The 115,000-nt window shown below is 42.4% G+C and overlaps 6 protein-coding genes and 1 non-coding gene across 8 annotated transcripts in view; 2 read left to right on the forward strand and 5 right to left on the reverse strand.

Annotated features, from left to right (window-relative positions):
- Positions 1–28,840: 28,840 nt before the first annotated feature.
- ahcy (adenosylhomocysteinase) lies at positions 28,841–37,677 on the reverse strand. 2 transcript variants are annotated; one of them, XR_009678151.1, is made up of 12 exons: positions 37,584–37,677; positions 35,246–35,436; positions 33,964–34,039; positions 33,684–33,836; positions 33,009–33,121; positions 32,404–32,611; positions 31,864–31,951; positions 31,631–31,748; positions 31,416–31,538; positions 31,163–31,234; positions 29,290–29,996; positions 28,841–29,257 (listed from the first exon to the last, which is right to left on the reverse strand). XR_009678151.1 is itself a non-coding variant. In XM_061069013.1 (11 exons), exons 1-11 carry the CDS (start codon positions 37,609–37,611, stop codon positions 29,865–29,867), a joined length of 1,302 nt encoding a protein of 433 aa, XP_060924996.1. In that variant the 5' UTR covers positions 37,612–37,677; the 3' UTR covers positions 28,841–29,864. The 2 variants fall into 2 exon arrangements, 1 of the variants encoding a protein (XP_060924996.1); XM_061069013.1 differs by having other exon boundaries at positions 28,841–29,996.
- LOC133000735 (small nucleolar RNA SNORA17) lies at positions 33,237–33,334 on the reverse strand. The gene has a single exon (XR_009678218.1). It is a non-coding gene; the product is annotated as a small nucleolar RNA SNORA17 (small nucleolar RNA).
- Positions 37,678–42,940: 5,263 nt separating the features above from the next.
- Positions 42,941–53,431, reverse strand: chmp4ba (charged multivesicular body protein 4Ba). The gene is made up of 5 exons (XM_061069004.1): positions 53,000–53,431; positions 45,958–46,135; positions 45,589–45,703; positions 45,256–45,382; positions 42,941–45,160 (listed from the first exon to the last, which is right to left on the reverse strand). Exons 1-5 carry the CDS (start codon positions 53,181–53,183, stop codon positions 45,099–45,101), a joined length of 666 nt encoding a protein of 221 aa, XP_060924987.1. The 5' UTR covers positions 53,184–53,431; the 3' UTR covers positions 42,941–45,098.
- Positions 53,432–55,809: 2,378 nt separating this feature from the next.
- On the reverse strand, positions 55,810–57,584 carry LOC132999355 (ciliary microtubule inner protein 1-like). Its single transcript, XM_061069011.1, has 4 exons — positions 57,526–57,584; positions 56,794–56,875; positions 56,390–56,488; positions 55,810–55,962 (listed from the first exon to the last, which is right to left on the reverse strand). The coding sequence occupies exons 1-4, from the start codon at positions 57,582–57,584 to the stop codon at positions 55,810–55,812; spliced, it is 393 nt and encodes a 130-aa protein (XP_060924994.1).
- Positions 57,585–64,132: 6,548 nt separating this feature from the next.
- On the forward strand, positions 64,133–68,550 carry pck1 (phosphoenolpyruvate carboxykinase 1 (soluble)). Its single transcript, XM_061069581.1, has 9 exons — positions 64,133–64,410; positions 64,761–64,945; positions 65,092–65,295; positions 65,586–65,773; positions 65,894–66,056; positions 66,148–66,372; positions 66,570–66,701; positions 66,809–66,904; positions 67,128–68,550. The coding sequence occupies exons 1-9, from the start codon at positions 64,187–64,189 to the stop codon at positions 67,583–67,585; spliced, it is 1,875 nt and encodes a 624-aa protein (XP_060925564.1). The 5' UTR covers positions 64,133–64,186; the 3' UTR covers positions 67,586–68,550.
- A 12,894-nt stretch (positions 68,551–81,444) lies between these two features.
- cfap91 (cilia and flagella associated protein 91) lies at positions 81,445–89,235 on the forward strand. Its single transcript, XM_061070014.1, is given in 18 exon segments — positions 81,445–81,532; positions 81,656–81,720; positions 82,800–82,994; positions 83,084–83,121; positions 83,568–83,624; positions 83,725–83,903; positions 83,999–84,176; positions 85,053–85,210; positions 85,305–85,460; positions 85,552–85,682; positions 85,761–85,862; positions 85,954–86,025; positions 87,091–87,237; positions 87,325–87,546; positions 87,635–87,783; positions 88,731–88,822; positions 88,973–89,065; positions 89,135–89,235. Coding segments are annotated over 18 exon segments (2,223 nt in total).
- Positions 89,236–97,170: 7,935 nt separating this feature from the next.
- The window catches only part of pmepa1 (prostate transmembrane protein, androgen induced 1), a 37,219-nt gene continuing 19,389 nt past the window's right edge, over positions 97,171–115,000 (reverse strand). Inside the window, exons 2-5 of the mRNA XM_061069728.1 lie at positions 103,079–103,233; positions 99,584–99,637; positions 99,106–99,458; positions 97,171–98,075 (exon numbers count right to left, since the gene is read on the reverse strand). Of these exons, the coding sequence (XP_060925711.1) occupies positions 97,763–98,075; positions 99,106–99,458; positions 99,584–99,637; positions 103,079–103,233 (875 nt within the window). The 3' untranslated portion in view covers positions 97,171–97,762. The remainder of the gene's footprint in view (positions 98,076–99,105; positions 99,459–99,583; positions 99,638–103,078; positions 103,234–115,000) is intronic.

Here is a 115,000-nt window from a genome sequence, read left to right on the forward strand (position 1 = left end):
GATAGATAGATAGATAGATAGATAGATAGATAGATAGATAGATAGATAGATAGATAGATAGATAGATAGATAGATAGATAGATAGATAGATAGATAGATAGATAGATGAACATGAATCATGAGCTTTTTGTTCAGAGTGAGTTGGAAATAAACAGCATCTTTAAAATCGACCTGTGTTAATCAGAAAAAAACAATGGAAAGTTTAGTTATTTTATACCAGTACATGTTGTTCCTTTGATTGGTTCATGCCCGGTGAGAAAGAGAAACCAGTGACTTTTGGTGAGGAATGTTGGACGAGGAACTGGTCTGATTTTATTCAGGGTAGATAAAATCGTAATTTAATAAATCTCTGTTTTAATAACAGCACTTTTACAAATAGAAAACACAAAGCCAAGCACATCTCTGATGCGTCATTGTTTCGCTGTGTGCTTGTTGCCGCTCCCACATCTGGATTCTGGTCAGATGTTCTCAAACCAGTGGAAAACGAGGTTTACTGGTTCCTGTCGTTGGCCCCAGTGCAGGCTCCTCACGGGAGACTTAGTTTAAATAGAAGGAATGATTGAATGATTCACGTGAGAATTGCAGTGTTGTAAACATTGATGGATGAACCCTGCTAACGAGGGGGTGGAGGATTTGAAACATGATTGTTTTCCCAGTTGTGTAACAGCTCTGGGACTCATCAAGGACGGAGCCTAATTAATACGATTAAAGTAAAACGCTTTATTTAGAGCTCATTACAAAAAGAAATCTGGAAGAACCATCTTCACTAATAGACTAATAGTTCCTCACTGGAACATGAGATGCAGACGTCCTCTGGAACTCTTTAAAAATGTAATATTGAGTTATTATGGATTATCGTGGTTCTAACGAGTCCTAACGAGTCATTTTCCCTACATGTGCTCCTCCACAACATTGTTCCTCATTATTTTGAGGTTAATAAATGTTCCCTGGAACCATCACGCTGCTTTCACACGAAAACACAAACTCTCATCACGCGGTCTTCTCCTCCAGGAAAGAGGAATTTCACCTCCTCCTCCACGAGCCGGTTCTGGATCACAGCCGTTACCCGTCTCCTGTCGGTTTCCCTCCCGGTGCTGATTGGCGTTTGTGATATTGAGTTCAAATGTTTAAACTCAAAACGGGTGAAGAGACACTTTGTCTCTGCGTTTACTTTGAAAAGATCACAGAGATCGTGCATTTTAATAATTCTTTTTTAAAGTTAAAGATCTTCATCTTGATGTAAAGCTCATATCACATTTTCTACACTTGGAGATATTGTATATAAAGTATTCAATGCAGTACAGACATTTAACACAATCTACTTAACGCAGCACATACATGTATTTAGTATTATGTGTGTGTTGGGTGAGATGTATTATATTTAATATATTTGTCGGAGCCACATTTCAGTTTATATGTGTTTGCATGGTTTACTTTTTACTTTGTGTTTGTGAGAGTGAGAATCTTTACGTTGGTCGTCATGGTGATGGAGGCGGAGCAGGCGGGCGACAGCTATCAGCGTCACTGCGGCTAACGATGGTATCTGCCGTCTCGGTTTCAGCAGAAGCAGATGAGTTGGATCTACTATCCAGCGTTAAGGACTTTAATCCACTGCTTCATACTAAAGCTAGAAGCACTGATTTTAACAGTTTAAAACTCTGCTCTAGAAATGGTACCACTCTGGAAAGGGTCACCAGCTATAAGTACCTAGGCATTTGGGTTGATGAGAAGCTCGATTTTAAACCACATGTGAGTCAACTCGTAAAAAAGCTAAGAACAAAATTGGGCTTTCTCTATAGAAATAGGTTCTGTTTCACTTTCCAAGCCAGAAAACGCATTATTGAGTCTGTTTTTATATCAGTTTTAGATTATGGTGATGTAATTTATGGAAATACATCCCACAGCACACTGAAATCTCTGGATGCTGTTTACCATTCTGCTCTGCGTTTTATCACAGGAGACCGCTATGGCACTCACCACTGTACTCTCTATAACAAGGTTGGCTGGCCAGCCCTGTCTGAAAAAAGGGATGGTCATTGGAAGATTTATATTTACAAAACAATCATTGGGCTACTGCCACTATATCTCTCCTCTCTCATCAGCTGGAATTGTAATACCCACAATACCCGCTCCCAGAGCTGGCTTTCAATTTATGTACCTCGTGTTAAGACCAACTTGGGGAAGACAGCTTTCTGTTATAAAGCACCCTACATCTGGAATGAGGTCCAAAAATCTTTAAAGTTGCGCTCATTTGTTTCATTGACAGAGTTTTCGAGTCTGGTCTCATGTACAGCTGACTTCTCCTGCAGTGATTGTAACTGCTAGTTGACTTGCCCATAGTATTTTATTGACAAATTGTTTTATACCTTGTATTACTATGTATATATATATGCATATTTATTTCATTCCTATTTATTCAATGTATTAACTTTTAATGTATCAACTTTTTTATTGTACCCTCGGCACCATTGAAAATGAGGGTCTTATCCCTCAATGTGTCTTCCGAGGCTTAAATAAATATTCAATCAATCATGTTTTTGCAATAAAATATCCCGAACGCTGACATTTTGCCCCGAAGACATCATTTGAAACCAGAGTCTGAGGAACAGAGATCGTGGGAGAGAGAGAGGCGCTGTGGCAAAGTGTTACCGACGCGTGAGCTCGACCAATCGCGAGTCTTCTCACGAAACACTTGAACAAACATCCGTGTGATACCTAAAATGACCCAAACCATCTTTGAGAAAAAAAATAACACTATATTTGTACGTGTACCTTATATATGTGTACTTTGACTCTTGTTTTGGTCCGTGTCCCATCAGCTAACATAGAGGAGGTGGGTTTATTACCTATACTACAGCCAGCCACCAGGGGGAGTGTCATGTCGATATTGACGATAATTGAAACATTCTAAAAATAAATGATTGATGATTGAAGTGTTAATATTACTCATATCATCAATCTGGTCGGTTGTGTTACAACAAAAACCTTTACTCAACACTTTGATCCAGTCGACAACAGACCAGCAGCGTCAGAGCCGACTCAGGTAACAGAGGATTTTACAAGCGAACTGTTAAACACTCCAATGCCTTTCAACCCGTTCGCCCCCCCCCTGAAACCAATAACCCTGACAGACAACAGACGAACAAAACACACACGGGCGCACAAATCTCCCTCGATTCTCTTGTCACGCTCCTTCTTTCCTTCTAATGATCCCGTTCAGTTAGAACTCTGCACTGATGCAAGATGAGAAGCGATGGATTGACGTTGACTTGATGAAAAAATCAAAAAACACAACGTCACAGCTGCACTGATGGAAACCAGGTCAGAGGCATCCACCTCATCTAACAGAGGGGGGGTGGGGGGGGGGGGGGGCAGCCATGTGGTGGGAGCGTCCTGCTGGAGCCACTCACCTCGTCTTTATGGCCTCGTCTTTATTAAAGCGGAGAAGTTGCTCGAGGTTCAACTCCCTCGGCCGACGCCACGTTTCCTCCTCGAGGTCGGTTTGATCAGAATAAGAAGAATCAAAAGTATTTTATTGCCAAGTTCGTTCAAACATACAAGGAATTTGCTCTGGTTATTGGTGCAAACAATGAAAATAGAAACATAAAAACGCAATAAATACAACATGCATAGGAGAGCAATAAAAAATGGGAAACCAGTATATATTTACTCACTGTTTACTTCTTATTGACTCACTTTTTATCAATATTTATACAAAGTAACATTCTGTGAGGTCTGAAATATTTGTAGCTTTTAATGTGGCGCTACACAAAGTGAATTTAATTAAAGTATAGAAGTATTTACGACTCGAAAATGAGGAGCTTGAACTTGGTGAACCAGCGATAAAGTACAAGGTGAAATGGAAATTGTGCAGGAGGAACATGGTTTCTGATTTTTGAGGTTTGTTTTGTTATGTGATTATGAGCAAATTTAAAAAAAGACATTTCACTCTTAATCTGCTGATTAGACCTTGATCAGCTGATGTTTTAACTTTCTCTTAGTGTCCAGTGAGAAAAGAAGAAATCAGCAAATTTCTAAATGTAAAACCGAATTAGAATTTAGCAATTGTGCTGCAGCAAACGATACAATTACATATATTCAATATGTTTTCTATTATTTGAACTTTAATAAAAAAGATGGGACGTGTCAGAGTCTGGAAAACCAAGAACGTCCACAAACTTATTCTTATTTTGTTGTATGTTCGTTTTCCTTCTGAACCTCTTCGTACATTTTGCGACAGGAAGGATGTTTATTTTCCTTCACGTCGCGAAAATTGTTTTGTTCATTTCTCGTGTGTTTTTTACAGTGACCAGAGGTTCATGGGTGTGATGCAAGATAGAAAACGTTTATGAGATCATCAGAAGTGACCTGCGACATGTCACACGTTTTCGGTGAATCCTGCAGAGAATCTCCTGCTGTGTTCTCATCTCTGCTCTGCTGGAGTTTCTTTATACCAGGAGCTCCGGCAGAGAAAGTCAACAATAACTCAAGAGACTCTCAATTGATGTTCACACACACACACACACACACACACACACACACACACACACACACACACACATCCTCCGGAGAAACTCCAGAGGATCTCAGGAGTTCGGTGCATGTGTGAAAGCAGCTTTAGGTGAAGTAACCGAGAGCATCAGCTGCACACTGAGAGGAAAGGAGGAGGAGGAGGAGGAGAAGAAATGAAAGACAGGCACATGCAGATCTGTTAAATTCCAGAATCATTCACAGGAGTGTTTGTGTGTGATTCGTTAAAGCAGGACTTGCTGACACATCGACACTCGAATACAACTCACACCCCCGACTCCCCGGCCCTCTCCCTCCGAGGCCGTGTAGCCGGACGACACATTTCTAACACGAGTCCGGGCGTCGGCAAACTTCCATCGGTATGCGGTGTAAACCAGATTCTCATGTGGGACTGTAGACGCCCTCCAGAGGAACCCAACCGAGTGCACAAGCTGCTTTTCAGCACCAGCCGGCCTCACGTTCACACCACGGCCGCCCTGCAAACCACAGCCTCCTGGAACTGGGAACTGTGGTAGAAATCTGGAGATACAACAGGCTGGAAACAACAAAGTTATCTATGTGTATTTAATAAGGGGCTTTCTGCAGAAAGGATCAACACAGGGAAACCGCAAGGGTCTCAGAGTGAAGATGAAGAACAGTCAAATACAAGGGTCTTATATAGGAGGGCTGAGGGCTGTCTCTTTGAACCAATCCAGACAGGTTCCCATAGGTGGAGGAAGGACAGGAAACTAAACACAACAGCTGATTCACATGAGTTTCCTAAGGTGATAAGAAGACATACACTCCTTCCTTTGATGGGTAATTAAGTCGCAAAAGGTCTCACTGTATTGACATCATAAACAGTTCCCACCAGAAAACAGCTCAAGTCATCAAACATCTGTTGTATGTAAATACAAGTCATAAAAGTCTCTTGAGAAGGCTTCAAACACTTACTGTCCAAATACAAAATACTTTTTCAACCTTGCTTAGTTAATTTTCTACTACAGAACCAACACAGGCTCTCCTCCAGTTGCACCTTGAACACATGGATCTGGTCATTGTTCACTTTCTCTCACTCGCAGCATCACACGGTTTAATGCTGTTCATCTCATATGTAACACGGCACCAATTAAAATGAGAAATGCACGGCAAAAACCAGAAGTAATCAGGCGCCTATGAGGAGTGAAATCTGGAGCCGATCAGGTTCTGGTTTCCTCACGACGCAGATCTCGATGTCCGAGCTCCGTTCTAAAGCAGCTGCTGAACTCACAGGAAACGTAAACGTCACCACGAGTGTCTGGGTAACGTTGCACTTAACTCTGGTAACACACTTACGACTCGACAACAAAAGGCCTGAAGCGAACAAGTCGATTGTGTGACTGCATTTAAACGGGAAAGGACGAATAAAAAAGGATTCTGTGCGAGGGGAGGAACAAACTAAAAAAAACACCTGGACTCACACAGGCTGAGAGAAAATGTAATTTAGTTTTATAGATTTGTTAAGAGTTATGCACTTATTTATATTTGTATATGTAAGTTAAGTATATTTTAAGCTGTTAATAGTTACATTTCAACTTCTTATTGCCTTACAAAAATACAAAAAGCCTTTCTTGTGTCTACTTTTCTGGAGTTTCTTTCTTAAGGAAAACCTACTGGTTTTGTCCTGCTACTATTTTAAAAGGTTTTAATTTTGTTGACGTTGTAATTCTTCTTCTTTCTGACTCTTCACTTAACTTTGAATAAAAACGTCTTCATCAGCTCTTTGTGCAGTGAGCGATGCAGCAGATTCAGGTTCTGTGGACTCTTTATTTGCCGCGGCTCATTTACTGCAGGGGGAGGCAGACGGCTGAATGTACTCAACTTGAAATCGAACCCGAGGTCTACAGCAGCGTCCGCTATCTGCAGCTGTAAACAAGTCAGATCGAAGACGTCTTTACGCCACTTGGAATTATACTCAAGTCCAAACATGCGATGGAAATTCAGATCAAGTTTGAAGATACGCTCGTTTCACGTAAACACGTTCTGACTTCATCACCTTGAGCCTCATCGTCCCAGCGTTTTTCCAGTTTGATCCATAAGCTCTTCCACATGTTCACCAACGGGACAGATCCAGGTTTCTGATTTTTAATTCTCCTTTACTTCTTCCTTTCCTGAAACATGGGATGGTTTTATTGTGATGTCTTTAAACAGCAGCAGCTCGCAGACAGAAGAAGAAATAATCGTCCTGATGTTCTCATCTCCTGATTAATGCTCCAGGAGACAGAAGCTGAGCTGTGTGAGGCAGGGACATCCGGTCGAGTGGAGCCGTCTCCTGTTGAGACGACATCACCAGGAGCGGTGACACGAATCAAAGTGAGGAAACACGGGAGGTGACATATGGATCTGCTTACACAGGTCTGGATGCTCGACCTCTACGAACCACATATGCATATATAGTTGCTAATAGCGTTTTAGATTTCCCTTCCTTCCCGGGGCAGCTGTTGGTGTTTAGTCGTTTCATCATTGAACCCAAATTAATCTGCAGAAACTCTGAACTTTCTGGCAAATCCATCAAAGTGAAAGAGAATATCTGCTCTTTTTTTTGGCCTCCTAATGAAGATAAATGATGTGAGAAGAACGGAACTGTCAGAACATTTTTAGCACCGTTATCTGAAGCTTTGTTCTGGGCTGAAAGTCAACGAGAGGAACTCTGAGGTCACGCAACGTTCACGTCCTGTGTTCACCGATCCTGCATCGATCGCACGGGTCCAGATGATTTACAGCCCGAAGCCCAGAAGGGATCGGTTCATAATTCCTCAAGTTAATCCTATAGCCTGTAAATTAAGATGGACGACGCCTCTCCACTTCCTCCCACCTTCCAGTAAGCTGGTTTAAACATAGATATATATATATAAGACTAGATGTCTCGTTCGACGGACGCATATGGCTCGCTCACCCATAACATTGTGTTGCAGTGGTACTTACTTTTTAAATAACCATAACTTGCTCAATTTTCAACCGATTTTTAAACTGTCTGGTTTGTTATAAACGTCAGAGATGTTGTAATGACATTGCATAAATTATCAATTTTTTTAGAAAATAACATAATTATTCATAAGTATGCAGTGTCATATCTACATCTCTGACGTTTATAACAAACCAAACCGTTTAAAAATCGGTTGAAAATTGAGCAAGTTATGGTTATTTACCACTACCAACACAATGTTATGGGTGAGCGAGCTGCCTGTAGCAAGATGGCCGCCATGTGCAGACGTTCAACTCTGTTGGCCGGCAACGCAGACGAGACATCTAGTCTTTATATATATATCTATGGGTTTAAATCCCAGTTGTGTATTTCTACTTCGATTGGTCAAAGTAGAAACCGAAACCAGAAGAGTCTTGCTCCCCCGCCCATAGAGAATGATCTGAGGTTAGCCGGTGGACCACATGTGCAACACTGCTCACTCCTCCAGGTCGTACCGGCCATGGAGATCCTTCCTAACGCCAACCAGAGACAATGATGGGACAAGATCTCACAGATCTGCACAAAAGTGAAGATTCTGTGAAAACGAGCTGAAACCTCTTTGCTGTGCCCGGCCTCTGAAGCAGCACCAGCTCTCCCTCGGTTCCTCGAGGTACTTGGCAGGTACGTTGCTCCAAAGCCTCTTTGCAGAATCAGCCTCAGTATCTCTTGTATCTCTCGTGGCTTCAGGCTTGTTCTTCTGTCTCTTTGGATCAACCCAGACGGACGCCATGACGCTCTGCGGTGGCCGGACCATCTGGTGCAGGACGCCTCAGCCTTCTTGTCAGTCCGGATTCTTCCCTGTGACTCTGGCTGTGTGCTTGCGGTCACTGTCGGGCTGTAGAGCGAATCTGGGACCAATCAGACGCCTCCGCCATGGTGTTGCATGCTGGGTAAGAGCCCAAACATCTAAAGGGCCGAAACCTTTGCACAGCTCTGGTACAGTTAAGAGTTAAACACAAGTTATCACAGAGTTTTGATTCTGATTCTGACTCTCTTCCTCACACACATCCCTCTGTTGTGCAATAATGGTTAGGAGTGATAGCATAAGCTGGTGTGCCAAGTCACAGATAAGTGTGAAAACCCATCAAAAGTCAGCTGCCAATTGGTCAATCTGGCCACATGACCTGGAGGTCACTGGGCCTATTTAAGAGCAGGCCTCCTCCAGAGTCTTTCTCTTTCCTCATCCCCACTGAACTGAACTGCACAGCAACTTTCTTCCTTTCTGAGGACGGGTAACACTGGGCTTAATAATGAGACTAGATTAGAAGCAAGACTGTTTATTTGATTCTGTGTGGTGTTTATAAGTTTGATATATGTGGTGTTATTGTAGTTACAAGTAAGATGAAAGTTAAATGTTAGATATGCTCCTCACAGGATTTCTCTGACCCTTTCAGATATCTGTTTAACATCCACACAGAGACGCATATCTCCTCACCTCATTAGCTCAGACCCCCACTGCATGTCGTAAAACCACTTCTGCAGAAGAAGGGGGGTGCTCTCTTAAGGCCGATTTATAGTCGGTTTTTACACACGCACGCAGCTTCTACGGACTCGTTTTGGTTTATAGTTCCCCTACAGTGGCGCGTGTTGCAACGCAATTCACCGCCAGACCACTAGGCGGAGTCATGTTTTTTGTTGAAGTCGGCTCTTCTTCGTGTGTGGCACACGAAGATTTACATCGCCACGGCGGCTCCTCAGAGCCTTTTTCTGGCGGACAAATCCGCCGGTCAGTGACGGGTTATACTAGTGTTCATAGTTTCGGATCTTTTCTGCCAAGTGCTCTTCTATTTTGGTCCATATTAGTTCTTCTAAATCTTCCGTGGTTTCCGCAGTTTCCGGGCATGAAACCGGAAATGCGACTCCAGACGGGATGTAGTAAGCAGACCAATCACAAGCCTTGTGGGCTGCGTGAGGCTCGCGTCGCTTTGTCGTATAGTTAGAAAAATTGGCTGACGCACGCAAGCCGCAACACGCCCCCCGCAAGTACGTGAGGGGCGTGTTGCGTCGCATGCGTGCGTGCGTAAAAAGTCGAGTATAAATCGGCCTTTAGAGACCATCTTAAAAGATCACAGGAAGGTGTGACTTTCTTTGTTTAACTACCAGAGAGACCCTCTCACACACATACACACACACACACACACACACTCACATACACATCTTTGTTAGTTAGTATTTTGTTTAGTTATTGGTGTTTTATGCTTATTATGTTTATAATAAATGTTTTCTTTTAACCTTATCCTGTCATTAATGTTGCATAAGTGAAGTTTGCCAACCGTTACACTGTCAAGAACTCTATAAACCTTAACTGTTCACTATATAATCTTTAATAGTAAATATTAAGATTTCTAAACTAGATCTAAATGAGACTGATCTTAATCAATAAATTGGCTATCTTTTCCCTTCTATGAAGGGTGGTGCCCCGCGAGAACTTAGTCAAACTAAAGTTATGATTTAATATTAATATTTTAATTATTAATGTTTTATTTTTTATTTTGATAACCAAATTTATTGAACGCCTAAAGGCACACCAGCTTATGGTATCATTCCTAACCATTATTGCACAACACCCACATCCCTCTCTTCCTCACCTACATCCCTCTCTTCCTCACCCACATCCCTCTCTTCCTCACCTACATCCCTCTCTTCCTCACCCACATCCCTCTCTTCCTCACCTACATCCCTCTCTTCCTCACCCACATCCCTCTCTTCCTCACCTACATCCCTCTCTTCCTCACCCACGTCCTCCTCTTCCTCACCCACATCCCTCTCTTCCTCACCCACATCCCTCTCTTCCTCACCCACATCCCTCTCTTCCTCCCCCACATCCTCCTCTTCCTCACCCACATCCCTCTCTTCCTCACCTACATCCCTCTCTTCCTCGCCTACATCCCTCTCTTCCTCACCCACATCCCTCTCTTCCTCACCTACATCCCTCTCTTCCTCACCCACGTCCTCCTCTTCCTCATCTACATCCCTCGCTTCCTCACCCACATCCCTCTCTTCCTCACCCACATCCCTCTCTTCTTCACCCACATCCCTCTCCTCCTCTTCCTCACCCACATCCCTCTCTTCCTCAGCCACATCCTCCTCTTCCTCACCCACATCCCTCTCTTCCTCACCTACATCCCTCTCTTTGTCACCTACATCCCTCTCTTCCTCACCCACATCCCTCTCTTCCTCACCTACATCCCTCTCTTCCTCACCCACATCCCTCTCTTCCTCACCCACATCCCTCTCTTCCTCACCCACATCCCTCTCTTCCTCACCCACATCCCTCTCTTCCTCACCTACATCCCTCTCCTCCTCACCCACATCCCTCTCTTCTCCTTCCTTCCACTCTCTGCTGCCACAGCACGACTGCATCAGTTTCCTGAGTCAAGTTCAAATATGTCATAATATTTAAAATATAGATATTAATTGTAAGTAAATAGTCCCCCCCGACCCCCTCAGGCTTTGAATGTTATGGTTTTTCTGTCACTGTCAAAGTCAAACCAGCTGCTTCTTGTAAATAACAAACAAAAGGAGAAGATTTTAACATTTCCTCTGTGAAATATTGTTTCTATTGGATCCTAATCAACCTGCTCAACAGAAACAAGCTCAACACAACAGCGTGAAAATAATTAGTTCGGACTTTCAGAACATTTGCATTGTTCAGACAACAAAAGAAGAAAAAGTGGAAGCAGGATTTTCTTGCCGTCGTTATTTAAATGACGAGGATATTCCTATGACACATTCAAACCAGTCAATGCTGCTGGTGGTAAAACCATAATGATATTACAGTGGCAACAAAATGCATTGAATGATCCATTCCATTCCTACGACTTCCTCTTCTGGCCGAACTCCTTTCAGACCAAACAAGGTGAGAAAGCACCTGAGGAGAGTTTGTCTCTGGGTTTCAGCCGTAAACATTTAAAATATGAAGAATTCTAAACAGCTCTTGTGGTTCAGGAAGCAGAGGATCATGGGTAATATCCACTGTTCAGATGTGTGGGGCGACGCAGCTCAACATATCAGGGGGCCAAACAGAATCAGTCCCCATGAGTCACTGCAGGGGGCGCTGTAGCTCAGTAAACGTTTTGCTGTAAAAACAGATTTAAAAAGGAGCCGTGCAGGACCTTGGAAGTCGAGTCTCAGTTAATATAAGAGAGATATGACCTCGCTCATGAGACTTGGTTCAAGGTCTGGCAGCTTCATCTCTCAACCTGAAGCCAATAAATCATGAAAGTAATGTAATGAAGATATAAAAGAGAAAAAAAACAGCGAATCATCACGTCTTTGGAGCCAGAACCAAAACTGCTGCTGATTATACGGATTATTCCATAACTGGACACAGAGATAAACCCAATATCCAAACTGGGGGGAAGAGACAATCTGAAATAGCAGCATGTGAATGTGATTGGTGGGAGATGAGGTTGGTGTCGCAGCACAAAACCCCCCCGAGCTGCAAGATAGATGATTTTTTTATTCAGATCTGGACCCGACATGTGGCATCTATAAGTGAAATCAAATTAAATTCATGCGCAACTTTTGCCCTGCAGCGGAATCTTTTTCGGGGCCGAGTGGCACAGATAAGACTTGTTGATGTTTTTGGTTTTCACTGATAAATAGTTTGACCGTGTATCTGTAGCTGCTGAACACATGTCGACCACAGGGAGGCCGGATCCATCGGTTTGCCACATATTGGAATTCACTGATGTGTTCTGTAGTTTCATTTCGAGTATTATGTTAAAAAAGAAAAAGGGGGGGAAGGTGTTGAGTGCTCGATTCACCTCGTGATTTAAAAGTTTCAATAAAAACCTGTTTCTCGGCTTCTCGCGTTTCGAACTGGCCTCACCGGATTTTCACCCTGATCTTAAGATAGATAGATAGATAGATAGAGTACTTTATTCATCCCCGAAGGGAAATTAAGTTGTCATAGCAGCCGGTATATTTGAATACAACAAAATACAATACAATACAATACAATAAAATTAAAAATATTGAGGTAGAAAGAATAAAAAAACAGAAGCACAAGATAAAATACAATAAAATAGGTAGAAAAGGTGCATTGGCAAGATGATGGTAAAAGTACTGATGATATGATGGTAATGTTATTGTTAGACAGTATATAAGAATAGTACAGTATATATAGTATATAATATAACATAATATATATTTATATATGATAGTAATTATACCAATATAAAAGCAGTATATGGTAATAATGGCAGCAACAGTATATATAATAATAATAGTAATGGTGATATAATAATAGTAATTATAACATGTACACATAAATAAATATGTGTATATAGACTTATGTAAACAAGAATATACAGAGAGTATGATATGATATATAGTAGAAGTATGAATATGAATATAAGTATTTGACTATACAATAGGTAATATAATATACTATGAGTCTAAGAATATGTAGACAGTGTGCAAAAGACAATATTATTGTATAAAATGATATATAATATCAATATGGTTTATATGAACACATATCACATATGATGTGAAGTAAGTGTATAAGGAGCGGAGTGTTGTACAGGTACAACATCACCCCTGAGCTCGTTCCAGCGTCTGCATTTGATTTTCATTAATCCGATTTTTTTTTTTGCGGCGATAAGCAGCTATAAGACACACGGCTTCGCTCGCTGATGGTTGACGCAGGACGGCGTTGACGTGAGGACCGGTGCCAGTTTGGCAGCAGATGCAGCTCTGGTGGGACGCCAGCCTCAGAGGAGAGAATAATGAGCTGCCTGTGAAAGCGTCCCGGACCTGAAGGGCTCGTTAAAGCTCCGTCTGAGGGCTCAGCGCTCGCCTCACACATCTGCTGCTTCCTGACGGGTTCAGGTTCTCTGCTGTTCAGTGTCAACACCAGACGGACGACGAGCAAACAGTCCCTTTGTAAAAATATTTATTAAAAAGCAAGTGAAAGCAAATGTCAAATATTGGACTGATTAAGGGTCGTCTTATCTCTACCCCTAAACTTCAGCTGAAGTGTGGCTCCCTCCAGAGGCGCCGACCCAACCCCATCGCTCTCTGCTCCTTGTTAACACACACATACACAACATATATCAGTAAGCTTATTATTATAATCGGATCCGTGTTGTCAAATAGTGGACCTTCAGCTCCTGAAGTGAACCTGCAGCTGCTGAAGTGAACCTGCAGCTCCTGAAGTGAACCTGCAGCTCCTGACGTGAACCTGCAGCTTCTGAAGTAGACCTGCAGCTCCTGAAGTAGACCTTCAGCTCCTGAAGTGAACCTGCAGCTCCTGAAGTGGACCTGCAGCTCCTGAAGTGAACCTGCAGCTCCTGAAGTGAACCTGCAGCTCCTGAAGTAGACCTGCAGCTCCTGAAGTGGACCTTCAGCTCCTGAAGTGGTCCTGCAGCTCCTGAAGTGGACCTGCAGCTCCTGAAGTAGACCTGCAGCTCCTGAAGTGAACCTGCAGCTTCTGAAGTGAACCTGCAGCTCCTGAAGTGAACCTGCAGCTCCTGACGTGAACCTGCAGCTTCTGAAGTAGACCTGCAGCTCCTGAAGTAGACCTTCAGCTCCTGAAGTGAACCTGCAGCTCCTGAAGTGGACCTGCAGCTCCTGAAGTGAACCTGCAGCTCCTGAAGTGAACCTGCAGCTCCTGAAGTAGACCTGCAGCTCCTGAAGTGGACCTTCAGCTCCTGAAGTGGTCCTGCAGCTCCTGAAGTGGACCTGCAGCTGCTGAAGTGAACCTGCAGCCCGTGGACATGCAGCCCATGGACCTGCAGCTCCTGAAGTGGACCTGCAGCTCCTGAAGTGAACCTGCAGCTCCTGAAGTGGACCTGCAGCTCCTGAAGTGAACCTGCAGCTGCTGAAGTGAACCTGCAGCTGCTGAAGTGAACCTGCAGCTCCTGAAGTGAACCTGCACCCCGTGGACCTGCAGCTCCTGAAGTGAACCTGCACCCCGTGGACCTGCAGCTCCTGAAGTGGAGCGGCAGCCCGTGGACCTGCAGCTCCTGAAGTGGACCTGCAGCTCCTGAAGTGGACCTGCAGCTCCTGAAGTGGAGCTGCAGCCCGTGTCCTCGCCGCGGGCGCCCCGGGACATGCAGAAACCATATGGACTAATCCAACACAGTCACACCAGCTGCGTCTCGGCGAAGCGACTCAAATCATGTGAGTTTGATTTCGCTGATAAGCCGAGTTTTGAAATGAGACGTGACTCCTGCTCTTCAGGCCTCATTCAGTTCTCTGCCCTCATGTGGGAAGGAGAGGATCTGGTCGGCAGCCGCGGACCACCAGACCTGTTGAGCACTTTAATCTAAAGTTAAACAGATTTACTCTTCTGCACGAGTCTGTTCTCTCTGTGTTCTTCTCTGTTTCTCACTTACTTCATTTGTTTTTGCTCAGTGTTGATTATTTGTGGCTTCATCCAGCATTAAGAATGTGAGTTGTGGGTTTGTGGGTCTTTGTGCTGCAGGCTGAGCAGAGTTCACTTCATATTGTGACAGAAGCAGAATCAGGAGTGACTGACGCAGACGTGTGTCACCGGACTTTCTGCTCTGCCGTGGATTTCACAGCTTCTGCACCTGAGAAAGATCGATGATATGTTTTCGTGATAATTCCCTCAGTTAATACCTGAGACTGTGAATGAGGAAGGACGACAGCTCCATATCCATCAGCTTTATCCTGCACTGTTCTACCCTTGTGACCTTTAAAATCAAAGCTGTGCCCCTGCTGCAGAGAGATGATATCAGCTGTGATCGTGTGCTGCACATCCCAACATTTGCACACCTGTCCTGCACATGTTTCTAGATTTGCTCTAAACCATAAACACGACTGATGAAACTAGTTTTGTAAATATAATTCTTACAACTACCTAGGGTTGCAAAATTCCGGGAATATTCAAAGTTGGAAACTTTCCATGGGAATTAACGGGAATAAATGGGAATATACGGGAATTAACAGGAATAAACGGGAATAAACTGGAAATGTTGTGTGTAATTTATACTAACTGTATTTACCTTTTCATATACAGACATAAATATAAACATTTTGTTGTGTCATAGGCTGATTTGAGCCCTGAGGAAACTTTGGGCACTTGACTATATGCTTCTGCATCGTTGTGTCATTCTTAACATAGGTCTTTGCACAGTATTTGCAAATGTACACAGCCTTTCCTTCTACATTGGATGGGGTGAAATGTCTCCACACATGAGATAGTGCACGTGGCATTGTTCTGTAGAATAAGATGAGAAAAAAGTTTGTAAAAAAACACTAATGCAATGCCAGAGATATAAATAGTTAGCCAAACAATTGGAATCTTCTGTAAACATATTTTATAATTGATGGATAAACGTATGGAAATAGGCTAGATGAACAGATGAACAATCCTCAATCAGCATGCTAATATATTTTCCCAGTAATATCATGGAAACTTACCTGACTAGTCCTTCACTCTACAGCAGGCCTCAATAGCCCTGCTGTAGAGTGAAGGATGCTGGGAGTTATCTGTGCATGTGATGGAAGAATGCACAGTGGAGGGTTGAAACTCAACGTTCCATACATCTTTAAAATAGAGTTTTGAATGATGTTTTTATTGCTCAGCGTTTAATTTGCGTATTTTTTTTTTTTTTTCAAAATTCCCAAAATTCCCGAGCTAAACTTCCCATGGAAAGTTTCCGGAAAGTTTCCGGAAATTTACCGGAAACTTTCCACCCCTTTGCAACCCTACAACTACCACAATATTACATGTTTGAAGTTTGTTGTTACCAGTTGTGAAGAAGAATGATGACGAGGTGGAGACAGAACCAGCAGAAACAAACCTCACACTGCTATGTGATTAAAGATGGATAAAACTAGTGTGTTTGATTTATGGCTTTATTCAATTTAAATAGATTTTTAATACGATTCAGACCAAAACTCAACCGCCAAATCCCAGGAGGAGTGAACACATCAAACCTGAGTTCAGTTCCCACTTTCTTTTAGTTTTGACTTCATGGATTTTCATACGAGTCAGATTGTAAAACGTTCAGAGCCACGAAGCTGTGGAACCAGACAAATCTGTGAATCTCTTCTAGAAGAAACTTTGACCTGAAGTTACTGGATTTCTAATGACACTGTAATTTGGATTTGTTTTAAGTTATATTTACTTCTATTAGAAATTTGATTTTAAGATTAAAGTTTTTTATGTTTGGAAACGTGCACAACATTTAAAGATCATTAATATTTTAATTTATCTCTTGTTCAATCAATAACACACACAAAAATATTAAAAGTACATTATTGTTTTAATACAACTATATTTTGGAATCAAAATGGAATTTTTTTTCCCATATTTCTTGTAAAATAAAAACATCTAGCTAGAACAATTTTCTTTACTTTGTGTCTCGTTGAGAAAGTGTTTGTTTAATTGGATGATTACACAATCAACTGGAAATCTATTTGTCAGAGCTTCAGTGCTTTCAGTATGAAACGGACTTTAATTGATGAACTTTAAATAATTCAATGTAAGTTTTATTTCTGTCTCTAATCTGGCAAATGAAAGCTCGAGGCATCAACGTCAGATATTATAAATTCTGTATTTTCTGTGCAGTTTATGGTTCTGTTCTTTTCTTATCATCTAAAAGCACAAATTCTGTTTACAACCATTATAACTGTACCTACTGAAGATGCTCCATGGCTTAAACATAATTGATAGTTTGATTTATGAGGAAACTAAATGAAATTACTCCTTTTCCTCTTCACACTAGCACCACAGAGTTTTAAAGGCACTTGTCAGGTCTGTCCAAGGATCTGTGGGAGAACTCGGCCTCGCTCTCCAGCCTCTTCCATCTCTTCACGTGATCCCGACTCCATGACGTTGAGATCAGGGCTCTGTGGGGGCCGGACCATCTGCTGCAGGCCTCCTTGTTCTCTCCCGTCTGTGAAGATGGTTCTTTATGACTCTGGCTGTATGTGTGGAGTTGTTGTCATGCTGCAGAACGAGTCTGGGACTGATCAGATATCAGCGTGATGGATGAGAATCCACATCTAAAACAACCAAAGAGCCTCAAACTTCTTTTGCACATCACTGCGGAGAACACAGGAATGAACATAATCCTGAGAGTGACACCAACCGTCACTGAAAGTTATCCAACAGTTACTCTCCATCTACATATTTACCTTTTAATGTATTGACAAATAGTTTTTAAAAGTGAATTTGCACCCGACCAATATCTGATGAGCGAAACTCCACCGAGGAACTCCTGCTGCTTATCCACGCATCTCGTTAACTTTCTTAACCTGTTAAGCCGATGAGCCTCAAACATTGTTATTTTCAGAACTGCCTCATACTGCTAGATACTGATGCAACATATCATTAGAAAGCTAAGATTCTTCCGATTCATTTACTGATGTAAACCATTTCAAGATCCGATCACCACAGCCGGTACAATTAACGTCTCAGTCAAGTCACTAACACAAAAAAAACAATCACAAAGTCGACGTCACTCACCTAAGAAGCATCATATTAATCCACAGATGGATAACATTCCAACGAAAACAGTCTTGGTACAAAGGTCCAGACGATCCAATCCAGTAACATAATCAGTCCAAAACACACTATTACATCAAAGAATAGCCACAGCCAGCTGTTGCGTAATCTCAGTGCAGCCAGCATCAAGATGTAAACAACATGAAAGATGTTTATTTGTATACATTTTAAACCATATGACCGGTTTTGCCTCCTTTATATAAAAGTATGATTTTGAGTGTAAAAGTCGCCTTTTTAGCCTAGTTGGTTACCATAGTTCCAAATGGCCTTTGTGGAAAACGCCTAGACATGCCCTTAGGAAAAAATCTGTGAAATATTCATTTTCTGTGCTATTGTTATCAAATTTGAACCTGGGCTGGTCAAGGCTTCATGCTCGGGTCCCAGTGTGTTTTCCAGCTCATAAGTCCCAGCTAGAGTCATCTGCAGGCATCTGTTTAACAAAAATTATTCAGGCGGAAATAAAAGCCTTCTACTTCACTGTGTTCCAACTGCTATTACTCAATGTCAGTAGCACTTAGACTGATTCTGACTGTTGGGGGGGGAAAGTTCAGAATGTTACCTTTCAAAGAGACCAAGCTCATGCATGTACTCCAAATGGTTCAAGAACAGCTTTCAATTTACTTTCAGTACTCCTCAGACAGGCATTTTTATCCGAATCTCACCCGCTGCTTAAGAGGCTACACGTTGTGAATTTGAGGCGTTTTTACTACTTTTTCGTTGATTTCTTCCGAGAATGATTCATGGAACTAATCAGGCGTGTGCAAGTGGCTTATATTTGTGTGTGTGTGCATTTGTGATCTGTGCAGCTGCTTTCAGACGTGCACTAAACTCCAGAGACCCTCAGGACATCCTGATCTCAATGAGCTCATGTGAGATCACAGCAGCAGAGCGTCACACACGACAGACACAACAATGAAAAGAACAGACAGAAAACAAATATCTCAGGATGGAAAAGCAGAGCCACACACACACAGCAGACCCAGCCGAGGATGTGAGGAGAGCTTGTGGCGATACGAGCCAATGCCGGGTGTTGATGTGCTGTAAATAGATATGTGATCTTCGCAGGAATTGATATGTTACGTCCGGAGGTTTCTGTCTTGTAAACGCGTCCAAGCAGAGAATCTCCTGCTGCTTTGTTCATGTTTGAAACTTAAACTCCAGAGAAAGAGTCTGAGGTCATAAATGTGCCGATCCAGGATTTTCATTTCACTTTCTTTCATATAGTGAAATAGGGAGAGGTTTGCACTCTCTCTAAGACCCTGACTAGTTCATGCATTTTTTAATTAATCACAGTTTACAAATGTTAAATGTAAAAACACTGCATTTAAAACAATTGCAAACTCAATTCAAAGGGTCCAAACTGCTCATGGAGTTTTCTTTCTGATGCTAATCGGAAGAAAGAGAGAGAAATCACAGCTTCTGTGAGTCTCTGTGAGAGTTGATAAATTACAGTTTCTACACCTTCTGAGTGATGATTGACAGCTGCGACTCCACGGCTGAAGTGTCAGAGTCCATCCGATGGGAGTCGAGTTCAAGCTTCATCGTCAAAGGTTCATCTTTATGCAGATGACACAGTTCTATATTGTAGTGCCTCCAATATTGACTCCGCTATAAATAGACTGCAGCTCTCCTTCCACATGCTAGAGAAGCAATTAAGTGACTTGAAGCTAGTCCTGAATTGTGCCAAAACCAAATGGATTCTTTTTACTAAAGCTAGAAGCACTGATTTTAACAGTTTAAAACTCTGCTCTAGAAAAGGTACCACTCTGGAAAGGGTCACCAGCTATAAGTACCTAGGCATTTGGGTTGATGAGAAGCTCGATTTTAAACCACATGTGAGTCAACTCGTAAAAAAGCTAAGAACAAAATTGGGCTTTCTCTATAGAAATAGGTTCTGTTTCAATTTCCAAGCCAGAAAACGCATTATTGAGTCTGTTTTTATACCAGTTTTAGATTACGGTGATGTAATTTATGGAAATACATCCCACAGCACACTGAAATCTCTGGATGCTGTTTACCATTCTGCTCTGCGTTTTATCACAGGAGACCGCTATGGCACATACCACTGTACTCTCTATAACAAGGTTGGCTGGCCAGCCCTGTCTGAAAAAAGGGATGGTCATTGGAAGATTTATATTTACAAAACAATCATTGGGCTAATGCCACTATATCTCTCCTCTCTCATCAGCTGGAATTCTAATACCCACAATACTCGCTCCCAGAGCTGGCTTTCAATGTATGTACCTCGTGTTAAGACCAACTTGGGGAAGACAGCTTTCTGTTATAAAGCTCCCTACATCTGGAATGAGGTCCAAAAATCTTTAAAGTTGCGCTCATTTGTTTCACTGACAGAGTTTTCGAGTCTGGTCTCATGTACAGCTGACTTCTCCTGCAATGACTGTAACTGCTAGTTGACTTTGCCATAGTATTTTATTGACGAATTGTTTTATACCTTGTATTACTGTGTATATATATATGCATATTTATTTCATTCCTATTTATTCAATGTATTAACTTTTAATGTATCAACTTTTTTATTGTACCCTCGGCACCATTGAAAATGAGGGTCTTATCCCTCAATGTGTCTTCCGAGGCTTAAATAAATATTCAATCAATCAATCAATCAATGATCGTCTCCGTGTCGCTCCAGCTGTGGAATCCTTTCTGATGACTATTTGTCTTGTTTGGAATTTTGGGCGCCGACCGTGTTTGGACGCATGAATTCCTGTCCGCGGGAAGTGGGATCAAGTGAGCGTTGATTCTGGACGCCGTGAAATAAATCTGAGGCCCAGCATGTCAAACAAAGCATCAGATGTTTTGTCTTTGTTTGACCTTGAAGTGAAGTGGAACCAGATCGTGGAGCCGCGCTCACACACGAGTCTCTTCAAGGTCGGAAGCGATGAGTCGCCGATCAACGGATCATTGTTTTGACAGAATAAAAACAGGGACCTTCACCTTTTTAATCCATTTTTTGATATTCTCACATGCTCTTAAGTCATTTCGAGCTTCTTGACATTCAACTGTTTTGTATTATTAATCAAATCTGGAAAACAGACCAATCAGCTTTCGCCAACCTCCCATTCTGACAAGTTTACACCCGTCCTGAAACTGGTTGAACCAATTCAAAACCATTTATTTCTTTAACTCTGTCTGGTGACACCTGCCGTTAAAGTGTTGCCTTCATGTGTTTCCTCCTCTTGTGATCAGATCTCATTTCCTCTTTGCAAATGATCAGTTATGTTGAAAAAGACCAAATTATGTAGTTTGAGTTTACAGATGTGTAATAGAGACTGTGATAGACACTGAGAACGTTGTGATGAATCAAGTATTGACATCATAGCTGAACAAATCAGAAGTTAAATTGTTTTGACTACTTGTGGAGGTGCAGCAGGTCCGAGCTCGGCAGCTCAGTGGGTGGTCCTTCATGGTCCTTCATGGTCCTTCACATGTGGCCCAGGATGGATTCACGTTAACTCAGCAGAACAAATGTGTCCCAGACCTCTGGACGCGGTGGAGATCCGTTATGAAGACGCGCTCAGGACACATTTGTTCAGTCGTAAACTCAGAACTGACCTGTGATCTGATCGCTCAGGACAGATGTGGACACCAGGTCTGAACAGGAGAGCAGAGAAACCAAGATGGCTGCTGCTGATCCTGGGACATCGTATGAATTCATCTTTTTGTTTTGTTGCTCTGGTTTGTTGCCGGTTTGTCAACATTGATGTGAAACGAAACCCTCTGGAGGAAGTCCAGATCCAATTCTCCGGAGTTCCTCCAGAGTTCAAGTCTGAAAATGAGTCAAACGACTGTGAGAAGCTCAACATGGCAGCGCCCGAGTCATCACGGCCTGACTCTTGTACCGTGGGAGGAAGTAGAGATGGTTTCTGTTGTGTATCCACTTTGCAATCAGCCATAAGTGGAGCTTAATTCAGGCAAATCGCAGCACATGAGCCGTAACCGCTGTGGAACAACTCCGTTAAAAGTTGTACAACCAAGAGCTGAAGAGCGTCCTGTTGCTATCAAGCAGATAATGAAGACATGGAAATGTTGGCTGAAGAAATGAGCTCGGAACAAAGTGCAGGAAAACAGAAACTCTGTTGTTTATACTCCAGTCCTGAAAACACTGGAGGTTCGTAATCAATGCAAGATGATGGATGACATGCTCAAGATATCTCAGATCCTAAAGACAGGAGGGACCACGCTGCACTGGACGCCAGCTTCAGAAGATGCCCCCCCCCCCAAAATCTCCGGTAAGAGGATCCAGTCGTCGTCTCAACTTCTCCCCCGAGACGCAGAATTTATGTTTACGCTGAAGACAAGGACGTAAACTTTATTATCCGACCAAACTTATTTTAGATTAAAGATTTAATTGCGGTTCCACCAGGGTAACGTAATGTGACATGAACCACGGCCTGGGTCTGCAGAGGCCTGTGGTTTAAGACTCTTATTCATAAGACCAGAGCAGAAGGGACGGAAATGAGATTTTAACGGTGGTGGAGCCACAGTAAAGTCAGAAGAGGCATAAATCCAAACCTCAGCCCAGGTTGAAACAGAAAACTCATTATGTGATCATTTGAATGTTTCCGCTTCGTGAAACAAAAGTCAGTTATTCAAACATTCGTCTGTCGTCTCCTGGTTATCCAGGCTCGGGTCAAACAAGCAGCCAGACGTCCCTCTCCCAGGCGTCCCAGCTCTTCCTGTTGGATCTCCAGGAGTCCCCAGACAAGATGGGATGTGTAGTCACTCCAGGTCCGGGTCAACCCCCCCCCCCCTCTCTCGGTCGTGGTGTGTCACGTAAACCTTCAAAGCAAAGCAGCAGATTCCAGAATGACCTCAACTTTTGCCGTGAATGAGCAGCGCTTCTACTCAGAGTTCCCTCCAGAAGCCTGAACTCGCCGGTGACAACTTGTATTTGAGATCTCGTTTTTTCGGCTCACTTGCATTTTCCCCGGTTTCCAGAGTTTTTCCTGGGGACTGAAAAACCCCAGTTCTTAAGTATGTCCTTCCCACTGATTTAAAGGAAACGATATCTGTGAGTGTGAGTAATTTGGTGCAGCTTGGTTGAATCCAAGGGGACTGCTGGGTGTTATCGGAGCTATGTGCCCTACATCCGACTTCTATCATGCAAATAACTCAAGTTTGGTGGGAGAGAGAGTGTGGGAAAATCTATTGGTTTTAGTAAGAGCAGGTGTGAGAAGGGACCAGATGGTAGAAAGTGAAACGGGACGTATTCTCCGCTGTTAAGAACCTGCAGAGATTCAAGTGCCAGTTATTGTGAGGGAAGATATTAACTGAGTTCATCTCCGTGTTTTGACCTCGAAAGATCGACAGCAGCGGAGAGAAAGAGAAACTGAGCATGGACGCAACGAAAGATAAAACTTCTCCGTGTGAAAAGCAGAGAGAAGCACTGACGATTCAGTCAAACACTTTTTTCACTTCATATTCCGTTCGACCACTGGACCGGAGCTGGAAATGAAGAGGAGCTGCTCTTCGATGTTGTCAGCTTTTATAAGATGTGATCGTCCGACACAGCAGATAAAATCACTTCCTCTCTCCTGGACTCTGTTCTGAGGTTCAAACCATCGAGCAGACAGACAACCTGCAACCCTTAAACTATTGATCCAGTTTCCACTAGGAAATTCACCAAAATAAAACTCAACATCAGTCATCAGAAAATCACCGAGCTGAATTCACATTTGTCCCAACTTCGACTATTTTTAAAATCCACCACGACCAGATCCTGAGTCTCAGAAAAGTGACAGTTTAGGGATTAGAAACTGAAGTAACCCAGATGTCTTTCGTCTTACATTCATGGAACAAGTGACGATTGTCTTTCAGGAGAAAAGGCAGAAGAGGAAGAATCAGGTCTCGTTCAGAACGACACTGTCTCAAATCAGCTGCTCTCTCACTGGACTCCAAAGTAAATTCAGCGTCTTCCGGCAAAAGAAAACCTGACTCAGCTTTTAATGCAACTTTATTCTCTCTGTTTCACTGGACGCAGCATTTTTCTGTCAGGAGTCAATCATCTCAGCTGAGTCAGCAGAAACAACTGAAGGAAAGAAGAAGAACAACAGTGAAACTGAACTCGAGCTCAACGATTATTCCTGATGAGCACATTTAAAGAGTAAAACATAAATTAGACTTCTTTTCATGTTTTATGAGAATTAAATAATTCAGGTTATTAGACCACTTCCTCTTTCCTTGTGTCTTGTTCTTCTGGTTCTGTGCAGATAGAAGATCTTTCTTCTTTTCTCTCCTTCTCCTCTTTTCTCCGACATGAAGGTGTTCTTTTATGAAGCGCCGCCGGCCGGCAGCTGGACTCGCCCGATGCTGTGAAGACGTTTCGCATCTTATCTGAAAGTCGTGTTCGCTCCTCGCCGAGCTGTCGGGGGGGAATCCCAGACATATGCCTCTTGTGGGGCCGTCAACACCTTGACGTGGTCGAACCAGCTGGACGCCACATGAGTCGTCAGGAGTCACGGTGAGAGGCCGGGGGGGACGATGATCTGCAGAGGTAGATCACAATTGGAAATGGAATCAAAAGAGTTTGATATCATGAACTTCTCATCCTACAGGGAATTCAGAAAGTATTCAGAGCCTCTCACCTTTTCCCTTCTTCTGCCTCATGAGTTTCTGGACCAAGTCTGTAGGATTCACAGAGTTGATGACACTTCTAAAGACCAATTCATGCTTCTGCGTCAACGCTACACAGGTAGCCTAGCCACAGGGCCGAGCATTCACAGTTGTGATACCAAAAAAACTAAAAGAGGGTTGAGGACAGAGGATGGGTCAAAAGAAATGGGAAGAACCTTAACCTTAAAGAGTGGCAGCGAGGGCGGCGGTGATGCAGTGTCATCCACCAACCAGTAGGTGGCTTACTTTATTGTTTCCCTTGCGCTTCTGTTTCATTTGTGAATTTCCTCTACGCAGCAGTATAAGAGGCGGGGGACTAGTGGCAGAAACTTGGACTAGTGGCAGAAAAAGGTCTCTGGTTCGATGCTGGTTCGACTCCACGGAGTTTCAACAAAAAAACGTTCCTGGATAGAATAACAACATAAAAGACGAACCTGGATCTGTCCAAAAGATCAACTAATTTCCCCATTGCATGAGTGTGTCTATGCATGTTTGTGCATGTGTGTGGGATAAATAAAGTGTATCTTCTTCTTCTTCTATAAGTACATTTCATCTTAACGTCTGTGCAGCATCAGTGACACATCGTCATTAGCTCGTCTTCTAAACCTTCAGCCCTTCTCCCCGGACAGTGCCCCCTGTTGTTCATGTGTATTCTGCGCCTTGCTTACATCCAACGTTAATTTCTGAAGATGTTCCCGAGCCAACGCTGCAAAATAGACCCCAGCTACACGAGGCAGCCGACGCCCACATGGGAGAGGGAAGTCAAAACAAGAACATCTCTGCTAACACTCATCTCTTGTTTTTAATTTCCCCGAACAAACCTGTCAGTCGATGTTCTGGAGGTTTTTCTTTTGGGTTCAGGAACATTGTGTTGAGTCGTCCCTGAGGAGCCGAGCTGCTGGTTTTATTAAAGCAATCAGATCAATAGGCTCTGGTAAATAAAACCTGAAGCCAGCGATATCTTTATCTTTAATACCTCACCACAGTTCCTCTACACTCAGAGTAATAACACGCCGAAAAGAAGGGGAAACGTTAAATGAGAGCAAGGGAGAAGAAAGTGTGTGAGCAAGAAACAGACTTTTAGATTTACGACAAACTCTGCAGGTGCAGCGTGACTCTGGATCCTGTGATCTCACTCTCAGCTTCTCTCTAGCTTTTTATTCGTGGAGCAGATTCTGGGGCATCATCATCGTGGTCCGCAGCGTTCTTCTTCCCTCAGTGCGTGTTCTGTCAGGGCAGCTCGCCACGTTAACACTACATCATCCTGCTAAAGAGATTTGTACCGTTTTATTTCCACTTTGAGCGGCATCTCCATCATCTATCAAGTCAAGAAGACGAACGGCTCCGAGGTTTGTTATCACGTCTCCGGTTCTCTGCTGAGCTCGACTGCTTTTCCTTTTCCTAACAAAAGAAATGACTGAGGCTAAACGTGACGAGTTTATTCACGAGACTTTAAGGTAAAACACGAAGGTGAATAATGAAGCAGTGCAGTTGTTGCTTTGTTACAGTGGAACTTAACTATTTGAACTATTGATACCAATTATACATATGGACACAATCGATTTTGTCCACGTTTGACTTTTTATCTTAATCCTCTCCACGTTGTGATAGCCGTCAATCAATAACATCGACCAATCAGTTCATTTGGACCAAAGTCTTCTGTATATCATATGTTTCACTGTGATTTATGACTTTTTACAGGTGTGCACAAAAGCCTTTTACCTCCAGGACTCACGTGCAGCACCCAGGTCTGTTATCAGGCTGGTTTATTTTCCTCTAACAGGAAAGTTCTGTCCACTTCTTTGTATGTAGGCAACATAATGCAAAAACTACTTTACATAAGTTTCCCTCTGTGATGTTTTAAAATACCTTGAACTTCGAAACGTTGGCGAATAAAAAGCCATGAACATTTGTGAACCTGTTGCATTTTACATCAAAGTAACAACTTGTGAAAGACTTTGTCTCATTCTTAAAATCGTGCAGAACACAGCAGTGGCAGGACAGCAAAATGAGAGAGCTCCTACCAGTTTGTGATGCTTTTTTACCAGTTTTATAAACGACATACCCGTTCGATAGGTGTCAAAGTTTATGCATACATATTAGGGCTGGGCAAGTTAACTCGTTTGAATCGAGTTAACTCAAGTGATGAGTTAACTCGATTGTTTATCCGCCAATTATTTTCTTTTTTCCTGTTCTGCAGCAGTCAGCAACAGACTTTCACAAAATAAAAGCCTGACTTTCACAATAAAACAATAAATAATCAAACCTGAGTTAATGCGAGATAAAATAATTAATCGAGTTAACTCATCACTTGAGTTAACTCGATTCAAACGAGTTAACTTGCCCAGCCCTAAACATATATATAAAAGATGCATGTTTAGTTGCACTTTGGTCCATTAGAAACATTTAGTTCCTCTGCGAACTTCACAAGTTGATGAATTTGCACTTTGCTGTTAATGGACACTTCTGTGTGGTTGGAATCATTTCATCTTGTATTTTCCTGGTTTCTTCTTGTGACCCCCGATCGACATGTTCTTCAGGGATCTGAACACGAGGCCGAGCGACGACCTGAAGGTTTTATTCACAGCAGCAGGACGACAGAGGAGCTGCAGCTGAAGGAACACAGACTCTCTCAGATTCAACAGCTCAACCACTGCTCAGCTCTGCTCACACACACAAGTCCTCCTGTTACACTACATGTAGTAAACAACTGGAACCACAGGGGACGCTGTTCAGACAGTTACTCTGGCTCTTCAAACAGAATCATGATGGTTTTATATTTATTCTGTCATATTTTTAATTCTGTATTTTCAAACATTTTGTTATGTTTAAAGCTCTTATTAATCTGAAAAATGTATTGATAAATGAATGTATCATTTGTACAAAAATAAATATATTCCTCTTTTAATTACGCATTAAAATATGAAATAATTAATTATATTGTAATGTAGTCTATTTTATGTTTTACTTTTAATCCACAGTTAATGAAATAGTTCCAGAAACTTGTTCCTTCTTATTTATCCTCATGGAACCTGTGAGATAATCGTCCCAAATCAGAATCTGTGATATTAATGTAACAGGTTAAAACCACAGTTAAAGTTTTTATCTCTATTTCTCATTAGACAAAAAAACTTAAACCGTCATAATCACACCAAACGTCATCATTGCTGTTAAATGAGGGTTTAACACAAACTGTCCAGCACAATAATCCAGAGTTTCGAGATAAGAGAAGACATGCTGCCATCTACTGGACTATTACTGTAGTGACACTGATATTTAACCAGACTGATCCTTCACACACATTTAAATTTTGATGTGAAACATTAACGCTAGTTCTCTTATTTGACTCTTAAACTCAGAGAACCTGAACTTTATAACAAATTTAGGTTTCTAATAATAATCAGGCTGATGAACAGTAAATCTTGATCAACTCTATTTAATTTGTTTGAAACGATTGTCACTGGTGGATTAATAATTTGGTGTATTTTAATACGAGCGCACGTGGAGGATGAATCCACTTTACTGTTTTATTATTCAGTCACTTCATGTTTTAAAAAGTTTTTTTCATCCCACCTTTGAGTTTTAATCCAATCAACAGACTGAGTGGTTCTGAACCAGATTGAAATCTGCTGCTCCGACATCTGCTTTGTGTTTGGTCAGTAAACTCAGTTTTATTAATGAAATCTAAACCCCGATGTGAGGGACAGTAGTGGATCTTATCAGGTGCTTCCAGCTGGCGGAGGAGCTCGGGTCCGTTTGGGTTTTGTGGCCAAACACGGCAGCTTCGATTCCAAGAAACCACTTCAGAGACCAGAGGCCTGATTCAGAGCAGCTCAAACAAACACTTCAGCGACTCGGACTGCGGTGAATGAAAATAAGAAGCCGTCTCTGGTGCAGCTGCAGAAGATAAGATACAAATCATACAAATACAGGTTTATAGATCTGTGATTGAAACCATGGAGTCTGACCTAAAGTCGAGGGTTTTAGCTTTCAGAGGTGTAGTCTTATGTCATTCAAAACTTTTGCTCAACAGCATGAAATAACTCATAAAAAAATTATATATAATAGTTTCCATGTTATCTACAGTAACTAATATCTACGACATAATATCTACGAAGATCAGAGACCTGAAACTTCAACTAGGATTTATCCTTTGCATAATAAAAATATATTTGACAACACACAAAAAAAACAAGAGTCCAATCTTTCCTTTCAATTTGTTTTTGTTTTTATCGCCACATCGTCAGTTTGAACATGATCCATTGTTTACAAGCAGCTGAACTCACATTCAGGCTGTAACCGTTTAGAACAGCGACCGGTTTGAAACTCCAGCCTGAGCCGCTTCCACCCAGCTTCAGAATCGGGGCTTTTCAGTCAAATTAAATAAATCACAATAAAAAAAAAGAAAATGAGGCAGCATAAAGAATAAGACTTTTTTTAAAACATGACTTGCTTTGGTGGCTCCTTTGGCAGCGGCGCTCGTCTTAAAGCCGGGAACACGCCCTGCGTCCCCGAGCGAGTTCCGGAGCGTGTCCCGACTTCTCGCACAGTTTGTCTAAGTGCTAACACAGGGCAGTGGTGATGTGAACGCACAACGGAGAATAACACCGTTGCACAATAAACTGTTTGCCTCAAGATTCAGAAGAAAATGCACCTTTTCTCCTCGAGCCCCGGAGAGACGGAGGCAAGAGTCCAGCTAGAAAATCATTAGGGTTTATTTGATTCCATAAACGAAGAGGGAATGACATGAACAAGAGGAATTCTCTTTAAGAACGTCACAGTAGCACGAGGCGGTGTTTCAGAAGAGTGTTGATGAGAGAGAGGAGACTGAAGAGATCAGTGAGCGATGGCGTGTCGGAGGAAGAGGTTTAGCTGAAATACTGAAGTTGGCTGCTGGGTCCCGCACACAAACACACACAACTACTGAATAGAAGCTTTGAGTTGATGCAGGTTCACGTTTCAGAACAAGTCGTCGATTCATTCTTCAGCCAAGTCGGACCACTTGATGCAACTTATGTGAAAATGCTAAATACTTTTAAGCATCTGCTATGGAAGGCCGTTTTAAAAACTGAAAACCGTCTGTTTCCCTGAAAAGTCGACAATTGTCCGAAACCCAAGAGTTACCCAGAGTGCAACAGGCCAAAACAGTCCGAGTGCTCCCATCCACCAAACACCAACACCCTTCTAGCCACACCCCCTCCTGTCTGCTCCCCAGCCGGGCCGGCGGGCTCAGTAGCGGTAGTGGTCCGGTTTGAAGGGCCCCTCCGTGGGCAGACCCAGGTACTTGGCCTGCTTGCTGGACAGCTTGGTCAGCTTCACTCCCAGTTTGTCCAAGTGAGCGGCTGCGACCTGCTCGTCCAACTGGTGAGAAACAAGGAGAGAACCTGTTAGAGGAAACCTGATCCATGTGGAACACGACTGTTACACCCACGGTGTAAGAAGGAGAGGTTCCGCAGGTCCTTCATCCCGGCTGCAGTCAGGCTCTACAACACCAGCACCACCTGATAATGTTGTAGTCCCTGTCTATTATCTCTATCTCCACTCAACCTCTCACCATAGCTGTATTTGTATTTTTCTTATTTATTTTTTATTTTTTACTCAGATCACTACTATGCACAATAATATTCAACACTTTACATCTATATTTATATCATGGTCACTTATAATGGTTACATTGCAATATTTATATTTCCATTATGCTATCTTGAAGTATTATTTATATTATGGTCACTTACTTTTTAATTATTTTTCTGTATCATGGTCACTACGGTTGCAATATTACTTATAATATTTTTGTTTTCATTATCATTACAATAACACTTACATCTTTCCACTTTCTCCCCAGTACCTGCTTTTGCACAGTGTCTGTTTTGCAGGTTGTTTTTGTTTCTGTACTCTCATTATGTGTAGTTTAGTATTGATATATTTTGATCTTTTTTATTGTGCTTCGGCACTGTTATTTAAATTCTGTTTCTCTTATTTTGCTGTAACAAGTGAATTTCCCCGTTGTGTGGATAAATAAAGAAATCTAATCTAATATGTTAAACGTTTCTCTACATCTGTGTTTCCTCTGCAAAGGACGTGATGCTACACAAAATGTACTTTATCATTTCATGGACCAAGAAGGAACTCATTTAGATTTGGTTGAAGGGCGAATGCAGGTATTTTAAACATGGACAGTTTCATCCATTTCTCCCCAAAAAATAATTCTATATAGCAGACATCTTTGAGTTTGTGACATTTGGTGCAACCTGATTTAATTCAACAGGACTTGACGGGGGTATTTACACTGAGTGAGAGTCTAGTTTGCTAGTCTAATTTTAGAACTGGAAAAGAAGTTTAAAGTTGTCTGTCTATTTCTTGTCTGTCTCTTAATTTTGGATTATCATAATTTCAAACATTAGAAATTAACACAACTGAACAGTTACACATGACATCTTTCGATTGTTATTTTCTCTTCTATGTTAATTGGCACATCACACAGACGATACTAAAACATTAAACTATCTTGTTGAGTGTGTTCTGACCTTCTTGGGCAGGAAGTAAACTCCCAGAGGATATTTCGCGGTGTTTGTCCACAACTCGATCTGAGCCAGCACCTGCAGGAGAGGAGGAGAGGACACGCTCACGTGATCAGTGAAGCTGCATCAATATGTCGAGGTTTCAAACTGTAATCTTGAGTGTTAGAGTATCGACCAATACAAAGTTATTGACGACAAAAGTAGTTGTAATGTAAAGAATATTCCACCAGTGCCACCTCCTCCTTTCACAGAAACTCACCTGGTTGGTGAAGGAGTTGCTCATGACGAAGGACGGGTGTCCCATGGCACAGCCCAGGTTGACCAGTCGGCCCTCGGCCAGGACGATGATGTGACGTCCGCTCTTCATCCTATAACGGTCAACCTGAGGAAGAGGAGGAGGAAGATGAGTCACACTGAAGGGGACAAACTATAAATGTACACGAACAAGATTAAATCTGTTCTAGGTCGTCTTACCTGTGGCTTGATGTTGATCTTCTCTGCTGCGTTCTTGTCTAGCCAGCCCATATCGATCTCACAGTCAAAGTGTCCGATGTTGCAGACGATGGCGTCGTCCTTCATGTTGTCGAAGTGTCTGAGGGAAACGCACAAAACGAACAACTTCACACGGGGCAAAAATTGATGTGACGCAAGAATTCAGTCCGACATTAAGACTGTCCAACTGAAACATGACCTTGGCTTGAACTTACTGTCCCAAGATGATGTCCTCGCAGCCGGTGGTGGTGACGAAGATGTTTCCTTCCTTACAAGCTTCCTCCATGGTGGTAACTTCATAACCTGCAGAGACACGAAGTCAATATTAGTCTTGTTGACAGACGACGGCTCGACCACACGATAATTACATCAAAGACTCTGGATCTGAGATATTTGGTTTAATTTCTGCAGTGGGAGGAAGTAGAAGAGCCTGCTGCTCCTCCTCCTCTCCCCTGAATAACAGAGGGAGTGTTTCTGTTGTGAACGTGTCTGTGTAGAAACCTCCCTCTGTGTTGTGCATGTGTGTGAAAGAAACTCTGGATAAACTCTGCAGCCACTTCCCCAGATTTCACCCAGAGGTCATGTGTGAAAACGGCTGAAGAGTTCACTTTGAGATTTGTACAATCTGACAGCAGTGCAGCTTAGTCTTTAGGGCAAATCCAAATCCCTAATCTGATAGAAAAGACCACCCACAGTGGCCTTCTCTCCTTGATTAAAACTCATGGTGATGCTGTAACTTGTCCTTCATCACTTACCCTCCATGGCAGCCTGCAGGGCGTTGATGGGATCGATCTCCGTGACGATGACTCTGGCTCCGAAGCCGCGCAGCGCCTGGACGCAGCCCTTACCCACGTCTCCGTATCCGGCCACGACAGCGACTTTGCCAGCGATCATCACATCAGTGGCGCGCTTGATTCCGTCGATGAGACTTTCCCTGCAGCCGTACAGGTTGTCGAACTTGCTCTGCAGGAGAGAGACGGAACATAATTTGTGTTATTCCTCCTGACAGAGAAGAGAAGAGACGGGAGAGTTCTCCCAAGGGTCCGATTTTATTTCACTAATTATAAGTCAGACATTTCTAATGACCTCAAAGTGTCACTCAGGTCAAGTGGCCGAGATCATTTCAAGATGTTTTAAAGTCTGTTTGCTCTAAAAACAAAATCCCGTATGATGAAGAAAAGAAGAAGACTACATTTCTGTTGCATGTCGTCGTATTCACGGGACCGGATGCAGCTGAAGAGGATTCACCAGATGGGTTAAAAGCAGAGATTAAATTTCCCTCCTTGCATGAGTGTGCTTGTGCATGTCTGTGCATGTGTTTGGGACAAATAAATGTATCTATCAAGCTCGAAGCCGTTACCTTTGTGACGGAGTCGTTGACATTGATGGCTGGGATCTTCAGGTCGCCCTTCTTCAGCATCTTGTACAGGTTGTGAACGCCTGTAGTCGTCTCCTCCGACAATCCACGAATACCTGAGAATACAGAGTTCCAAATTGATGACCATGTACATGACTGATGCTGCACTTCGAGTTAGGAACAGGGTTATATTGATAACAGGCTGCATGTTGATTATTTAACAGTGGCTGGAGTGTACGACTCAGATTCCTCCGTGAAGTCGCTCTCTGCCGCCCGTTGACACAGCTGCAACACTTTAGCAGTTGAGCTGAAACGTCTCAAGGGACAGGAAATTGAAAAAAACAAGCACATCACTGCTTTAACGTACAACTATATTATTATCCATGAAAGATCGTTCTGAATTAAAAATATTCTGCCCCCTTCATGGACATATGGGCGGCTGTGGCTGAGGGGTAGAGTCCTTGGGCAAGATGCTGAACCCTGAACGGCCCCCCATAGAATAACAAAGTGCTGCAAGTAGATGCAATGTATGAATGTGCGTAGAAAATCGCTATATAAATACAAATCCATTTACCATTTACAAAAAGGTACCAAAAGGAAACAGCCGAGATAAACTCAGAAATGAAGACAAAAGAGACCCAGTGTTAAATTGTGTGTTAGCTTGTTTATGAAACAGACCTGCCAGCAGCTTGGGGTGCTTCTGGTGGACCAGGTTGGTGAGGTCTCCTCCGTCATCCAGGATCATGTTCAGGGGCTGACCGTCCTTGAAGTACAGAGTCTGCTCGATGCACCACATGTACTCCTCGTCAGTCTCACCTTTCCAAGCGAACACTGCAGACACAGGGACACTGGTTGGTTGGTTTCCATTCTGAGAGACTTCTCTGCATACCTCCACTTTCAGGTTTTAGTGACGAGTGTTACAGACATGTGAATATCAAACACAGGAGGCGTGCGTTACCTGGAATGCCGGCCTTGGCGATGGCAGCAGCAGCGTGATCCTGGGTGGAGAAGATGTTGCAGCTCGACCACTGAACCTGTGGGAGGGAGGAAGAGACATGCATGTGAAAATGGACATAACCAGTGTAGACTGGGAAACTATGACACAGCAGAGATGGGTCATGGTTTAGAATCAAAGACAACTTAACTAAAAAAAATAATGATATCCAGTCTCACATGAGCAGTTTCTATCCAGATTACAGCTGTTTGTGTGTGAGAGTTAAATTGTGATTGGTGAGTACATCTGACTCCTGATGTAGAGTCTCAGTGCAGAACACCACCCGCCTCAAGGGGAAGGAAATCATTCAGCTCAAAGTGATATGAATAATAACATTTGTCTTGTTTAACAGATAAAGAGTCTGGTAGAGCTGCAGAGTTTCACCAGTACAGAGGGAGGAGAGGTAGAATGAGAGCAGGTTGTTATTCTGTGTTTGTTCTCAGGCTGCAGGCTCCTGCAGGACCAGACCAGTCCTGATTACAGATAAAACCAACAAGCTAATGCAACCCACTGGCCTTGAGACCAAATCCCAGACTCACTGAAACAGTTTGTACAAATGAATGATCAATAACCTCCTTCCCTTTCATCTACTGCTGCAAGTCCACAAACTGGAACCTACAAGAACGGCTCCAGGTCGAAGTGATCCACAACACAACTACTGTTAATGAAGTTTATATACATGACTAATCTACAGACAAATAACCAGGTCCTGTTGCTCCTGGAGTTAATTCACTGGCTGGACAATGAACAACCAGCATCACTGGATTTCAGTGGAGACAAAGTCCCCTCTCATCTTTGTTTCAGAGAAATAAGGACCAATTAAAAGACAGAGGTTTTTTTGAGTTTCTTGTCATGTCTGCACAATGTGCTCATCCTTGTTTGCTCATTAAACTGACTAGTCCATCACAGGAGACATGGAAGCCCTGGATACAAATTTAGTTTAAACTCGGCTCATTAAAACCAATTTCGGAACAAAGCTCTGAGGGCAGGCTTTCACACCTACATGTTAATCCCCAGAATTAGGCATGTGGCATTTATCGATACCACAAAACATTGGACAAGTACAGATTAAAGTGGTACCACACTGAAGTGAGATTTGACATGTTCAGATATAATTCATGCATCTTGACAAAAAAAAAACAGGTATACTTATGTGCTTTTAAGTTTGGGCTGGTGGGAAAAAACACATATTAAGCTAATATGTGGATTCTCATGGGCGGGGCGGGTAGCAGCCTGAAGCTTTTACCTCAGCTCCGAGGTCGATGAGGGTCTCGATGAGCACGGCGGTCTGCAGGGTCATGTGGAGGCAGCCGGCGATGCGGGCGCCCTTCAGGGGCTTCGACTCGCCGTACAGCTCCTTCATCTTCATGAGACCGGGCATCTCATTCTCGGCGATATCAATGGCCTTACGTCCCCACTCGGCCAGGGTGATATCGGCTGGAAGAGAGATGGTACAGTTTAGACAAAAATGTTCTGTTATAAATCATTGGTTTATGAGTTTACACATCACATATCGGTAATAAAAGGTTATCTAGATTAAGCAAAGCCTAGTTTGTACAAAGCCGGTCTTCTCCCGATCAGGTGAGTTTGCCTGAATAGAAGCTCGGAACAGTGGGAACAGTGGGAACAGTGGGAACAGCGGGAACAGTGGGAACAGTGGGAACAGCACTGCAGCCTCAGAACCAGACTGATATTCAGCAGCTGGTCCCATTCAGCCACTAATCTCATTCTGTGCACTTTAAAAACGGGAGATGATCACGATACAGAAACAGGCTTTGTGATCTAACAGGAAGTGAGGCCCCTCCCGTTTTAGGCTGTAAGTTAAAACTCAGGGTAACCGGGTGAAGTCCTGAACTACGACCCCCTCCCCCCCCTCCACCACAGCAGCAGCTGCAGCAGCCGGTTCAAACACACCTCCACCAGTCTGACCGCTCTGAACCGGCCCCGGGCTGATTGAACCTCCACAGAGAGGATTAGGAACTGAGGTTCACACCGCGGTCAAAGCTGTGGCAACACTTCTGTAGATGAGTTTAGAGGCTAAAATAAACATAAATTCATCTGTAGTTCACATCAATTTGTTTAACATTAATTTTGTTTGGATATAAAAGACTAAGAACTAGAGGTAAACTTGTACAAGTCACCCTCTAATCTGTTTTGTAACACTTCTAAATTTCTTTACATCTGACAAACAGTCCAGGGATATTTCATTTATTACGATATCCACATATTGTTAAATATAAGATGAAACCATAATGACTGATTATGGTGACGATATGGCGATTAAAAAAAAAAAATTGAAAAGGATTGGACTCTTGTTTTTTTCCTCATATTCATGTTTTCAAATATATTTTATGCAAATAAGGCCGAATTCTCTGAAATAACAAACCCAGTTAATTGATCAAAAAATTCCTCTCAATTAAGTGATGGACTTGACCAGAACTGCCAATTATGCTTCTGTTAATTGATTTATTCCTTTAATAAAAGAATTTACATAGAGTAAAGTGATTTTCTATTAAATGCTGCATTGATAATTTGTCCCGTCAACTCCTGCTGCAAATTCAATATCTGTGGGAAATCTTTTTTATACGTCAGTCTCAGAATTAAATTAATCATAATGTAATGATGCGTCTGGCCTGAATGATCCCGACAGGACTTCAGACCTGGAGATGACCAGTGAAGAACGTGGACTTCGCCCTGAAGCTGTTTGTTAATGGAAGTTGTGCAACTGTCTAAACCAACTCTGGTCTAAACCAACTCTGGTCTAACCCAGACCAGACAAGGTCCCATGTTTATATAATGAGTTATAACTTATTACTTAAGCTAAATAAACTTTAAATCCCATATTTTGCAGACGTTCTCACTTTGTACATTTTGTTTTTTCCAGGTGGATTTTAGATTTCTCGACGCAAAGCTGCAACCATACGTTCTTTTTTTTTAATAATCTGGTTTAAGGAGACGGATAAAAACACTTAAATGTCAGATTTGCATAATAACAAAATTAACTTTTATGAACTTTATATATAAAAGCACTACGAGCACCACGTGTAGTCGCAGCCCTGCTCCGGTGTGAAGTTACGTTCACCGCCTGTTTCAGTCACTCACTCAGGCGCGGTGCATCACGGGACTTTGTAGTTTACCAACACAGATGCAAGCCGAGGTTCGCTGCGGGATAGAACTACAAGTCCCAGAGGCAGGCGGAGGGAGACACTGGCGTTCAAGCAGCCCGGCAGCTAGCGACTCACTCCCACATGTCGATTCATTCTGACGTTTGAAAACCTGCAAACTAAGACGCGTTGTTTGCCTGTTAGCGAACATGCTAACACGACGTGCTAACTAGCTTAACCGCACAACAACAACAGTGTTTATTTACATGACGCTAGCAAGTGAGCAGCAGCTAACCCGGACAAGAGCTAACGGAATGAAGCTAGCTACACACAACATGAAGCTAACATGCATTAGCTTTCATTCAGGCTGCGTGCCGGGCAGCTTTAAGCCGGCTAGCACCCGGTTAGCATGCTAGCTAGCACCCGCGCCATCTTGTTTTTAAACCACTTTAACAACAGACGAATAAAACAACTACTGACCAACTTTGAAGGCGAGTTTGTCAGACATGTTGTAGTCGGTGGCTCGGACCCGGGCGGAGCTGATGTAGCAGGGGGAGGGAGACAGAGAAGGAGGAACACCAACGTGACGGATCCGCTTTTATACCCGCGAGCCGGAGTTTAACCGACGGACCCAGCAGCGAACCCTGCGTTCCTATTGGCTGCCGGGGATCCCCGCCCCGAGCACCAGTGATCTGATTGGACGAGAGGGGAGTACGATGTGGGCGGGTCCAACCAAATGACAGGGCTGAGTTTTGGAGCAAGTTGAGAAATAACAGATATTTATGAAAGTGAATAAAGAAGTTTTTATTATTGTGACTAATACAACATATGCAGTCAGATATTGTACATTACATCAGGTATTAAATCCACAATTGTTTTTGCTGCTCTATGAAAATAACTTTAAGAAAAGTTCTATCGTATTTAAATTTTATGATCCCACATATATTATATACTTAAAATACACTTTCTATTGGAACAAGTTGGTAGAGAAATATAGATATATTTAACAGATGTCGAGTCAGATGTTTGTGAAAGTGAATAAAGAATAATGTTCTATTACCTTTTATTATTGTGACTAATACAAAACATGCAGTCAAATATTGTACATTACATCAGGTATTAATTCCAATGTTGTTTTTGCTGCTTTTTGGTATGAAATCTGAATCTTATCTAAATATTATTATCGAACATATATTATATACTTAAAATACACTTTCTATTGGAACAAGTTGGTAGAGAAATATAAATATATTTAACAGATGTCGAGTCAGATGTTCGTGAAAGTGAATAAAGAAAAATGTTCTATTACGTTTTATTATTGTGACTAATACAACACATGCAGTAAAATATTGTACATTACATCAGGTATTAATTCCAATTTTGTTTTTGCTGCTTTTTTATGTAGGAAATCTGAATCTTATCTAAATATTATTATCGAACATATATTATACACTTGAAATACACTTTATATTGGAACAAGTTGGTAGAGAAATATAAATATATAACAGATGTCGAGTCAGATGTTCGTGAAATTGAATAAAGAAAAATGTTCTATTACATTTTATTATTGTCACTAATACAACACATGCAGTCAAATATTGTACATTACATCAGGTATTAATTCCAATATTGTTTTTGCGGCTTTTTTATGTATGAAATCTGAATCTTATCTAAATATTATTATCGAACATATATTATACACTTGAAATACACTTTATATTGGAACAAGTTGGTTGATAATATAAATATATAACAGTTGTCGAGTCAGATGTTCGTGAAATTGAATAAAGAAAGATTTTCTATTACATTTTATTATTGTCACTAATACAACACATGCAGTCAAATATTGTACATTACATCAGGTCTTGTTTCCACTATTGTTTTTGCTGCTTTTTTATGTATGAAATCTGAATCTAACTAAATATTATTATCGAACATATATTATACACTTAAAATACACTTTCTATTGGAACAAGTTGGTAGAGAAACATACATATATAACAGATGTCGAGTCAGATGTTCGTGAAATTGAATAAAGAAAGATTTTCTATTACATTTTATTATTGTGACTAATACAACACATGCAGTCAAATATTGTACATTACATCAGGTATTAATTCCAATGTTGTTTTTGCTGCTTTTTTATGTATGAAATCTGAATCTTATCTAAATATTATCATCGAACATATATTATACACTTGAAATACACTTTATATTGGAACAAGTTGGTTGATAATATAAATATATAACAGATGTCGAGTCAGATGTTCGTGAAATTGAATAAAGAAAGATTTTCTATTACATTTTATTATTGTGACTAATACAACACATGCAGTCAAATATTGTACATTACATCAGGTCTTGTTTCCACTATTGTTTTTGCTGCTTTTTTATGTATGAAATCTGAATCTTATCCAAATATTATTATCGAACATATATTATACACTTAAAATACACTTTCTATTGGAACAAGTTGGTAGAGAAACATACATATATAACAGATGTGGAGACAGATGTTTCTTAAATAAAGTTAGAGTAAGTTCATAATGGCCAATTTACTATGTTTTTTATTATAGTGACTATTACAACACATGACATTTAATATTGTAGATTACATAAGGGTTTTTTTTACACTATATATATATCTTTGGGTAATTCATGTGTATATACAAACCAAACTAACTACAACAAACCTATGATTAAAACACTATGGCCAGTAATACAAATAATAATAGTAGATTCAAATGATTGAACAATACACCAGATAAAAACTTCTGCAAAACTGCTAAACTGTATATTCTACTTCTCCTTTTTAAAATTATTTTCCAAACATATACTGTGTACTTTGAAGTTGTATAAATGTTGAACTGTGACTTGTTCCTTGCACATGCAGATGCATTGTTAAACAAACAGTACAAAGTGTATTCTTATGCACAATCTACAGAAGGGTTCACCAGAACATAATGTGACACATTGGTTAAATAGAAAGCTGCTGAATTACAAACTACAAAAAGATATCACTCTCTTGCATCTGAAGCCAAACATGGAAGAATCCTGGTTTGACCCCCGGCTCCTCCACACAGAGAGTGTGTTGAAATACCGTTGAGCAAGAAACTGGACCCACAAGTGTTTAATGAGTAAAAGAAAACTCTGCTTTGAAGTGTTGAGGAATTAAAAAAGGAGAGCGGGATGTTCAAAACATGGTAAACAGTGACGAACGATTAAAGCATATTCAGTATTTCAAACCAGAGTAGGGATCACAACCTATACAAATAAAAGAAATGTAAATGTAACGACAATACATTCTATATGCAACAGTTCATTAATAATAAAATGCAGCAATAAAAATGTGTAAAAGTATAAAAAAAATACTGTGTTGTTATATGTTCATGCTTATGCTTTGAGGGACAGTACTGAGAATAGTTGCTGACCTTCCCTTAACTCTATCTCGGCCTTGGTCTCAGACTCAATGAGAGTAAAGGTCCTCACTCACATTCCTCCACAACCAAGGCTGACATTTTAATACTTAAATACAGAAGATCAGTAGCAGGAGGAGTGGGCAGCTGCTTCCTGAGAAGATGTGCATGTAAACCAAATGACGTAAAATAAAGTGGAATATGACAAGTTTGGTTTGATTTTAGATGTATCTTATGTTTGAGCTTAAAGGCTAGATAATGAGTGTTTCTTAAATCAACAGGTAAACTTATATTCCAGTAGTTGGAGGCCCAAACCTACTGTGCCTGTGCTGCACTGCTCCCTCTGGTAATCTCCTGTGTTGGAGAAGTTACAGCTTCTCTCCTTCTGCATCATAAACTGACTCAGTCACAGAGGCCATGAAAAACCTTAAAGATGAGGCAGGGATCGGCAAAATATTTAAATGAAGTAGATTGTATTTTTGTACCATGTTGCAGTCATGATATCTCCTGGCCTCGAGTGTTTCAAAGCTTGTCCAGGGTCTGTCTCGGTCTCAGAGACCTTGTGCTTGATTGTGAGCAGCTCCTGAAACAATACGTGGGAAGGATCATGGTATGAAAAGCTCGGCTGCCTCTGTTATTAAGTGTGTGAGGTTATGAGGTTTATTTTGAAAGGACCTTTTTAATCATGTGTTTGAATTCCAGGATATTTAAAATCAGACACCACAATGAGCTTTGTCCTTTAACTCAAATATTCTGTGGTCAGGTTCTCCAGAGTTTATCTGCAGCAGAGGTCAGGGGTCAGGGACATTGATTTATTAATTTACTGCTTTAAATAACAGGATGCAGTTCAAAATGGTGATTATTCAATGATAGAACACTCACTTATATGCAGTGGTGTATAAAGTACTTGAAAGCCATACTTGAGTAAAAGTACAGATATCTTACCTGAAAGTGACTTCGGTAAAAGTAGAAGTCACCCGTCAGAAAATGACTTGAGTAAAAGTCTTAAAGTAGCTCATATTAAAAGTACTTATGTATCAAAAGTATCTGGTGTTGAAATGTACTTAAGTATCAAAAGAAAAAGTACAAGTACCATAATTAAAAATGCTTTTTATAGTAGGCCTATACAGACACAAAACAACCCAAAATGTTTCTCCTCAAGATTTATCTCAACTGACTGAAAAATTATAACAACAATATGAATATAATGTATATAATGTATAATTTTACAAATGTTGAACCCTAGAAGAGAGAGAGAGAGAGAGAGAGAGAGAGAGAGAGAGGTGCACGTTGCGCCAACCTCCGCTGCTCAAGTAACGAGCCAGTTTGACATTGTAAGAAGTAGAAAGTACACATATTTTTGTTCAAATGTAACGAGTAAAAGTAAAAAGTCGTCAGGAAAATAAATACTCAAGTAAAGTACAGATATAGGGAAAATCTACTTAAGTACAGTAACGAAGTATTTCTACTTTGTTACTCCCCACCACTGCTTATATGACACCTTCAACCAGCTGCACCAAAACCCACATTAAAGATAATGCACAGTAGTACTGGATGACATGTCCGAGTAGCATGAATGTCAGTGTACAGCAGGTAAATGAAAAGTCTCGGGTGAATAAGAAGCGTAGTAACACAGGGACTGAGTGACAGCCTCATGTTGAAGTGACTGAACTCTGCTCACTGGCAGAAATTCAACACTGCAGCTAATTTAAGAACATGTTTCAAGCTGCTTGTTCTGGACAACAGCGGGTTGTCGACTCAGCAGTCTGACGGGTGCTGGGTTCGAGTCTCACACTCTGGAGAGCGGTGGACTCAAGTGTTCATAGTGGACATGTGCAGGAAACACGTCATTGTCACATTTGTTTTCGGATTTGAAACATTTCAATTGAATACAAATTCTCAAGTGGAATTATTTTGCCAAAATCCTGCTGTTTATTATTTATTTAAGCCTTTTTATCTCTCACGTATATAATTAATCCACAATGAATAACTTAGGAACTTCCTCCGCCAAGAACTGAACAATCCTAAATGATTGTTCAGTTCTTGTGGTAGAAACATAATTGAAAAAAGGAAGTGGTCTGATAACCTAAATGATGTTTGTTTCACAGACACATACTTCTATACTGTGAGTTTTATGTAAAACTAGACATAACCATATATGGAGGAGCAGGGGGCGGAGCGGAAATGAGAGCTTGAAAACACTGCATTCCCAGCTACACCTGTGACCTGCACCCATTGGACGAAGCAAGCTGTCACTCACATGATATCCACGCCCCAAAATCAAGTGTTTCATGTTCTAATTTAAAAAAAACACAACTTAAACTACAGATTGAGCATTCAGGCACTTTAGCATCGGCGGGTTTCCAAACCCAGACTCTCCTTGTACAAACAGTCTATGGTAAAGATGAGACACTGCTGAGGTTTGCATTAAATCCCAACTTTATTAAGATAAAGTGTATACAACCCAACATTGACAACAGTCACAGAGCAACATGGTTGCCACACGGGGAAAAACGATCTCCGATGTCCAACCCTTTGTAGAGCTCTGAGCAGAACTGGCTACTGGTCACACTGTTTCTGAACAGCCAGATAGCACATGAGTAATATTTGAGCCAAAACACACACACACAGGAAAAAGAAAAACAAACTCCATTGGCATCATATCTACACTTCTTTTCGATAGTTTGTTGTTAAATATAAAGGGTTGAGGTCGACCCGCTGACTTGGTGATTTAGCGTTACAAAAATGAGAAAAGTTTATAATTGCTCCTTTTTTAAAAATATGTTCACACTCAACCAGCTGTTGGATTCTGGGCCGACCTCAGTCCGTCCATGCATAAATGTGTTTGCAGATGGGAGGAGGGAAGTGTGGTTTTACAGCATAAGTAGCAGGGCGGTGAGCAGAAGCTGGACTCGCTCAAAGCCTCATTTCTCCATGAGGGCCAACACATGTCACGTGTGTTGTTCAATGTTCAAATCAAACGTTTTTCACTACAGGTGAGTTAATAGTAAAATAAGGAAGAAAAAAAAAAAGGAAATTCCAGGTCACCGTCTCGAGTTGACGTAATATTCACAGGAGGTCACTGTGTCAAGGGGCTGAGGAAACATCACTCACACCCGGAACCTTTACAATTCAACCCCTGTGGGATTCTCTCAGAGACGTCACTGTGAAACCACAGAAGAGGGAGTCGGCACCTCGCAATTTCTTATTCACAAACAGAAGCATTGTAATGTGTCCTCTAGCGGCCACTCGTACCTGCACCATCTTGACAGCAATGTATAAACTGTCCTAATATAAGAATAATAACGTCTGATTTTGTACCTAGAAAATCAATTCATCAAATCAATCTTATTTTGAAGTTCTCCGGGGTCAGATCAGGATTTTACAGGATTATCAAAGAAAATTAGTTATCTAGATTTTGTCTAATTTTTGCTTTTGTGGTGGAATATTTACCAAAACAATATACAGAGCAAATTACTCTTTTAATTAATTTTTGCTGCTCTAATCGGCCAGTGTCATCGACTTGATTTACAGTTTAGAAACCAAAGTCTCTGGCAAAGTCGAGCATTAGCACGTTAGCATGAGCATCAGTTGCTTCGGAAAATGAGGTTGAAAGCTTCTAATATCCACTCAGAATCGTGACTGAACCGTTTTTCACTTTTTCAATGTTTGGCAAATGGGACCATGGTGGTTAAGGCTCCTCAGTGGAACCAGAGCACTGGCATCACTGGTACTCTAAACGTTTTTAATCTATTTTTACTCTCTCCTCACACAACATTTTAGTATTGTAAGTGGTTGGACCAACATGGCCCTAGATAAGTAAACAAGAAGTTGCCCGGGGGGCTCTTCGGCAGTGTGAGATATGGCTGACAGATTCTCTAATAACCAGATGTTTAACTGCACTGTTACATATCTGTGATGTGTTGTTTTGTGGTTTGACAGTGACGTTTCAATGAGAAGGTCCCACTTTCATCGTGAATCCTTTTCGTTGAGATTTAGCAGAGATGGTGTGGATGAAGGTTGTCGTCACCATCTCAGAAGAGCAGAGACACGACAGCACAGGAAGCAGAGAAATGGCCGAGTCACGTCGTCTTTCAGTTTTTGATTTTTCTTCCCACACATCTTTTGATTATTTTTTTCACATTCCTCCCAGAAACAAGCATTGTCGTGTTCCTCCACACACCCTTCCCTAGAAGTATGCACTTGCAAGCTCCGGCCCTAAGTGCTCATTCGTGCACTCTTTTTCTTAAAAAGAGCATTTTGATAATCATAACCACAGGCTGTGAGGGCACGACATTTACTTTTCATGCTCGATGCCCTTTAGATACAGAGGAGTGTGCAGGTGGAGCAAAGAGATTCTTATTATAACATTAATTTGAAGAGAACAGCCCGGGTTCACATCAGCACAAGTGCATACTTCAGGGCTGGGGTATGGTTAGATATTGGGATGTCGACTTTAAGACAGAGCAGCAAGCTCAGGAGCCCAGAGTCTCTGTCTGTCCTCCAGATGTTGGGACCAGTCTGGCAGCACAGAAACAGACCGGAGAAGGGCGCTAGCTAGCTGGAATGGCAAGCTAGCTTAGTTAGCTGCCCAGGCCTCGAGTTCCGAGAAGTCGTCTTCGTCTTCCTCCTTCTTCTTGGCTAAAAAATAAACAGAGACAGATGATAAAATTAAATTTCTCCGGCAGATGTTATTGATGTGGAACAAATTCTATTCTTTAAGTTCCATGAAGTACCTGGTCTTGCAGGGAGAGATGTAGATGGTACGCTGGGCAGAGGGACATCGTCTGTTTCTTGGATTTCCAGAAGATTTTTGTCCAGCTCTTCCTGTTCCAGATCCTCCAGCTCAGCCATGAGTTCATCCTGAACACACACAGAAGGATCAGTAAACGAACTTCAAATATGTAGAGCGCTCACCTCCGCCTAGCTCCAACAATCAACTTAATGTTTTTTTAGATATAGTTGGAACTCCACCCTACTGGGGTTTATTTGGTTTATTAGTTTAAAATGGAGAAGATAATTTTGAGAAGTAAAACCTCAACTTCAGGCGTATTTCTCAATTTTCTCACCTCATCAAACTCTTCTCCGAAGCCGACTGGTCTGGAAATGGCATCAGAGATCTCCTGAGCTAATTCCTGCTGGTCTGTGATGTCCGACATCAAATCTTCTACTTTGTCTATGTCCCTGTGAATAAGGAAGACAGAGAGAAAGACAGAAAACATGTAAACGTAGGCATGAAAACAAGCTTGTCTCAATATAAAACAGTGGTGGTCAATTTCTATTCTTTGGTCACCATAGGAGAATATAAAGGGACAAAAAAGGGACGAGACAAAAAAAGTAGACATCATGACTTTGAAGGACATCTGAGTTCATGCATAGGTTTTCTTTTTGGAATATTCCTTGCAAATTCACAACTACTTCGGAAATGTCTCTCTTACATGTGTTGGTGTGCACCCTGCAGTGCCTTGGCGGCAAAGCCCATGTTCTTAAGCACTTCTGTGTTGGTGTTAGCGTTCTCCAAAGCCTCCCTCTGGAACTCGATGGTGGACAACGTCCCGTCAATCTGACCCAGCTGCTTCTCATAACGCTTTTTTCTCTTCAAGGCCTGTAGAGCGCCTGCACAGAAAGAAAGAGACAGAGTGAGTTCACATGACAGCAGACACTCCTGCTGAGGTGAAGAGGTTGGATGGAGACATGTGAGACTGAACCCCGGCTCATGCTCAACTCTTTAATAACCACGACTGACACCAACTTCAAGCATTCAGAGGTAAATAAGTCACAATTAATTATCTTTGTTATATTGAGAGTAGTTGTTATATATTTACTGAGGTAGTACTTGACCAATTTACTGGTTTTTCGGCCGATAGATAAATGTCTTTCACGGACATATCGTATCGGTGGTTTGCGAAAGCTTTTAAAATGTATTTTAATTTTACTTTACTAATATATGTTACAGATGTGTATTTACATTTTCAAATTCTGTATGTGTGATTGAAATTGTGTTTCCTTTCCAATTATAGTTATTTGTTATTAAATATATGGTTAAACTGTCAAAATATCAAGCATCAATTACAAACTTTGTAATAAAAGTCTGATAATGGCATCTTACGAATCACTTCAATTTTAATATCTATATTTGTACATCAGTATTGGACCTTTGTTACCTTCTAAGACAGGTAAAAGGTTGAGAGATTTTGCAGTAAAAGTACACAAGAGCTAGAAGAGAGACACATTTTCTGGTGTTTCTGGAACATTTCTCCTGGACACTGAGCAGATACTGATTTTAGAAACCAGAAGATGAGGTTATCTCCGGCGGACTTTGGGATTGGCTGAACCGATTGAACTGTTGAGACGCTGTGTTTGTCCTGATGAAGCAGGAGTCTCCTAATCTGATAAAACCCCGTCCAAGCTGCCCCCAAACACACAGCATGCTTCAGTCGGGCAGTTTCAGGTCGGTCAGTCTACTCTGGTTGGAACCACCTGCGATAGACAGATCCGGAGCAGAGGTCGCCGTCAGATTGGATGTTGAATAGTAGTGTAGTGTGTGTCTGCTCTTTGCGTGGTTACAACAGCAATTACAAAACCAGGTCACAGGGAATTCCCCTCAGGTGCCAACATGGAAACTTCACCTCATCAAGGGAGCTGGTGACAGAAACAGGGTTCATACACATTTTGACCAATGGATTTCCATGACTTTTCCATGACTTTTCAATAACTTTAAACCAAATTCCCATGACCAGACATTTTGTGAAATCTCGGTGTACTGTATATGTGAAAAAGTGACAAAATGTAGTATTTAAACTAACAATGAGAATTCCAAGGCATACAGTATACCTTAAATGACACAAACCCAAGTATGCCTGCTTATATTTTGAGCATATTTCTTTAAAAGCACATGAATTATTTGAAAACTCAGCGTAAATGAACGACATGAAAATATGAATATAACAAATTTCCATGACTTTTCCAAAACTTTTTGGATGTTATTGTTTTCCATGACTTTTCCAGGCCTGGAAATACACATTTTACAATTCCATGACTCTTCCAGGTTTTTCATGACCGTAGGAACCCTGCAGAAACCTGCTGAGTCATATGTGAAGAGTGAGATCGTTTGATCTGAAACGTGTGTGGACTACGGTTCAGACTCCAGATTGGAAGATTATAGAATCAGGTTTAGATTTTTAAAGATCAAAATTAAGAGGTGGTTAAGATTAGGTTTCGGTTTTGTTTAAGATTAGGATATTTCATACTTGCTGTGTGACCCTCGTGAGCAGAAACAGGGAAGTGAAATAACTCCTGACCTACAGTGGAGATGGTCTGGCTGTGAGAACTCCAGCTGTTATCTGACTCAGATACTTTATAACTGGAAATACAGCAGAAACATTTAAACGTATGTGCACAGCTATAAGGAACTACTTTAGATACCACAGCAACAGTTTCCCTATCCAAATGATATTTTCTCTATTAAACCCTCAATCCACGTGACACACCCAAGTAAACAAGATACGGTATTTGTGACATAAACTTTAAATAGATACGAGAAAGGCGACACGGCAGCTTTCCAACAGTGACGCACAATCATCTGAATTGCCCCCTGGTGGCTGGCGACAGTCTAGGTCATAAACACAGCCTTCTCCGCGAAAATTGATTTACTTAATGATCCAAAAGAGACAACGGTAAGAACACAGAAACTTTAGGCCATGCCAGCTTTATATTACATTACATTTCATTTAGCTGAGGCTTTTATCCAAAGCTACTTACAATAAGTCCATTAAACCCCGAGGGTACAAACCCAGAACAACAAGAATCAAGAAAGTACAATTTCTTCAAAAATAAAGCAAAACTACAAAGTGCTATAAGTAAGTGACATTTAAGCGCTACTTAATTGCTAGTTTGTGTTTGTGTCTATAGCGATGACAGAGCGATCTATCAGTCCACCAATAAAATACACTTTAGAGGAACTTTGCTAACCACTTGATTTCTCATGTGGTGCCATCAACAGGTCAAAAGGATATTAAATCTAATTATTTGGTTGATGGCCAAATACTGCACCTGTACTCTGGGATTGTGCTGATGATCTTAACTTAAACACACCTAACTAAGATCATGAAAATATTCGTACCCCTTTAAAATCAGCTTGTTAGCGATGTCATTTTAGCATGTTGTTAGCAGTGTAGCTAGCACACACACACACACACCTTTATCTAAACGGCTGCATGAGGCTGGTCTGGTCCACCAGGAGCCAGACTGCAGCTGACAGTTGCAGTTTCATTAGATTATATCATGGCCTGGCTCTATTCCTGGACTGATAACATTGTTACCCAACATCACAAATGACGATCAGATTATTTGGATTGCAGAGCTGCTTTCCAGAGGAATTACTCAGCACTCACTGTCTCTGTGTTTACAGACGTACACTTTTACAGAAAGTTTTATGGGATGTCGCTTCCAAGAACTCTGCTAAAAGGAAAAGTCAGAGCTGCATGAATCCTGATCGTTGTTACTGCCACTTTGGAGAATTGAATCCATGGCATGAACATAAAAGGAGTTGTCTAAGGCAGTTTGAACATGTTACGACATGTTGTTGTACTGGCACATGCTGTTTAGAAACTGTATGAGCTGCAACATCGTCATTTCCTCACCATAATGTCTTTCTCCTGTTGTTTACCAACTGCTTCCCGCTTGTAGTTAGGAGGAGAACTCAAGAGTGGAAAATTATAAACAAAGCTAAAAGAGCTGAGGTGAAAAATATGCGAAGAATGTGAATGGTTGTAAAATGTAGACACAACAAGCCCTGAAAGGACCGGGTATGCAGATGCTCTTATAGGTGTGGTATGTTTACTACAAAACATATGGATTGCGTGCATATCATGTGCCAGCTAGCTAGCGGGACAACAAGTGACAGGGAAGAACTATGTTGAGAATCAGGTTCTGTGGCTGCGTCGTGGATCTCTTAGCAACCGCAGCTGGAAAGTACAGTGTCATATTTGCATGCGTCGAATACTGTGGCCAAAAATATCAGAGTAACTTTTATCCAACCGAAACAAAGGGTGAACTCTTTGGTAATTCTCTTAGTGATGAATGATGTAGGCTATGACAGGACCATGTAGAGCGCATAACGTAAACATTGCAGGATTGGTTGTTGTTCTTGATTTCTCAGAGAACATTGTGTGATTTCATGTTTGATTTCTTCTTTCTTACTTGTTAAAACTAAACAGAAGTGCTGGGCTGTGGCACAGCTATGCCGAGCTCTCACAGACCACTAACACCAGCCACACTTAGCAAATACATCAAATGATTTTTCTCTCTCCTCTGCTGGTTGGGCGATGGCAAGTGCTGTGTCACTGAAAAGCAGATTTAACAGCCTGACCACAGCCGGAGCCGCAGCTGAAGGAACGTAATGTCGAGGCATCCAGTTCCTGCTTCGTCAGTCGGGAAAAATACCTGCTGCTTAATCTGAAGAGGGTTGACTCCCTAAAGTTAGAATGACAAGTCCTGCCAACGGCAGCTAAAACGAGAATGGCGTTTAGTGGAGTGCATTCCTCTGCCAAGGCCCAACAGTCGCCCTGTCGCACAATGGTATAGAAAGTGACAAAGACTGGATCCTCCCCAAAGTGTGATGGATTATTTCTTGGCCCGTGTCCCATCCTTGCACCAGAGAAGTTGTCAGTTGTTTCTTTCATTAGACAGGATCTGCTGTGGAACCTCTGCCTCTCTAACAAGTGTGAGGGACCATCGTTGATCATAATCGCCTATAATTCTGTTCATGGTTATGAGGGGATATCCCAGCATGCACCGGCTGAGCAGGACCACCACAGAGTTCGGCTCTGCTTTGGACCCAGATCCAAACTAACAAGAGATTTCTGGAAGAATGTTTTTTTGATTCTGCTGATAAATTCCTGAAAACACATTCTGGCCCTCCAGCTCTTCTGTCTGCACAGTGGGTCACACGTCAGCCCACATGGGCAGTAAACGCTTTACGATACGACGGAAGGGTTTGAACACTCAATTAAACCTAACAAATGGCATGAGTGATACAGTGCGATGCTAATGCAGGGAGAAAGCCTGTCCAGCATGACAAAGCTTTTCATGCAGCATTTAAATGTCTCCAGCCTCATACTCCACTTAGAACGGGTGGAGATTTTTACATAGAGAAATACATTAGATCACATGTTTACATTTATGCCTGGCACTGAAACTCTGCCTTATTATCACACTGGGATCTGATCTCCATATGCAGTAGGAAGAAGTAACACGATGCACTACAGGAAAAACAAAGCAGCTGAATGGAGAACAGATGTATCTGGCAAATAACAATAGCACGGCAAAGACCACAAAGCTTTCAGCCGGTCACTGCATTAACATTAACGAGAACAGCACTCAGACAAGGGCAGAACTCCACCCAGGCCGAAAAGTCCCTTAAAAGTCAAGCAACTGGTACAACGTTGTACATACACAATGATAGACATACGTCCCCTACACATGCATGAATTTTTCCGTTGTGATCTGCACCTGCACCAAAACGTTTTGTTTAATGCGGTCACGTAACAGACAGACAAACAGGCAAATGAAAACATAACTTCCGTGGTGGAGGAAAACCACACGCAGACAAATTAACCACGACTCAGGAAACTGTAAAACATAGACCAGTATTCTTCTTTATCTTTATTATATTTATTAATATATCAACTGACTGACTATTAGAGTCATCTAAAGATCAGGATGACTGATACCTCCAACGCGCCTGAGCTTCTTTTATCACCGAGGCTCGGCCGTGTGCACAGTCCAGGGAGCTGCAGGTGTCACTTCACGGCACATTACATTCTTCGGTTTTTCAGGTCTTACAACGCTGCTGTGACTCAGGAGATCAACATCCTACCTTAATATCGTTTTCACAGACTTGAATCAAAACATTTAAACTTGATGTGGCGTAAACCTTAATCTGCCGTGGGTTGTAAAGTCGTATACTGGTCCCGGCCCATCCCTGTACCAGGTACAGGTCAGATGAAAGATAAGAAGACCTGACGTCACTTTTCACAGAGCAAACAACTAATATAAAATCTAACTCGCGGGTTGGTGCTTGATTAATATGGATTAATGACCTTAAAAAGGTTCAGTGTGTGGAGTTTAGTGACATCTAGTGGTGAGGTTTCCTGTTGCAGCTGAACTTCCAAATAAGAGAGAGAACCTGTGGTGGCTTCAGTTGTCACACGCTGGACTACTGTCAAAAACAAGACTGCCTCCGTAAAGTATTTATATATAATGAATTTAAAAATACGACAACAACTGGTAGAATTTAGACGAAGCACACTAGTGAAAACATCACAAGGATTATTTTATGTCCAATTTCCTCCAATAGATCATAATTGGCACATCTCAATTATCCCAATTATCTGAATTATACCCGACCTCAGATCTCTAGTTCTATAACCACACAGTTTATAACTATTACCACTGATCATAGGGAGAAAACAAACTATACACAACGGTTGGGAGTAAAATGTAAGTTCTGAATAACTTTTAAAAGAGAACCTGTGGTGGCTTCAGTTGTCATAGGAGTAAATATAAAGTATTTTAAATATAAAGAATATACAAAGTCGATAACAACTGGTACAATTTAGACAAAACACACTAGTGTAAACATCACAAGGATTATTTTACTTTAATTAATTAATTTCCTCCAATAGATCCTTCCACCCAATTCTCACGAACTTGACCTTGAAGGACGAACCAATCCAAACATTGAGGTATAACTTGGTTTATACTCGACCTCTAGTACTATAACCACACAGTTTATAACTAGTACCATTGATCATAGCCAGAAAACCAACTATATACACGACGGTTGGGAGTAAAACGTATGTTCTGAATAACTTTTAAAGAGAACCTGTTGTCATAGGAGTAAATATAAAGTATTTGAATATAAAGAATATACAAAGACGATAACAACTAGTACAATTTAGACAAAACACACTAGTGAAAACATCACAAGGATTATTTTACTTTAATTAATTAATTACCTCCAACAGATCCTTTCACCCAATTCTAACGAACTGGACCTTGAAGGACGAACCAATCCAAACATTGAGGTATAAATTGGTTTATACCCGACCTCAGATCTCTAGTACTTTAACCACACAGTTTATAACTAGTACCATTGCTCATAGCGAGAAAACCAACTATATACACGACGGTTGGGAGTAAACCGTAAGTTCTGAATAACTTTTAATGTGTATTATTTGACTAAAGTGAAGTTTAAAGGCCTGAAGCCTCCTGTGATAGTCTCATGTGTCTCCACTGGGAGACATTAGGCTGGTTCCGGGTCTGATCGCCCAGCTGCTGTCCTCACAGGAGACATTTAAACATGGACTCACACTTCAGGTGAGCGAACTTCCCTGTTAGCTTCCGGGAGCTAGCCCCTGGCATGCTAACACACCCGGGCTGTGGCTCGAAGGCACTCCGGCAGCTGGGTGCTCTCACCTCGCTTGTTCTTCGTGCCGTACTTCTTGGCCGTGGCCAGCTCCAGGTCGATCTTCTTCTCCAGGAAGTCCTGCTTCTTGGACAACATCTCCTCGGTCTCCCGCAGCCGCTGGATCGCGTCCTGGGTGGTGGGCGCCTTCCCACCCTTCCCTCCGCCGCCGAAGAACTTCGCGATTAACGACATCGTGGAACCGGAACCGCTAGAGATCACCGTGGACTAACCGGAGGAACTTTACCGGGACCGTGGAGTGGACGTGTCCGGTGAGGGTTTCTCTCTTTAGCTCAACGACCGAGAGTCTGCTCCGCCGCCGCCGCCGCTGTTGTTTTCCTCCTCCTCACTTCCGCTTTGCAGGCAGGCCGCGTGATGTCATTACGTCAGCGAGGTTACGTAACTCAGGCGTGACCGCGACACGGAGCCTTCGGGGGGTTTTGACCATTATTCATATTCATGTTTTTAATCTTCTGTCTTCTGCCAAACATTTTATATTCACTGGTGACGCGCCCTTCCGGGTCGAAGCACGTGTCGAGTTAATCCAGGAAGAGGTTTGTGAAGTTGGGTTGATGACGTATGTGGTGAGATCAAAGCCAAAAAAAAAGAAACTGCCTGATACCCATAGATATAAAGACTAGATGTCTCGGCCGCGTTGCCGGCCAACGGAGACGAACGTCACCACATGGCGGCCATCTTGTTGCGGGCAGCTCTCCCACCCATAACATGGTGTTGGTAGTGGTAAATAACCATAACTTGCTCAATTTTCAACCGATTTTGAAACGGTCTGGTTTGTTATAAACGAAAGAGATGTAGATATGACACTTTGTACTTATGAATAATTATGTTATTTTCTAAAAAGTTTTATAATTTATGCAGTGTCATAACTACATCTCTGACGTTTATAACAAACCAGACCGTTTTAAAATCGGTTGAAAATTGAGCAAGTTATGGTTATTTACCACTACCAACACAATGTTATGGGTGAGAGAGCTGCCCGCAACAAGATGGCCGCCATGTGGTGACGTCCGGCTCCGTCGAGCGAGATATCTAGTCTTTATATATATCTATGCTGATACCCACCACTTTGAAAAGTTGTTATTTTTTAATAAAAATGAATAAAATGTCCAAATATTTACGTGTTACATGTTGTCCCTAGTAACACAAGCACAATCACATCACAGCCCTAATGTGTTTCCAATTTAACTTTTGACCCTCGACATTGTATCATAAAGACAGACACCATATTAATAAGTCCCTATTTTATGTATCGCCATCAGTAATTTTTTACCATTATTCATATTCATGTTTTTAATCTTCTGTCTTCTGCCAAACATTTTATATTCACTGGTGACGTGCCCTTCCGGGTCGAAGCACGTGTCGAGTGAATCCAGAAAGAGGTTTGTGAAGTTGTGTTGATGACGTATGTGGTGAGATCAAAGCCAAAAAAGAAACTGCCTGAAACCAAGCACTGTGGAAAAGTTGTAATTTTTAAATACAAATGAATAAAATGTTGTCTATATTTTACGTGTAACATTTACATGTTGTCCTTAGTAACACAAGCACGTTCACATCACAACCCTCTGCCCAATTTTTTTCCACTTCCCCCTTTGACCCCCCCCCCCATTGTACCATAAAGACAGACTCCATATTAATAAGTTAATAATTTATGTATTGGCATCACGAACACAATTCATTAATTTATTCAATTCAAAGCGTCACACACCAAAGCCTTGGTTTCAATATAATCACTCTGGCTGTTTTACATTTATTGTCAACTCGATGGCACAATAAAATGTAATATCATATCATATAAAATAAAACAAGATAATGTAATAAAATATCATATCATATCATATCATACACTACATTATAATTTGATATAAAATAAAATAATATATTAAATCATTTTTATAATTTCTCAAGATGCTTTTGTACACAATGTTTCACATGTTCAAACAAAAGGATCATTTTAAATAATAAGGTTGTCTATAATATTAATATTGATAATAATAATGATAATATATATAATATTGTATTACAGTAATAATAAGTCCCTAATTTATGTATCGCCATCAGTCATTTTTTACCATTAGTCATATTCATGTTTTTTATCTTCTATCTTCTGCCAAACATTTCTATTTATCAATTAATCTGTCTGTAGAATGTCAGAAAATATCATTTAATTTAATAAAATAAAATGTAATATCATATCATATAATATAAAATCATACAATATAATGTGATAAAATAAATATCATTTAATTTCATATCATACACTATATTATTATTTAATATAAAATAAAATAATATATAAAATAATTTTTATAATTTCTCAAGACACTTCTGATTTTACTTCTTTATTTGCTAACATCACACAAGGTTTCACATGTTCAAACAAAAGGATCATGGATCATATTAAATAATAAGGTTGTCTATAATATTAATATTGATAATAATAATGATAATATATAATATTGTAATTTTTGTAAGAAAATGTAAAACAAATGAACAATAATCATATATATACATACTGTATTTTTTATAATTACACAATTCACAAAACTTAACAGTTAATTCTAGTATTATGATTATGATTACTATGATTCTTATTATTGTATATAAAGTCAAGATCCAGTTAGAGAGTGAATAACTTCCAACATCTACACACAGTCTCCTTCATGTTTGTACATCAACACTCAATCATATTAATGTTCCATTAATGTTGTTTAATCTACATTCAATAATAATCCATACTGATAATTATGGATTATTGAGGCAGCATCAATGAGCAGCAGTGACCACTAGGGGAATCATCCACTCAGCAAGCGTCGAGAGGCCAGCCCAGCTCCTTCAGAAGACTACGTCTCCCATGATGCACCGGGCCGTACTTCTCCAGTTGCAGATGGGAGCGGCCTGAACGCCAGCCAATCAGAGCCTGAGTTGTCTGAGGGACTGGAGGGGAGGGGCCAACCTAGAGGAGTGAAGCAGGGGGAAAGTTTGTGATGATGGATGAGAGAGAGAGAGGGGGGCGGGGTGGATTGATGGATGGATGGATGGATGGATGGATGGATGGATGGATGGATGGATGGATGGATGGATGGATGGATGGATGGATGGATGGATAGATAGATAGATAGATAGATAGATAGATAGATAGATAGATAGATAGATAGATAGATAGATAGATAGATAGATAGATAGATAGATAGATAGATAGATAGATAGATAGATAGATAGATAGATAGATAGATAGATAGATAGATAGATAGATAGATAGATAGATAGATAGATAGATAGATAGATAGATAGACGGATGGATGGATAGATAGATGGATAGATAGATACACAGATAGATACCCAGATAGATAGATAGATAGATGGATAGACAGATGTCCCACCTGGATGGATTTCTCTGGGGGGGTCTCAGGCAGTGGGACCAGGTGAGGGGGGGGCTCCACTCGGACGCTTGTCTTCAGCTTCACATTCTCCAGCTTGTACTTTGTAAGGGGACAGTTTATAATTATAATAATATAAAGTAAATAAAGTCCTACAATACTTATGCACCTTGACCTTTGAATGCAGAACTTATAGATGTATACAAATTGTTGAATTGTTACTTTCATTGTCTCTTTCAAAATATCTCAATATTATTTTGTCTCCTCTTCTTATGATTTCTTTACTGTAGTTTCTGATCAAATAACACCTACATGGATGGGCCTATGTGTGTGTCTGCATGGTGGGTCCGTATGTCTGTGTGTGTGTCTGTGTGTGTGTTTGTGTGTGTGTGTGTGTGTATGTGCACCTCTTTGTAAACCTCAGTCAGGAAGCCCCACTTGTTGGGCCAGATTTCAGCTGAATCCTTCTCCATGTTAACGTGTGCTTTCCTGTGCACGCACACACACACACACACACACACACACACACACACACACACACACACACACACACACACACACACACACACACACACACACACACACACACACACACACACACACACACACACACACACACACACACACAATTGAAACTGGCTGTTACCCCTGATGGCAACATAGTGCAGTAACCATGACAACACATGTTTGTAGTTTGTCGTTGTGGTGAGACGACTTTCTAAAAGATTTATGAAATTATTCAGTTTTGAAAGAAACACTTTTGATTCTATATTTAATCTTCATTTCTTCATAAATAACATTTTCCACATTAAGGTGATGTATCTTATTAAAACAACAATCATTATAACGTTGAATAACATTTTATTAAAACAAGAAACTTTTCTCTACAACAGTCAACTCTTACAACATGATATGTAAAGTTTGATCTATTATAGTTTATGTATCTTTGAGGAAAAAGTCAGTTTGTTTTACATGAATATCAGTAAAAAAAGATGTGAATAGAGGAAATAACAATGATCCCCAGTTTCAAACATCCAGTCAACATCATGATCCTCTGATCAAACTCAACACATGTTGTTGATCAGCATGTGACACAAACACAAACACACAACTGTGTAAAAGATTGTTTAAGATTTTACCAGATTTCATCCTGATGCACAAAGTTGATGGGTTCAGATGTTCGCTTTGACTCCGCCATCTTTCCTGACCAGCGTGTGTGTGTTTCTGTGTGTGTGTGTGTGTGTGTGTGTGTGTGTGTGTGTGTGTGTGTGTGGTGTCTCCCTCTCTGCCTGGCTAATGTTTCACCTGTGTGTAAGCCACACTGTCGGACCTGTTTACTGTCGTCATGGAGATGAAATTCACTCAAGCACACATATCTCCCCTCCATCCAGTGTGTGTGAGTGTGTGTGCGTGTGTGTGTGTGTGTGTGTGTGTGTGTGTGTGTGTGTGTGTGTGTGTGTGTGTGTGTGTGTGTGTGTGTTACCACAGTGATAGTGTGACTGGAGGGTCTCTGGGTCAACTATGTGTTTCCAGTTATGCGTGTTGTTGCTCTAATTAGGACAAAATCTGCTAACACACCGAAGTGAGATGATTGTAAACTAGAACACAAACAATATACATTTATATAAAATATAGGTTTCAATTTATTTTCATACACTATTTCCTTTAATGGAGGATTTTAAATGACAATTAGAAAACCACAACTAAACCAAATTTAGATTATTTAATTTGTCAGCCATCAACAGGTGAAACTTCTTACTGACCCTCAGTTACCATGGAAATCTTTGGTATATTTCCATAAGGGTTAGACCCTCATTAAGAGTAATGTGGCCTTATAAATTTGTTTTGCCAGACTGCATTATATTACAGAGCCACATGGTGGTGCTCTAATAAAGGGAATATTGACTGCATCAGTCTTTGGTACAGCTCTGACTGTCTTCACAGTTACTTTTTTAAATAGCAAAATGTTAATATTGTTGTTATCATAGGGGATGAAAGAGGATCTGTATGTGGAATCACTGTCAGTCAGGATCACATCTTCAACTTCCTGCACTTCAGCCACATTTAATTCTGACTCTCATGTTCTCAAATTAATAGAAATAAATATTAAATCAAATTAAGAATAAAGGTTTGGTCTGTGTGTGTGAATACTGATACAATGTCCGAAAAGGAAACTCAGAACAGTGGAAGAGGTGAATCCTCAGACCTTATTTAAATAAAATGTCTTCATTCAAAGTCAGTATAGTATATCAAAGTATTTTAGGTAATCATATTTAATATTTTTCCTAGTAGTCTCGACCCTCCTGGTTCACGACCATCTTAGCGCCACCTGCTGACACTTGACCACAAACTTCTCCTTTTACCTTCTTGTTTTAAATCGTTTTAATCTCATATCTTAACTGATGTGATCTTTGTTAGTGATCAGTATCCGTGATTCTTTACAAAACTATTTATGACAGTATTTTAAATGTAAGTATTTTCCCGACAGATAAAGTTGATAAAGTCCTGAACTCTTCCAGACCTGGACGAGGAAGATTCAGACTGGAGCCGGTTCTTTTCTGACTGTGTAACTTTCACTCACTGTTTGTGCTCATGTGTAAGAACCACACGGATGACGTATTTACTCTGTTATCAGGTTTCACCAGGACCTGTTACCTCATCTGCTGCTGTTTGCTGCAAGTTTTGAAAAAACACACTGCAGAGAGCAGGTCGAAGCAGAAAGACACACAACTTTCTCTAAACACACAACTTTCTCTCTTTCCTGTTCTCTGTCTTTCAGGCCTGATTATCAGCAATGACGAACTTTGATTCTATTCACACGTTTCTCTTTTCTCAGCTGCGGCAGAGAAACTAACTTTATATGATCCACACTAAAGCAATGATGATTATTGAGCAAACAGAAAAATAAAGATTTTTGTCAAATGTTATCCAAAGTTGGATAGTTTTCTAAGAACTAAGATGATTTCAAAAAGAAATCAGTGCAATTATGTGGTTTCATAAGGAGACTGTTGGGCCTGCGATGAGGTTTACTCTCTACTCTGACGCTCTAATTGATGATAATTAATTAAATATAATAACTTTTTGGACAAAGACAAGAAATCTGATCATGTGTGCATCCTAAACCTCTGTCCTTTAGTCGTGTTTCTCTCAGCTCGGTCCCGTTTTGTGAACACGTCGATCGCAGCCGCTGCAAAACCGACAAAAACAAGTCAACAAGAAGGAGCTGAGATAAGATATCTCCTCCTGCCGGTTGAACACAGAGCTGGTTTATAGTTGACACTTTAAAGCACTGGAGGTTTCCAATGCATAAGCCCAGGTTAAACATACACAGTGAAGACATAAACCATATCGGAGGATGTCCTAACAGCTGAGAAACACTTTGTCCTGCCAGCTCTCACACAACAACAGGTGTGTTGATGGTGACAGAACAATAACTTTTAATTTTTGATCACGCGAAGCGAAAATACAATGGACAGAAGCTTTTCATCTTATCTTAACTTTTCCCTACAACGGTTACCGGGTTTTATTTGAATGTTATTTTCCATTCATATTGTTATTCTGCTATTTTTATGAAAATTCAACTTTCGATTCAATGTTTCATGGATGAAACCTGCAACATAAAGTTAATTATTATTATTATACCAGGGAATGAAAACATGAATATAAATGTGAAATGTGAAGCTGACCTTTACTGCATCAGTTCAATATTCTATTTATTGTATTTTCATACACATTTTTACATGTGACAGTGCTTCAGATAGAAATAATTTAGTTATTATTTTGTTTTATAAATATTACCCAATGTTTAAGTAGAAGTGCATTGACTGACATGTTGATGTATGAGTTAGGTGCGTTGACGTACATGTGAGGTCAAAGTTGAGTCAACACAAATATTTCAAACAATGTTGCTGCACCAGTCCGACGCTAACGCACAGACGCACAAACACGTGGCTCACAAAACACCATTATCAGTTGTTGTTGAGCAAGTTGCACTGATGAAAGTTGTTCAGTCAGCGCTGCCGTATCAGTGTTTTTCTCCAGAGAGGGCCTCGTAAATGTTCTGAGCCACACACACACACACACACACACACACACACACACACACACTGATCCATATCTTAGACACAGTGGGCTCTCAATGCAGACGACTGTTTGACGTCATCCTGCAAAAACAGAATTTTGTTCAAGGTCTTATTTTATAATATCGGTGCATATCGGCTGTTGTGATTTTCTTCTTCTGGTGTGTGGCCATCACAGTGGTGACCTCCAGTCTGCAGGGGAGCTGCTTGTTGTGAACACACACTTAGACACCACTGGAACTCCTCTCAATGAACTATAACACAGAGATTCTTGTTGAAAGTATTATGAGCTTAATTCAGAAGAAATGTGGAATAAAACGTTCACTTCCTGTGGTGCAGGACCAATGGAATAACTCTTTTTTATTACCTGCAGACCTTTAAACTGCATTGGTTTTAAAATATATGCTCTTAAAATATCAGAGTTTAGTTGAGAATGTGTAAATCTACGACATAGAGACAGAAGATAAAAGGTTGTTTCTGTTTGTAACGTCATACTTGATGAATAAAATCTTTCACAGTTTTCTAAGAATCTCATCTGAACATTATCGGGAAGTTTTGTTGTGTGTTGGTTACTGAAAATCCTCGACTGATTGTCGCAGTATAAACCAGCGTGTTTTCAATCCTGTGAGACGCTCAAGGTTTTCTTGTATTTGATACGACAGGTCAGACTTTACAAGTACACAGCTACAGGTATTTTAAAACCCTGTTTAATTAACCTTCATAGAAATATTTGTTACTTGCAAAGATGTACTCAAAATGAAAAGGAGATCTTACAGAATTCAAGATTACCCCCAAAATTCTAATATAATCATTATCTGAGTAATTATCGACCATTTAAATAGAAACGTCTGCCAGTGACTTTAAGGTTGAAGATCCTTTTATCATCCGTTACTCAATCGAGACGACTGTTCAGGAAATGATGGAAAGGTTTGTCATGGCAATTCTGCAAAACAAGACACAATCATGATCAATCAAAGGGGAAATTAACATGATTAGATCGAGCATGATCAAAATGTCACATTTCCCTCACAGGCTGAACCGTGAATGTCTGTGGAGGTGATTTATGTTGATTCTGAAAAGCCAAGAGGAGCCTTTATGTTTATACCAATGTTTTAAAACCTCTACAACTTAATAACACAGTAACAGAGAAGCTAACGTACAACACACAAACCTAACAGGGTTCTGACACTGGTGAAATAAGTCAAAATGCATCTTTGAATCTGTGACACATAATAATGTTGCATATACAGAAATAAGTAAAAAGACAGAAACTAAGGAAAGCAAATCAGACGATCACAATAAATACGAATTTAATTATCTGACTCTAATTGAGCTTTAACATCTTAAACATCAAACACCCGATCCAGGTTTTCACTGTTGGACCAGTTTAGTTTTCAGTGTTTCTTGGAAAAGCAGAAAGCAGAAACGAAATGGGACATGTCCTCCCACAGTGAGACAGTGTGTTCTCGTTCTGAGTATTTTATAATCTGTGTCAGATGAAGAAGTTCCCTTCAGGATAGTTGGATTATAGATAAAACGCAACATGATGAACAGGGCCGTGGTTTTAGTCAGGACCAGCGTTTGTCTGAATGGCTGCAGCAGATGTCATAAAACCCACCTCCTCCATGTTAACAGAGATGGACCAGAGTAAAAAGTCAACTTCACTTTAGATTACTTTGATTGACAGCTGAGCATCAGATCAAAGGCGGCATCAGAGGAAAATGAAAGACAAAGCAAAAGCCGATGGAGAACTGTGCCACTTTAATGTCAATGTCAATTCTATTTATATAGCACATTTAAAACCACTGGGTTGAACAAAGTGCTTTACAGGTGTAATGGAACAACAAAAGGACAGTCAAAATGTAACACATTATAGTGCAAGTAATACAAATAAAATACAATTATCACTGTAAAATAAAAAATCATGAAGGAATAACGTGATCATCAAAACTTTTCCCACTCTGACCTTTGACCTACCAAGGGCGAGCCTCTGTCTTCCAGCCAATAAACAGTAAGTCAGTCACTTACATCATTTAGTGACGTGGGTCAAAGTTCAACTGCAGCTGCTGGGAGGGGGGGGGGGGGGTTACCACACCGAGTGGACACAGAGAAAACTGCAGAAGAGTTTTACAGCTTAATTCAGGATGAGTTATAGGAAGCTGTGATTTAAGCCTGTTTGTTTCTCCGCTAGTTTGCAGGATTAAACAAAAACTACTGGACGGATTATCAGGAAACGATTTGGTCAGAAGAGCTCGATAACAAACTTTCTTTAACCTATTAAAGATTAAAAGAGACAGAATAGAAAAGGTTCAGAAAACAACAAATGAGTGAAATAAAAGAACAAAATTCCCAGTGTAGAATAACACTCATGTCTCTGTTACATCACAATAAGCAGAAACACACGCAGGTATTTTGAAACCTGGGTAAATCAACTAAAAGAATGCAGATGACAGTGAAGGAGTTTTCCTTTCTGTGTCTTGACTAAAAATGAAGGGAGTAATTTGCACGGACATTTCTGAGAACTGAGGCACAACTGAAGTTGGTTTAAACTCTCAGATTAAAAAGTGGTGTTTGTTAAACTAAAGTAATTGTGTTGGTCCGACTATAAAAGTAAAACCTTCTTAAAAAGATCCATGTAAATTGTTACCTTAACTTTTTTAAGTTGAGCCAGTGTGAATTTTCTGAGTATGTGAAACATGTGAGTTAAATTCTGACTTCATTTTAAAGAAAAATACAATGAATCCTCTCATTTGACAAATGACACTGCAAATCTCCCCTATATGAGTGTGTGTGTGTGACAGTGGTGACAGTGTGTGTGTGTGTGTGTGTGTGTGTGTGTGTGTGTGTGTGTGTGTGTGTGTGTGTGTGTTCTGGACGTCCTCCAGCTCGGGGGGCAGAGGGAACCGGTTCCGTGAAGACGATGTAACGTCCCGTTGCTGTTTAATAATTCCCCAGCCGCCTGTGACATGCTGTGTTTTTTCAGATCTGCAGAGAACAACAGGCTCATGGAAGTAACTGCCAGGAGGAGTCTGATAATCAACCCCCCCCCACACACATACACACAGGCACACACACCCTTCCTCCTCCTCCTCCTCCTCCTTCTCTTCCTCTTCATCCTCCTCCCCCTCCTCCTCCTCCTCTTATTGGGACATCCCTGCCCATAAAAAGAAGGAACCCCTCAGCAGCAGACACAACTGACCGAGACAGAGGACCAGACCTCAGCTCTCTCCTGAAAGCAGCCGACAGACCCCCCCGCTGTTGAGGCCGAGCTCAAGGCTTCCTGCTTCCTGCTCCACACAAACTCCTGAAGGTAACGAGCCGGATTCTCTCTCTCTTGCTTTTCGCCGGCGGTGCACAGGGAAGCTGTTGCATCATTCAGACCCTCTGACACATTTCCAACCAGCAAAAAAATACTTTAAATCTGACAACTGAACGAGTGGGATTCTCACGCGTCAGCTCACGTTGACATTTACCTGGTGTCGTCCTCACGTCCCTTTGACCTTTGGCCTCTACTCTTCACCAACATGCATTTCAGCTTGATTCAGCAAAGCATTTCACTCTGTGGTTGTAACTGAACGTGATCTTGACCCTTCTTGTTTTTCTCCTCTTTCTTTCCCACCCTCTACCTTTCAGGCTCGTCCACTCCTTCTATTCCTCTCTCTTCTCCTTCTCTCCATCTATCAGCCCTCTCTCTCTCTCTCCAGTCCGGACCACCTCCGACATGCCTCCCCAGCTCCAGTCCCAGAACCAGAGCGGACCCCGGGTCCTGCAGGGCGACCTCAGCGCCCTCAGCCAGGCCGTCAGGGAGTTCGTGGACGCCAACGTGACCCTGTGCCAGCCCGACTCCCTCCACATCTGCGACGGATCGGAGGAGGAGAACCGAGCCATCCTGACCCAGCTGGAGGAGCAGGGGATGATCAAGAAGCTCAGCAAATATGAAAACTGGTGAGTTTTCCTAGAGTTCAGGTTCAGTTTCAGTTCTTAGAAGGATTTCCGAGCGGTCCTAGCTGAGGCTGTTTTCCTAATACAACCTGCAGATCACACGTCATGTTGTCCATACAGACAATGAGCAGATCCGCATTCTCAAAAACCTGTAAATCCAGCTTGTTCAGTCCCACAGCAGCTGACAGGCCAGCTGACGTCAAACAAACATGAGCTCAGACAGCATGGCAACATTTATGAGTGGCTTTTGTGCGTCATTTTATACTCAGGCATGAACTTGTTTTGACTTTGCACAAAAAACGGGAAGATAAAACCTCAATGTCATCTTCCTCCTCCTCCTCCTCCTCCTGCAGCTGGTTGGCCAGGACCGACCCGATGGACGTGGCCCGCGTGGAGAGCAAGACGGTGATCGTGACCCGGGACCAGAGGGACACGGTGCCCACGCCGCTGGACGGCGGAGTCAGCCAGCTGGGACGCTGGATGTCCCCGGAAGAGTTCGACAAGGCCATGACTCAGCGGTTCCCCGGCTGCATGAAAGGTGGCGCAGAGAAAATGAAATGTTTGATTCCAAAAGCACCTGAAAGTCACATTTCATAGGACGAACAAACAAATACATCTGTAAAGCAAAAAGAACATTTTGGTAAATACAACTTAATGTGAACTTGTCTGACTCTCCGTCCTCAGGCCGCACCATGTATGTGATCCCCTTCAGCATGGGTCCGGTGGGCTCCCCCCTCTCCAAGATCGGCGTGGAGCTGACGGACTCGGCCTACGTGGTCGCCAGCATGAGGGTGATGACTCGCATGGGGAAGGCCGTGCTGTCGGCTCTGGGAAACGGAGAATTTGTCCGCTGCTTGCACTCTCTCGGCTGTCCGCTGCCACTCAAAAGTATGTCAGCAGCGTCATCCTGTTTTTCTAGCTCCACTGCAGGAGCGAGATACTTGTGCAACTGCTTTACTTCTGCAATTACTGCTGCTACTGCTGTTTCCATTAAGTCATCCTGTATGAAACTTTAAATTAGCTACATCTTCATTTTTTTTATTTTGATCTGTCTGCCCCCAAATTTCACAACCTCAAATACTTCTGCTAAAATATGTAAAATAATACATTTCCTTCGTCTTTCTAATACAAGATGTCCACTGATTACATTCTAACCACTTCACTGCGTCCTCATTCAGAACCCCTGGTGAACAACTGGCCCTGTAACCCGGAGGAGACGTTAATCGCTCACATCCCAGACAGCAGGCAGATTGTTTCCTTTGGCAGCGGCTACGGAGGAAACTCGCTGCTGGGAAAGAAGTGCTTCGCCCTTCGCATCGCCTCACGCATCGCCAAGGAGGAGGGCTGGCTGGCCGAGCACATGCTGGTAAGGAAGAGGAAGGAAAACATGAAAACAAGTTCAACATTCAAGGATCGATTTCACCCGTCCATCCAAAACTCTACATTCTATCCAGTCTTACCAAACTAAATATTTCTTCCGGTTCAGATCCTGGGCGTCACCAACCCTGCTGGAGAGAAGAAGTACATGGCCGCGGCCTTCCCCAGCGCCTGCGGGAAAACCAACCTGGCCATGCTCTGCCCCACGCTGCCGGGCTGGAAGGTCGAGTGCGTGGGAGACGACATCGCCTGGATGAAGTTTGATGATGAAGGTGAGAGGAGAAACCACACTCTTAAGTTCAGATTAACATCAGGGATACAACCAGTAAAGAAATATTAACATTTCCCGTTTCCCTTCATCAGGAAACCTGCGAGCCATCAACCCAGAGAACGGCTTTTTCGGTGTTGCCCCAGGAACCTCGATCAAAACAAACCCCAACGCCATGGCGACCATTGTCAAGAATACCATCTTCACAAATGTGGCAGAGACCAGCGATGGCGGTGTTTACTGGGAGGGGATGGACCAATCGCTGCCTGAGGAAATCACCCTCACTTCCTGGAAGAACAAGCCCTGGAGCTCAGAAGACGGTAAGACCTTCGCAAGATGAATCAGACATAAGAAAGAATGAAAACTGTACGGAAATTAAATTAGAGACAACGAAAGGTCATAGATGAATCGTTTGAACTTACTTTAATCAAAACTCTCAAATCTAACTGGAGTAATTTAAAGATTGAGGACAAGAGTTAGAAAAAAAGCTTACACTCATGTCCTTCTCTGTCCACAGGCGAACCCTGTGCTCATCCCAACTCACGCTTCTGCACTCCGGCCGGCCAGTGCCCCATCATCGATCCGCAGTGGGAATCCCCAGAGGGAGTCCCCATCGAGGCCATCATATTCGGAGGCCGCAGACCAGAGGGTGAGAAGGAACTTTGTGGAAAACCTGGAAACTAGATCCCTGATAAGAAAGAGGAAAGCAGAACGGGAGAGACTCTTGTCTAACTTGTGACTCTGGTTGGTTTTCAGGTGTCCCTCTGGTGTATGAGGCCTTCAACTGGCAGCATGGTGTGTTTGTTGGAGCAGCCATGAGGTCGGAGGCTACGGCTGCAGCTGAATACAGAGGTCAGGATCCTTTCATTCACCACATACGTTTATAATGAGTGAATCAATTCTTCTCAGCTGAAGGATCATGTTTGTCATTTAATAACTCAAATAGTACGATAATAAAAACAAGTTCTCTTGACTTGGGCCTGAAACACACTTCAAATACACCATTAATACATTACTGTAGTGTACCGGAAGTCGGAAAGATAGTTACTCATCCCCGTCTCCGTCTTCTCTCCAGGGAAGGTCATCATGAATGACCCATTCGCCATGCGCCCCTTCTTCGGCTACAACTTTGGACAGTACCTCTCTCACTGGCTGAGCATGGCTGAGCGTCCCGGGGCCAAGCTGCCCAAGATCTTCCACGTCAACTGGTTCCGCAAGAGCCCGAGCGCCGGCTTCCTCTGGCCTGGCTTTGGCGACAACATCCGTGTTCTGGACTGGATGTTCAGAAGGGTGAATGGCGAGGCCGGCTCAGTTCCCTCCGCCGTGGGCCACCTGCCTTGCCAAGGCTCCCTGAACCTCCAGGGTCTGCAGAGCGATGTGGACCTGGATGAGCTGTTCTCCCTGGATCAGGAGTTTTGGCAGAGGGAGGTAGAAGAGGTGAGGAGCTACTTCACCACGCAGGTGAATGACGACCTGCCCGCCGAGATCACACATCAGCTGCAGCTCCTGCAGCAGAGAGTGAAGCAGATGTGAGGAGGGAAACAAGAGGGGACATTTTGGGCACGTTAGTGATTCTACAGCTTCTCCTAAACATTGTAGAACAGAGAAGACAGAGGTGTTCCACAAGGTTCTGTGTTGGGACCAATGTCTTTTACTTATTCTATGCTTCCTGAAGGCAATATCATCAGAAAGCACCATGTGAACATATGTTGTTATGCAGATGACACCACGCTGTATTTATCTATTTGCCGTACATTGGATCTAATTGAACTTAAATTATTGTAGAACATGACAGAAATTTTACAACAACATTGTAGATTAGAATTGTATTAATTCTAGATTGGCTCAGAAGTTCTAGTAGAGAAATATTTTAAATTCTGGAACAGAAAGTGAGAAATTCCAGAATATTTAATTGTTGTTTTACTGAGGGAATGTTTTTACGAGGGAATCAATTTCTTTTGAGGATTTCTTGCTTTAAGGTTTGAGCGTACAAATTAATGATTTTTTTATACTTTTTAAAATTGTGCAATTTGTTAATTTGTTCACCAGAAATAATCTGATTGTTGAGATTTATTTTTTTGTGGGGAAAAACTGAGAACCGTCACATGAACAAATGGAACATTCATCATTCCCCCCCACATGTTTGCACCAAGACATCTGATCTGAAGGGGAAGTGATCCTCGGTGGAGCTGCTGCACAAGCACATCACTTTAAACTTATGTTTAAATATATTCGCAAACTGTTCAACTGCTATTTTATAATAACTTATTATCAGTGCACATCACACAATCCCTGCAGTGTGGATTCATATGGACCAAAGAGAAAACGAGTCTAGGTTCACTCAAGTTTGTCTGATCTCTCAAATATGAGGGAAATATATGTTTTCTGTTCCTGATGTATTTTTTTGTCTTAAATTATTTTTATACTGTCTCAGTCTCTAGGTTCTGTTTTGTTTTACTCTTGAATAACACAGAACAAAATAAATGGATTTAAACGTATCAGTGATTCAGCCTCGTTTCTTAAAGTGTCTTGTTACTGTTGTTATTATTACAGATTAATACAATAGGTCCAATTAAAAAAATCAAAGCTCCTCAGCAGGAATTCCTCATTCACAGACTCACAAGGACAAACAGTTTCATATGTGTTTAGATGAGCATCTGTATGTTACGACAAAAAACCTTTCGGTTTGATAATCGTGCAGGTCAGGAAAACGGCAGGAAATAATAACCAGATTCATCAGGAATAAAAATCACGATTCAGCAAAATGAGAGAATGAAGCAACATCAGACACAAGTTTTATTTTGTTAGTGTCTGACGCAAAATCTATAAATCAAGACTCGAGTCTTTGTTTCACAATTTATTCACTTCTCATAAGGATTATCTTATCTTAGATAATCAACTGGACAGAAAAGAGTCACAAATTTTCATCTGATCACATATGATGAAAAACACTGGAGGGTGATGAGCCTCAATCACACATACATATATTGTTTTAATGCTAATTTATAATGATGCATAGTGACGCCACAATGACATCGTTCCCACCACATGATCAATCACCCACATGCTGAACCAATCAGGAAGCAAACGATCTCATTCAAACTCATCAATTCACTCACGATGCTGAAGAGAGAGAATTAAAGATAAATAACCTGATTGGAAACGTGGAGATATTTAAATGAATCCTGATATGTTGTTGATCACCATGACATCATGTATCTACTGGTTCCACTGGTTCAACTGGTTCAGATACGAGCTGAACAACATTTTGTCGAAAGTGAACTATAACTCTGTACATACCAACAATAGACCTCAGAGTGTGTGTGTCTGTACATGTTGTTGTGCAGCTGTTGTGTAAGATGTGAAGATAACGACAGAGACTTTACGTTAATCATCACTGACTTGTTTTTGACACCGTGTGTGATGTGAGTCCTTTGTGTTCACGCACCGTGAACCAAGCTGAACAACACAATGAGGACAAGACACAAACAACACAACAAGTGACCTTTAACATTTATAATGAGTTTGTGCAAGAATCTGTGGTTTCTGAGGCGTAATCCATAAATGAATTGCTTAACAATTTATTTAGTTAGTTATTTTCTGCAGATTTATTATATTCAGTCTCTGAGACCAGTGCCTATATCATATCAATGTCTCTTGTCTCTAATTCGGCTCCAGATAATAATATTATATCCATAATAACCACATATGTAAAATGTTTCAGTCGTGAGAGGAATAAAACATTTTCTTCCTTGTGGCGAGCAAGGCTGCGTCTGGAGCTCAACATTGGTGAAATGTAAATCACGATATTCGCCTTGAATTTGTGTGACAGTGTCCTCAGTGGAACACAATGGATGGACGGACAATATCCTGTTTGCTATTCAGGAGATAAGGGAAGTTTGAAACCAGGAAAGAAAGAAACAGGTGAAGCTGATTTGTTTATTTGCACTTATGCACCAAAAATAATGACACAGAAAGCTCAGCTCGTATATCTGCAACAGGCCCAATGGCTCATAATGAATCACTCTTATTCTCGCCCTTTTTTCAAATTTCAACTGAAAAGCTGCATGTTTCAAATAGATAAAGTTTTGAAATAAACTGAATAATAGAGTTTGTAAAGCTGCATGTTTCTTAAACTTTCCCTAAAGTCCACGTCTCAGGGTAAATGATCAGCTCAGTGAAGAGCAGATGCTTCTCAGTGTGAGGACGTTGTTTTTTCACAGTGATCCTGAATGAACGTCTCCTGAGGAGCAGCAGTGATTCCTGAGCTGCTGACGCTGCAGCGTTTATCAGCTGAGAAGATGAAACACTTCCGCTCTTATCAGGGTGGAGGTGTTAATGGACTGTGCTGTTCTAAGAGCTGCCAATGAAAGATTAAAGATTACAACTGAAGGAAATGAGCTGAGGAATCATCTCGTTCTTCAGGTGATTCACCCAGCTTATGGACATTTAGAGACTTTGTGAGTTTGTGAGAAACTACAGGCGTTTGTGTGACTTCACCCGGAAACAGAGACAAACGGCTTCTTCCTCTTTCTCAACAGGAACATTATCACATCCTCCAATGTCGAAATTATTAAATCATTTATATCTGTGGGATTTTTTATTAATCTGTTTGTTCTATCGTTGTCTTATCTGTTGGAAATAATCACGAAACATGGACGTGTCAAAGGTGAGGCCTTATCTGTGTGTGTGTGTATTTGTGTGTGTGTGTGTGTGTGTGTGTGTGGACGCAGAGGTTGCCGGTGACACACACTCATGCCGGGTCCAGTCGGACAATAACCCCCGACTGGACGTCAGCGGTGACGTGGACACTGATTGGTGAACGATGACGTCAACCAGATGTCGTGGAATCTCCTGAAGTTTCCCTGAAAGTTTCACACGTCACTGAAACTACGTCAGAAACCACTGCATCTTCAAATGTATATTAATATACTGCCTTTAAATATGGGATTCAATAAGAACAGTTGACTTTACTTTAACCTCCAATGTTTTATTGTAGCGTCTGATTTGTAAATATGAAACTTACACAGTAAATTTTTTATTTTTTATTTTTTATTTGACCTTTATTTAACCAGGAAAGTCCCATTGAGATTAAAAACCTCTTTTTCGAGGGAGTCCTGGCCAAAAGGCAGCAACAAATAACATATGTACACTCACAATATTACACTCACAACATATAAACAGAAATTAAAATGATAAAAAACAGTTACAAATAAATTAAAATTCATAAAAAACATCTGCAAGTAAAAGAAGTGGTCTGAAATGATCTCATCGTAGATTTAAAAGCGTTCAAAGAAATCATTTCGGTTCATTTAAAATCTTTTTGCAGCCAGTTCCATGTGGTGGGAGCAGAGTGGACGAATGCCCTTTTTCCTGATTCAGTGCGGGCCAATGGAACTAACATTGTTGTGCGAGTTGTTGTAAGTTCTTTTAAGTTGTGCGATGCTGCAGCTGTGATGTAAAATACTGGTGTGTGTCTTTTATTTAAGGAGCAGTAATTTAACAAAGTTATTTTTCCTGCAACAGTTGTTGAGAAACACATGTCGACGTCATAGAGCAGTGAGAGGAAAAGAACCAAACGTGTCGGCCTGCACATGAGGAAACATATTCAGAATATGAATAAAAAGAATATAAATAAAAAGATAAAGAATCCCTCGAAAGATCCTGATTGATCTTTGGAATCAGCTTCAATCATCAACCGAGTTTATCTAATCACCTCATTCATCGTTTTACGACTCATCTGCAACCTTTCATCAGCTCAGCCAAGTGAGCAGTGAAGCGGCCAGATCACTGTTTGCCTGACGGGCAGCGAGTCAGCGAGTGAAGCAACGCACAGCGAGCGTCAGAGAGCGGAGACACGGACTGAGAGTGCAGCCAGGGATCTGATGACCCAGCTGCTGGAGAGGAGACCTGGAACCAGCAGAGAGCAGAGTCACTCCCTGGGAGGCTGATGAGTCACTGATCAGGAACTGGCTCCGGTTCAACAGGCTGAGAAATCACTGACAGGTTCACTCACTGAACATTCACTGATCACCCGCTCCTCACCTGTTCCTCACCTGTTCCTCACCTGTTCCTCACCCGCTCCTCACCCGTTCCTCACCCGTTCTTCACCTGTTCCTCACCTGCTCCTCACCTGTTCCTCACCCGTTCCTCACCTGTTCCTCACCTGTTCCTCACCTGTTCCTCACCCGCTCCTCACCTGTTCTTCACCTGTTCCTCACTCGCTCCTCACCTGTTCCTCACCCGTTCCTCACCTGTTCCTCACCTGTTCCTCACCTGTTCCTCACCTGCTCCTCACCTGTTCCTCGACCGCTCCTCACCCGTTCCTCACCCGTTCCTCACCTGTTCCTCACCTGTTTATCATCTGTTCCTCACTCGCTCCTCACCTGTTCCTCACCCGCTCCTCACCCGTTCCTCACCTGTTCCTCACCTGTTCCTCACCTGTTCCTCACCTGTTCCTCACCTGTTCCTCACCCGTTCCTCACCCGCTGCTCACTCGCTCCTCACCTGTTCCTCACCTGTTCCTCACCTGCTCCTCACCTGCTCCTCACCTGTTCCTCACCTGTTCCTCACCTGCTCCTCACCTGTTCCTCACCCGCTCCTCACCCGCTCCTCACCCGCTCCTCACCTGCTCCTCACCTGTTCCTCACCTGTTCCTCACCTGTTCCTCACTCGCTCCTCACCTGTTCCTCACCTGTTCTTCACCTGTTTCTCACCTGTTTCTCACCTGTTCCTCACCTGTTCCTCACCTGTTCCTCACCTGCTCCTCACCTGTTCCTCACCCGCTCCTCACCTGCTCCTCACCCGCTCCTCACCTGCTCCTAACCTGTTCCTCACCTGTTCCTCACCTGTTCCTCACTCGCTCCCTACCTGTTCCTCACCTGTTCTTCACCTGTTTCTCACCCGCTCCTCACCTGTTCCTCACCTGTTCCTCACCTGTTCCTCACCTGTTCCTCACCTGTTCCTCACCTGCTCCTCACCTGTTCCTCACCCGCTCCTCACCTGCTCCTCACCCGCTCCTAACCTGCTCCTCACCTGTTCCTCACCTGTTCCTCACCTGTTCCTCACCCGCTCCTCACCTGCTCCTCACCCGCTCCTCACCTGCTCCTCACCTGTTCCTCACCTGTTCCTCACCCGCTCCTCACCTGCTCCTCACCCGCTCCTCACCTGCTCCTCACCCGCTCCTCACCTGCTCCTCACCTGTTCCTCACCTGTTCCTCACCCGCTCCTCACCTGTTCCTCACCTGTTCCTCACCTGTTCCTCACCTGTTACTCACCTGTTCCTCACTCGCTCCTCACCTGTTCCTCACCTGTTCCTCACTCGCTCCTTCAGGTCTCAGGTCAAAGTTCAGGTCTCAGGTCTCAGGTCTCAGGTCTCAGGTCTCAGGTCTCAGGTCTCAGGTCTCAGGTCTCAGGTCTCAGGTCTCAGGTCTCAGGTCTCAGGTCTCAGGTCTCAGGTCTCAGGTCTCAGGTCTCAGGTCTCAGGTCTCAGGTCTCAGGTCTCAGGTCTCAGGTCTCAGGTCTCAGGTCTCAGGTCTCAGGTCTCAGGTCTCAGGTCTCAGGTCTCAGGTCTCAGGTCTCAGGTCTCAGGTCTCAGGTCTCAGGTCTCAGGTCTCAGGTCTCAGGTCTCAGGTCTCAGGTCTCAGGTCTCAGGTCTCAGGTCTCAGGTCTCAGGTCTCAGGTCTCAGGTCTCAGGTCTCAGGTCTCAGGTCTCAGGTCTCAGGTCTCAGGTCTCAGGTCTCAGGTCTCAGGTCTCAGGTCTCAGGTCTCAGGTCTCAGGTCTCAGGTCTCAGGTCTCAGGTCTCAGGTCTCAGGTCTCAGGTCTCAGGTCTCAGGTCTCAGGTCTCAGGTCTCAGGTCTCAGGTCTCAGGTCTCAGGTCTCAGGTCTCAGGTCTCAGGTCTCAGGTCTCAGGTCTCAGGTCTCAGGTCTCAGGTCTCAGGTCTCAGGTCTTAGGTCCAGTGTTCGAATTACGTGGGAGCCAGAGGGGACCGAGCTCCCAGAGAGTGAGGACTAGCTCCCATGAAAGCAACAAAGTCAAAAATCTGAGGGGGTCTCTCATATCTGAAGGTGTCTACCATATGTGACATTGTAATTTAATGTTAAATGACGCTCATTATCCATCCCTGTGTGGTCTCTCACCATTAAAGACGTTAAATTAAAATAGGATACCATACCACGGGACATAGCCAGACCATAGCCTACCTGACGCTCATGAACGCAGCATTACTGCACTTCACCTCCACACCACTAGGCTGGAGCGGGTCGGCCCGCTCGCTAACCGCCGGGCCGGCCCAAGAGTGCCGTTTGTTCTGTCATATATTAAGAGAGGACACCGGACATCAGCATCGTGGATTCCTGGACGCAGGCCCCAGCCAGTGGGAGCAGAGCAGTTTGGTCTGTTTTGTCTCCGTAATGATAGGACAATGGCTTTATTCATTTCTGCCAGATAGTGCATTTTCCCTGTGTTCAAGTTTAAGACGACGACATGCATTTTTATGTCGTCTTCAAATGGGTTACGTTTTATTTCATTGCATTGTGAAATTGTGAATGACAAGACTAAATCTTTTGGTCTAGTTCTTTGTATTTCGAAATTGATATATATATGGACTAATACAATCAATAATATATTAAAATTAATTAAAATAAATCAATTTCTGAACAAAAATGTCTCTGTCTGTTGTGTGCGTGTGTCAAGTTATATACAGCCTATGCCTACCGTGCGCAATAGCGCTGCTTGTGACTAGGCTATTTAATTGTATAGCCTTGGTAGGCTATGTGCGCTGTGCGCCAACTTTTTTATGAGATAGAGACCCCCTTAGAGACAAAAAGATAATTCGATCCCTGCTTAGGTCTCAGGTCTCAGGTCAGAGTTCAGGTCTCAGGTCTCAGGTCTCAGGTCTCAGGTCTCAGGTCTCAGGTCTCAGGTCTCAGGTCTCAGGTCTCAGGTCTCAGGTCTCAGGTCAGAGTTCAGGTCAGAGTTCAGGTCTCAGGTCTCAGGTCTCAGGTCTCAGGTCTCAGGTCTCAGGTCACAGGTCTCAGGTCTCAGGTCAGAGTTCAGGTCTCAGGTCTCAGGTCTCAGGTCTCAGGTCTCAGGTCTCAGGTCTCAGGTCTCAGGTCTCAGGTCTCAGGTCTCAGGTCTCAGGTCTCAGGTCTCAGGTCTCAGGTCTCAGGTCTCAGGTCTCAGGTCAGAGTTCAGGTCTCAGGTCTCAGGTCTCAGGTCTCAGGTCTCAGGTCTCAGGTCTCAGGTCTCAGGTCTCAGGTCTCAGGTCTCAGGTCTCAGGTCTCAGGTCTCAGGTCTCAGGTCTCAGGTCTCAGGTCTCAGGTCTCAGGTCTCAGGTCTCAGGTCTCAGGTCTCAGGTCAAGTCAAGGTCTCAGGTCTCAGGTCTCAGGTCTCAGGTCTCAGGTCTCAGGTCTCAGGTCTCAGGTCTAAGGTCTCAGGTCTCAGGTCTCAGGTCTCAGGTCTCAGGTCAGAGTTCAGGTCAGAGTTCAGGTCAGAGTTCAGGTCTCAGGTCAGGTCAGGTCAGGTCAGGTCAAGTCAAGGTCTCAGGTCTCAGGTCTCAGGTCTCAGGTCTCAGGTCTCAGGTCTCAGGTCTCAGGTCTCAGGTCTCAGGTCTCAGGTCTCAGGTCTCAGGTCTCAGGTCTCAGGTCTCAGGTCTCAGGTCTCAGGTCAGAGTTCAGGTCAAAGGTCAGGTCTCAGGTCTCAGGTCTCAGGTCTTAGGTCTCAGGTCAGGTCAGGTCAGGTCAGGTCAAGTCAAGGTCTCAGGTCTCAGGTCTCAGGTCTCAGGTCTCAGGTCTCAGGTCTCAGGTCTCAGGTCTCAGGTCTCAGGTCTCAGGTCTCAGGTCTCAGGTCTCAGGTCTCAGGTCTCAGGTCTCAGGTCTCAGGTCTCAGGTCTCAGGTCTCAGGTCTCAGGTCAGGTCAAGTCAAGGTCTCAGGTCTCAGGTCTCAGGTCTCAGGTCTCAGGTCTCAGGTCTCAGGTCTCAGGTCTCAGGTCTCAGGTCTCAGGTCTCAGGTCTCAGGTCTCAGGTCTCAGGTCAGGTCTCAGGTCTCAGGTCTCAGGTCTCAGGTCTCAGGTCTCAGGTCTCAGGTCTCAGGTCTCAGGTCTCAGGTCTCAGGTCTCAGGTCTCAGGTCTCAGGTCTCAGGTCTCAGGTCTCAGGTCTCAGGTCTCAGGTCTCAGGTCAAGTCAAGGTCTCAGGTCTCAGGTCTCAGGTCTCAGGTCTCAGGTCTCAGGTCTCAGGTCTCAGGTCTCAGGTCTCAGGTCTCAGGTCTCAGGTCTCAGGTCTCAGGTCTCAGGTCTCAGGTCTCAGGTCTCAGGTCTCAGGTCTCAGGTCTCAGGTCAGAGTTCAGGTCTCAGGTCAAAGTTCAGGTCTCAGGTCTCAGGTCTCAGGTCTCAGGTCTCAGGTCTCAGGTCTCAGGTCTCAGGTCTCAGGTCTCAGGTCTCAGGTCTCAGGTCTCAGGTCTCAGGTCAGAGTTCAGGTCTCAGGTCTCAGGTCTCAGGTCTCAGGTCAGGTCAGGTCAAGTCAAGTCAAGTCAAGTCAAGGTCTCAGGTCTCAGTTCTCAGGTCAGAGTTCAGGTCTAAGGTCTCAGGTCTCAGGTCTCAGGTCTCAGGTCTCAGGTCTCAGGTCTCAGGTCTCAGGTCTCAGGTCTCAGGTCTCAGGTCTCAGGTCTCAGGTCTCAGGTCTCAGGTCTCAGGTCTCAGGTCTCAGGTCTCAGGTCTCAGGTCAAGTCAAGGTCTCAGGTCTTAGGTCTCAGGTCTCAGGTCTCAGGTCTCAGGTGTCAGGTCTCAGGTCTCAGGTCTCAGGTCTCAGGTCTCAGGTCTCAGGTCTCAGGTCTCAGGTCTCAGGTCTCAGGTCTCAGGTCTCAGGTCTCAGGTCTCAGGTCTCAGGTCTCAGGTCTCAGGTCAGGTCAAGTCAAGGTCTCAGGTCTCAGGTCTCAGGTCTCAGGTCTCAGGTCTCAGGTCTCAGGTCTCAGGTCTCAGGTCTCAGGTCTCAGGTCTCAGGTCTCAGGTCTCAGGTCTCAGGTCTCAGGTCTCAGGTCTCAGGTCAAGTCAAGGTCTCAGGTCTTAGGTCTCAGGTCTCAGGTCTCAGGTCTCAGGTCTCAGGTCTCAGGTCTCAGGTCTCAGGTCTCAGGTCTCAGGTCTCAGGTCTCAGGTCTCAGGTCTCAGGTCTCAGGTCTCAGGTCTCAGGTCTCAGGTCAGGTCAGGTCAGGTCAAGTCAAGGTCTCAGGTCTCAGGTCTCAGGTCTCAGGTCTCAGGTCTCAGGTCTCAGGTCTCAGGTCTCAGGTCTCAGGTCTCAGGTCTCAGGTCTCAGGTCAGGTCAGGTCAAGTCAAGGTCTCAGGTCTCAGGTCTCAGGTCTCAGGTCTCAGGTCTCAGGTCTCAGGTCTCAGGTCTCAGGTCTCAGGTCTCAGGTCTCAGGTCTCAGGTCTCAGGTCAGAGTTCAGCTCTCAGGTCTCAGGTCTCAGGTCAAGTCAAGGTCTCAGGTCTCAGGTCTCAGGTCTCAGGTCTCAGGTCAGGTCTCAGGTCTCAGGTCAGGTCAGGTCAGGTCAAGTCAAGGTCTCAGGTCTCAGGTCTCAGGTCTCAGGTCTCAGGTCTCAGGTCTCAGGTCTCAGGTCAGAGTTCAGGTCTCAGGTCTCAGGTCTCAGGTCTCAGGTCTCAGGTCTCAGGTCTCAGGTCTCAGGTCTCAGGTCAGGTCAGGTCAAGTCAAGGTCTCAGGTCTCAGGTCTCAGGTCTCAGGTCTCAGGTCTCAGGTCTCAGGTCTCAGGTCTCAGGTCTCAGGTCTCAGGTCTCAGGTCAGGTCAAGTCAAGGTCTCAGGTCTCAGGTCTCAGGTCAGAGTTCAGGTCAAAGGTCAGGTCTCAGGTCAAAGTTCAGGTCTTAGGTCGCCCCAGACAAATCTCAAGTGATGTTATAATTGGCAAGTCCAAGTCAAGTCTTAATATAATTGATTCTCAAATCATTCCCGACAACAAGTCAATCGTTGCATTTCTCCCGGCTCAGGTTCCTTATTTCGTTCTTTCTCCACGTTACTCTGTAAATTGTGATTTGATGTAAAAATTGGAAAACCAGTCGCGATTCTGGTCGAATCATTACAGACGGATAAACTTTTATTTTAAGATTTATGTCTGTTTCTTCTAAAGGATCTAATGTTTGACCGAGAGACAACTTGATCAAAATAAAAACAAGTGGAATCTACTGTACATATCTAAATATCCAGATGTGGTGAGATCTGCTGATTGGTTCAGTTACTGTCTCCGGTCTTCAGTGTTTGACGCCACATGAGGAGACAAACAGGGTCTTTGTCTCTTTGTCTTTTCCTATCTCCTTCCCTCTTTCCCTTTTTCTCTCCTTCCCTTGTTTTACTTTCTCTTACATTATTAAACTGTAACTTTCTGTTTCCAGGAGGTTTTGTAACTCGAGAGTCACTGAGTTACTGAAGAGATCATGACTTCAGGTTCAGTATGTTTAGTTTTTATTGATGAACATTTGTTAAATATTAAATTAATACAGAATTAGAATCTATATGGTTGAAAAAGTTTTTGTATATTCAAACTAAATCAATAAAAAAAAACATCAAAAGATTCAAAGAATAAAAAAACCTGTTATTAAAAGTGTGATAATAAAAATACAGATAATAGCAAAGATGTTTTTCAGTCAGACGAGTAAATGAAGAAGTGAATATTTATATATTAATATTGATGTGTGACTGAACAAGAGGTTTGGAATACCGACGTTTCTTTTTTCAGTTTCATTTTTACAAACATGATCTGACATCAAGTCACGAATCAGAAATACAAAAATAATCTCACTGTTTAATAATGTGAAACTTCAAAGTAACACGTTCAGTTTTCTAATCAAGTAAAATTATTTTTGTATAAACGGAAAGAGTCAGATAAAAAAAATACAGAATTTAAAAGGAAATGTGAAACAGAGTCGTGTCTGTTGAACGGAGGAGATTTTATTATTAGACAGAATCCAGTGACTCATTACCCATAATGCACAGTGAACACCTGTGGTTTTCGTCCTGTCATTTCCTGGTTTATTCACACGTTTATTTTTATTCATAATTAGACGTCACTGCAAGTTTTATATCCTAGTTTCTCCTAATGGACAGTTTATTTCTAAAGATAATATAGTGAAACTACTCAATAAAGAGTAATCGTGTATTAATTTTTATCCTGTGGCTCCAAATCACAATATATATGATCTCAAGTTGCTTTAATACATAGTGACGTCAAAGCGTTAGAAGAGAATATTCACTTTTAAACCAACTCAAGTAAAGAGCGCCACCAGCTGGAGGCTGATCGACATTAAACACATCCTAAGTATGTGTACAGGTGAAGGTAGATAAATGACTTAGTTTTTGATAATATATAATTTTTAATAAAAGTTGTTGCAGTATTTGTATTTTTTATGAAAGCTAGTCCTGAATTGTGCCAAAACCAAATGGATTCTTTTTACTAAAGCTAGAAGCACTGATTTTAACAGTTTAAAACTCTGCTCTAGAAATGGTACCACTCTGGAAAGGGTCACCAGCTATAAGTACCTAGGCATTTGGGTTGATGAGAAGCTCGATTTTAAACCACATGTGAGTTAACTCGTAAAAAAGCTAAGAACAAAATTGAGCTTTCTCTATAGAAATAGGTTCTGTTTTAGTTTTAGATTACGGTGATGTTATTTATGGAAATACATCCCACAGCACACTGAAATCTCTGGATGCTGTTTACCATTCTGCACTGCGTTTTATCACAGGAGACCGCTATGGCACTCACCACTGTACTCTCTATAACAAGGTTGGCTGGCCAGCCCTGTCTGAAAAAAGGGATGGTCATTGGAAGATTTATATTTACAAAACAATCATTGGGCTACTGCCACTATATCTCTTCTCTCTCATCAGCTGGAATTGTAATACCCATAATACCCGCTCCCAGAGCTGGCTTTCATTATATCTGCCTCGTGTTAACACTAACTTGGGGAAGACAGCTTTCTGTTATAAAGCTCCCTACATTTGGAATGAGGTCCAAAAATCTTTAAAGTTGCGCTCATTTGTTTCATTGACGGAGTTCTGGAGTCTGGTCTCATGTACAGCTGACTTCTCCTGCAGTGACTGTAACTGCTAGTTGACTTGGCCATAGTATTTTATTGACGAATTGTTTTATACCTTGTATTACTGTGTATATATATATGCATATTTGTTTCATTCCTATTTATTCAATGTATTAACTTTTAATGTATCAACTTTTTTATTGTACCCTCGGCACCATTGTAAATGAGGGTCTTATCCCTCAATGTGTCTTCCGAGGCTTAAATAAATAAATATTCAAATATTCAATTTATTATTATAATGGTTAGTGGTAGTAATAGTATTAGTAGTTGTAGTATTATTATTAGCAGTAGTAGTATCAATAGTCAGAGGTGTCAAAAGTCACATTCACATTTATTACTCAAGTAGAAGTATAGATACTAGGGTTTAAAAATAGTTTTGTAGAAGTTGAAGTATCAACTCAAGCTTTTTACTTAAGTAAAAGTGTAAAAGTACTGGTTTCAAAACTACTTAAAGTATAAAAGTAAAAGTAATGTAAGGGGGAAAAAAAATCCATTAAGGACAAACTCTTAACTATGACTATAATGTTATATTAAAATGTTATGTTGAAAAATGTGGGATGCACTAGGCTACCCGTTTGAACTGCAAATATGCCCATTGAAAATTATAACATTTTATTAGAATGCAAATACATATATTGTTGGAAGAGACCTTTGGACTCAACACTACCAATAATAAAACTTGACTATCTAGAGGAATTAAAAGACGTAACAAGGTCGTGTTGCCTTTTTTTGCGTGTGTTTTTGAACGATGACAAACCGGAATGAAAACAAGCCAAAATTAAATAGGAGTAACGAGGCTATTTTTTAATGTAAGGAGTAGAAAGTACAGATATTTGCGTGAAAATGTAAGAAGTAGAAGTAAAAAGTCGTCTGAAAAATAAATACTCCAGTAAAGTATAGATACCCAACATTTCTACACCTCTGTCAATAGTAGAAGTATACAACCATAGTATTGTTATGACCCTCTTAGTGTGATGGCGCCCTCTGCTGGTAACTTTATACATGATTTTGGTAGGGAACAGAACAGTTGGAAGTTTCCAAATTATTAATCAGTGTCATTGAAATGTTAATAACACAACTTATACATGACGATAAATAAATAATAAAAGTAAATAATAACCCTGGTCAACTTCACCGGAAGCGTTTACAAAGTGACGTTTTATTGTGACGGTTTGATGTCGTTTCCGGTTCTCCGTCAGTTGCCCGTCTCCATGGTAACAGGACAAACAACTGATCGGCAGCACAGACGTCACTTTCACGTTTTTACTCCAAAAGAATCAAAAACAAACAAGATGAATCCATCCGTCAGTTTCACGGTTTCCACGAAGAAGACGAGCAAACCGGTGGTGATGCGTCAGCGTGTTTACGACTTCCTGTACGGTGAGTGAACACACGGATAAACATGCTAAGCTACCGGCTAACAACCAGGTAGCTTAGCACGTTAGCTTAGCACGTTAGCTTAGCACGTTAGCTCAGCGTGATGCTCTGATGTTTCTGCTGCAGATCCGCTTCACACGGTTTGCTCCGAGGTGGATCACATCCGGTCCAGAGCCTCATTAAACAGACTGGTGAGTTTTAATCAGAGGAGGAAGATTAAATATTATATCAGTAAAATAAAGTAAAAAGATTAAAGTCCAGAGGCTCAATCCACAGAGAGTTGTTTGATCTACTTTCATTTAAAACACTTTAACATCTTATAAAACTTAGTACAATAACTTAATCAGAGGTAAAGGAGATTTTTGACAATTATATAAAATACTAATTCATTAAAGTATATTGTTATGTTTGATCTATTCAGGTTTGGACCCAGATTTCCTAGAAAATAAAAGACAAATACCTTTATTAACCCTTTGATCCACAACAAGGGTCAAAAGTGACTCGGCTCAGCTTTAATTTATCATATCTTTGCAGTGAATGAATTTCATCGTTCAGTATTTCAGGTTTTCCACAATTAACTTGTTTTTGATCATCACAAATCCTTATTAAAACTTTATCTTTGTTGCTTTTTGAATAAAAAACTTTTTTGTATTTCTAAACCAGCTTTACACACATAGGTCAAAATGACCCGTACACTACAGATCACCTGCTAGTCACTACTCACAGCTGCTTGTGCACATTTGATCTTATTTTATAATCCACTACTAGTGAGAAAGTAAGAAATATTTACAAAACAAACTAGATGTTAGCTAGCTAGCTTCGTTTCTGGCTAGATCAACAAAAAAAATCTCGAAATATAACAGAATATACTTAATAGACTGATTTGATTTTCTTAATTCGGAGTGTGAGGATGGCTGGTCACCATCATTTCAGATCAAATATGAAGATGAGGAGGAAACTTCTTAGTCTTGATTCTGAGTCTTTACTTCTCTCTCCTGATCCATCTCTCCTAAGTGAAGACGGCTCCTTTGATTAAATAGAAGATATTGATATAAGAGACTCATCTCCTATTACCTGAAGAAGGTTCCTTTGGTTTTTCTCTTCAAAGGAAGCAAGGAGAAGAACCTAAGAATAAATATTGTAAAATAGAATAAAAGATGATTAAACTCGTCAGTGAATAAAATGTTTACAAGTCGTATTTACAAGTCGGACATTTGAAAACTAACAAGGAGCAGAAATGGCGATGAGATGCACCGATTCTTTTTCCCAGCGGCGCCTGGCGGAGTATGACACCATGTTCGGCAGCCTGCCGCAGCACCCGGGCTTCACGCTGCAGCCGGACCCCTCGGACCCCGTGCCCAAGTCGGTGGACCGGGCCTGGCGCGGCTACAGGGACCAGCACAGCATGACTCTGCAGCATCTCACCGGGTAACAGCAGCCGCTCCGGAGCCGGGTCCCGGCACAAGTGGAATTACTCCTCTCACGTATAAACTGAAACTTTGATTATTGATTATTGATTCTGTTCCTGACAGGGCGATGCCAAGATGGGACCAGAGTCATCGTGGGGCTGATCTCTGGAAATACTTTCAACGGTTTGTTTCCAGTCTGAAGCTGGTGGAAGAAAATCATTAGAGCCCGACTGATATGGAGTAATAAATGTCAAATAGAGATAAATCCACAGATATTATATAGAACAAAAGTGTCAATGATTCCCTGAGACGTCGATATCAAACCCCGATTAAACAGAAATGGAATGGAAGGTTAATTTTTTGCACTTTAACCATAAACTTTGTTACAAATAATAAATTAAAAGCAAATACGAAAAAATATACAGAATTAGAAATCAGAGACCTTAAAGTTTAAACACCCAAATTCTCTGCATTGTTTATTCAGTAAAATAAGTTTTCATATCAGCAAAAGGCTCAGAGATAAATCAGTCTGGCTCATGATGATGTAAAATTGAATTCATCTGTTATAATCCACCTATTCTATATATATATATATATATGTTTCCCCTCTGCCCCCCCCCCCCCCGCAGACCTCTGGTCCCCTTGACTCGGCGGCTTCCCACTGACGTGATCTATGGTTTGCAACAGTAGGTTCAGCAGCTTCCTCACATTTCATTTACTTTCCACCCGGTGACGTTGTCCTGGTAACCAGCGGCGGGTTCATCCCCTCTTCTCTTGTCCCCTCAGAGAGAACGCTGCGGCGGCTGGTGGGAAGAAAGCAGTGAAGCAGCCCACCCACGCCACGGTGGGGGTGCAGACGGACTACAGGGAGAGCGAGACGCAGACCGACCCGTACTGCCCCGAGTTCGTGATCCGCCCGGGCACGACTCCCACGGACCTGCTGGAGCTGGCTCCTCTGACCTGGGGTAAAAACCATCAGTCACATCACTGCAGGTCATTCAAACCAGTTTATCTGTAACTTCCTTCACATCCTGAACCCTGTGGTGACTCCTCCCCTCAGGTCACGGTCTGCCCGCTGGCCTGGCGGAGGTGGAGATCATCGAGCGGGCCCGGGCCAAACGGGTCTGGGAGGCGAGTCTCCCCCCCCAGGACGACCTGAGTCAGCTGGACAAGAGGAGGCGGATGATGGAGGAGATGGAGGCCAAGGAGTGGGCCTTCAGGGAAACAGAGATCCAGAAGTGAGTGGAGCCGCAGTTTGACAGTTCACTGTTTTCCTTTTTGCATTTTGCATTTCACTTTTTACTTCACTTTTATATAGATATGTTTATGTCTAAATAAATGCTACCTTGTATGAATATTAGAAAAAGTGAGTAAATAAGAAGTAAATATTGAGTAAATATATATTGTTTTTTAATATTATTATTAGGGCTGGGCAAGTTAACTCGTTTTAATCGAGTTAACTCAAGTGATGAGTTAACTCGATTGTTTATCCGCCAATTATTTTCTTTTTTCCTGTTCTGCAGCAGTCAGCAACAGACTTTCACAAAATAAAAGCCTGACTTTCACAATAAAACAATAAATAATCAAACCTGAGTTAATGCGAGATAAAATAATTAATCGAGTTAACTCATCACTTGAGTTAACTCGATTGAAACGAGTTAACTTGCCCAGCCCTAATTATTATTGTTTTTTTTTTGTGTGGTGTATTTATTGTGTTTTTACGTTTCTATGTTCATTGTATGCACCAATAACCAGAGCAGATTCCAGGTAGGTGTAAACCTACTTGGCAATAAATACTTTCTGATTCTGATTCTGATTCATTACTAATCAGAAAAGAGCATAAACATATAGTGAGGTAAACCTCTGGCTACCTGTGGATGGGTGTGTGGGTGTCATGTCATCCATCCATGGACAGTCAAAGCTTTGTTCCACTGCCCCCTAGTGGTACCAAAAGTAATAGTTATCAGCGTATAAAGCAGAGAGAGTAACTGCTAACACAACAGGTTTGAAGGATCCAGTTGACGTTTCCAGTTCTCGGCTCATTAAGCAACCTGCTCTTACCGTTGCCGTGGTTTCCACCGTTAACCCTGTGTGTGTCTGTGGGGGGGGGCCAGGCTGCAGGAGTCCCGCCTGGTGGTGCTGACGCAGCTACTGAGGCAGAGAGACGAGGTCCAGAGAGACATGACAGACCAGAGACTGACACACAGCTACTTCAAGCTCCTGAGCCACCGGGAGGGAAAACTACACAAGACCCACAGCCACCACACCCGCTGTAAGACAAACCTCCGCCCCCCCCGAGCTGCTGAACATCCATCACTGGAGGTTTCATTTCCCTCACTGTTCCTCTTTGTGTCCTCGGTGTGTAGCCCTGAGGAAACTGCAAACCAAGGGAAGGAGCATGAAGGCCCAGGTGAAGCGACTCGGCCTGAAAGACACTGAGTTCGTCCCTCACTCCCTCAGGGGATCGTTCACCGGAGCTCCCAGCAGCGCGCCCAAGAAACACCACCTGAACACATACGAAGGTTTGAATCTAAAAATGATCTTTGGGCACTAACAGAATGGAGCATCTTTACTCTGCTGTTCAGATAACGTGTGACTTTGTGTGGATCCCAGGCCTGATGGAGCTGGAGGCCCGGTCCTCCACCCCGCTCTGTCAGCTGCGGCTGAAAAGATCCAAAGACGTCATCAAGGACGTGATCCAGCCGTCCGTGAAGAAAGCGTTAGAGCAAATGAACACATACAAGGTACACGGAACAATAATTCATGGTCAGGCACATTCGCCTCAGGTGTAAATACACACGTGACCCAGCGTGTGTCCACAGGCGCTGAGGGAGAAGAGGACGGAGATGCCGTTACGTTTCCTGGTCAAGAAGGAGAAGCCGGTTCCTCGTCCGGCCACGCCCGTCGTGGAGGAGCCGTCCGAGGTCAGCGACCCTCCCGCTCTGATCCACACACTCAGCCTGATGGTTCAGCCTGATGGTGTTTGTTGATTCATTTTTATTTGATCTTCTTCAGGAAGAAGAGGAGACGGAGCTCGCTGTCATCCACCTGCAGAAGCTGCTGAGAGGAAAGAGCGTCCAGAACGAGGTCTGAACACGTGTCTGTCTGTGACCTTTAACCCCTGACCTCATCTGTGTGTGTGTCTGTGTGTGTGAATACGTGTCACAGACTCACACACACACACACACACACACACACACACACACACACACACACACAGTAAACACTTATAGATAGATAGATAGATGGATGGATGGATGGATGGATGGATGGATGGATGGATGGATGGATGGATGGATGGATGGATGGATGGATGGATGGATGGATGGATGGATGGATGGATGGATGGATGGATGTGGATGGATGGATGGATGGATGGATGGATGGATGGATGGATGGATAGATAGATAGATAGATAGATAGATAGATAGATAGATAGATAGATAGATAGATAGATAGATAGATAGATAGATAGATAGATAGATAGATAGATAGATAGATAGATAGATAGATAGATTACTTTATTCATCCCCGAAGGGAAATGAAATTAAGTCATCATAGCAGCCGGTATATTTGAATAAAACACAATACAATAGAATAAAATAAAAAATATTGAGGTAGAAAGAATAAAAACAGAAACACAAGATAAACAGGTAGATAAGGTGCAATGTCAAGATGATGGTAATAGTCCTGATGATATGATGGTAATGTTATTGTTAGACAGTATATAAAAATAGTACAGTATATATAGTATATAATATAACAATATGTATTTATATATGATAGTAATTATACCAATATAATAGCAGTATATAGTAATAATGACAGCAAAAGTATATATAATAATAGTAAATATAATAATAATAACATGTACACATGTATAAATATGTGTATATACAAGAATATACAAAGAGTATGATATAATATGATATGATATATAGTAGAGGTATAAATATAAGTATTTGACTATACAATAGATAATATAATATACTATGAGTGTAAGAATATGTAGACAGAGCGTACAAAAGAAAATATTATTATTGTATAAAATGCAATTTATTAGGCAGGGCTGTGTTAGACTGAGGTCTGGCTGCTGAGGATGTAAATAAATAAATACATATTTCTGTCTGTTGTTGTGATCTTGTTGCGAAGATGTTTAAGGGCAAAGAAAACCACATGGACCTGATCCAGGAGCTGAGGACGGTCCACGCTCTGCAGAGACAAGAGCAGGAGCTGCAGCGGGTGGACAAGGAGCTGATGATCACCCTGAAGACACAGAGAGACAAAGAGAGACTCGAGGTGAAACACTCACACACTCACATTCAGTGTATTTCACATTTAACGACCTCCTCACTCACGCCTCCTCCTCTTCCCTCCCTCCCTCAGACGTGTCAGACCGAGGCGTCCCAGGCCCGAGTGATCGGCGTGGAGCTGGAGGACATGTTCGACACCTTGTCCAAGGAGCTGATTCGTCTCCAGGAGGAGCGGCGGATCCACGCCTTCACGCTCCTCGCCGAGAGGGAGCGCCGCATCCGAGAGGCGGAGGAGAGCGGCCGGAGGCAGCTGGAGGAGTACAGACGCAGAGAAGAGGATGAGATCTTCAGACAAGTGCGTACATGGTTCCTGAGCAGGTCAAGTAAATACACGTGTGAGTCGGTGGAGGCCGCGCTCTGATGCGCTTCATGCTCTGTCACAGGTGGTGGAGATTCACCAGGAAACTGTGGACTTCTATCTGGAGAGCGTCATCCTGGGAACCGTGGAGCAGACGGCGGACGACCAGGCCCGAGAGGAGATCCGCCGGAGAGCGAAGGAGATCAACGACATCGTTTACGCTGCGGAGAAAAGGTAAGAGACTCCTCAGCATGTGGGCTCAGCTTCTGTATTCAGACGCTCAAACCCAGAGATAACACCCAGCCGTGTGTGTGTGTCTGTGTGTGTGTCTGTGTGTGTGTGTGTGTGTGTGTGTTCTGTAACATCCCTAACACCCCTGATGTTGTTCTCTTGGACAAGGTTAAAAGGGAGGTAGTAGTCCTTGAGGTCGCCTGTGTCTATGACCTCTACATGGACTTAGCCTTCCTTGTGTGTGTGTGTGTGTGTCTATGACCTCTACATGGACTTAGCCTTCCTTGTGTGTGTGTGTGTGTGTCTATGACCTCTACATGGACTTAGCCTTCCTTGTGTGTGTGTGTGTGTGTGTGTCTATGACCTCTACATGGACTTAGCCTTCCTTGTGTGTGTGTGTGTGTGTCTATGACCTCTACATGGACTTAGCCTTCCTTGTGTGTGTGTGTGTGTGTGTGTCTATGACCTCTACATGGACTTAGCCTTCCTTGACAAGTTGACCAAATACCAGCCCATTGTTGCTAAAATGAGAGACCTAGGCTATACATGTAAACTGGTAGTACTGATATTTGGAAGTCTGGGGCGTGTCCATAAACTTTCGGTCAGTGGGCTACGACTGAACCTTTGACCTTTGACCTTTGACCTTTGGCAGGACTTAGTAAGAGCCGATCTAAACAACTAGCAAAGTTCTGCTCTGTATCAGCTGCTATAGGTGGTCTTGCTGTTTGGCGTAGGAGATGTTTCTTGTACCCATGAGTCCCTGAGCTGTATTCAACCTCTGAGAAATGTTTGAATCCTTGTTGTACGAATATGATTGGTGGATTCAAATAAATTATTTAAATGTGTGTGTGTGTGTGTGTGTGTGTGTGTGTGTGTGTGTGTGTGTGTGTGTGTGTGTGTGTGTGTGTGTGTGTGTGTGTGTGTGTGTGTGTGTGTGTGTGTGTGAGAAGCAGGAACAACCTTCAGTCGGAGGAGATCGTGTCAGAGCTGGTTTACAGTTTCCTCATCCCAGAGGTGGAGAAGATCAACATCAGGAGAAGAGGTTTGTCCGGTTTTTCGGGTTTCCACACAAAGAATCAGAATACAACAAATGTTATAAATCAAAATTTTAAAAAATCATAATCAATAAAACAAAACAAAAGTAAAGAAAAGGTAGAAAACACTCGCTGACTTTCTCTTTTCTCTCCGTCAGTTCACGCGAGGCAGCAGAAACACTTGCAGGCCGTTCGGGAGCTCATCAATGAGGCTGCAGAGGGTTCTGGGATCCGTCCCTCCTCCCCTCCTTCCCTCCCTCCCTCCTCTCCTCCTTCCCTCCCTCCCTCCTCCCTTCCTTCCCTCCTTCCTTCTGAAACAGCCTGCGTTGAGGAGCTGAGCAGCCAAGAGCCGGATCATCAGCAGGAAGCAGAACCTGAACCTCACGGAGTAGAGACCTCAACGACTGATCCTACCGAGTAACCTGGAGAGGATCTGTGTCCGGACCCCTGTCCTCTCACTCCGGGGGTCCCTCAAGGTTCCGTCCGGGGTCCCTAACCCTCCTCTCTCTGTACAACAACTCTCTCAGCTCTGTCATTCACTCACATGGGTTTTCCTACCGTAGCTACGCAGATGAAACCCAACTAGACTGAACTACTTTTCCTCCCGGGGAAAAGCTCCTCCCACCCACCACCTGACCTTTACCTTTGACAACTCCGTGGTCGCCCCCCCACTCAGACTGCTAGGAACCTGGGTGTGACACTCGACAGCCAACTCTCCCTTTCTGTAACAACACGTTCCTGTAGATTCATGATGCACAACATCAGGAGAATACGTCCCCTTCTCACTCAGGAGGCGGTGCAGGTTCTGGTCCAGGTTCTGGTCCAGGACCTCATGCCTGTAGACTACTGCCCCTCCCTCCTGGCAGGTCGACCTGCTGGCGCCATCCGACCTCTGCAGCTCATCCAGAAAGCAGCAGCTCCACTGGTCTTTAACCTAAATTCACTCACACTACTCCGCTCCTCCACTCCCTTCACTGGTCACATCCGTTTCAAAACATTAGTTCCTTCGTACCGTGCTGCGAACGGATCCGGTCCAGTCCACATCCAGGACCTGGTCAAACGTTACACCCCAGCCCGTCCACTCCGCTCTGCATCGACCAATCGGCTGCTTCCTCACTGCGAGCTCAACACCCAAAGACTGTTTTCTGTCCCGGCTGCTTTGCGGTGGAACGAGCTCCACATCGACATCAGGACGGAAGGTCTTCACATCTTCCTCCAGACTAAAAACACATCTCTACTGACTACAGCTCGGTTAAGAAGATGATGTCTGACAAACAGTAAAAAAAAAGAGAAAAGAATACATAGAAAAAAATGAGAATGTGTAGCACTTGTACTGTAGAGACTGAAAATATTAAATTCTGAGATGCAGTCAAACTGAGTTGGGCTCTGACCCCCCAGCGTTCACCCTGCACCTGAGGAAGTTCCACTCTTCAGCCACTATGAGGCACTGTTGCTCTAAACTTAACAGATTTCTGACAGATTCATTCTGTGATTTGCTGAGAAAAATGTTTGTATGGTATCATAGAGGTTTTTGTTATTAAGTTCACACGTATATAAAGAATTGGGGTAAAGAGAGGACATGGTTTTGAAAGAGTCGTCACGAGGTACTGGTCGTATTTAAGGTGGATTTTAGGAACAACCTCAGAACTCTTCTTGATTCTTGATGTAGAATCACTTTAAAGACCTTTTTCAACTTTGTATCAAGTTTAGTTTCTGTTGTTGACTAATAATCTGACTCCAGCTCCAACAGCCAAACACTGAACCTGCAGCCATCAACTCCTCATTTCTCTCTTTTACTCAGTTTATTGGTTTCAGAAAAGAAACTCAAAACAAACAAACTGATCAAACTACTGGATGTGAAATCAGTTTCTTTGTGTTACCTGATCGCTGCAGCACTTTTGTTTCTGCTTAAATAAAAGAGTCTCAGCTGCATCAGACCTGTTTAAATACTGTTGTTAATTGGACTGAACTTGGTTTAATATTCGAGAACTAACTTTACTGAAACATAATTATTGTAGTTTATCTTAATAGTTGAGTCTTACTCTTGTGTGAAAGTCCTGCTCTGTCACATTAACGTTTCCCTGCTTGTCTCAGTTAGTTCCAGTTGACGTAGTTGAGACTGTTTTTGTAAACAGTCTCAACTACACAGTCAGAAACCTTTGAATCAAAGCCTCTAAAGTCACTAACGTCCTGCTGAAAGCTTCATAATTTGGGGTTTGGTTGAAGACTAGAACGTTTTATTGTGTGTGTGTTGGTGGAGGTTTGAAATCAAACATTGCTTTACTGTTATTATTATTAATGTGTCTGCAAGTATGAACCTTGTTTATAATTTTGACATTAAAAGAGTCGCCTGAAGATTTGAAGGATGGTTTGGTGTCATATGTTTGTTGGAGGTGATAGAAATAGACACAAGAAACTTTAATCCTTCTGGACAAACAAAAATCGAACATTGAGGAAAAACAAATCAGACGAGAAACAGACGTATTTATAAAACTTTTTTATTGGTTTTTTAAATCGAAGGCTAACTGAAATGTGTCCGATTCATACCATGTTCTGTGACAACAACGATAAACCATTGTCTTCTGTTTGAAACAAACATAGAAGAAAATAACAAACCCAGCAACACGTAGACCATCCAATATAAATTAAAATAAACTGTTTTAATACACAAATAAGCAATTATCATCATTGAGAATAAGTAGGCCTCTATATAACTGCGAGCCATGCTGTGACAGAAAACAGATTCTACGCCTGAACCTCCCAGCACCGGGTTCATCTCTTGTTCTCCCCCCCCCCGCTGTGCTGCAGTGGGAGATGAATGAGCCCGGTGCTTCATTTAAATTCAGGAGAATCCATCATTTTTCTACAAGAGCAGATCAGGGCTCCTCCATGTTGTCTCTGACGTCTGCTCCGGCCGAACTGAAGGTTCTCAGAGCTCAGGACCGGACGCATGAAGGAATCCTGACCACGACAAACGGATCTATTGTACAAGTCCCACATTTAACATGCGTGCAGGATTAAACTCGACGACGGGTGGAAGACTTCTACAATAGTCACTGTGGCGGACGAGCGTTGTGTCCTGCAAGATATCGAGGCTTGTTTAAATACGCACACATACATACTGCAACCGAAAGAGAGTGTATTCGTATATTTTCTTCAACATTGTCAGAGGAGAGGCGCCGAGCGGCGCTGATTCAGAGCAGAGCGAGCAGAAACAAGAACAGCACGATGCAGGATGAGCAAACACACAGAGGAGCGAAACATCTGCTTTACTTTCCACCTTCCTCCAGTTTATGTTGTTTCTCCTCTTTCACACGAGTACGAGTGTTTTCACCTGTGTAACTGAAGTACTTAGAGAAACTGGAAAAAAGGCGTCTAAAGCTAAATGTTCGTCCAAAGAAATGAAAGAAACAGAAAAGTTCAAGTCAGGCGTAACTCTTGACTTTTTTCTTATTTTTTTTACAGATGCAAGAGTTTTGTTTAGGATGATTCCTTCTTTGGAAAAATGTCTTAAACGCGACTGAAGACAGGAAACTGAGCTGCAGATTCTTTACGAGAGGTCAGACGGATCGAAAGCAGACGAACTGTTCAGCGTCGACTTCAGTGGAGGCCGAGGGGTTAGCAGAAACTTATGGAAGTTCATTCATGCCAGAAACATGACCAAAACGTTGGAATGTTTACAATAAATTACAGATCACATTTTTGAAAAAGCATTTTTTCATCTCATTAGTTGCTTTTAGCTGAAGTACACTATTCTCCCCAGCAGATGGAGCTGTTTCACAGTTGTCCAGAAGGAAATGTTGGAATTGAAAACAAATTCGGATGAAATTGAAGGACTTTTATTTCCATGTTAGCTTTGAAATTGAAATCAAAAGACATTCTTGACCACGGAAACAGCAGGTCAATTCTGAAGTTGAGTCGATTTTTGGTTGATTCTTCCACATTTTTCTGGCATGAATGATCTTCCATACTTTCCCGACAGAAGTTGGGTCCGTTTTCTGATATTTTGCTGCCGTTCGAAGTCTGACGACAACAAAAACAGGGAAATTGAAGAGTTTTTTTGCACCGTGATGTGTTTTTACAGTCGGGTGAAGTCTCCGTTGAGACCGGACACCAGAAGGCACACGTGTAGACGCTGGGCCAGGCGAGGAGACGTGATGATTAGCCATGTAGCGGACGGGGTTAGCGCGCACAGCGAATCGTACGTGAAGTCGTACGTGCGATCGAACTTTAGCTGATCTCAGGTGACGTACGTGAATCACACTCACATGCACACATCAAACGGGAGAAGGGCACTTTGAAAGCAGAAGTCCACGTTCTTGTATTTACACGTCCTCCCCCCCCCCCCCCCCCGCGGATCTGCAGCGATCGCGTGTTAGGTAGTTTTACTCTGTCGACGTTGGTTTTAGAAATGGAAAAAGAAAAGTTCTGTGTGATCAGTGGATTGATAATAAAATGACCTTTTTTTTGTTCTCAAGTGAATAAACAACAATAAAAACAACAATTAAAAAAAAAAATTACATTTAGCACACTACGTTAATATGACTAATATTATCAAAAAGGCAAATAGTAGGTGTATTGCAACGCTCTCTGCGGCATCACTATCAAAAACATCTTCATCGTCACTATACTCAATCTCATCATCATCATCATCATCATCATCCAATCATCACGTGAGACAGTAAGGAGGCGTGGCCTGGGATGATTGACAGCCCAGACTAGCCACTCACATTTTGCCCGTCTCAGCACAGGCAGGCACACTTGTAACGACATAGCAACAATAATATAAGACGGACGTTTCCAGGGAGACCAAAAAGACGCCCGGCCAATAGCGGCAAGGGCCGGTTGGAAGGGAGCTCTGTCATTGGACGGCAGGAATCTCTAGGGAACAGGTAGAGCTCGTTCAGACAGGAAGAGGGAAGTGTGTGTCTGTGGTTGTGTGTGTGTGTGAGAGAGATAAATGTTTTCGCTATCTTGTGTGGTCCATAATAAGAGTGTGTGGATGAATGAAAGTGCACCTGTGTGTGTGGAAGGTCTGGTTCTTAAGTAAGTTTATTTAGTCTACTGTGTGTGTGTGTGTGTGTGTGTGTGTGTGTGTTTAGCTTCTGTCTAGACAGCTGGAGGTCTTTCCCAGGGCAAGTCTGTGTTGTTAACTCTTTCTTTACTTTGGGAAAAGACGTCGTCCACGGTCAGGTTATAAAAACGCTGTGTTGGCTACTATGCTAACTGACACGCTCGCGTTAGCTTTAATGCTAAGCTAAGGGTGTGGCCCGTCCAAACACACACAGATTATCATCTGCTCGGACAAGTTTGGGACATTTGAGCCCTGATTAGTTTAACTTGTGAACACTGTTGAATTTAGATCAGTTCAACTCAACATGTTTCCCAAAACGATTAGAAAACATTTTCAGTACCAATTTACCTCATGAGTTTAAGTGTCATAGTTAAGCAGTGGAAGCAGGTGAAGTAGAAATAGAACGAGTTGCTCTAATGTTTGTGTGTGTAAACGTACGTGTGTTGGTGAAGTCAGTGTCAGCATCACAGGAAAAATGTCCGTTTTCCCTCCTCCTGTTGTTTAAATTTTGTATCGTCAGCCAGCGTAAGTTTCCCTGAAGCAACACTATTCTTATTCATTTTAACACGACTTTAAATGATTCTAACTAGTTTTATCTCCTACAGCCCTGATCAGAGCCTGTTCAGCCTTTTCATACCCGCTGCAACCCCTCCAGAGCAGGGAACCAAACCCTCCAGAGCAGGGAACCAAACCCTCCAGAGCAGGGAACCAAACCCTCCAGAGCAGGGAACCAAACCCTCCAGAGCAGGGAACCAAACCCTCCAGAGCAGGGACCCAAACCCTCCAGAGCAGGGAACCAAACCCTATTCCACAGGGAACGAAGCCAGGCTCGTTATCTCCAAACAAGGTGATTCAAACTTTGATTGATTCAATGATTTTTTTCTTCAAGTGCACAATGCAGCCGAGTTACAGCAGCAGACGAGAGAGAGAAGAGAGACGTACACAAGAGAGAGAGGGAAGTGATTCAGATATAAATGGCTTCTGATCATTTGTCTTTTAACTTGTCTTTTAACTTAGAGGATTTTAAACTCAGGATTCAACAGTAAACTACAGATCTCACTCTGTTGATCTGCTGCTGTGTTGTCCTCAGTCAGTTTCTCTTTTTTCTTGTGGTCACAGGATTTAAATCTTACAATATACTAATTATATATTCTTAAAATAGAAAAACTAATTTCTTAAGATTATGTTGCTCTACAGTTTACAGCTGTTTTGAATGTAAAGATCTCAGGGTTTGTAATATTTCGTTGTTTTGTGTTTGACATGTGATTTCAAAAGTAACGAGAAGACAAATGATCAGATTATGAAACCTTTAAATCTCTCCTCTACTAAATTAAATATTTTGGCTGCGGTTTGGTTGGGTCCCTCTGGAGGGCGCTGTTGCATAAAGACTGAACACTAGAGGGCGCTGGCTTCATTTGGGCTGTGGTTCCTTCACATCAATACAAACTAACATAACTTGGAAACTTTTCATATACGAGCAGCAACTTAAAAAAGGCTAAAACTAGAGAAACGTTAAGATCCTACTTTAATTATAATCCAACCTTTATTTCCACTGTTCAGATATGACACAAGATGAGTCGCTATTAACACTCGTGTCACTTTTCAACACTTCAGCGTGTCTTGTTTAAAACAACTCATCCTGCGCTGCGTCCAACACAAAGACGTTAAAGAAGATCAGAGAATTGAATCTAAACTCAATTTAAAGGTAAAAGTGAAGTTTCTAAGTTTCATTCTGGCTGACGCTGGCTGACAGAACATTGTTTGTCTCCTTCCTGGTGCCGTAAAGTGCTCAGAGATGCCTGCAAGAGAGAAACTCGCCAGAGGGGATTGTGGGTACTTGTGTGTGTTTTTGTTGAAAAGGCAGGAGAGATGCGACTCTAAATGAAACTGCAGAAAGGTTGTGTTTGTGTGTTTGTGTGTGTGTGTCCACGGCAGTGCACAGTCAGCGTATCACACATTTCGGGCGACCTGGCGTCACTGAACCTGCGTCGTTCCCGCTCTCTTCTCACACGACTAACCAACAAATAGTCTGACATTCAAAATAAAATAACACACAGCAGGATTTTTTTAAAACTACTCTAATTTCATTCACTGTTACAATACACATTGTCTTGATTAGTTCAGACTTTTGTTCGATGAGACAACGTCTGATTCACGTGAGCAAACTCGTATGTGCTTGACTTGTTTGGTCGAGGTAGCGACAGCCTGCTTCGGGCTTTGGGATTGGCTAACGATTCGGCCACTAGGATGAGAGAGAGAGAGCTTCGAGCAGGGTTTCTGATTGGGCCCACAGGTTTCGGTTGGACGCTGACTTGTGGTTGGCTCGCAGGACTCGGACATTTGCATAAACCAGGGATTCTTATTTTTTTTATTTTTATATCAATGGTACAGTAATGGTTGTTCCAAGTCCTTTGAATCAAAGTCAGAATCTCTCCCGTGATATGTTCTCGTGATACTCGCCGCTGTGCACTGACGTGGACCCGACCCTCGCCCCTCCCCCCCCCCGTGGTTTCTCTCTTCCTGTTTGTTTCCCAATGGACAGAGCTCCTTCACAATAAAAGTCTCTCTCACACGTTCCATCTGCGCGTACTAAAAAATAGTGCAATTCTTTTTAGCAATTATATAAATAACTCTAAGTTCGTGCTTTTAAGTTTGCTCTCGGTTTGCATACATGTGTGTGTATATATCGTCCATTTGTAACATATATACATGCCAACATGTACGTAGCAAAATGTTCAACGTGAAAGTTGGCACCCCAACAGATTACAGATGTTTGTTTCTTTTCTTTTTTTCTAAAACTACACAACATATAAAAACAAACAGAAAAAAACATCTTCACTGATAAGAATCCACCTAGTTTAGAAAAATACCCCTACTTTCTCTATTTTCTCTCTTATCAATCATATTGCGGGTTTTTTCTGGGGGTCAACAGTCTTGAACTTTGTGCAAACCTTCTTCAGAAAACATAAAACAAAAAAAAAACAGGGAAAAGATTTAAGCGACAACTCCTGCATCAGTTGGTCGATATAAGGCATGATGTTTAGCTCGAGGACGTTTTCTTAGCACTGTGCTACAACTCGTAAGCTAGTTTTAAAGTAATGCTAACGACATCTAAACTCTTTGTGTGAATATTGTTTCGAGCGCTAACGTGTCTCAGTGATGCAGCTAAAGCCTGTTGCAGGAGTCGCCGCCAAACGCTGAGCTGTGCAGTCGGGAACAAACTTTACTGGAGTCAAAGCAGCGAGGGATGATGGGGGGGGGGGGGGGGATTATCACGAGAAAACAAAAACAAATCCTGGAAGAACCAAGGAGACTGCAACATTTCACCGTTTCGCCTGGATAGAAACGATCCTGTAAGCGTGGAACAAACAAAAGAGAAAGTTCTACAGAAAACAAACAGAACGAGTAAATATTTATAATGAGTGAAGGCTAGTTCAGTCGTGGAGGAGCGATGAGCCGCAGCGAGAGGAGGTGCTGTGGGGGAGGAGGAGGCACATCTGTATCCGCCTTCTCCCCCGCCTCCGCCCTTCAACCTCCTTCTCGGACATCGTCGTCATCGTCGTCGGTTCATCCGAAGTGCACAGGAAACTGTGGAGCAGGAAGGACCAGATGTTCTCCTGCGACCATGCTCTGCAGGAATGATGCGGGTTCCAGATGTTCCTACCTAACGAGAAGCCGGCGTGCGCTGCTGCCTCTCGCTCCTAGCCCGGTCCGTGATGAAGGGGAAACCGTGTCAGCCACGACCACAACTAACCAGCCCTTAAACCTGTGGAGTGAACCACCGACCAGGTTGCTCCTTGTTGGCTGCTGACCGTTTCCCCAAAGTGGCGAGGCATAATCCTTCCTGCGGGCTAGAAAAGAGGAAACAGTTCTGTCACACTTGCTGGGGCTTCTGGGATTTCTCCTTTGTATTCCTTGCGTTCCTGTTGTCCACACTTCCTTGCTGCTGAGGCGGAGGTCGGATCAGACCATGTATGAGCGAGGACGGGGGCGCTTGTGCGGATGGAACAGTCCGATGGTTGTGGCTGGAGTTCAGGGCGGTCGGGTGGTAGTAGTGCCCGATCACCTCGCTGTAGGCCGGGGGGGCTCCCTCCACTCGAGAGCTCTGCTTCTGGTGCCGGGACAAGGCCTCCTGGGCTTCTAACACACTGATGCCCGAATGGACGCTCGGGGGAGGAGCCTGCAGACTGAGAATAAAACAACATCGATATGTGTAATAGAGATGTTTGCATTCCTGCTTAAGTAGATTTATCAAACTTATTCCTAAAATTAATTGTTAAAGACTTAAGCTGTAGTGAGGCATCAATATTCATTTGGTTTTCGGGCGTGTCTGTGTTATTAGTAGGGATGGGGGGGGAAATCGATTCAGTTACAAATCGCGATTGTTTTTAAATCGCCATGCTGCCTCCCAAATCAATAAAAAAATCGATAAAAAATAAAAAAAATGATGATTTATTTTTATTTTAAAAAAAACAACATATATCTATTGTTTTTTATGGGGGGGGGGGACTATGGGGGGGGGGGGCAACATCACCCCAGAGCATGTTGACCAGCTCTTGTTTTTGCACAAGAATCTAAACATACCCAAGCACTAGCTTTGCATCGCCTACATACAAACAACAATAGCCTACTTTTTGTTTATTTCAAAGTTTATATTTTAAGTAAACTTTTATTCATTCTAATAAATTCACCTTTCATTTATTGTTTAAATTAATATTGTTTAGCATTTCTTAATCTGTCAATTTGTGTGCAGTTGACACGGGCTATACAATAATAGGGCACATTTTTTTTATTTTTCTCTGCCCGGCAGTCGTTAAGTTAATGTTAATATTTGAAATAAAACTTGAAAAGCTCTAAGTGAATTTGACTGTGTTGTATTTGAAGGTATGATTCACCTTTTTTCCATGGTCCAGTATTTAAAATAATAAAGAACCAAAGGAAATCGCAGGAAATCGTAATATCGAATCGCAATACATATCGTATCGCCACCTAAGTATCGTGATAGTATCGTATCGGGAGGTCACTGCCGATTCCCGTCCCTAGTTATTAGGTGTAATTATATAAACCTGATAATTAAGATACAATAAACACAGCATTGGGATGTCAAAGGAAACTGAAACATGCCTGGGAGTTTAGGATGAAGAACGAACAGGTGTGTGGAGGAGTTTTGATTTTGCAGGTCATGATGAATCTGCGAACACGTGGCGCTGTAGTTACCTGGCCTGCAGACAGGAGTTGGATGGGTCGAGGGGGTGCGAGTCGAACACGGTTCTGTTGGGCGGCGCTCGGACCGACTCGCGGTTCAGCTCCATCTGTTGCTCCGGGTCTCGGAGCTGCAGGGTGCACGGCCCCTGGTAGGGCGGCGGCTCCTCCCCGTCTGAGAGGGAGATGGTGGGGGGGAGGTCGATGAGGCTCTGGGGCAGGTAGGGGTACGTCGGCTGGAAGCGACTCGGGGCGTACGTGTGCTGGAAGCGCTGCGACTGGAGGGCGGGCTGCGACTGGCCGTGCGGCGGCTCCCGCTGCAGGTAGGACGAGTGGACGCCGCGGTCCGGAGGGCGAGGGTTGTACACCTGGTGCCGAGACACAAACCACCTCACATTACAGCTGAGTCATGACGAGGAACATTGGAGAGGTGTTATAAACCTGCTTGATGTTTTGCTCTTTTGTGTGAACAGCTGGTTGAAGCTGAACTCACCTCGTTCAGACCACCGTTTGCCCCGGTGCCCTCAGACGACCACAGACTGCCCTCCTGAGAAACAACAGACAAAGCTCCACAGTGAGAATCTCCTTCAGTCGATCGGTTTGAGTCGTTTCACTTTAGTTTATATACATTTTGTGCGTCTGCAAACAAACCCTGATTGCCTAAAGCTGATTTAAATAACACAAGACAGTGACCAAGTCCAAACTGTTGATAGCAGCATATTTATCAAGCTCTGGCTGAACAACACTGACAGTTTTAATCCTCCTCTTCGTGTTTATTTTCCTACACAGTTCATCGATTTCAGCTACCAAGGAGTTTCACCTCTGTTCTCACCACTGAACATTTTTTTGGTTGGACAGATTTCCCCCGAAAATGTGTAGAAGGATGTGATCAGGTGTCAGGGAGGAGCCCCAAAAATATAAATACATGTGCGGATCCAGATTTCACAGTGTGTACTCTACCGAGCTACTCTTGCTAAAAAAAGAAGTTTGTTTTCCACTTATTTTACCTTTGCATGTAGCACTGAGAGAAGATGGGGCCTGAGAATCAAGCAAGACTCATTTGAAACTTCTGCACATATCTCTTATTGTGCCTTTTTTTCCACTAGGGGGCTCCACTGATGCACAACAAGCACTCACTGCCACAGCACCTTCCTATAGGTTCCTATTTTTATTTAAATGTTGCGTTTTCATCTCAGGGAAGCTGCACATGTACGATGTTCTCTGTCTGGGGTACAAGTTGAAACTGGAAAAAAAGTTAATTCTCAGATTTCACACAGTTTTTTGCTTAATTCATCATTGGTCGATTTTTACATAAAAATTAAGTTTTGTCTAACCAACATCTCCGATAAATCTACATGATACTGAAGAGAGAAAACAGCAACTGATAAACTCGGCCTCTTCCCCAGATTATAAACACGCTGTGGAGGAAATTGAAATCGGTTGTGAGTCGATGTCTTGTGGTGAAGAGACGACACTTCTTCACTTCTACAAAAACATCAGGGAGAAACTTTTCCAGCGTTTGCAGTTTTTTTTTCTCTGCCTCTCATTTCCTGTCTGCCTGTGTGTGTGTGTGTGTGTGTGTCTGTCTGTCTGTGTGTGTGTGTGTGTCAGTGTGTCTGTCTGCTAATCCAAATTAACTAGGACACCATGAGTCCTCTGAGCTTATCAGGAGCTTCTTTGTGGGTGTGTGCATGTTGCCGTGCACATTTATGCCTCATCCTTTACTCATATCTAATTTGTAGACTGGAGCCACACACACACCAACATACACACAGTGATTCAGAAGCAGGAAATTCAAGAAGCACAAGTGAAGTCATATGTTTGAAGAAGCCTCAGGTGCGAGTCAGTGTGTGTGTGTGTGTGTGTGTGTGTGGTCTAGGTTTTATGTGTGGACCTAAGACTGTTTACACACTGTGGGGACGTGAACTCCTTACTGGGACAGGAAGTTCCCAGTTAGTGAACCAATAACTTTTAGGCAAAGACAAGTTTTAAGGTTAGGGTAAGGACAATCTTGCTTTTCTTATTAATCACAGGAGTCAAAATATCTCCACGCAAAACTCAAACAGTGATATTTTTGGTCGGTGTTCTAGGTCAGGACGACATTTTAGCTAATCTCTATTTACAGCTATATGGGAATGAATGTAGATAAATGATGTGATAGAACTAGAAAATAAAAACCAGAAGCTTCCGGCCCCAACATCATATCCCTCATCGACTGATTCTCTATAGTTTCATATCGAAGCTGTTTATAGAGATTAGATTAAGGGTTAATGTTAGACTCATTGTTTGAGTTAGTCTCCGGGACCTTCGTGTGCGTCAGTGTAACGTCCTCTGAAGTCACCGACACGTGGTCATTTGTGTGTGTGTGTCTGAAGAAAGTCGTCACAAGTGTCGTCTGAAGAGTTGAGTCAGTGTGTTAGCGTTAGCCTGCAGCAAACTCTAATCACTACCCCATACCACCTCTGTTCTTGTACATAGCCTTGTCACCTCCCGTATGGATTACTGTAACTCTCTCCTCTTTGGTCTCCCCCAGAAATCCCTCCATAAACTCCAACTGGTCCAGAACTCAGCTGCCCGTGTCATCTCCCTCACCCCCTCGTTCCACCACGTCACCCCCATCCTACAGCAACTCCACTGGCTTCCAATTCACTTCCGTATCAACTTTAAAATTCTTCTTCATACCTTTAAAGCCATCCACAACCTTGCCCCTCCCTACCTGTCTGACCTCCTTCACACTGCCACCTCCACCCGCTCCCTCAGATCCTGCTCTTCCATCCATCTAGCTGTCCCCTCTGCCCGGCTTACCACCATGGGGAGCAGAGCTTTCAGCCGCTCTGCTCCCAAACTCTGGAACTCACTCCCACCTGACATCCGAAACGTTGACTCCTTCCCTCAGTTCAAATCCTCTCTCAAAACCCACCTTTTCAGGATTGCATTCTCACTGTAGTTGCCATGCTGTTTTTACTTGCACTTTTAATTTGAATCGTTTTGTTATTTGTTTGCTCCTGTTTTAAATTGTAAAGCGTCCTTGAGTGACATGAAAGGCGCTGTGAAATAAAATGTATTATTATTATTATTATTATTACTACGATCACCTCCCGACACTCGGCTTCTTCAAACTCTCTCACAAACAACCGTCTTTTCCTGAACGACAATGTTTGTTAACTCAGACGGAACCAAGTCTGTTAAATAATGACTGTAATTAAATGTGAACAAAAAAACACCATGACAAGATAGTAGTTTTCCTTTGTTCACATAATTGATATATATTCATTTGTTTCTCAATATTTTATTCATGCAGTAGAAGTTTAAAGTTTTGACAGGAGAAATTCTGTTATTTATATTTAATGCCAAAATGTTTAAACTGTTCATTCTATACAACAATATACATTAAATATTTTCACATTGACTAAGCAGACATTTCTTCATTATCATTTTGCCATTTTATATATATATATTTTAACATTTTTAAGTTGGCATTTAAAAGCCTTAAGCCCTGAGTTTGGATAAACATCTCAACAAATCCATTTAGTCACAGTTACCCACATAACCAAAAGTAATCTCACCAGATTCCTTTAAGAACTGCAATGTCACTAACTTAACTTTACCCACAATAACTCGAACAGAAAACCCAAAGTTTAATTTCATGATTTGATTTTAAGAGAAGTTGAAGAGCCAAGATCTCAATGTAACCTGGTTGCAGTCGACTTTCATGCAGTAAATAGAAGGAAAGAGCTCTGCACGTGGCCATGAAAACTAAAATGTTAAAATAATTAAATCCAAAGTCCAATTGGAGCTACTAGAGTTAACGATGGTACTGTACAATAAATGTAAAATTGTAAACAGCATAGAGAAAAAAGCACAGTAAGTAAAATAATGACTGTCAAGCTACAGCAAGATTTCAGACCAATATCTGATCTGTTATGTTACGGCAGTGTGGTTAAATTAAAATCTCGATACCGGTTTGTGGTGTAGATTTGTGACTCACGTTGGCCAGCGGCAGGTGTCTCCTGCGCGTGGGGGCGTGTCTGGAGAGCAGCGAGCGTGCTGATAGGCGGTAGTGGTTCAACAGACAGGTGATGACCACCACCATCACCATCATCACCACCACGATCACCAGGATCTGGACGAACTCCAGCTGGGCTGCAGGGACACAGAAGACGAAGCTCAGGGTCAGTTTACTCATCGTCGTGTTACAGTCGTAGAACGTCCTCTGTCTTTAGAGGAGTCTGGAGTAATGATGATGTCATAGTGATGTCATCATTGTTATTTTGGCTTGAGCTGAAAGTCTTTCACATAAACCAGCATAAAAAAAATGAGTAATGGAGTTTGCAAAACATTTGAGACATTTACCAAGACAGAAGAGTGATGAAAAAGATTTTATCCAGATGCATTATGGGAAGAGTACGATGCTTTGGATTCTGACCCCAAATCACTTAATTTAAATAAAGATATAGGATGTTTTCTAATGTTTTATTAAGTTTGTAAAATCCAACATTCACATGTTTTATAGTTTTGTTTTGGTGCAGAGGCTTCAGCCACAGCTTCAGTTTCTGACCCTGAACTAATTGTCTTTCCCGGATCTCTCTCTCTCCACATTTCACGCTTGACCTCGTTCCCGTCATTAAAGGCTTAACACCCCCAAAATATCACATTTATTAATAAAAAAACTAACAATTTCATAGAGTTAAAGGTTGTTCATATGTGGTTTTTACATCCTTTTTGGAAGGGTAGGCTACAAAATGGATCTGGCTCTGGTTTAAATAGTTCTTAGACATCAGTGATTGAATGAACAATTTCTGACACTTCTGCTTAATATACAAATATGACAGTAGGGATAATGATCTGTTGATAACTATTTATTAAAAAAGTCTAAGTAAAATAGATTAAAATATTATTAGAATTATTGCTGATGTGGGCTTGTTGTGGTAAGTCAATTTAAAAATTAAACTAATAGAATAAAAATAAATCCATTTATTGATTAGATGACAAATGATTCATTCAAGTTTAAATACAACACTGAGGTTTATATGGTTCTGTGAGAGAGAGAGAGAAAAGGTTTTCAGACAGAGACCAGACAGATCTATTCCTTATGCAAAGGTCAGTGTGACACACACACACACACGCACACGCACACGCACACGCACACGCACACACACACACACACACACACGCACACACACACGCGCACGCACACAGCCAGACTAGACCAGACAGACAGACAGGGGAACCTTTGTTTAGAGACAGTCCGCTTGAACCAACCCCCCCACCCCACCCCTGCACAGACACAGACCCCCCAACTCCACACACACACACACACACCCCCACAGAGCATTTTTCTCACACTTTTTTTCCACAGGGAGCAGACAGAGGTCAGGGCCAAGTCAGACACAGGAGCACAAAGTGGCCTGCAGACAACAAACACACACTCTCTCTTTCTCACACACACACACACACAAACACACACACACACACACACTAGAGACTTGTTTCACACCACTTCTCCAAGCGAACCAACACACAACATACACTTGGAATATTCTGCATCAAGCTTCAACCTGTAGATAGAAACACGGCTCACACTCCACTGCCACACAAGTCAAACTCGACAAACGCACTTCTTATATGATCAACACAACCAACACAAAAGTCCACAGAGCTCATAGAGGCTACATTTGAATGTCGTCCCAAATCTGGTTTGAGAATAAAGCTGATGATGATGAACTTTGGTGTTAAATATAGATTTTACAACAAACTCCACCTTGACCATTAAAGCATAATTAGAGGCCGAAACATCTTGACATTATCTGCTCGTAGACGGGTGATGATCCTTTTTCATATAACCCTATATCACAACACTGACATATACAGCCTCTTACTACATTGTCTGGAAAGTCAAAAAACACTTCCCTAATAAGGGAAATTCAGTTCAAACTAATAATGGTTCATCTAGCCTATTTCCATTAATTTATCCATCAATTGTAAAATATTTTTACAGAAGATTCCAATTGTTTGGCTAACTATTTATATCTCTGGCATTGCATTAGCGTTTTTTTACAAACTTTTTTCTCATCTTATTCTACAGAACAATGCCACGTGCACTCTCTCATGTGTGGAGACATTTCACCCCATCCAATGTAGAAGGAAAGGCTGTGTACATTTGCAAATACTGTGCAAAGACCTATGTTAAGAATGACACAACGATGCAGAACCCAAAGTTTCCTCACGGCTCAAATCAGCCTATGACAAAAGAAAATGTTTAATTTATGTCTGTATATGACAAGGTAAATACAGTTAGTATAAATTACCCACAACATTTCCAGTTTATTCCAGTTTATTCCCGTTTATTCCCGTTAATTCCCGTATATTCCCGTTTATTCCCGTATATTCCCGTTAATTCCCATGGAAAGTTTCCAACTTTGAATATTCCCGGAATTTTGCAACCCTACTCATAATTGAATCTGAAATTGAATATATTGAAAACGATCCTGGGAGAAATTGGGTTTTCGTTACAGTTGCTCCAGCCAAGAACAGAAGAGTCTACAGAATAAATAGAGATATGAAATATAACAAATTCAGAGAAGAGTGTAAAACAAATCTATGACCATTGCTTTCAAACTATTCTTTAAACACTTACAAAAGCTAACCTATCGGAAAAACCTTGTACAAATGCAAACTGGCATTTAAACATTTAGTATAATTTGTAATTATGTCAAATAAATGCACAAACACGACAAGTAAAAACTATTTTAAAAACCAGGCAAACAAAAAGCCGACCAAGGTGATACCTTTTGAGTGTTTTGTTAGATTCAATTAAAGATAAACGCAGCAAATCAGCACATTTGAGAAGCTGAAAGCCGTTAATGTTTTGGCGTTTGCTTATTTTTAACTGAGGAGTTTAAACGTTTCAAACATTCATTCAAAGAAATTCAATTAAAAAACCGGCTGAGCAGCATCGCTCTCCAAAACCTCTGACTCAACAACTCAACAACTCAACAGAACCACCAGGTGCTTTCCGAACCATCTCTGTGTTCTCGGCTCTGTGAGCTCGGCTGAGACTCACCACACAGTTGTGTCTGAACACAGTTGTCATGCTGGTGTCTCCCTGGCGGAGGCTGCATAGTCCCGTCGCTCTGTGAGATCTCTGCCTTCCTTCCGACTGCAGACGTCTATATTCCACTGGTTATATCATGAAGGTATTTCCACAGGCCGGAGTCTACGAGGTCAAATCAAACTAAAAGCAACAAAACCAAAAGAAAACAAAAAAAAAAAAAAAACTAAAGCTCCCGGCTGCAGAGGAACTCCACACTACATGTCCTGCGGATGCTGTGGTGTGGGGGGGGGTGTGTGTGTGTCCTCGCCGGCAGACACACACACTCTGAGCCTCGACCGAGCTTTGTCTGCAACTTTTTCTCACACGCATTCCCACAGTGTCCAGACACACACACACATGGAGGAAACAGCTGACCAGACCCCTCCTCCCGACCCCCACCCCCCCCAATAGCTGTGAACAAAGGGGGTCGATGTGTAGAGGGAGGGGAGGGGGGAGGAAGAGACAGAGAGAGGAGTGAGAGAAAAAGTCGGGGGAGTGGTGGGAGAGCGTCTGGGAGTGACAGATGGGTCAGAGGGATGGAGAGAATAATGATGAGAGAGAGAGAGACATGGGGGCTGGGAGGGGGGGTAGGGAACACGTGACAACTTCAGGAATTTAAATAACTAAAAAACTGATCTGCTCAGGAAGGAGCGAACACGATTCACTGTATCGCTATGGCAACAAGACGTACGTCAAAAGTAAGAACATCATAATTTGTAGCAGCTGTGATGACGTGCAAATCTTTACACAACACTTAAACTAAAGGGAATCTTCTGAGGGACTTTCAGTGCGTTGCTCAATATGGAGGAAAGGTATTTTACCATCTCTCTCTCCAGTGAAGGTCCACGGCTGTAAAGCAGCCGGAGGCCGGACCTGACGTAGACACCCGGCTGTGGAGAGCTCAGAGTTTTTGTTTACAGCTCATCCAACAGCCGCGTCGGTTCTTATCACCAACAGCAAATATTGTCTTTCAGAGTTGACGTCTTCTGGGCGTACGGCTCAGGTTCTGGTTTCACGTCCTCCACATATTAGAGACGGTCATCGAAACACCAACTCGCTCGTGATGGATCCTCCGTAGGGGTGTCACGATACCAAAAATTCAGTAGTCGGTGCCAATACCAGTAAAATAACACGATTCTCGATGCCAATTTCGATACCACGGTAAAAAAAAAAGTGCATTATTTGGATGTTGTTAATGTCATATACGGTAATTCAATGTGCTTGCGCTGCGCATATACGGAGGGTTACACGGTAGTTGCGGTCGCATGTGAGTGACGCTTTGTTGTGAGACACGTTATGCATTAAATGATACATCTGCCTCACGCAGGGTTTACACCGGACGCTGAAGCGACGCCAAAGCGACTCGTAAGCGCAGCACCAAGCCTGAAATAACAGCTGGCTCCCGTCCACTCCCATGCGCCGCTTCAGCTTCCGGTGTAAACAACCATGTGCCGGCGCGCTAAGGATTAGCGCGGAGCGGCGGCGTTGCTTCCGTGTCCGGTGTAAACCCGGCGTCAAACGCAAAATACTTCCATACACGACTCTTTGTGCCTTTTTAATAAACAAGTCGAGGTGGGGCGAACGCTGCAGCCGCAGTTGCCGTCTTGGTTTTCAGAATGTAGCACCGATGCTAATGCTAAGTTGCTAACAGCTGCTGGCATCGAAGCTGACGGTGCCTACGGTACTTCAGAAACTTGGGCATCGGCATCGTTTTGTTATGTTAGTATCGAAAGGTATCGTAGGTATCGGTTCTCTTGACATCCCTAATCCTCCGGACATTTTGCTGCTGTGTTCTCACAAAACTCAAGCGTTCTACTAAAGGGCTGTGAGGAAAAAGTTCAGGGGAAAATGTCCGGAGCAAAACACAAATATGTCAGTTGGGTAAGACGCTGAGATGCGAGAGCTTTTGTTAAAGTGCTGCACCACAACAACATGAGGGCTCTGGAGAGTTCTCTGTTGTTGTGAATGAGTCAGGCAAGAGGACCTCCTGCTGGATTCTTGTGAAAGACGAACTTTAGACAGAGTTTCAGACATTTTCCGGAGCTAAACTAAAAAAAAAACTCACAAATGTATGGATTCGTGGAATATGAGGGGAAAGGGGTAAAAGCAGTGTAAGGATAAATTGCGTTGAATTTCAACCAGCAGTCACAAAACACAGGTTCAGAAATGTAAACAGTTGTCATCAGTCAATCTGGCCACATGAAGCAATCCTGCAGAATCAATAGTTCTGAGGACAGACTTAGGATGATTATTAATTCATGTTTTTATTATTATATTTTACAGTCTGAAGCTGTAACTCATGAGGGATCATGTGAGCTGCTGCGCAAACCTGAGGTTACTGAGTTCACACAGTCACATGGTCGCCACTTCCACTTCTACCCTTCCGCTTCTATTTTAATAAAAACAGCAATTATCAGAGATTAGATTCCTCAGAAAGAAAGGAAGGAAGGAAGGAAGGAAGGAAGACAGTCATACATACTGTGGGAGAACAGAGGACAGGGTGAAGTGAAGGAGGAAGGGACGGAAGGAAAGACGGGGTGGGGGGGGAAAAGGGCAGAGAGGACAAGTGAAGAATGGATAAAGTAACGAACACAAACACACACATGAAGAAACATAAACACACACAGAGGAATAATGAAATATAAACAGACACATTCCTCTGCTTATTAAAGAGAAGTGTTGTCACTGTAAAAGGCAAAAGTGAACGGACACTTAGACACTCTGAGTGCTAGCCGTGTGTGTGTGTGTGTGTGTGTGTGTGTGAGTGTGTGTGTGTGTGTGTGAGTGTGTGTGTGTGTCTGGGCACTCGGCCTGCTGACAGCTTGTCTGTCTCTGTGCTCTGTCAGCTGGTGCTGAACTGCATCTTTCTGCCAAATCACTCCCACAACTCTCTCCTCTCCTTTCCTTTCAGTCTCTTTCTCTCTCTCTCTTCCCTTTCATTCCCTTCTTCACAATTTCCTTTCCCCTCTCTCTCTCTCTCTTTCTCTCCCCTTTTCTCTAACTATTTCCGTTTTGTCTTTTCAAACACATCCACGAATGTCTTATTTGTGCAAAGAGATCAGAACTACCGAGTCACGCTACACTGTATGTCACCCGTATTTAGCATGTTTATAAAAATGTAATATACATAATAAAAATGTATTGTTAAAGACATTAAGAAGATAGTTGACTTTTAATTCTGTAATAGATTTTGTTTTAACAACAACCATATATATTGTATTTTCCTTTTCTTCCACTTCCATTTAAAGGACCAGCATGTAGGAATTGATGCCATCTAGTGGTGAGCTCACAGATTGCAACCACCTGAATGCCCCTCCCTTAGTTCTTTCTTTCAAAGCATGTACGAGAATCTATGGTGGTCCTTGAGAATCATAAACACAATGTTGACACAATGTCCTGGGAGTCTTTATGAACATGGCCTCCGTGGAAGAGGATCCACTCCTGATGAAGATATTATCCTTCATGCCTCATTCCGGTGATCGTGCGCCAATGAAAAGAGCATGGTGAATATTATATTCCATTTAGTTCCCATCAAATTTAACACACGCACTATTATCATATTGGGATATTACATCATGACTCACAGAGGCAGACAGATTTGTTGCCGTGCTGACAAAATGTAATTTGCTGTTTCCGTTCAGCTTCTATGATTTGATGCATCATAATTATAAGGAAAAAAACCTCCTATTGTTAAAAAAAATACTGCTCTGTCAGACCAGCTGACTGTGTGTGTGTTTGTGTGTGTGTGTGTGTCTGTGTGTGTTGTGTGTGTGTCTCCCAGCCTGCAGCTTGTCAGCTCTCAAACAGAGGGAGGTCACGGGGTCAGTCAGCAGACCTCCTCCCTCGTCTGTCTTGTCTCGTCTCTTATTTTTCACCCTCTCTCTCTCTCTCTCGTTCACTTCCTCCCTTACCTCACTCCCTCCGTCCGTCCCGCAGACCAACAGGAAAACTATTTTCTCACGTCATGTTTCCATCCAGATGTTCTGCACTTTGTCAGAAGGTGTAACACACGGTTACATAATATCAATACACCGGTTTTCCACTTCAGCCAGACAGAAAAGAAGATTATACTTAAGCCATGTTTAAACCACTGACTGTAAATAAAGATGGACGACATGACGACTCTGTCAAATTTTTCTTGATCGCCCCCTGGTGGCTGGCTGTAGAGCACAAACTCTGTTGTATCTTGTAAATGTCATTTCTGGATTGAGGGAGGAAGTAAAGACATCTTGTCCCTCTATATTTACAGTCTACGGTTTTCACATATCCATTCCAGACATTTTTGGTGTCAAGATATATCACATTTTACAAAATGCAATTGCACCGTCTCTTTCTTGCTTCTTCTGACATTCCATCTCTTTGGGTCTTTTCTTCCTTTCACTTTTGGCTCGGCATAAATATTTTGAAAGGAAATTGAGAAAATGAGCTGGTGAAAAAAAACCTTAAGGCTAAAATCATGCTTCACTGAAGATGCACAATGAAAAACGCTGGTTCTTCAGAATAAGGGTTTCTGCCTCACATGAGATCTCAGCTACATGCTCTTACATATAGGACAGGTTCAGAATCTGCCGTGGTTTTACTTCAACAAACATATTCAGCTCGTTGTTTCTGCTAAGTACAAACACATTATTTATTGAACACGTCGTTTTCTTGAACCTCTTTCACCGTCTGTATTTTTGCACTGAATCCAGAAATACTGTGTCTACAGGTCAAAGCCGCCCACCACCCCCACACACTATTCAAAAGACTTTCTCTTTTTCTCCATATTTCATTCAACTATTCTGTTAGATTGCCATGTATGTTTTATCCATTATGTCCCAGAGTGGCTCTATGTGCAGGTTTAAGAGCTTTTTTCAAAGACTTTAATATTTTTTTTGCCAGGAATTATTATGCTGATCAAACTGCAATTCAGTCGTCCATTTTTCTACATATTAAATGCAGGAAACGGGACCTTAGTGTCCTCAGTGGTACAGCAGCTACAGTTCAAACTGTCGTGTTTGATCTTTGGCTTCAGATGTATGTCCTCATCTGTCCTGTGATGTCTTCGGTGGTGTGTAATCAGGCCCAAGACAATTTTACACATGGTTTCCAGTTTCAACAAGACGACAACTTGTACCTCTGATGAGGACGCTCTCATGTGAATGTTTCCTTCGGACTGAGGCGCTGTAGACTTTCTGCATGTCCTCACGTAAGACTCAGTTGTCAGCGTGTTCACCAGCGGGGGAACAGTCAGTCACAAATCAAAATTCAAGCCTGTCTGTCACTGTCACACCCTCCGACGCACCAGCTTCAAATCCTCTCTGCTTAATACTTAGGAAACTTCCGCACTGATACGGTTTAGTTTCAAAACTCATCACTTTACGTCCTGTGGCCAAACTAAATCAGAGACTGACCCAGTTTTATGTTCAAAACTCAGAGGCTGTGACCAATAACAGAGACTTTTGGAAACTAAGATGCAGACACTTCACATTTAACTCCTTTTTGGTTCTTATCAGTCGACGAGCAGCAGTGAATGCAAAGCATTGCTAACACTTACTGTCAGTAACAGTACGGGTCATAAACCCTGTGGGACGTGGACCACACGTCAAACATATCTTTCATGGAAATGGTTTCTGTCATTTTAGGTCGTTCTTATCTCACTCATTTATGTTCAAGTCTTCATGTTTCTGATAAGTTTGCGTTTCATTAGTTATATGATGCTATAAAAACCTGACTGACAGCAGACTGACTCACGATTGGTCGAGAACATGTATCGTTAGGAAACCGATATTGCCGGGTCATCCATCTTTATTTACAGGGCATGATCGGGAATAAAAGTCTATTTGTTTTGATGATTTTTTAAAAATGACCTGTCAATTGTGAGTCAACAACTTTATCTAAATGCGACACTGAATCTCTGCAGTATCCTCGTAATAAACTGGCTCCTCCTCCTCTGGGCAGATTCCTGACCTCATCCGACTCTATTTGTCAGCACTGGAGTCACAGTTTTTTTTTAAAAGTGCAACACAGGAGGAAAAAAAAACATTAAAACAGTTCCACTTCTGAGAGAGAGAGAGAGCGAGAGAGAGAGAGAGAGAGAGAGAGAGAGAGAGAGAGAGAGAGAGAGAGAGAGAGAGACCGCTGATCTCCTCCCTCCCTCTGTGCTGTTGTCTAGACAGGAGGCTGTAAGCCTGGCAGGCAGACACTCCATGGTTAATCTAAAGCAATTAGCTCATTTGTCATCCGCTGCCTGCTCTCCCTCTATCTGCCTCCTCCTCTCCTCCTCCTCCTCCCCCCCCCCCGTCCTCCTCACCGTCCTGCTGCATTCAGCTAAAGGTCACAGGCGGTCATTGTCGAGTCAGATGGCTCAGAGAGAGCAAGCAGACAGCGAGAAGGAGGAGGGGTGGTCAGGAGAGACGAGGTGGGGTGGGGGGGGGGGAGAGACGATGACATGAGAGTAGAGGAGAGAGAGAGAGAGAGAGAGGGAGAAAGAATATGGTGGGGAGGAGGGAGGTGGTGGGGGAAAAGAGAAGACATGAAGAAAGGAGGACATAGGATGCAGAGGAAGGAAGGAAGGAAAGGAGAAGAGAAGGATATTTAAGAGATTTAGAAAGGTGCAAAGAAGTAGAAATAAAGGGGAGGAGAATCATAGAGTGAGGAAGGATTAAGAAAAAAAAAAGTTAGATAGGAGTGAGGATATAAGGAGGAGAGGAAGGAGAGAGGATTTAAAAAAAAATCAATGACGTGAAAAGAAGAAAGGGAAGGAGAAAAGGACAGGAAGGGAGAGAGAGGCTTGCTAATTTCTCCCTCCCCCTCCTTTCTCAGTCCACGGATGACTCGACAGTCTGGGTAGTCAGAAATAGCACAGACAGCTGTGTGTGTGTGTGTGTGAGAGTGTGTGAGTGTGTGTGTGTGTCTGAGAGTGTGTGTGTGTGTGCGAGAGAGAGAGAGAGTGGTTCTGTATGTGTGAGACAGAGTTATAGGTCATAGGTGCACACAATTTGCTTGCCAATTTCCATGAGAAAGGCTATTTGGAGGGGGGGGGGTCTCAAACACACACACACAGACACACTCACACACACACACACACACACACACACAACTCTCCGTTGACTTTGGACGCCACGGTCATGGTGCAGCCAACAAGTGTGGGAACTTTGGTCGACAAAACTCCCACTGTTGAAACCAGCATAGGGGAGGTGTTGGTATGTATGTGTGTGTGTGTCTGTTTGTGTGTGTGTCTGTTTGTGTGTGTGTGTGTGTGTTGAGGGGATCAATCATCATGTCTCCTTGTCTTGTTATCAGTCTCCTGTATGATTGTCATCTGTTATGAGTCACTTTCAAATTCAATACGTCATTTTCAACATGTCTGCATGTTTGAGTTTGGGTATTTGTGTAAAGTCGCGATCACATGTTCTTCTTTGGATTTCTTTTAGCAGGCAAATCAAATAAAAACACCATATTGAATTATTTATTATTATTATAAATAGGAATAGTAGTAGTAGTAGTATACGGATTCTCTCATATTGTCCACTCGCTATATTTTGCAGATCACAAATATTTGCCACCATTTTAAAAAATACTGCAAGATGTCTTCTGCAAAGCATATATACAAAACCAAGATATCGAGATAAATTCAAGTATTATACGTGAGGTTTGTATTTTCACAAACATGTGGACAGCAGAGGAAGAGCTAAACTCTAAAATGTTATCCATAAGTTCCCCCTCTCCCCGGATTCCTGAAACTACTGACGATCAAAAACATTTGCAGAGAGTTTGATGAAGTAATACAGGAAGCAAGAGTAGATGAGAATAAAGAGGAGACGCAGACGGAGGATTAATCGGAGTAGATCAGAGGAGACGAGAGGAGAGCGGAGCATTAGTCTAAATTTAGCGTGCTAATCCAGGGAACTCCCATGTTAAACTGTGAGTCCCATCTGCAATGCTAGCAATGCTAATGCTAACAGCGAGAGGCTACGAGTGGACTAAATATTGTGACCATGAAACGACACAGAGCGTTGAACCAGCTCTCATCAACACAATCAGGAGTTGTGACATCCGACCTCACAGGGTTTCTAATGACAGGCCAATTTGTACGCTTCATTTAGTTTTGGTATTATTATTAATTTGTTCTTCTTCTGTGAGTTACAGAGAACACACTACTGGTGCTGATCGGCAGGAAAACAAATAAATGGTCTGTTTTGAAATCCAGCGACGTTTGATTTGTTATGTCGATGCACAGAAACTACTCGGTTGGGTTTAGAACAAAAAACTGTTGTTTGGATTAAAGAAAAAACACTTTGCTAAGATTACAGAACATTCTGTCGTGGGTAGAAAAATAAAAAACATACTGCAGGTCACGGAAGAGTCATGGACAGAAGAAACAAAACAGACTGTTGGAAATCTAAACAAACGCTGGATCAGCATCTTTATAAGTTCAGAAGGGTTTTATGTGATTATTTATTTACTTTCCATCATCTTATCCCCCCGGGTATATTCATATACACATGATGTTTACTTCTTCATCTACTCTGTTAGCGCAGTCTATATGGCTACACTAACTCAGAGTAATAAAATGTTGCTAGAGAGAATTTCAAAGTAGGTAAATAATATAATTAAAATACTTAATATGCATTATTTACAGGGTTTCTTTATTTACTGCGCTGATTGTTTTGAATCTGAAATAAAAAGACCACCACAGTCTTTATGTCAGCGGGAATTTGCTTTATCAGCACGTGGACTTTGTATTTATTATCCTCTGTCTGGCACCTGGAGGTTCCACGTGTGTCACTTCTTAATGTTTGAAACCTGTAAGTTTCTAGTTCAGCTCCGGAAACA

The sequence above is a fragment of the Limanda limanda genome, chromosome 4 (genome assembly GCF_963576545.1).
Source record: "Limanda limanda chromosome 4, fLimLim1.1, whole genome shotgun sequence".
In the NCBI taxonomy this organism is placed as follows: domain Eukaryota; kingdom Metazoa; phylum Chordata; class Actinopteri; order Pleuronectiformes; family Pleuronectidae; genus Limanda; species Limanda limanda.

Coding starts and splice junctions, on each gene's coding strand:
- ahcy (XM_061069013.1), bottom strand. CDS start 37,611: ATGTCTGACAAACTCGCCTTCAAAGTTG. Junction 31,235..31,415: donor GCAACTCCTTCACCAACCAG/GTGAGTTTCTGT, acceptor CCTCTCCTGCAG/GTGCTGGCTCAGATCGAGTT. Junction 29,997..31,162: donor TTTACTTCCTGCCCAAGAAG/GTCAGAACACAC, acceptor GTTTCTCACCAG/TTGGACGAGCAGGTCGCAGC.
- chmp4ba (XM_061069004.1), bottom strand. CDS start 53,183: ATGTCGTTAATCGCGAAGTTCTTCGGCGGCGGAGGGAAGGGTGGGAAG. Junction 45,383..45,588: donor TCGGAGAAGAGTTTGATGAG/GTGAGAAAATTG, acceptor GTGTGTGTTCAG/GATGAACTCATGGCTGAGCT. Junction 45,161..45,255: donor ATCTCTCCCTGCAAGACCAG/GTACTTCATGGA, acceptor TTTATTTTTTAG/CCAAGAAGAAGGAGGAAGAC.
- LOC132999355 (XM_061069011.1), bottom strand. CDS start 57,584: ATGGCGGAGTCAAAGCGAACATCTGAACCCATCAACTTTGTGCATCAG. Junction 56,876..57,525: donor GTGCATCAGGATGAAATCTG/GTAAAATCTTAA, acceptor GTGCGTGCACAG/GAAAGCACACGTTAACATGG. Junction 55,963..56,389: donor CCCCAGAGAAATCCATCCAG/GTGGGACATCTG, acceptor TCACTCCTCTAG/GTTGGCCCCTCCCCTCCAGT.
- pck1 (XM_061069581.1), top strand. CDS start 64,187: ATGCCTCCCCAGCTCCAGTCCCAGAACCAGAGCGGACCCCGGGTCCTG. Junction 64,411..64,760: donor CTCAGCAAATATGAAAACTG/GTGAGTTTTCCT, acceptor CTCCTCCTGCAG/CTGGTTGGCCAGGACCGACC. Junction 66,905..67,127: donor GGCTGCAGCTGAATACAGAG/GTCAGGATCCTT, acceptor TCTTCTCTCCAG/GGAAGGTCATCATGAATGAC.